The sequence below is a fragment of the Mus musculus genome, chromosome X, assembly GCF_000001635.26.
Source record: "Mus musculus strain C57BL/6J chromosome X, GRCm38.p6 C57BL/6J".
Lineage (NCBI taxonomy): Eukaryota > Metazoa > Chordata > Mammalia > Rodentia > Muridae > Mus > Mus musculus.
In genome coordinates, this window is record NC_000086.7 from 105,002,251 (window position 1) to 105,120,049 (window position 117,799).

Here is a 117,799-nt window from a genome sequence, read left to right on the forward strand (position 1 = left end):
TATTTATTAATGTCTTATGCTGTTTTTGAAACAGGGTCCACTATGAAACCCCAACTAGCTTAGAACTTAAGTTACTATGTAGACCAGTATAACCTTGAACTCACAGAGACCCCACCTCTGCCTCTTGGGTGCTGGGGTTACCCCATTCCCATTATAGTTTATTAGCTCTTTTTTGTTTTCCAGGAGAAATGAATATAGCTAGAAAGGACTAGGAGTGAGGAAGAGGGACGAAAGGGCATGGCAAGTGATTAGGAAATGTTTTTTTCCCAGGGGGAAAAGGGGCCATTAAGGAACAGTGTGTGCTCGTTTCGGCTGCTGATGGTCAAAGTTAAAGAGCCTGAGAAAAGGGGAAAAGTTTGTTTTATTTGAACAAGTTAAGGTACTAGGCACACTGTCCCAACTGGTCAGGGGTCAGGGAACACAAACAATTCAACTAATAACTTAGAAAGCAATGGCTGTGACCGGCTTTGTTATAGGGAAACATGGCAGTCCTATACAAGTCACATGCAGAAGGTTGGTTTTGGGGCAGTAAGTCTACTAGAAAACAAAAACTGTGGAAAGATTTTCATAATGGTTTTGGTTGGTTGGTTGGTTGGTTGGTTGGTTGGTTGGTTGGTTTGCTTTGTTTTTTGCTGTTCTGGGGATTGAACTCGGGACTTTGAACATGCTAGACAAGGACTTTACCATCTCCAGGAACCCAGAAAGGCATTAACTGGCCCTGTCTTCCAAAATCATAAAGTTCAGGTATAATTGAATATTGTCAGGTCTTCCTTTCATTAAAAATGAATGCTATTTGTTGCCAGGCAACTCAAGCGAACATAAACCTCCTGACCTGTGGCAAAGCAGGGCCTCCGAGCATTTCACCAGATGTTCTTAACTTCCTGGTCAAGGTTTGTCCAGGTAGTAGGCCAGCCTGTGCACTCTCTGCTGCAGAAATGAGCCCTTCAAGGTGAGGAATACAAGTCACCGGTGGGATGATGGGCTGACAGAAGGAGAGAGACTTGATGTAGAGGACTGAGTAAAGATCCTGTTTTAATAATGTGAGTGGAAATGACAATAACTGGTGACATTTACTTAGCACTTACTTTATGCCAGACAGCACCATCAAATACTGTGCCTTTTCCCTCTAATTATCCTTAAAGCAGAACTTCTCAGGATGGGGTATTTGTGAGGGAGTGCAGGAGTGGGGGCTGCCAATTAAAGCAGCTGCCTTTGCTTCTGCAACTCTTTCCAAGCCTTACAGCCCCTCTGCGCAGCCTGAGGTTATTTTTACTGACAGTTGGTTTCCCGGTGCAGCTGTTTCTCTCACAATTACTTCCCTGTTTAATTTTCTTCTTTACTAGTCCACAGTCCTGTTTAAAATGTCTCCTTCGAAGTGTTTGCTTGGTGTTTTCTTTCTGTTTGGTTTCTTCCAGCTTCACTGGGGTTTATCTGCCCCACAAGCCTTCTGCAGAAAATGTGTAATTTGATATTTTAGTGAAGTCCTGCTGTAAAAGAAAAGTGTATCTTTGACTTCCCTACTTCCCTTTGTAATTATTTTCCACTTCTGTAGCATTATCTCTAGTCTTCCCTTCTCCAACAAATACACTGACTTCCTCCTATATATTCTTTCACCTCTAGGCAGAAAGCAACATCTACTTTGATTAAAATAATCTTCTCTAAAATACTGATAAACACAAGGACTTCTCAGATCTCACATTTGTATTTAGACAGTTCAGCTCACTGGATCTCTTTGCTTCTCCAGCAAAGAGATCTTCTTGGTGTCTCCATCTATAAAGTGTTGGTAATAATAGCCATACTTCATAGAGTTATTATGAATCCTTCTTCTTTCTTTCCTTCCTTCCTTCTTTCCTTCCTCTTTCTTTATTTTTCATTTCTTTTTCTGTTTGTGTGTTTGTTTGTATAGAGTTCCTTTGTGTAGTCCTGGCTGTCCTGAAATTCACTCTGTTATTCCAAGCTAGGGAATTCTACTGCCCCTGCCTCCCCAGTGCTGGGATTAAAGGTGTGCCCCACCACCATCTTGTTATGAATACCAAATGAGTCAATTTATATAAAGAGATAATTTTAATTTCTGACATAGGGCAAGGGTTCAGTGACCATTTGCTATTGTTTTCACTGCCAGCACTATGAAGCTCCCTGGTGGCTGGCCATGGGTGATGTGATCCCACCCCCTGCTTTGGTGGTAAAATCCTGTGGGTAGGGTACCGCATATACCCTTAGAAGTTTATCTTTACGTGAAGCATATTAATAATGGGAAGAGAATTTAAGGTACCAAATTCAAAATCTCTGGTCTTGTCAGGAACAGTGGTGAGACACAGCTCAGCAGCCATTAGGAGCTACTGTCCCACCTACTCCCCCCACCCCCAACCCCTTAGGGGCCTGAAGTTGGGTAAAGCTGGATGTTTGACTACACTACAAAAAAATAATTTCAGGAGTATATGTGTGAACAAAAGTTAGTGAATTTATTATGCCAAGATAAGGGATAACACATACTTGAGATTTAAGCATATGGTAGAGGAGAGAGAGAGAGAGAGAGAGAGAGAGAGGGAGAGAGAGAGAGAGAGAGAGAGAGAGAGAGAACTAGAGAGGGATTACCAGGGGTTGGGGGGATGGCTCACTGACTTTGGAAGAGGACAATACACATCTAAGACCCAGATACAGGCTTAGGGACAAAGAAAGTTGTGCTTAGATATCTTCATTGATTCTGTGGCTTTCTAAGTTCAATTATTCAATGGTTTAAAATAAAACAAAGTTGAAATTAAGTAATATATATTATTTACAAAAGGGAATATCATATTTTTTTCTGCAAACTTTATATGCCCCAGTACAGGGGAATGCCAGGGCTAAATGGGTCGGTAGGGGAGCAGGGCGGGGGAGGATATAGGGGACTTTTGGAATAGCATTTGAAATGTAAATGAAGAAAATATCTAATAAAAAAATTGAAAAAAAATTTTTTTAATTTCCTTTTGTAAATTTGGAGCTAAGATGAAGAATGGACTATCCAGAGACTACCCCACCCGGGGATCCATCCCATAATCAGCCACCAAACCCAGACACTATTGCATATCCCAGAAAGATTTTGCTGAAGGGACCCTGTTATAGCTGTCTCATATGAGGCTATGTCAGTGCCTGGCAAATACAGAAGTGGATGGTCAGTCATCTATAAGATGGAACACAGGGCACCCAATGGAGAAGCTAGAGAAAGCACCCAAGGACCTGAAGGGGTCTGCAACCCTATAGGTGGAACAACAATATGAACTAACCAGTCTCCCCAGAGCTCGTGTCTCTAGCTGCATATGTAGCAGAAGATGGCCTAGTCGGCCATCACTGGGAAGAGAGGCCCCTTGGTATTGCAAACTTTATATGTCCCAGTACAGGGGAATGTCAAGGCCAAGAAGAGGGAGTGGGTGGGTAGGGGAGTGGGGGGGGGTATAGGGAACTTTCGGGATAGCATTTGAAATGTATATAAAGAAAATATCTAATAAAATATTCTTTTGTAAATAAAACTGCAAAATTGATTTATGTAGTCTGTAGTTTAGATTAATGGATGAGAGACGAATGCTAACACAATTAAACCGGTGGTGTGTGTGTAAGCTAGCCCCAGAGATCTGCCCATCTCCACCTTCTTAGTTTGGGGAGTACAAGCAATTACTACTACACTCAGATTTTTTGCCTGAACTTTGGCCAGCAAGACTAACTTACTGAGTGAGATGAAAGACAATTGAGAGACCTTGTCACAATCAGGTGGATGGCTCCTGAAGTTGACCCCTGGCTCCACGTTATGTGCACACAAACTCAATCAGGCAGACTCATGCATAACATACATACCAAAAGTTTAGTAACAGATATTTTGGGGGGTTGTCCAAATCACATAGTCTAGTATTTAATAGTACTGATGAATTACTCTTTAAATCATAAAGTAAAACTATGTTCAAAATATATGCCAGAATTGTTAACAGCACAGAAAATATCAGCATAGAGTTATATGGGGGAAAAAAACAAGATATAGAGCAAAATTATTTAAAATGTGATCAAGGCAAGAAACTACACAGATGGTAGTAAAAATGAATCTAAATGTTGAAACCATTGTCTCTGGGAGTATGTAAAATTTCTAAGTTTATTCCAATCTCCACAGTGCATGCATATTATTTTTGTAACGAGAAAAAGTAAAAGCCACAAAATTAAATCCTGGTGTAAATATAGAAAAAAGGATATGAAAATTGTTCAGAGAAGAAAGAGAAATGCTTTGAGACACAGAAATCCGTTCCTTTCCTGAGTATCAAAGAGATGCAAATGGAGCCAGTGCTGGGAGGCAGATCTTCAGCTATCACACTGATAAACAATTCTGTTAAAGATTACAATCTATGCTAGGCAGAGTCATAAGCATTTCACACCTATGGTGGGTGCTTGGAGAGAAAGGCCTGCGGAGGTTGGGTTCACAGAACACTGCTGCCATCTTCAGGAAGCTAATGGAATAGATAAATGTGTAATAATGTAATAGATTATTTATTACATTATTACATCCCTTATCTCTTTCCTTTCTGTTTCCTTCCTTTTTAGCTTCATTCTTTCTTTCCTTCCTTTACTTCTTTCTCCCTCTATGTCTTGCCTTTTCTTTTCTTTCTTTTTCAGTTGACTTGCCCATAAACAAGAAAGCCTCCAGGAAGACTTTACACCAAGTGATCTGTACTGCATGCCATGAATCCTTAGCAACAAGCTTTTATGTCAAAGAGATGGAGAGAACATTGTATGGCAGGTGAAGGGGTACATGAGTTTGTTTATCCCACATCGAGGGCCGATCCCTTCATTGGCTAGCACTGCCACTGTCTCTGCCTTACACTGCACTAATGAGAAGGACATTTTCAATGTTTTCATATGCTCCACTCTCTCCCTTGTAAAGATTGGTGCTTCATTGAATTTTATCAAAGACCCTCTGCTCCTCTGCCAATCCAAGGATGATAGAAAGACATGACTAATGTAAAAGACCTTGTACCTTTAAGGACTTGGAAGGCAAAGCCAAAAGGCAAATGCACTAATGAAACCAGCCTTGATAATCCTAGAAGGTTAGAGTGGACGACAATGAAGTTGTGGATGAAGAAGCCAGTGGTTCTCAACCTTCCTAATGCTGTGACCCTTTGAGTTCCCCGTGTGGTGATCTCCAACCATACAATTATTTTTGTTGCTATTTCCTAACTGTAATTTTGCTACTGTTATGAAATTGTAATCTAAATATTTTTGGAAATAAGGGTTTGCCAATGTGATCCCAACCCATAGGCAGAGAACCACTGATCTACTTTGTCTTCCTTCTCAGAAAGAAAAAAAAAGGAAATCAAAGCAAATCAAACCAAGTCCAAGCCAAGGCTCTTTAAAACAACATTGCCAGAGTCTGGGAAAGAGCCAAAGACTTGGCATCAGCCAAGCAAATAAAAAAGGCATCGCCAAATTGATAGGTAGTGGTATTGGACCCACTCTTGCATGACATCCTTTCCGGAGAACTCTGTGATTGCTTGTTTTGGTCTTAAAGAGTCAGCCCTAGCACTCAGTTCTCTCCCTTGAACAGGAAGAAGTAGAGCACACTCAATTTTCATGTTACTGTGTACAGCTTTTCTGTACCTTTTTTAAAAATTCAAGGCATTCATCTTTACTGTACTTAGCATTCATCTTTACTGAACTTGGAACTAAGTGTGTGTGGGGGGGGGGGGGAGTATTCAGTACTGCTCGCACGAGCTGCAGGAAAACTAGAGAGCCACAGTCCTCTGAGACATGTTGTCATAAGTGGAGGCAAACAACAGGCCTTTGAAAACACAAAGAAGCTAAAGAAAGAATGTCTAGGACTTGAGGGTCTATAACAGCTGTCATATGCATATTGGATCTCATGAAAGTTATAGGAATGATAAGGCATCCTGTGTGCTCAGAAAAGAGTCTTGGGAAATGTAATCTTGTCCCCTGTGGTAGTCTTTAGTTTCAGAACTTGTTACCTTGTCAAGGGCTGTCCCAACAAAGACCAAATCTGCAAAGCCTTGGAAAGCTCATAAACTTCAAAGAAACCCTTTAAAACATTAGCAAAGGGCCTGGCATATTTTAGTGGGTAAAGCCCTTGTATTGTAAACAGGAGGACCTGAGATTTCAATAAACTTGAAAGTAAGACAATTGAAATTATTGACTTCAGGAAGCAGACCCCAATGAAGAAAAACAATCTAGGAAATCTATTTTAAAGGCTTAGTTCATAAAATTGATGAGACTAGAAACTACAAAATTACAAAGAAGGAGAAGGAAGAGGAGAAAGGAGAAGAGGGAAGAAGAAGAGGGAAGAAGAAGAGGGAAGAAGAGGGAAGAAGAAGAGGGAAGAAGAAGAAGAAGAAGAAGAAGAAGAAGAAGAAGAAGAAGAAGAAGAAGAAGAAGAAGAAGAAGAAGAAGAAGAAGAAGAAGAAGAAGCAGCAGCAGCAGCAGCAGCCTGGCAAGCTGAAGATGCAAACACTGACACTGATGTTTTAGTTCAAGAACAGATTCTCAGGAAGAGCTGTTGTTACAGTTCAAGTCCAATGACTAATGATGGATCCACTGTTGACCAGGGAAGCCCGGTCCTTTTTTTTTTTTTTTTTTTTTTTTCCTATTCAGTCTTTCATTGGTGAGATGCACCTGTGCCAGTATGATGGTGTGTCACCAGCTTCACAGAAAGCCTGCTAGTTTAAGTGTTTACCTCATCCTAGAGAATTTGCGCAAACATTCAGAATGTTTTACCATATATCTGATACAATGGCCCAGTCAATTTGATGGTTTATGTATGTTTTAGTACACTTTTTAATGAAGAAAGGGAAAGTAACAAGTCATGTTGAGTCTAGTTCCTCAGAAGGTTAAAAATACAATTACCACATGACCATTCCATTCCTAAGTATATTATCAAAAGAAGTGAAAGCAGGGATACAGGCAGACAATTGTGCACTGATGTTCACAGAAGCATTATGCTCAACAGCCAAAGGTTGGAAGCAATATATGAATGTCCAACAGATGAGTGACTACACAAAATGTAATGGATGTGCTTTTAAAATGAGATAATAGCCTTTACATAGAAAGAAATCCAGGTCCAGACCGTAACCTGAATGAACCTCAAAAATATGCTTGGCGAAATAAACTAGACAAAAGGGACATATTTTCTGTAATTCTTCTTAAATGAAACTTATATGACAATTTAGATGCAGAATGTAGATTACAGCTTACCAGCAACTTGGAAAGGATCAAATGAAAATTTAACTGTTTAACATCTGTTAAATGCCTGTTTGGAGTGATCAGACAATTCTGGAAGTGGATATGGGAATAATTTCATAACAATGAGAATGTGTTTAATTCCACTGAACTATACAGTTTAAATTATTAAAGTGGTAAATTAGGGGGCTGGAGATGGCTTGATGAGTAAAACACTTGCTAAGTGGGAGAGCCTCAGTATCCAGCCAAGTGGCATATAGGTGTGGAGGTCTGCCTGCATCCCCAGTGCTCCAGGAAGTAGAGACAGGGCATCTCGGGGACAAGCTGACTGCCTAGGATACCTGAATTGGTGAGCTCTGGACTCAAGTGAGAGTTTAATACATAAGGTGGAGAGGAATCAAGAAAGGAACCCAGTATCAACATCTGTCTTCCACATATATACATGCATATTCCCCCTCACCACATATGCATGCAGACACATATATACAAATGTACATAACACTCACAAATGAGTAAAACATTAAACCTTACATTTTTCATTTGTTTCTGTGTGATGCTGGGTGTTAAATTCCATAACTCATGGTAATCAAATACCATGTATTGAGCCACATCTACAGCTGTATATTTTGCTACTGGGTGGGGGGGGGGAGAACAAAAAACAAGGTATTGGGAGCAAAGGGCTGTGTGTTGGAAACAGAGGAAACTTGAGTCAGAAAACAGAGGTTTGGAGTGGGATTTGGGAGGGTTTTCACATTATAAAATGGTACATGATATGACTATACTTGTGGGCTAAAGAGATCAAGATGACTAAAAACATACAATGTGATAGATGGTGAAATCCCCACAGACAGTGGCTATGTAAATGAACATGCTGGACAAAATTAAGTTCTAAATTCATAACGGGGCTGAGGTATTAGCTGAGTAGTCCAGCGCTTGCCTAGTACGCATGAAGCCCTGGGCAAAAAATAGAATGTCCTGATGTTCTGGATTGTGCAATCTTTCTGCCCTCTTCTTCTGCAACGTTTCCTGACCCACAGATACAGGCAGTTTGATGCAGGTGTATCTATAGTACTGCCCCAGATCTGCATCTCCCTCAGGGTAGCCAGGCCCCTTGTGCACTGAGCTGGGCTGGAGAGAAGCAAAGGAATGTAAGTACAGTGCAGGACCTCGGTCAGCAATGAGTGAGCAGGCAATGAACACCCGGGAACAACTTTAGAGAATTGTCTATTGGGATTGCACGGGGGGGTGGGGGGGGGCATGCTAAGGAGGTGACCAGGGCTTCTGGGGCAAGGTTTGCGTGCCTGTGCACTATTGACCAGGGCAGGGATGTTGGGAGATGCTTCATCTACATAATCAGGGGCTGTAGGGTCTGGGGGATAAAAAAAAACTTATAAGGTCAAACAAGGGATGAAGTCTAATAACTGTCAGGGGGAAAATCTTACTAGGGTTGATGGTAAGGGAGCAGGCTTTATGGCACCAGGTTGGAGTGGGTGGTAGCCAACTCCTGCTGTCCTCAGGTTTGAGGTATAAGAGGTTAAAGCGTCCTTGACCCTTCCTCCATAACCCTGGGTCATTACAGTCCCCTACACTAGTGCTGCATTGTGACTCGTTGGTTTCCACTTGTAAGGAGATGCTTCTTTCATGAGGGGCAGTAGCTCTCTGTGGATATAAGGTTAAGATTAAGAATGAAGTAAGCAGTTACGCTGGTCTTGCAAAGTGGTAGTGCTAGATTCTTTTCTGAGGCCCATGACTTCACTAGTCCCAAGAAGCTGACTAGATTTTCAGTACCTGGTATGATTTCCCATCTGTTAAGTGGGCTTTAAGCCCAATTAGACAGATGTTAATTGCCCGGCTGTGTGAATGCCTTGATGCATAGCTTGCAATGGTGGTCACTGTCATTGTTCATAGGTGTTGAAGCTAGGTAGGACTGTTTTATTACTTCACTCCCTCAGAAGGTTCCATGATATTTTCTGGTACTGTGGATGTTAGACTGCAGGAAAGTGGCTTTTAGGTCAGATCTCACTTGAATTCTCCGGGCCTTGTGCCCTAAATGTGGTGTCTTCAGCAACAGGGGCCTGCCCTCAAACATGAGAGGCCCTCAGAGGCTACATCAATAGTCTCTATTGTTTTGGGAGTTATTTAGACTACCCTGATCAATCATTTGAGAAAAAAAAAACAGTTTTATTATACCTGGGAGTTTTGTTAGTATATGGTTCTTGTGGGCAGCAATTGCCAACCCAAGTGGCTTAACTTCCTTTCAACAGCTCTCCTGGGAATAGCAACATAAACAATACCAGAACAATGGTAATCACAATGGACATGTTAGCTTGGAAGAGGAAATTTTTGCAGGACCCCACCATACACAAAGAACTGCAGGAATGTAATGGCTCCTAGGAAAAGGACACTTAGCCTCTCTCAGGGATGAGTCCCTTTATTGGCTGTTCAATGCAGAGTGGTTATCCCTGAAACCATACAAACACAAACAACAAAAACAGATTCAGCAGATGGTATTTATGTATTTGTGCATATGCATACATATATATGTAATGATGATACTATTCAGCTATTAAAAATAAGAACATCATGAGTTTTGCAGGCAAGTGGATGGAACTGGAAATATCACCCTGAGTGAGGTAACCCAGACTCAAAGCACATGTATGGTATGTACTCATAGATATCCATGATACAACTTACAGACCGTAAGAAGGATGGCCCAAGTGAGGATACTTCAATCCCACTTAGAAGGGGGAAAAATAATCATGGGAGGCAGAGGGAAGGAGGGACTTGGGTGGGAGAGGGGCAGGGGGAAGGAAAAGGAGGACAGGATCGGGTATGAGGGGAAACAGGAGAGAAGCCCAGAGGACTAGGAGAATGAGTGGAGGTATGCAGCTGTAGAGGATTGGGGGTAGGGGGAACCTCTAGAAAGTCCCAGAGACCTGTGATGTGAGAGGCTCCCAGGACTCAGTGGGGATGACCTTAGCAACAGTGCCCAACAGTAGGGAGATGAAACCTGAAGAAACTACCTCCAGCAGATAGACATGCCCCCCACCCCCAGTGTAGGGATGGGTGAAATTGAAGGAAAGGCAATCCAGTGACTGGCCCAACTTAGGATCTATCCCATGGGCAGGCACCAACCCTGACATTATTACTTATGCTATATTGTGTTTGCAGACAGGAGCCTGGCATGTCTGTCCTCTGAGAGACACTACCAGCAGCTGACTGAGACAGATTGGACTGAGCCAACCACTGGACTGAGGTCAGGGACCCCTGTGGAAGATTATGGAAAGGACTGAAGGAGCTGAAGGGGATGGCAACCCCATAGGAAGAACTACAGTCTCAACTAACCTGGACCCCTGGAAGCTCCCAAAAACTAAAAAAAAAACAAAAAACAACAAAAAAAAAACAACAACAACCAAAGAGCATACATGGGTTGGTAGCCCCTGGCACATGGGTAGCAGAGGAGTGCCTTGTTTGGCCTCAGTGGGAGAGGATGTGCTTAATCCTGTAGACACTTGATGCCCCAAGGGAAGGGGGATGTGGGGGGCAGCCAGTTCAGGTGGGGGTGGGTGAGGTGGGTAAGGAGGTGGGGAGTACCTTTTCAAAGCCAAAGGGGGAGGATGGCATGAAGAGCTCTTGGAGGGAGGCTGGGAAGGTTGGCAACATCTGGAATGTAAAGAGATAAAGCAAAAAAAAAAAAAAAAAAAAAAAAAAAAGGAGGCTATCAACTTAAGAATGGGGGAGACATGGAAGGGTAGGGAGCAGGGTCCCTGAGATGGGCTGGAGGGAGGAAAGGGAGAGAGAAAGTGATATAAATCTATTTCAATTACAAACATAATTAAAAATAAATAGGATAAATGAAATTCTTAATGAATCTTATATGAAGTTCTTTAAGATAGAAAAGAGAGGCAAACAGATCAGCAAATAATAAAAGCTTCGAATGAGGCCTAGGAATGAAGATGTGTATGTTTAGAAATAGCAATGGTCACAGCAGTGCTTCTGGGCTACACCCATTTGTTTGGTAATATGCTGTCTAATGAGGCTGTGAGGGCAACTTTAGAAAAAGATTTCTGACTTCACCAGCACTGTTTATCCACATTTAAGATTCCACTTGCTGTCTACTGATAATACCAGATATCTGTGATATACCCTCTTATTATGGCAGAGCACTTAAGTAACCTAGGATACAGTCCCAGAACCACAACATAAGATCAGAAGAAACAGCAGGCCATGAAGATGACAGGAAGTGAGCTTCTCTACTCAGAGGTCTTTGGGATTCAATAAAAGGAAGCCTACAGCCTAAAGGGCTCCAAGCCTTTAAGCCAGCAGTTTTTGTAGTCCATATTCTTCTGCTAGTGCTCTCAGATCTGCTTGGGCTCCGTAGTTCCTTGTTTGCCTGCTTGCTTTTGTTATGTTGGAAATTAATGTTGGGGATTATTTTCTGTATTTTCTATTCTTAGCATTAGGGGTTCAGAAATACAAGCCAGGCATGATAGCACGTACCTATAATCGCAGCATTAGGGAAGCAACAGGATCACTATGAATTTGAGGCCAGCCTGAGCTACATAGTAAGACGCTGTCTTAAATAAGACACGGGGACTGGGGAAGATGGCTCATTTGTTAAAGTGCTTGCAATAAAAGGTTGAGGAACTAAATTTGTAGCCTCAGCACCCATGCAAGAAGAGAAGGTACAGAGGCATGGGGATTAAAATCTCAGTACTGGCGCATGCCTTTCATCCCAGCACTCGGAGGCAGAGGCAGGCGGATTTCTGAGTTCGAGGCCAGCCTGGTCTACAAAGTGAATTCCAGGACAGCCAGGGCTATACAGAGAAACCCTGTCTAGAAAAACCAAAAAGAAAGAAAGAAAGAAAGAAAGAGAGAGAGAGAGAGAGAGAGAGAGAGAGAGAGAGAGAGAGAGAGAGGAAGGAAGGAAGGAAGGAAGGAAGGAAGGAAGGAAGGAAGGAAGGAAGGAAGGAAGGAAGGAAGGAAGGAAGAAAGGAAGAAAGAAATCCCAGTACTGGGGAAGCATACCACAGGAGAATGCCTATGATTTGCTGACCAGATAATCTCACTATGTTGGTGAGCTCCAAGTTCGGTGAGAAACTCTCTTTCAAAAGATAAATTGGATAGCAATTAAGGAATACACCTAACATCAGTCTTCAGCCTCCACAGGCATGAGCACACACCAACCACACCCACACATGCTCACACACACACACACACACACACACACACACACAAAGAGGTACACACACCACATATAACTTCAACTAAACATAAGAACTCCTGACATTTTGTTTTAAAATATAATTTTTCATTCTTCTGATGCTTTGTAGGACATAACATTTTGACAAAGATTTGAGGGTTTAAAGACAAAGATCAGCAGCATACAATAGTGGTCCATCCCCACCTCAATGCTTTTAAAAACTGATCTGAAGAAACATAACATGCATTTCAAAAATAGGCATTCTTTAAGTGATATTAGTGCAAAACACCATTTCATAGATTTATCTTGTGTACTAGAATTCTTCTCAGGATTGCATTTTTATTATTTTAGCTCTATTTTTTTAAATTGTATATTTTGTTTACATTTCAAATGTTATCCCCTTTCCTGGTTTCGCCTCTGCAAACCCTTTATCCCATCCCTCCTTACCTTGCTCCTATAAGGGTGCTCCCCCACCCACCCACCCAACCACCCACTCCTGCCTCACCTCCCTAGCATTCATCTACACTGGGGCATCAAGCCTTCATAGGACCAAAGACCTCCTCCCACACTGATGCCAGGTAAGGCACCTTCAGCTCTTTCAGTCCTTTCTCTAACTCCTCCACTGGGGTCCCTGTGCTTTGTCCGATGGTTGGCTGCAAGCATCCACATCTGTATTGGTCAGGATCTGGCAGAGCCTCTCAGAGGACAGCTATATCAGGTTCCTGTCAGCAAGCACTTCTTGGCTTCAGCCAAGTATTTGGGTTTGGTGTCTACATGTGGGATGCATCCCCAGGTGGGGCAGTCTCTGAATGGCCTTTCCTTCAGTCTCTGTTCCACTCTTTGTCCCTGTATTTTCTTTAGACAGGAGCAATTCTGGGTTAAAATTTTGGAGATGGGTGGGTGGCCCCATCTCTCAATGGGGGGGGGGTGTCATGCCTAACCTCTGGATATGGTCTAGACAGATTCTCCCTCACCTTTGTGGGTGATATCAGCTAATGTCATCCCCATGGGGGTCCTGGGAGGCTCTTGCTTTTCTGGCATCTGGAACTTTCTGGTTGCTACCTCCAGTTCCCCATCTCCCACTGCTACACACCTCTGTTCAATTTCCTGACCCTCTGTACATCTCCTACCATTCCTGATTTTGCCCCTCTTTTCCCTTCCCCCTCCTCTCTTCCACCCAAGTCCCTCCCACCCTCTACTTCCCTTGATTATATTGTTCTTGCTTCTAAATAGGACTGAAGCAACCACTCTTTGGTCTTCCTTCCTCTTGTGATCCATGAATTATATCGTGGGTATTCCAAGCTCCTGAGCTAATATCCACTTATCAGTGAGTTCATACCATGTGTGTTCTTTTGTGACTGAGTTACCTCAGTCAGCATGATATTTTCTAGATCCATCCATTTGCCTGCAAATTTCGTAAAGTCATTGTTTTTAATAGCTGAGTAGTTCTCCATTGTGTAAATGTACTACATTTTCTGTATCCGTTCCTCTGTTGAGAGACAACTGGGTTGTTTCCAGCTTCTGGCTATTATAAATAAGACTGCTATGAACAGAGTGGAGAATGTGTCCTTGTTATATGTTGGAGCATCTTTTGGGTATATGCCCAGGAGTGGTATAGCTGGGTCCTCAGGTCCTATGTCCGATTTTCTGAGGAACTGCCAGACTGATTTCCAGAGTGGTTTCACCAGCTTGCAATCCTACCAGCAATGGAGGAGTGTTCCTTTTTCTCCACATCCTCACCAGCATCTGCTGTTACCTGAGTTTTTTTTATCTTAGTCATTCTGACTGGTGTGAGGTGGAATATCACAGTCGTTTTGAATTGCATTTCCCTGATGATTAAGGATGTTGAACAGTTCTTTAGGTGCTTCTCAGCCATTCCAATTTCATCAGTTGAGAATTCTCAGCTAGCTCTGTTCCCCATTTTTTGATAGGGTTATTTGGTTCTCTGGTATCTAGCTTCTTGAGTTTTTTTGTATATATTGGATATTAGCATATAGTCTGTTAGTCTATGTCTTTTTATTGGAGAATTGAGTCCATTAATGTTAAGAGATATTAAGGAATAGTGATTGTTGCTTTCTGTTATTTTTGTTGGTAGAAGTAGAATTATGTTTGTGTGGCTATCTTCTTTTGTGTTTGTTGAAAGAAGATTACTTTCTTGCTTTTTCTAGGGTGTAGTTTCCCTTCTTGTATTGGTGTTTTCTGTCTATTATTCTTTGTAGGGCTGGATTTGTGGAGAGATATTGTATAAATTTGATTTTGTCATGGAATATCTTGGTTTCTCCATCTATGGTAATTGAGAGTTTTGCTGGGTATAGTAGCCTGGGATGGCACTTGTGTTCTCTTAGGGTCTGTATGACATCTGCCCAGGATCTTCTAGCTTTCATAGTCTCTGGTGATACATCTGGTGTCATTCTGATATGTCTGCCTTTATATGTTACTTGACCACTTCCCTTACTGCTTTTAGTATTCTTCATTTTGTGCATTTGGTGTTTTGACTATTATGTGACAGGAGGAATTTCTTTTCTGATCCAATCTATTTGGAGTTCTGAAGGCTTCCTGTATGTTTATGGGCATCTCTTTCTTTAGGTTAGGGAAGTTCTCTTCTATAATTTTGTTGAAGATATTTACTGGTCCTTTAAGTTGGGAATCTTCACTGACTTCTATACCTATTATCCTTAGGTTTGGTCTTCTCATTGTGTCCTGGATTTCCTGGATGTTTTGGGTTAGGAGCTTTTTGCTTTTTGCATTTTCTTTGACTGTTGTGTCAATGTTTTCTATGGAATCTTCTGCACCTGAGATCCTCTCTTCCATCTCTTGTATTCTGTTGGTGATGCTTGTGTCTATGACTCCTGACCTCTTTCCTAGGTTTTCTATCTCCAGGTTTTTCTCCTTTTGCGATTTCTTTATTCTATTTCCAGTTTTAGATCCTGGATGGTTTTGTTCAATTCCTTTACCTGCTTGGTTGTGTTTTCCAGTAATTCTTTAGGGGATTTTTGTGTTTCCTCTTTAAGGGCTTCTACTTGTTTACCTGTGTTCTTCTGTATTTCTTTCAGGGAATTATTTATTTCCTTCTTAAAGTCCTCTATCATCATCATGAGATGTGATTTTAAATCTGAGTCTTGCATTTCCAGTGTGTTGGGGTACCCAGGGCTTGCTGTAGTGGGAGAACTGGGTCTGATGATGCCAAGTAGCCATGATTTCCATTGCTTATGTTCTTGCCCTTGCCTCTCGCCATCTGGTTATCTCTGGTGTTAGCTGGTCTTGCTGTTTCTGACTGTGGCTTGTCCCTCCTGCAAGCCTGTGTGTCAGTACTCCTGGGAGACCAGTTTTCTCTGGGTGGAATTTGGGTATGGAGAGCTGTGGCACAGGGTCAGCTCCGGGCACAGATGGAAACCTGAAGGATACTGTTCCTGGCTGTTCCTTGGTTCCTGTATCCTAATGGCTCTGGGTGGATCCCTTTTGGGCCAGGAATTTGAGCAGAAGTGGTGGTCTCACCTCTGCTCTTGGGTGTGTCAGCACTGTTGGGAGACCAGCTCTCTCCCAGTTGAATTTGGGTATGGAGAGCTGTGGCACGGGGTCAGCTCTGGGTGCAGATGGAAACCAGAAGACTTTAGCTCTATTTTTTTATAACAGAGTTTATGTGATTGTTACTGTTAATACCAAACTAAGAGTTTTTAAGTTTTTGGGAAAAAGAAAACAGAAACAGTATACCAGGCTGGCCTTGAAGTCACAGGCATCTGATTGTCTCTACTACTTGAACTCTTGGATTAAAGCCAGTCACCACCACATCCAGAAATAAAAATAGTGTGTGTGTACACATGTATTACAGAACATATGTGAAGGTCAGGGAACGACTTTGTAGAATCAATTGTCTACTTTGTGTAGCTTCTAGGAATCAAACTCTGGTTCCTCAGGTTGTACAGTAACTGAGGCATCTTGAAAAACAAAACAACAACAACAACAACAAAAAACCCCAGAAAAACAAAACAAACTTAAAATACCAAAATTAAACAAACCAGCCAACTTATTTTTAAAAATCAACCTTATATTTATTTTTAATTTTGCAAATTGTGTTTAGGGTGTGTGTGTGTGTGTGTGTGTGTGTGTGTGTGTGTGCAGGTACAATGGAATATGATGAGAGGGGAACTTTTAGGAGTTGGTTTTTTCCCTCTATCTTTATTTTAAAGATTGAACCAAGGCCTCAGGCCTATACAAGTGGTTTTTACCCACTAAGCCATCAGCTCACTGCTGCTTATATTGTCTTTTTGTGTGGAATTGAAGATATAGATCTAATTTCATTCTCCTGCAAGAATGATTTCTTCTGTTTCCAGAATAATTTGCTGAAAAGGTTGGTTTTACTGTGTGTGGTGTCATTTTTTTATCATAACTCATAGGACACAGAGGGGGGTAGATTCCTGTGAGTTCAAGGGCAGCCTGGTTTACCTTGAGGTTCAGGATCCACAAATACCCATGGATTTATACGTTGGAGAATGTCAGCCACATTGCTAACACTCAGCTGCATGGAAAACAGGGAAAGTGAACTTCAGAAAAAGTATAAAAAACAAACAAACAAACAAACAAACAAACAAACAGGAATATAGAGAAAAGTATACCAAGACTCTGGTTGCCATAAAAAGGGGGGGGGCAGAAGGGAGGCAAAAAGGAAAGTTAGGACCTTCTGACTCAGGAAGAAAGACAAAGTCAATAGAACCTCATCATTGTGACTCCTAGAGACTGCCAAAAGCCACCCTCCCTTTAACCAGTATGTGGTTTTAACACCTTTGTCAAAACTTGAGTAGCCGTAGCTGTGTAGGTTCATTTCTGGGCCCCATTCCACTCAGTTGAGCTATGTGTCTATGTTTATGCTAATGTAATGTTGTCTTTATCACTATGGCTCTGTAATATAATTTGAGATCAGGTAATACAATACCTTTAGGATTGTTCTTTCTGCTAGAATTGCACTGTCTTTTGTGCTTCCATATGAATTATAGGACTGTTTAAATTTGGTTTTTGGTTCTGTGAAAAATACCATTGAGATTTTGATTGTGATTAGGCTGAATCAATTCAATAATGCAACTATTTTAATAATATCAAGTTTTCTTGCACATGAGGATAAAAAGCCTTTTTATCTTCTAGTTAAACCTTCAAATTTGTAGTGGAAAACAAACAGTTAAAAACTTCAAGATACCATTATAGGCAAGAAATGCTAAAAAAAAAAAAAAAAAAAAAAAAAAAAAGGAACTCCAATAGCATAAGCAATGACTTCAAGAAATGACAAATGAATTGCATGGAATTAAAAAGCTGAGCTGGGGATGTGACTCAGTGTCTTATTAGTGTGCCCAAGGCTCTGTGTTTGGTCCCCAGCACTGCATTAATCAGGCATAGTGGTGCACATGTGTAATCCCAGCACTCATAAGCTTGTGACAGGAGAATCAGGAGTTTAAAATCATCTTAAGCTAGTGAGCTGGAGGCCAGCCTCAGTTACATAATATTCTGTCTCAAAGCAAAGAAAGAAAGGAAGGAAGGAAGGAAGAAAAGAAAAGAAAAATATGGAAATGCTATAATTAACCTTATATCTTGCATGCTAATTTTATTTATTTACTTATTTATTCTAAATATGTCATGTTTGAAGAATTTGTATATCATCCTTGTGCAGTGGTAATGCTAATATATCTATTCTGGATTATTGCAATTTGAGTATGTGTAGTGCCAAAATGAATACATGTATGCTTATTTAAAAGTTAAATAAGGCCTCTGAGGCGGCGCCATTTTCGGCTACAGACAACCTGCCACCTTCCTGGTCAGAGCACAGGTGTCCGCACAGCCCGGGAGGCTTCTGCCTCACGTTCCGCGGGGGTCACCTTGGTTCCGGGACTCTGCAGTGGGCGGTCTGCGGGTGAGAGTGTGGGACACAGAGGCCAGCAGCTTCTGGAACGGGCGAGAGCCACAGAGCCTCTGAGGCGGTGCCATTTTCGGCTCCAGACAACCTGCCACCTTCCTGGTCAGAGCACAGGTGTCTGCACAGCCCGTGAGGCTTCTGCCTCACTTCTGCAGGGGCCACCTTGATTCTGGGACTCCGCAGCGGGCAGTCTGCAGGCCAAAGCAACACAGCTTCTGGGAAAGATCCTGTTTTGGGCCTTCATCTTCGGCCAGGAGGAGGTCCAAACACCAGATAACTGTGCACCTCCCTGAAAGAGGAGAGCTTGCCTGCAGAGACTGCTCTGACCACTGAAACTCAGGGAAGAGAGCTAGTCTCCCTGGTCTGCTGATATAGTGTAACAAAATCACCAGAGGAACAATCTCTAAACAGAGACAACTATAACAACTAACTCCAGAGATTACCAGATGGCGAAAGGTAAACGTAAGAATCTTACTAACAGAAACCAGGACAACTCACCATCATCAGAACCCAGCACTCCCACTTCGCCCAGTCCAGGGCACCCCAACACACCTGAAAAGCTAGACCTGGATTTAAAAGCATATCTCATGATGATGGTAGAGGACATCAAGAAGGACTTAAATAACTCACTTAAAGAAATACAGGAGAACACTGCTAAACAAGTAGAAGACATTAAAAAGGAAATACAAAAATCCCTTAAAGAATTACAGGAAAACATAACCAAACAGGTAGAAGACATTAAAGAGGAAACACAAAAATCCCTTAAAGAATTGCAGGAAAACACAACCAAACAGGTGATGGAATTGAATAAAACCATCCAAGACCTAAAAAGGGAAGTAGACACAATAAAGAAAACCCAAAGTGAGGCAACAGTGGAGATAGAAACACTAGGAAAGAAATCTGGAACCATAGATGCGAGCATCAGCAACAGAATACGAGAAATGGAAGAGAGAATCTCAGGTGCAGAAGATTCCATAGAGAACATTGGCACAACAATCAAAGAAAATGGAAAATGCAAAAAGATCCTAACTCAAAACATCCAGGAATTCCAGGACACAATGAGAAGACCGAACCTACGGATAATAAGAGTGGATGAGAATGAAGATTTTCAACTCAAAGGACCAGCAAACATCTTCAACAAGATTATTGAAGAAACCTTCCCAAATCTAAAGAAAGAGATACCCATGAACATACAAGAAGCCTACAGAACTCCAAATAGACTGGACCAGAAAAGAAATTCCTCCCGACACATAATAATCAGAACACCAAATGCACTAAATAAAGATAGAATACTAAAAGCAGTAAGGGAAAAAGGTCAAGTAACATATAAAGGCAAGCCTATCAGAATTACACCAGATTTTTCACCAGAGACTATGAAAGCCAGAAGAGCCTGGACAGATGTTATACAGACACTAAGAGAACACAAATTCCAGCCCAGGCTACTATACCCAGCCAAACTCTCAATTACCATAGATGGAGAAACCAAAGTATTCCACGACAAAACTAAATTCACCCATTATCTCTCCACGAATCCAGCCCTTCAAAGGATAATAACAGAAAAAAACCAATACAAGGACGGGAACCACGCCCTAGAAAAAACAAGAAGATAATCCCTCAACAAAACTAAAAGAAGACAGCCACAAGAACAGAATGCCAACTTTAACAACAAAAACAACAGGAAGCAACAATTACTTTTCCTTAATATCTCTTAATATCAATGGTCTCAACTCCCCAATAAAAAGACATAGACTAACAGACTGGCTACACAAACAAGACCCAACATTCTGCTGCTTACAGGAAACCCATCTCAGGGAAAAAGACAGACACTACCTCAGAGTGAAAGGCTGGAAAACAATTTTCCAAGCAAATGGTCTGAAGAAACAAGCTGGAGTAGCCATTTTAATATCGGATAAAATCAACTTCCAACCCAAAGTTATTAAAAAAGACAAGGAGGGACACTTCATACTCATCAAAGGTAAAATCCTCCAAGAGGAACTCTCAATTCTGAATATCTACGCTCCAAATGCAAGGGCAGCCACATTCATTAAAGACACTTTAGTAAAGCTCAAAGCACACGTTGCACCTCACACAATAATAGTGGGAGACTTCAACACACCACTTTCATCAATGGACAGATCGTGGAAACAGAAACTAAACAGGGACACAGTGAAACTAACAGAAGTTATGAAACAAATGGACCTGACAGATATCTACAGAACATTTTATCCTAAAACAAAAGGATATACCTTCTTCTCAGCACCTCACGGGACCTTCTCCAAAATTGACCATATAATTGGTCACAAAATAGGCCTCAACAGATACAAAAATATTGAAATTGTCCCATGTATCCTATCAGACCACCATGGCCTAAGACTGATCTTCAATAACAACATAAATAATGGAAAGCCAACAATCACATGGAAACTGAACAACACTCTTCTCAATGATACCTTGGTCAAGGAAGGAATAAAGAAAGAAATTAAAGACTTTTTAGAGTTTAATGAAAATGAAGCCACAACGTGCCCAAACCTATGGGACACAATGAAAGCATTTCTAAGAGGGAAACTCATAGCTCTGAGTGCCTCCAAGAAGAAACAGGAGAGAGCACATACTAGCAGCTTGACAACACATCTAAAAGCTCTAGAAAAAAAGGAAGCAAATTCACCCAAGAGGAGTAGACGGCAGGAAATAATCAAACTCAGGGGTGAAATCAACCAAGTGGAAACAAGAAGAACTATTCAAAGAATTAACCAAACGAGGAGTTGGTTCTTTGAGAAAATCAACAAGATAGATAAACCCTTAGCTAGACTCACTAAAGGGCACAGGGACAAAATCCTAATTAACAAAATCAGAAATGAAAAGGGAGACATAAAAACAGATCCTGAAGAAATCCAAAACACCATCAGATCCTTCTACAAAAGGCTATACTCAACAAAACTGGAAAACCTCGACGAAATGGACAAATTTCTGGACAGATACCAGGTACCAAAGTTGAATCAGGATCAAGTTGACCATCTAAACAGTCCCATATCACCTAAAGAAATAGAAGCAGTTATCAATAGTCTCCCAGCCAAAAAAAGCCCAGGACCAGACGGGTTTAGTGCAGAGTTCTATCAGACCTTCAAAGAAGATCTAATTCCAGTTCTGCACAAACTATTTCACAAAATAGAAGTAGAAGGTACTCTACCCAACTCATTTTATGAAGCCACTATTACACTGATACCTAAACCACAGAAAGACACAACAAAGATAGAGAACTTCAGACCAATTTCTCTTATGAATATCGATGCAAAAATCCTCAAAAAAATTCTCACTAACCAAATCCAAGAACACATTAAAGCAATCATCCATCCTGACCAAGTAGGTTTTATTCCAGGGATGCAGGGATGGTTTAATATAAGAAAATCCATCAATGTAATCCATTATATAAACAAACTCAAAGACAAAAACCACATGATCATCTCGTTAGATGCAGAAAAAGCATTTGACAAGATCCAACACCCATTCATGATAAAAATGTTGGAAAGATCAGGAATTCAAGGCCCATACCTAAACATTATAAAAGCAATCTACAGCAAACCAGTAGCCAACATCCAAGTAAATGGAGAGAAGCTGGAAGCAATCCCACTAAAATCAGGGACTAGACAAGGCTGCCCACTTTCTCCCTACCTTTTCAACATAGTACTTGAAGTATTAGCCAGAGCAATTCGACAACAAAAGGAGATCAAGGGGATACAAATTGGAAAAGAGGAAATCAAAATATCACTTTTTGCAGATGATATGATAGTATATATAAGTGACCCCAAAAATTCTACCAGAGAACTCCTAAACCTGATAAACAGCTTCGGTGAAGTAGCTGGATATAAAACAAACTCAAACAAGTCAATGGCCTTTCTCTATACAAAGAATAAACAGGCTGAGAAAGAAATTAGGGAAACAACACCCTTCTTAATAGTCACAAATAATATAAAATATCTTGTCGTGACTCTAACTAAGGAAGTGAAAGATCTATATGATAAGAACTTCAAATCTCTGAAGAAAGAAATTAAAGAAGATCTCAGAAGATGGAAAGATCTCCCATGCTCATGGATTGGCAGGATCAACATTGTAAAAATGGCTATCTTGCCAAAAGCAATCTACAGATTCAATGCAATCCCCATCAAAATTCCAACTCAATTCTTCAACGAATTAGAAGGAGCAATTTGCAAATTCATCTGGAATAACAAAAAACCTAGGATAGCAAAAACTCTTCTCAAGGATAAAAGAACCTCTGGTGGAATCACCATGCCTGACCTAAAGCTTTACTACAGAGCAATTGTGATAAAAACTGCATGGTACTGGTATAGAGACAGACAAGTAGACCAATGGAATAGAATTGAAGACCCAGAAATGAACCCACACACCTATGGTCACTTGATCTTCGACAAGGGAGCTAAAACCATCCAGTGGAAGAAAGACAGCATTTTCAACAATTGGTGCTGGCACAACTGGTTGTTATCATGTAGAAGAATGCGCATCGATCCATACTTAACTCCTTGTACTAAGGTCAAATCTAAGTGGATCAAGGAACTTCACATAAAACCAGAGACACTGAAACTTATAGAGGAGAAAGTGGGGAAAAGCCTTGAAGATATGGGCACAGGGGAAAAATTCCTGAATAGAACAGCAATGGCTTGTGCTGTAAGATCGAGAATTGACAAATGGGACCTAATGAAACTCCAAAGTTTCTGCAAGGCAAAAGACACCGTCAATAAGACAAAAAGACCACCAACAGACTGGGAAAGGATCTTTACCTATCCTAAATCAGATAGGGGACTAATATCCAACATATATAAAGAACTCAAGAAGGTGGACTTCAGAAAATCAAATAACCCCATTAAAAAATGGGGCTCAGAACTGAACAAAGAATTCTCACCTGAGGAATACCGAATGGCAGAGAAGCACCTGAAAAAATGTTCAACATCCTTAATCATCAGGGAAATGCAAATCAAAACAACCCTGAGATTCCACCTCACACCAGTCAGAATGGCTAAGATCAAAAATTCAGGTGACAGCAGATGCTGGCGTGGATGTGGAGAAAGAGGAACACTCCTCCATTGTTGGTGGGATTGCAGGCTTGTACAACCACTCTGGAAATCAGTCTGGCGGTTCCTCAGAAAATTGGACATAGTACTACCGGAGGATCCAGCAATACCTCTCCTGGGCATATATCCAGAAGATGCCCCAACTGGTAAGAAGGACACATGCTCCACTATGTTCATAGCAGCCTTATTTATAATAGCCAGAAGCTGGAAAGAACCCAGATGCCCCTCAACAGAGGAATGGATACAGAAAATGTGGTACATCTACACAATGGAGTACTACTCAGCTATTAAAAAGAATGAATTTATGAAATTCCTAGCCAAATGGATGGACCTGGAGGGCATCATCCTGAGTGAGGTAACACATTCACAAAGGAACTCACACAATATGTACTCACTGATAAGTGGATATTAGCCCAAAACCTAGGATACCCAAGATATAAGATACAATTTCCTAAACACATGAAACTCAAGAAAAATGAAGACTGAAGTGTGGACACTATGCCCCTCCTTAGAGGTGGGAACAAAACACCCTTGGAAGGAGTGTCAGAGACAAAGTTTGGAGCTGAGATGAAAGGATGGTCCATGTAGAGACTTCCATATCCAGGGATCCACCCCATAATCAGCATCCAAACGCTGACACCATTGCATACACTAGCAAGATTTTATCGAAAGGACCCAGATGTAGCTGTCTCTTGTGAGGCTATGCCGGGGCCTAGCAAACACAGAAGTGGATGCTCACAGTCAGCTAATGGATGGATCACAGGGCTCCCAATGGAGGAGCTAGAGAAAGTACCCAAGGAGCTAAAGGGATCTGCAACCCTATAGGTGGAACAACATTATGAACTAACCAGTACCCCGGATCTCTTGACTCTAGCTGCATATGTATCAAAAGATGGCCTAGTCGGCCATCACTGGAAAGAGAGGCCCATTGGACACGCAAACTTTATATGTCCCAGTACAGGGGAACGCCAGGGCCAAAAAGGGGGAGTGGGTGGGTAGGGGATTGGGGGTGGGTGGGTATGGGGGACTTTTGGTATAGCATTGAAAATGTAAATGAGCTAAATACCTAATAAAAAATGGAAAAAAATAAAAGTTAAATAAATTACAAAAACAAATCAACCTTATAGTAGCCTAAAATGGGCATACCATTGTATGTAGTATCCAACGTATACAATATTGCAAGTATAACTCTTAGTACTCAATAGATATTTTATTTAATTCCCAACATACCATATTTTTCTAGACAGATTTTCATAGACTTGTGATCATAGTATACAATGGTAGTGATTTTTTGTAAATATTTTTCAGAAAGAACTCTGAAGGTTTTTTATTTACACAGCAATTCATGAAATCACTGAAAACTTGACAAGCTAGACTTCTAAGACTAACGAGAAAATAACAGCTCTGCAACATACAGATTACTGCTGTGAACCATTTAACTCATTTTCCCTAAATATTATCTATGGATTATATAAAAATACACACATGTTTAATATAATTAAGACTGTTCTATATGCCTGTCATGACTTGCTTCTGAGAACGTGTTGTTCAGTGATTTTTGTGAACACCAGACTGTACTTAAACTACATGCATTCAAGACACCAGGCAAACACAAGATGTATTATTCTGCTGCAGGCTGTTTCTTCTTAAAAGTAGATAGAGTATACACTCTAATAACAGAAATTACATAGTAGATTTGTTTTTACTAGCATTCACAAACATAATAATTGTTACAGTGCTGTTGCAATGGCTGAGGCAACGCTAGCCAAAATAAGAACTTTTAAACTACACTACAATCTTATGGAATTACTCCTATAGATGCAGCCCATGGTTGACTAAAATGTTACTATGTGACACATGACAGTATACAGTTGTATATACAAAATTTTAATAACCTTCATATACAACTTTATGTCATTATTTGAATAGTATATTGTATTTCACTATTTTTTTGTTATTAGACTTCAGTTTATTCCATTATGCCACTATATTACTTGACTTATGATGAATTTAAGTACAAAAAAGTATGTTACTAAATAAAGAATTCCACTTTACAGGACACAGGCATTGGAAGCCTTGGGTACTCTTCCTTTCACAGCAAAACAATTCTAACTGGTGGAAATGGTCTCAACAACTACCATTTAGAGTATGAAAATTTGACCAAAGACATGCAGAAAATGAAGTAGCAATATTTGATAAAAATATGCTAAATCTTGGTGAGAGTCTGTAGCACTTTAGCTGCTATTAAGTCATGACCAGTTCCCTCTTTTCTCAGACTAGTTTGTGAGAAACTCTACTCTAGGGAGGTGTGGCTCCCAATACGGCGTCAAGGTGGGTTACCTGGAGCACCACATTACCAGAACTTTTCATCTACCTTAGCTCAGAGTTCCTGGTTTGAAAAGTGCTGGTTCCCAACTGGCAGTTATCATGTAGAAGAATGCGAATTGATCCATTCTTATCTCCTTGTACAAAGCTCAAGTCTAAGTGGATCAAAGAACTCCACATAAAACCATAGACACTGACATTTTATAGAGGAGAAAGTGGGGAAAACCTTCGAAGACATGGGAACAGGGGAAAACTTCCTAAATAGAACAGCAATGGCCTGTGCTGTAAGATCAAGAATCGACAAATGGCACCTCATAAAATTGCAAAGCTTCTGTAGGGCAAAAGATACTGTCAATAAGACAAAAAGGCTACCAACAGATTGGGAAAGAATTATAACCAATCCTAAATCTGATAGGGGACTAATATCCAATATATACAAAGAACTCAAGAAGCTGAACTCCAGAAATTCAAATAACCCCATTAAAAAATGGGGTATAGAGCTAAACAAAGAATTCTCACCCGAAGAATAATGAAGGGCTGAGAAGCACTTGAAAAAATGTACAACATCCTTAATCATCAGGGAAATGCAAATCAAAACAACCCTGAGATTCCACCTCACACCAGTCAGAATGGCTAGGATCAAAAATTCAGGTGACAACAGATGCTGGCAAGGATGTGGAGAATGAGGGACACTCCTCCATTGCTGGTGGGATTGCAAGCTTGTACAACCACTCTGGAAATCAGTCTGGAGGTTCCTCAGAAAACTGGACATAGTACTACCAGTAGATCCAGCAATACCTCTCCTGGTATACCCAGAAGATGACCCAACTGGTAATAAGGACACATGCTCCATTATGTTCATAGCAGCCCTATTTATAATAGCCAGAAGCTAGAAAGAACCCAGATGTCCCTCAACAGAGGAATGGATACAGAAAATGTGGTACATTTACAAAATGGAGTACTACTCAGCTATTAAAAACAATGAATTTATGAAATTCTTAGGAAAATGGATGTATCTGCAGGATATCATCCTGAGTGGGGTAACCCAATCACAAAAGAAGTCACTTGATATGCACTCACTGATAAGTGGATATTAGCCCAGAAACCTAGAATACCCAAGATACAACTTCCAAAACACAAGAAAATCAAGAAGGAAGACCAACTCGTGGATATTTCATTCCTCCCTAGAATAGGGAATAAAACATCCATGGAAGGAGTTGCAGAGACAAAGTTTGGAGCTAAGACGAAAGGATGGACCATCCAGAGACTGCCCCACCCAGGCGTCCATCCCATAATCAGCCACCAAACGCAGACACTATTGCATACACCAGCAAGATTTTGCTGAAAGGACCCTGATATAGCTGTCTCATATGAGGCTATGCCAGTGCCTGGCAAACACAGAAGTGGATGCTCACAGTCAGCTATTGGATGGAACACAGGGCCCCCAATGGAGGAGCTAGAGAAAATATCCAAGGAGCTGAAGGGGTCTGCAACTCTATAGATGGAACAACAATATGAACTAATCAGTACCTCCAGAACTCGTGTCTCTAGCTGCATATGTAGCAGAAGATGGCCTAGTAGGCCATCATTGGGAAGAGAGGCCTCTTGGTCTAGCAAATTTTATATGCTAGACCAAGTGAAAGCCAGGGCCAGGAAGCGGGAGTGGGTGGGTAGGGGAGCAGGGTGGGAGGGTATAGGGGACTTTTGGGATAGCATTTGAAATGTAAATGAAGAAAATATCTAATAAAAAGAAAGAAAAAGAAGGCTCTACTAGAAGAGACGAAGTAAAAATTATGATCATACACCTTCTTTATAGGAAAGAGATTCCAGAAGGAAAGCAAAAGAAAATAGCATGTTGCACTTTGCCCAGACCCCAGGAACCAGAGATTTTCTTTCTTTCTTTCTTTCTTTCTTTCTTTCTTTCTTTCTTTCTTTCTTTCTTTCTTTCTTTCTTTCTTTCTTTCTTTCTTTTTTTGATGTAACTTTTCTTTTTTTTTTAAATTAGGTATTTTCTTCGTTAACATTTTCAATGCTATCCCAAAAGTCCCCCATACTCACCCCCCCAATCCCCTACCCACCCACTCCCCCTTTTTGGCCCTGGGGTTCCCCTGTACTGGGGCATATAAAGTTTGCAAGTCCAATGGGCCTCCCTTTGCAGTGATAGCTGACTAGGCCATCTTTTGATACATATGCAGCTAGAGACAAGAGCTCCGGGGTACTGGTCAGTTCATATTGTTGTTCCACCTATAGGGTTGCAGATCCCTTTAGCTCCTTGGGTAATTTCTCTAGCTCCTCCATTGGGGGCCGTGTGACCCATCCAATAGCTGACTGTGATCATCCACTTCTGTGTTTGCTAGGCCCCGGCATAGTCTCACAAGAGACAGCTATATCTGGGTCCTTTCAGCAAAATCTTGCTAGTGTATGCAATAGTGTCAGCGTTTGGAAGCTGCTTATGGGATGGATCCCTGCATATGGCAATCACTAGATGGTCCATCCTTTCGTCACAGCTCCAAATTTTGTCTCTGTAACTCCTTCCATGGGTGTTTTGTTCCCATTTCTAAGAAGGGGCAAAGTGTCCACACTTTGGTCTTCGTTCTTGAGTTTCATGTGTTTCGCAAATTGTATCTTATATCTTGGGTATCCTAAGTTTCTGGGCTAATATCCACTTATCAGTGAGTACATATTGTGAGAGTTCCTTTGTGATTGGGTTACCTCACTCAGGATGATGCCCTCCAGGTCCATCCATTTGCCTAAGAATTTCATAAATTCATTTTTTTTAAATAGCTGAGTAGTACTCCATTGTGTAAATGTACCACATTTTCTGTATCCATTCCTCTGTTGAGGGGCATCTGGGTTCTTTCCAGCTTCTGGCTATTATAAATAAGGCTGCTATGAACATAGTGGAGCATGTGTCTTTCTTACCAGTTGGAACATCTTCTGGATATATGCCCAGGAGAGGTATTGCGGGATCCTCCGGTAGTACTATGTCCAATTTTCTGAGGAACTGCCAGACTGATTTCCAGAGTGGTTGTACAAGCTGGCAATCCCACCAGCAATGGAGGAGTGTTCCTCTTTCTCCACATCCTCGCCAGCATCTGCTGTCACCTGAATTTTTGATCTTAGCCATTCTGACTGGAGTGAAGTGGAATCTCAGGGTTGTTTTGATTTGCATTTCCCTGATGATTAAGGATGTTGAACATTTTTTCAGGTGCTTCTCTGCCATTCGGTATTCCTCAGGTGAGAATTCTTTGTTCAGTTCTGAGCCCCATTTTTTAATGGGGTTATTTGATTTTCTGAAGTCCACCTTCTTGAGTTCTTTATATATGTTGGATATTAGTCCTCTATCTGATTTAGGATAGGTAAAGATCCTTTCCCAATCTGTTGGTGGCCTTTTTGTCTTATTGACGGTGTCTTTTGCTTTGCAGAAGCTTTGCAATTTTATGAGGTCCCATTTATCAATTCTTGATCATACAGCACAAGCCATTGCTGTTCTATTCAGGAATTTTCCCCCCGTACCCATATCTCCGAGGCTTTTCCCTACTTTCTCCTCTATAAGTTTCAGTGTCTCTGGTTTTATGTGGAGTTCCTTAATCCACTTAGATTTGACCTTAGTACAAGGAGATAGAAATGGATCAATTCACATTTTTCTACATGATAACCGCCAGTTGTGCCAGCACCATTTGTTCAAAATGCTGTCTTTTTTCCACTGGATGGTTTTAGCTCCCTTGTCGAAGATCCAGTGACCATAGGTGTGTGGGTTCATCTCTGGGTCTTCAATTCTGTTCCATTGGTCTACTTGTCTGTCACTATACCAATACCATGCAGTTTTTATCACAATTGCTCTGTAGTACAGCTTTAGGTCTGGCATGGTGATTCCACCAGAGGTTCTTTTATCCTTGAGAAGAGTTTTTGCTATCCTAGGTTTTTTGTTATTCCAGATGAATCTGCTGATTGCCCTTTTTAATTCGTTGAAGAATTGAGTTGGAATTTTGATGGGGATTGCATTGAATCTGTAGATTGCTTTTGGCAAGATAGCCATTTTTACAATGTTGATCCTGCCAATCCATGAGCATGGGAGATCTTTCCATCTTCTGAGATCTTTAATTTCTTTCTTCAGAGACTTGAAGTTCTTATCATACAGCTCTTTCACTTCCTTAGTAAGAGTCACGCCAAGGTATTTTATATTATTTGTGACTATTGAGAAGGGTGTTGTTTCCCTAATTTCTTTCTCAGCCTGTTTATTCTTTGTGTACAGAAAGGCCATTGACTTGTTTGAGTTAATTTTATATCCAGCTACTTCATTGAAGCTGTTTATCAGGCTTGGGAGTTCTCTGGTGGAATTTTTAGGGTCACTTATATATACTATCATATCATCTGCAAAAAGTGATATTTTGACTTCTTACTTTTCTATATGGACCAGAGTCTCACAAACTACAGAGCTCTGGAGATGTTCATGAAAGAAGTGACTGTATTGCAAAAAGAATCTGAGGAAACTCAAACCTGACTGTACTCACAAAAGCAATGGAGATTTTTGTGATAAGAAATTTTTAAAAGGCTGGTTTGTGGAATTCCTGTGGAAGTCAGAGTGAAAGCAGGTGTGAGTGGAAGCAATGAAGGAGTCATGGCTGCCAAATGTTTGAGTCCATCAGAAAGTTCGGCCTGGCTTTAGCAGTTGCAGGAGGCATGGTGAACTCTGCTTTTTATGTGGATGCTGGGCACAGAGCTGTCAACTTTGACTGATTCCATGGCATACAGGACCTTGTGGTAGGGGAAGGGACTCATTTTCTCATCCCTTGGGTACAGAAACCAATTATCTTTGACAGACACTCTCAACCTCGGAATGTACCAGTCATCACTGATAGCAAAGACTTGCAGAACGTCAACATCACACTGCGCATCCTCTTCCAGCCCGTGGCCAGCCAGCTTCCTAGTTCGTATCTATACCAGCATTGGCAAGGACTATGCTGAGCAAGTCCTGCGGTCTATCACCACAGAGATCCTCAGTCTGCGGTGGCTGGATTTGATGCTGGAGAACTGATTACCCAGCGAGAGCTGATCTCACAGAGCAAGCAGCAACATTTGGGCTCATCCTGGATGACGTGTCCCTCACACATTTGACCTTCGGGAAGGAGTTCACAGAGACAGTAGAAGCCAAACAAGTGGCTCAGCAGGAAGCAGAGAGAGCCAGATTTGTGGTGGAAAAGGCTGAGCAGCAAAAGAAAGCAGCCATTATCTCTGCTGATGGTGACTTCAAGGCAGCTGAGCTGATCGCCAACTAGCTGGCCACAGCAGGCGATGGCCTGATCGAGCTGCGCAAGCTGGAGGCTGCTGAGGACATTGCATACCAGCTCTCCCGCTCTCGGAACATCACCTACCTGCCAGGGGGGCAGTCCATTCTCCTCCCAGTGAGGCCAGCCGGGCCACGGCCTCCATCACGCAGAATGACGCCTTCCTTCTGCCCCACTCCAAGAAATCACTGTGAAATTTAATGACTGGCTTAAAGTGAAGGAAATAAAGGTAAAACCACTTCAGATCTCTTTTAAAAAAAAAAAAGGCTGGTTTGTTCATGAGACCAACAAAATAATGCTATATTAACTAGTTTGATAATGAGAAGTAGGAAGTAAACAATGAGGAAAAGTGAGTAAACACACACACACACACACACACACACACACATACACACACACAAATAGAATCTCAAAAACTACCTTTAAGGCTGGTGTAGTATTGTCTTGCAAGAATGAGTTGGAGTCCCTGGAACTCATCAACACAATAAAACAAGCAAATGACCCCCACCCCTGAAAAAACAGGTGAGGGGCTAAAGGGATGACTTTCATCAAGAACACTGAGTGTCTCTTCCAGCAGACCCAAGTTTGGTTCTCAGCACTCACATTGAGCAGCTTACAGCTATATCTCACTCCAGTTCCAGCAGATCCAACACCCTCTTTCAACTTCTTTAGGTATACCCACACACACATACACATATACATCCATCCACACATACAAATACATTGTTTTAAAAAATCTAAAAGCAAAGCCAGATGTGGTGGAATGTGCTTGTAAATACAAGAACTGTGTCGATGGAGACATTCATATCCCCCAGAGGTTCACTGGAAAGCCAGACTTGGAGAGCTATGGTATTGAGAAATTCTATCTAAAAACCAACTGAAAACAAAACAAGGTAGACTTCACTTGAAGAGTGACAGCCAAAGTTGTCTTCTGGTCTTATCATGTGTGCTGGCTAGTTTTATGTCACCTTGACACAGGCTACAGTCATTGGGAGAGAAAACCTCAGTTGATAAGTTTCCCCCATTTAAATTGGCTTGCTGGCAAGCTTGTGCATATTCTTGATAGATGATAGATGGAGGAGGAGAGCGCAGGTCACTGCTACACCTGCTGGTGCTTCACCTGGGTTAGTGGTCCCAGATGCTACAAGAAAGAAGGTTGAGCAAGCCAGTAAGCAGTGTTTCTCCATGGTCTTTGCATCAGTTTCTGCCTCCAGGTTCTTGTCTTGAGTTCTTGCCCTGCACACACACAATTTTATGTGTAAAATGAAATCAAATCATGATGCTTTATTACAGTAGTAGAAACCCTAAGACATTATACACATGTGTACACACACACAAGGAGAGAGACAAAAGAAGAGAGGGAGAGAGGGAGGAGGGAGGGACTATGTAAATAACCTAAATGTAATTAGATCAGCCTAAGATCTCTGTGGAGCTTTGTCAAATTAGTGGTACCTGTGATATATCAAAGGAGGAGCATCAGCTTAGTGGAAAGTTCTATGAAGAATAGAGCACAGATAAAAGCACTGTCACCTGAGCCTAAGGACTGGTAGTAACGGTTCATACAGCAGGGAAGACAACCAAAACTGTCTAGCTAAATCATGAAATAAAGACATAGTGAGTGGTGACATAGGCACGCCCCAGACAGGTGGTGGTGGGGAAATCCCTCCAAAGTTGTTACAACATGCTAGTGAAAAATAGCAAATTTAGACAAAAGTAAGGAACACAAAAAAAAGAGACAAGATGTGATCCATACACAGTAAAGGGGTTTAGAAAACAAAAGTAATGTCTGAAATGACTCAGATACTGTATGGGATAGACATGGCTTTAAAGCTGCAATCACAGGCCCTGGCCCTGCCTCAGAGGGCAGAGTCTATATACTGCTATATTGCTGGCTGTGTGTCTGCTGTGGGCATGGCTGAGGAAGAAGGAAATCAGGAGTTCACTTCCAAGGTGGAAGGCCTGTCAGATTCACCATTGATTCAGACCCGTGGGAATCCACCATCACCCCAAATAGTTCAGGAAAACAACCTTTGAGTGCAACACTTAAGGAAAGATGAGAGAAAACATCTTGTTCTCTTTGTAGTGTAGTGAAGTGACTTGAAGTAGAGAATGAAGAAGACGATCAGACCTTTGCAGAACCAGGGGCATCTTCAAAAGAAGAAAACTGCTCAGAATTCCAAGAAAGTTTGGAACACAGACAACGAATCTGAAAAGAATAGTTCGGAGAATAAAAATGAACCCAATCTAAATCATTTGATACTGTGTCATCCAGTGAACCCCAAAATGATTGTGAAGAATACTAAAGAAAGCTTAAAGGAAGAAAAAGCAAGATTGACAAAGCAAGTTCAAGAGAAGACCTTTTAGAGGATGGCTTTGTTGGACATCAGTGGTAGGAACGGCCCTTGGGCCTGAGGGGGTACAATGTCCCAATGTAGGGGAATGCCAGGGCGGGAAGGCAGGAGTGGGTGAGTGGGTGGGGGAGCACCCTCATACAGGCAGGGAAGGGGGCATGGGATAAGGAGTTTCCTAAAGGGGAGACTCGGAAAGGGGAAAACATTTGAAATGTAAATAAGGAAGATATCCAATAAAAGGGGGAAAAACTAGTCAAAAATGGAGAGAATAAAGAATAACCTGCCTGAGGTAAAGTTGTTAGTAAAAAAGTGGAGAAACTGCAGCCAGCAGCTGCTGAATGAACTGCAGTCAGTTGCATCTGAGGACAGGACAATGAGAGACTGAGCCTCACTGAGATGACAAATTGCTGCACTATAGTAGAAGTGAAGGAGTTTATAGTTTTCTTTTGTTTTGGTGTTAGGATCCTACTCATGCCCTCAAATATGCTCAATTCCTGAGCTATATACCACGCCATAGACTATCTTTAAGAATGACATATGGAAGGATAAATGTTTTAAAGGGAGGAAAGATATAAGCTGTGTACCTTAGAGGAAGGTATCCTGAAAAGTTCAGGACATTTTGATACATAAATGAAATTATAAAATGAAGCTTAGTATTTTGGATATGTTTACAAAAGAAAATCTTTAAGTTTATAAGAAATTAAATCAAGTTTAAAAGGAAGTTTGGATAATTCTACAAACTAGGTTTAATACAGTGATTTTTAGGGAAAGAGGTTTATATAGTCTGTGTTTAAAAAGGATGCTATTCACCCAGAGGCCCCTGCCCATTGCCAGAGGGACTCACATGGTGGAAGAACACTGCTTCTGAAAGTTGTCCTTGGAACTATGAGGTAGAATTGATAAAAGGAGGTAGATCAAGTTAGATCTAGCATTGTAGATGAGGCAGGCCTCCAACTCACAGAGTTCTCTTGAAATTGAGAACTAACTATTTTATTTTAGTCTTTATTTTACTTATTTTTGTATACTTTATTTTTTATGTATAAGTTCTCTATCTGCATGTACACGTGCATGCCAGAAGAGGGCATCGGATCCCATTACAGATGGTTGTGAGCACCATGTGGTTGCTGGGAATTGAACTCAGGACCTCTGGAAGAGCAACCAGTGCTCTTAACTGCTGAACCATCTCACCATCCCCATTTCTTTTCTATTTTGTGACTCTAATTACACCATTTTCCTCTTCCTTTTCCTCCCACCAAATGCTCCCATACACTTTACTCCTCCTTGCTCTTTTTCAAATTCATGGGCTCATTTTTCATCAATTATTGTTCCATGCATACAAAACTAATTATTTTATGTAACTTCTTCACAAATAAGTATACCAATTTCAAGTTAATTATCATAGCTTGCATAAAACTTTATTATTTACTATTTTAAGTGTGTATGCACGTGTGTACATATGCATATATGCATGAAGAGGCTGTAGTTCCATGTCAAGTATCTTCCTCTAACATTCTTCACTTTCTTTTTCAGGTAGTACCTCACATTTAAAATGGTTGACTTAAAGGATATACAGAAAAAGTCTAGGAAGACAGAGGGTCACGATCAATTTTATTTAGAAATTTGGAAATAAACTGGACAAAATAATCTAAGCTCACAATATCCCACCAACACATTAATAATATAGGAATGAGTAAAATGTATTAAGATGGTAATAATGGTACTATGTAGGGTTTTTTTTTCTTTTTAGAGTGATTCTGGTATTTTTAATTTTCCATAATGAGATGTATTACTTTAATAACGGTAAGATAGAAAAAGCAGAGTTTTCCTCTTAACCTTGAACAGGAAAATTAACAATAAAAACAAATAGATAAATTAGAGGGGAAAATAGCCAATAAAAACATGCAAATGTAAACTTAGCCTACCATTGGTAAATGGCACTTACAAATAATAAATCTTTTTCATTTCCAAAATTAGCAAACATATTTAAAAGGGATATTTTCCAAGCAAGTTTACCAGCTTTCAAGGCAGCAAAAAACACTCATTTTTGTTTCTTTAAAACACAAATGATGGCCAGGGCAAGGTGGCACACACCTTTAATCCCAGTGCTTGAGGCAGAGGCAGGTGGATCTCTGTGAGTTGGAGGCCTGCCTCATCTACAATGCTAGTCCAGGACAGCCAGGACTACACAGAGAAACCCTGTATCAAAAACAAAACCACAACAAACAAGCACACACACACACACACACACACACACACACATCCCAAACTGAAACAAAGGATGAAGGAAAAGGAGTTGATATTTTTTTGTGTTGCTTTGCTACCACCTGCAGGCAATTATATAAATTACAGCTAAGAAATGCTGTCTCTTGTCCTGAAATTCACATTCCACGCGCATCCTCAAACACACACAAAGCAGAAGAAATTTAAGAAACTTACCGTTCCTTTAGACTCTGACTATAGCTACTGAAGTAAAGTGGAAATAATGAATGGGGAATTCTTGTGCAAATAATTAGTTCTTAAATTAATGCATAGAGAATTCAGATGAATGGAAATATGTGTATCAAAAACAGGAGCCTAGATTGCTTCTTGGGCCATAAAACAAATTCTACCAATTATAAAACAATGGAAATCATATGGAATATATTACCTTACTATAATGGATTTGATCTAGAAAAGACTAGAATAAGAGATTCCCAGTCTTTTTCTCCACACCATAGTCAGTTGTGGGTCTCTGTGCTACTAACTACTAAAAAGAGAAGCTGCTCTAGTGAACGTGGACAGGTTTATTAAAATATGAGTATAAATGTCAGGTTAACATTATGTTCACTTAGTTATGTATATGAACTCACAGTGGTTGTGACAGCAAAAGACCTGTGCAAGCCTAAGCTAGACTAGAGCTCTGCATGGGAAGGGAAGGTGGATACACCCCAACAGAGAAGCTGCTGGCAAATAATTAAAAGGAGTTTATGGAAGGGGGTGAAAATGACCAAAGTATATATTAAATACTCAAAGAACTAATAAAATATATTTCAAAACACCTGTTTTATTAAATAGATATTAAACAATAATTTTGAAATTATAAACAGAAAATGAAAAGAAATTCTGAAACCTGAAAGCACAACAACTGAAATTAATTTGAAGGCTGGTAGAACATGGAGAAACCTTGAAATTCTATTCTAAATGAAAGAAGCCAAACAAAAGGTCATATTTTATAAAAATTCCATTTATTTGGTATATCTAGATTAGGTAAGTCCATAGAGGAGAGATGAAAATGAATATTGGGTTTCTTTTTCTATGGTAATGGAAATGTTCTGGAATTAGTAGTAATCGATACACAACCTTGTATGTGTACTAAAAACTGAATACTACATATCTAAGCAATGCACTGAATGGTAAGTAAATTCTCAATAAATGGAATGGTTAACTTGTCTTCTTAAAGAAACAAAAACAAATGTTTATGAGAATGTGGGGAGCTGGATCAATCTTACTTTGTTGGCAGGGGTGTAAAATGGTCCAGTAATTCTACAAAAGTATTTGACAGTTTCTTATTTTAAAACTAAGCTAAATACATACTGATATAACATTGCCATTGAACGCCTAGGCATTTATTTCAGAGATTTAACAAAAAAAAGCAGCTGATATCTACACAAGTGCCTGTAAGCAAATGTTCAAGACAACTCTGTGCCTAAGAGCTCTGAACCAGAAACCAGACTAGCTGAGAGGTACATTCACAACAGGAAAAGCTACTTTGAAACACTTTCAATGTCTTGAGCAGGCTAAGTTCAGGTAAATGCAGTTTTTGTGAGTTCATCATTGCAATGGCTGTATTGAGTCTCTAGGATGGAACTTTGCAGCCCTTTCTGTCTTCCATCTTTTAGTCCCTGACTACTCTTCTGCACTATTTCCAGAGACTTAGACAATGAAGGAATCCGTCCTCTACATCCATGTCACTGGCATTCTTGACGATAACCATTCTGACTCCAGAAAGATGAAAACTGAAAAGTGAGCTTCTGTGTTTCCCTGATGGCAAAGGATGTTGAGCAGTCTCGTGTTTCTTAGCCGTTTGTAGTGCTTCTTCTGAGAACGCTCTGGTTAGTGCTCTAGATTATTTTAACTGGGTTGTTGATTTTCTGATGTTTAGATTCTACCTGGAGAGGTGGTCCTCCCCCGCAAACAACACTCCAATTGGTTGTCCAGTACCAAATAGCCCTAAAAACATAGGTATAAGTAACATTATATGAACTGAGTAGGTTATATTTAAGAATATTATCATATATATGCTATACCATATATAATATATAATGCATATGTGTGTGTATATATTTGTGTATAGCACGCAATAACAATTAGTGAAGAGGCCATGAATTTGAAGGACAGCAGGGAAGGTGGCAGGGTTTTCAGGAAAGAAAAGGAAGGAAGAAATGTAATTAAGATTTCAATGATAGCAAAATAAAAATTCTTTATATATTCCAGACACTAATCCTCTGACAAATGTATAGTTTGAAAAGACTCTCCCATTCTGTGGGCTGTTGATTAATAATGTTCTTATATAGAAACTTTTTGTTTTCATAAGATCTCATTTGTCGGTTTTAGTTCCTATACTATCAGATTCCTATTTAGAACATCTCCATCTGTGACCATATGTTGAAACATACTCCCTACTTTTTGCTATAGAAATCTCAGAGTATAAGGTCTTGGGTATCTCTCTCTCTCTCTCTCTCTCTCTCTCTCTCTCTCTCTCTCTCTCTCTCTCTCTCTCTTATTTTTTGGTCAGATGAAACTAGATAAAGATCTAGTTCTAGTTTTAGTTTCATTTATGTGCATGTTGACTTCTTTCCCTATGTGTATCAAATAGACTTCAAGTACTGTTATTAACATAGTAGAGAATATGAACAACCTTGTCTTTAGTAGCAGTGCATTTGAGTTTGTCTTTGTTTTATATGAAATTATCTATAGGTTTTTCATAGATAGCCTCTAATTAAGTTGCAGTATGCTGCCTTCATCTTTACCCTGTCACTTGATATCATGTGATTTCTGTCCTTGAGTCCATTTATGTGCTGTATTACATTTATTGATTTAGGTATGGCAAATCAGACCTCTCAGTCTCAGGAAGGAAATAACTTGATCATGAATAATTTTTTGATGTGATTTTGAATATGGTATGCCAGCATTTTACTGAGAATTTCTACACTTATGCTCACCCAGGATATTAGTGTATAATTTCCTTTTTTGTCTTTATTTTCAATTTTTAAATTTTTTTTGATAATTGTATCATTTCCTCCTTCCTTTTCCTACCATCAAACTCTACAGAACTCTATCCCTCCTTACTTTCTTTTAAATTCATGGCCTCTTCTAAATTAACTGTTGTTCAATAAGAACTAACCAGTAACCCTAGAGCTCCCTGGGACTAAACCACCAATCAAAGAGTACACATGGAGGGAATCATGGCTCTAGCTGCATATGTAGCAGGGGATGGTCTAGTTGGTCATCAATGGGAGGAGAGGCCTTGGTCCTGTGAAGACTCTATGCCCCAGTATAGAGGAATGCCAGGGCCAGGAAGCAGGAGTGGATGAGTTGGGGAGCAGGGCAGGGAGAGGATAGCAGATTTTCGGAGGGGAAACCAGGAAAGGGAATAACATTTGAAATGTAAATAAAGAAAATATCTAATAAAAAAAATTAACTGTTAACACTCATACTCTATATACATGTATGTTTCTAAATAGAACCATCTCAGCCTGTGTAATGTCTCCCTTCTGACTCCAATTGTCTTAGTTTGGGTCTTCTTTCTCTTGTTTTTGGTTTGGCTAGAGGTTTGTCAATCTTATTTATCTTTTCAAAGAACCAAGTCTTCACTGATTCTTTGTATTTTTTCATTTCTATTTCATTAATTTCTTCCTTGCTCTTAATTATTTCTCCCCATCTAGTGTCTTGGGGTTTGGATTAGCCTTATTTTTCCAAAGGTATACAGTAAAATTATTTGAGATCTTGAAAATTTAATTTTAGTATTTTAAAATATAAGACTTATTGTCATTTTGTTTATTTATTTTATATCCTGACTCCAGTTTCCCCTCCCTCCTCTCCTTAATCTCACTCCTCCTGCCATCAACTCCTTCTCCATTTCTCTTCAGAAAATAGCCAGCCTTGATGGATATCAACCAGCCATTGCATATCAGGTTGCAGTAAGACTAAGTGCATCTCCTATTAAGGCTAGACAAGACAACTCAGTAGGAGGAAAGGGTCCCAAAGGTGGGCAACAGAGTCAGAGACAGCCCTTGCTCCCACTGTTAGGAGTCCCACAAGAACACCAACTATGCAACCATAAGGTAGGTGCAGGAAGCCTGGGTTAGGCCCATGCAGGCTCCCTAGTGGGCAGTTTAGTCTCTGTGAGCCCCTATTCTTTATAGACCTTAAAAGAATATGCTTTATTATTATTTTTAAAATGCAACTAAAAATTAGCATTAATTAGTTCTTCTTTGAAAGTCTAGTAGAATTTTGTACTAAAACCATCTGTCCCTGTTTTGTTTTGTTTTGTTTTGTTTTGTTTTTGGTTGGGAGAGTTTAAATGACTGCTTCTATTTCTTTAGGGGTTATGGGACTATTTAAATATTTGTTGATTTAACTTTGGTAAGTGGTATCTAGAAAAATATCCATTTCATTAAGATTTTCTAAGCTCCAGATAGTAGACAGACTTTACTAGGTCTGAAATTTGATAGCCCATTTCCAGCATGTTCATATAATCTAAGGAAAGACTAAGGTTTTGGTCCTGTTGACACATAGCCAAGATGAGATTTCAGCAACCCATTCAATAATTATCACTAGGTTTCACCAGTTCCCTAAGCTCAGCTTCATCCAAATGGTCCTCTAGGCAGCAAATAGAATATAATAGGCTCAGAAGAGGAGGAAAGTCAAAAGGAATCCACTTCAACAAATGTATAAAACGACAGAGCAATGTAAGTGACACAACCACCACCTATGACCCACAACCAACCGACTGACTCACCTACAAAGGATCCTAAATTATCCATAGCTGGACTGAGAATTTACAGTCTTGCTGTTCCATGTGTTGCTGAGCTGTGTTTTTGTATACTTGGACTCCCAGAATTTTATTCCTGTTGTCTTTAATTTCATTCTGTGCCCTCTCTGAATGGTTTGAGCTTGTTGAACATGTATTGTCCTTTGGAATTCCGTGTCTTTAATTTCTTGTAACTTGTTCTCTTTAGGGAACATTATTATGAGATTGGTGATTTAGAGAACAATTAGATATTGGTTTAGTTTATCTAGTTTTTGTGCTGTAACCTGGGCATCTGGATTTACATTGTCAGCTGTATTTTGGTATGGGTTTTTTACCCACCAGGTCAGAATGCAAAGTTGGATTGTAGGCGATAGAGCTTGGGGAGACCTCTGAGGTGGCAGAACCCATGCTAAGGGGTCTCGGCTCCGGGTAAAGACAAGGTCTCTGACCGAGTTTGGGTTGAGGCCAGAGGTCAATGGCTGAGGACTTGGGATGGGAAGGTTCCTTACCATACCTGGGGTTGCTGACTACACAGGACCACATGTGGACATGCCAGGCGTCAGGGTAAGGGTGGAGTCAATTTCTCAGCCTGAGCCAGAGCAACCTTGTTAAACAGTTACAGTACATTGAGGTAGAGGCAGAAGCAGTCATGGGCAGAGCAGGTATACAGTTCCTTTCAGGGCCCACACCTTGAAGCAAAGGAATGGAATGGTTGTGACATGAGCAACCAAAGGCAAAGTAAGCTGGGTTCAGGCTTGAGGGACCATGCTGGGCAGCTGTGGGGTGTGGACCAGAGGTAGTAATGTAACATTTTTGATAGTACAAAATTAGAGAGATATATGAGAGATTTATGTTCTTTAAGTGCTAAGGAGAGGCATGGAGTATAAGGAGGTAGAGGTGGTATGATTATAAAAGGACAACATTTAAGGAATCTTTGTGGTACTAAACATTCTGTATCCCAAATATGATGGTCATGGATTCACAAACCTACACGTAATAAAATTACATAAAATTAAACTCATACACATATATGAGTGTACCTATATCTAGGAAAAAAACAGGAATCAGATTAATCTATTATATTAATGTCCATTCTCTGCTTGTGATATATTTTTGGAAGATAATTTCATTAGAGAAAAAAGGTAAAGGATAATGTAGTCACATAACTACATGTAAATCCACAACTGTTTTAACATTAAACTTTTTATTAAAGCAACTTTGAAATCTATAGGAAATTATGTATAACATAAAGGCTGAAGACTCTTGAAATTGAGATACATAGAATTCCTTAGGGGGAAAAAAAATCATACTCAACTACATAAAATAATTTAAGTGGCAAAAAATACTATAAAAATCTAAATGAAATGGAGGTTTATTTTGCCATACCATTGACTACTTTGGGGCTATTCAAGAGTAAGCACAGGCTGGAGAGATGGTGCAGTTCAGTAGTAGACTGCTTGCTGGCAGCTGTGCGCTTCTGAGCTTGATCCTGAACTCTGTTAAGAAAGAAAGAAAGAAAGAAAGAAAGAAAGAAAGAAAGAGAGAGAGAGAGAGAGAGAGAGAGAGAGAGAGAGAGAGAGAGAGAAAGAAAGAAAGAAAGAGAGAGAGAGAGAGAGAGAGAAAGAAAGAAAGAAAGAAAGAAAGAGAGAGAGAGAGAAAGAGAGAGAGAGGAAGAAGCACTCAGTTAACTTGGAGGAATTACTTAAAAAACAAATCAAGTTGCAAACACATTCCAAGTTGCAAGGATTTCTTGACATTTCCTCAAATTAGGAGCAACAGGAGCAAAACATCTATAAAGTTATCATTTGAGGCACAGATCAAATGAAAGTTTCAAGCAAAGGTCCACTAGTTTATCAGCAGTGTATGCTTATAACCCCAGTTTCCTAGGAAATGAACCTCAGGTAATAAAAAAAAAAAAAAACCATAACTGAGCATATTTAACTAGTGTTGGATTCCTGTGATAGGCCTGACATGTTCCTCAGTTGTAACAGTGGCAAAACACCTCAATCAACTTAGAAGGAAGGAATTATTCTCCTTCAGTTTCAGTCCATAGTCACATGGTCCCGTTGCTTTGTGTCTATGGTGACATAATCCATCATAGCAGGAGTAAGTGACAGAGGAGGATTAACCACTTCAAGCAGCTGGGAAGCAGGGAGGGGAGAGGAAGGAGGGAGAGGGGAGGGAGAGAGGGAGAGAGGAGGATGGGAAGAGCCTGTCATCTCAATATGCCCTTACAGGGCATTCCCCTGCTTATCTAACTTTCGTTCATTCAATTCCAATACTAAAAGTTCTGCTGTCTTTCAACAGTTCTAGAGGGTGCACACCAAGTTTTTAATATTCAGGGTCTACACGAAAGCTTTAAGATCCAAACAGCACCTAGAGAAATCTACTAAGTAGATGTGTGATCTCTGATCTAGGATTAGATCTTCCCTTAGATATAAAATCTAACAGCAGTCCCTATATTCAAAGGAGTGTTAAGAATTAAATAAATGCCATCAGAAGTGTGCCTGGTTCCAAGTGTTGATGAAGCTGGCACGTGTTGTCGCTATTTCCATTCAAATTGGTAAGTTTTTAGACTTACTTTTATTTTAGGCTTATTTTCATTTTGTGTGCATGTGTGACTGTACGTAATATGTGTGTATATGCCTGTAGAATCCGGAAGAGGGCACTGAGTTCCCTGGTGGTTATGATATCCTAACATGGGTGTTTGGGACTGAACTCAAGTCCTCTGCAAGAGCAGCAAGGACTGTGGGTTGGTTTGTTTGTTTTTTTTTTTTGTTTGTTTTTTTTTTTTTTTTTTTATTTTCTGAGACAGGGTTTCTCTGTATAGCCCTGGCTGTCCTGGAACTCACTTTGTAGACCAGGCTGGCCTTGAACTCAGAAATCTGCCTGTCTCTGCCTCCCAAGTGCTGGGATTAAAGGCGTGCGCCACCCCACCTGGCTCCAGCAAGCATTGTTAACCACTGAGCCTTCTCTCTAGCTCCTAGAAGAATTTTAAAAATCCTTTTCTTTAAATGAACTCACTTGTCCTTCCCCCAAAAGGGTAATATAAACCCATTTGTCTCCATTTTGAGGACCAGGACTGATTTCAAAAAAGAAAGGCCGTAAGGCAGTGGTTTCAGAACAGACCCTAAGTCCCAGGATCTAGGTCTTTTTTATTAGGTATTTTCCTCATTTACATTTCCAATGCTATCCCAAAAGTCCCCCATACCCTCCCCCCCACTTCCCCCAGGATCTAGGTCTTAAGACACTAGATCTAGGAACAGCATAAAATCCAGAACAAGATCATAAAACTTTCTCCCAGAGAACAGCCTGGGGATAACCACAAAAATGGGGAAATATTTTATCTCAGAATGATCCATCTGCACTATACAGCCCTACTTCATCACATGATTGAATGCTCATGACATAGGAATATAGACCACTGATCACCTGTGAGCCCCTAGAACCCACCAATGAAATTTTAGATTACCTAAAATCCTTCTAGAGAGCTCCTTATCCAGAGGCCTGCATGCCTTTGTCCAGGGTCGCCATTTCAAAGGATGGCTGACCCTGCATGCTGGTTGTTTCTGTAGAATAAATGTTCTTTGGTTTTGCATATTATCTGAGTCCGGTGTCTTCCTTCAGCAATTTTCGGACCCTTACACTCCTAGTCCACTGTCATGACTGGTAGGGCTTGTACAAAGATCAGTGGCTATAAACTGTAGATAGCCTAAGTCCCTAGGCCACTGCCCTGAGTGGTTACTTCTACTTTGGTTGCCCTTTCTTTTCAATCTCCTGCTTTAAGGATTGTTTTGTGGTGTTTATAATGATTACCATGTAATAGGAAAGAAATGTCTCCAAGGGGGTCTATCCCTAATTCAGTGTGTCTGTGCATGCGTGGGTGGGTGTGTGCGTGGGTGTGTTTGTGTGTGTTAAACAGTGGATAGCCTGGAGGAGTCAGTTCCCTCCTTCCACCTTGTAGGTTCCAGAGATTGAGCTCAGCCATCAGGATTGGCGATAGGTACCTTTAATGGCTGTGACATCTCACTAGCCCTGTAATTTCACAGAAGTGTTTGTGTACCTTTTTTTTTACTGTGACTTTATGCTCTAAATAAGCTTATTGTTACCTTATCATCATCAAATTAGTATGCCAATCATTGTTGAAATTCTGAAAAATTCACAAGTGTCAAAGCTAAGCAAAGAGGTAACTCAGAATTACCAATCACCATTTTGATGGATTTGTACATTTTTCTACAGATTATTCAGGTAACTGTACATACATGAACCTACACACATAACAAAATGGAGATTATATTTTATAGAATGCTAGGTAATATTTTGAGTTGAGTATTTTTTTCATACCACTAATAATTCTTCCAGAATGATATTTTATTTAAATAGGAATACTTTATATTTTATCTTAAAGTTTTAAAATTCTTTTTTGAGAATTTCCTATGTGAGTACCGCATTTCGGTCACTTCCATCCTCCCGTCTCTACCTGTACCTCCTCTTCCATTGAAAGAGTGAGACTGTGTAGAGACAGTGTTTTCCCCACTCCTTCTGAAATTCATGACCTCTTATTCTTTAATTAGTGTTGGGGGGTGTGTGCATGAGTAGAAATATAACCTGCTGAGTCCATTTACTGTTGATGTTCTTATGTATATGTGTTTAGGGCTGAACACTAAAGCTTGGCTATCCACAAAGGCCCAGGGCAGGAAGAGAGGATCGTCTAAGAAAGAGTAAATAGAATCTAGTACTATGGAAAGATAAAGGAAAAACTAGAATAAGAGGACTAAATGGGGAAAGGAAGGAAGAACAACATCAAACGGATTATGGGAAGGGACAACACTAAAGCCTTTTAAAAAACCATATGGAAAGCCAGGCATGGTGATGCACGCCTTTAATCCCAGCACTCGAGAGGCAGAGGCAAGCAGATTTCTGAGTTCGAGGCCAGCCTGGTCTACAGAGTGAGTTCCAGGACAGCCAGGGCTATACAGAGAAACCCTGTCTCGAAAAACCAAAACCAAAACCAAAACTAAAAACATATGGAAACCTACTACTGTAGAAGCTTCCTAAAATATACATAAGAAAGGAATTCAGACAGAGTTACTATATAATGGGGGAAACAATGTCCAAACTGGACACTTTATGCCACCAAGTAAAACCTCCAGTACCAGGAATGGATTACATTTTGAGTCACTGGCCAAGGGAGTTCTATGGTTCTTCCCTAAATATTACAGACTATTGCAAAAACTATTGGTTGCTCCCCATGAGCTGATGGTAAGGTTCTACTACTGAAGATAATACTTACAATCATCAAACATGAGAAAATTGAGCTGGAGCACACCAAGAAGCCCACCATTACTGACTGACTGACTAGTGTTCATGGCGCTGGATGGTATTCTGCATGGTCCTGGAGGAGAAACGTAGGCATCAATATGTAATCCAGCTACAAATCCTACAACTACAACCTGTCTATGAGATATGCTGCTCCAATAGTGGCACAAATGTTTAAGAGTAACTAACCACTTTCTGGTTGGATTTAAGGCCCACTACATGAGACAGAACCTATACCGGGCTCTGTTAAAGTGGCCTAGAATCTGGGACTAGATAGGTCATGGGCTTAGGGAAACACCCAATATTATTACTCTAAGGATCCCAGGAATAAAATGACTCCTAATGACATACTGCTAAAGCCACAGTTCACTGCATCATTTTATCCTCAGCAGGGAAGCTTCTTTTACAATAGATGCAGAGACTCACAATTAGACAATGTGCAGAAAGTGAGAGACTTTGGAGCACTCACCCTAAATAGGACGTATTCATGAAGCCTTCCTCTGAAAGGAGACTGCTGTAGAGGTTCAAGCCAGATGAGGTCCCAACACTGAGGAAAAGTTTGTCATGGAATCCCACCCCTAACCAAGCAGTTATTTGCAGTTGATATTGACTGGCAAAAGGAAAATCAGTTTTCTCCTATGATGTGCCACTGGGTATCAACCAAATCCAGGGCAGGCCCTATGCCTAGTAGAAGTTAGCCGACACAGAACAAATTCCACAGGGTATTTGTGTGGGTGGGTGGATTCTGTTTTGTTTTGGCATTTTGTATGTGTGTCTTACTGTTTTTTGATTTTTTTTTTCATTTTTTGTTCATTTCTTTTTGAGGAGATGGAATAAACATGAAGTTGGGTAAGTAGGGGCAGGATCTGGGAAAAGTTGGGGAAAGGCCAGAACATGAACAAAATATATTGAATGAGAAATTTTTAACTAAAAGAGAAAAAAACGAAAAACAAAAACCCCAAGATCTAGGAATGTATCTCATAGCTCAGCAGTAGCCAATTTTACTACCATGTGTAAGACCCCAAGTTCAAGCTCTAGTAACAAAAAATGTTTTAATTAAAAACTGAGAATAAGGCTCTGTCCGCGGGACCAGGTGAGAACACCATCTTGTATCCCAGGTCCGAAAGAGACCAATGTGCACAGGAGAGAGCGCAGGCGGCAGAAGCAACACAGCTTCTGGGACAGGGTCCCTCTCCGGCCTTTATCTTCAGACAGAAGGCAGGGCTGAGCTCCAGACCTCTGCGCACTTGCTTGCAAGAGGAGAGCTTGCCTGCAGAGAGTGCTCTGACCACTGAGACTCGGGAGAGAGTTGGACTCCAAGGAGTGCTGATAGAGGCTAACAGAATCACAGGAGGAACAAGCTCCAGCTACAGCAACGAACACCAGAGATTACCAGATGGCGAAAGGCAAACATAACCATCTTACTAACAGAAACCAAGACCATTCAGCATCACCAGAATCCAGCACTCCCAACACAGCTAGTCCTGGATACCCCAACACACCTGAAAAGCAAGATTTGGATTTAAAATCATATCTAATGATGCTGGTAGAGAATTTTAAGAAGGACATTAATTACTCACTTAAAGAAATACAGAACACGGCTAAACAGGTAGAAGGCCTTAAAGAGGAAGCACAAAAATCCCTTAAAGAATTACACGAAAACACTGCTAAACAGGTAGAAGCCCTCAAAGAAGAAACACAAAAATCCCTTAAAGAATTACAGGAAAACACAACCAAACAAGTGGTAGAATTGAACAAAACCAACCAAGATCTAAAAATGGAAGTAGAAACAATAAAGAAAATCCAAAGGGAGACAACTCTGAAGATAGAAAGCCTAGGAAAGAAATCAGGAACCACAGATGTGAGCATCAGCAACACAATAAGAGATGGAAGAGAGAATCTCAGATGCAGAAGATTCCATAGAGAACATGGACACAACAATCAAAGAAAATGCAAAAAGATCCTAACTCAAAACATCCAGGAAATCCAGGACACAATGAGAAGACCAAACCTACAGATAATAGGAGTAGATGAGAATGAAGATTTTCAACTTAAAGGGCCAGTAAATATTTTTAACAAAATTATAGAAGAAAACTTCCCTAACCAAAAGAAAGAGATGCCCTGCCGGGCAGTGGTGGCACATGCCTTTAATCCCAGTACTTGGGAGGCAGAGGCAGGTGGATTTCTGAGTTCTAGGCCAGCCTGGTCTACAAAGTGAGTTCCAGGACAACCAGGGCTATACAGAGAAACCCTGTCTTAAAGAAAGAAAGAAAGAAAGAAAGAAAGAAAGAAAGAAAGAAAGAAAGAAAGAAAGGAAGGAAGGAAGGAAGGAAGGAAGGAAGGAAGGGGGAGGGAGGGAGGGAGGGAGGGAGGGAGGGAGGGAGGGAGGGAAGGAGGGAGGGAGGGAGGGAGGGAGGGAGGGCCGGCCCATGAACGTACAAGAAGTCTACAGAACTCCAAATAGACTAGACCAGAAAAGAAATTCCTCCTGAAACAATAATCAGAACAACAAATACACTAGATATAGAGCATATTAAAAGCAATAAGGGAAAAAAGGTCAAGTAACATATAAAGGCAGACATATCAGAATGACACCAGACTTCTCACCAGAGACTATGAAAGCCAAAAGATCCTGGAAAGATGTTATACAGACCCTAAGAGAAAACAAATGCCAGCCCAGGCTACCATACCCAGCTTGACAACACACCTAAAAGCTCTAGAACAAAAGGAAGCAAATTCACCCAAGAGGAGTAGAAGGCAGGAAATAATCAAACTCAGGGGCAAAATCAACCAAGTGGAAACAACAAGAACTATTCAAAGAATCAACCCAACCAGGAGCTGGTTCTTTGAGAAAATCAACAAGATAGATAAACCCTTAGCCAGACTCACTAGAGGGCACAGGGACAATATCCTAATTAACAAAATCAGAAATGAAAAAGGAGACTGAACAACAGAACCTGAGGAAATCCAAAACATCAAGGGCCATACCTAAACATGATAAAAAGCAATATACAGCAAACCAGTAGCCAACATCAAATAAATGGAGAGAAATTTGAAGCAATCCCACTAAGATCAGGGACGAGACAAGGCTGCCCATTTTCTCTCTACCTATTCAATATATTACTTGAAGTCCTAACCAGAGCAATTAGACAACAAAAGGAGACCAAGGGGATACAAATTGGAAAGGAAGAAATCAAAATATCACTATTTGCAGATGATATGATAGTATATATAAGTGACCCTAAAAATTCCACCAGAGAACTCCTAAACCTGATAAACAGCATCAGTGCAGTAGTTGAATATAAAAATTAACTCAAACAACCAAACCCAGACACTATTGCATATGTCAGCAACATTTTGCTAACAGGACCCTGATATAGCTGTCTCTTATGAGGCTATGCCGGGGCCTAGCAAACAGAAGTGGTTGCTCACAGTCATCTATTGGATGGAACACAGGGCCCCTAATGAAGGAGCTAGAGAAAGTACCCAAGGAGCTGAAAGAGTCTGCAACCCTATAGGAGGAACAACAATATGAACTAACCAGTACCCCCAGAACTGTGTCTCTAGTTGCATATGTAGCAGAGGATGGCCTAGCCGGTCATCATTGAGAGGAGAGGCCCTTGGTCTTGCGATGATTATGTGCACCAGTACAGGGGAATGTCAGGGCCAGGAAGCAGGAGTGGGTTGGTTGGGGAGCAGGGCGGGGGGAGGACTTTTGGGATGACATTTGAAATGTAAATGAAGAAAATATCTAATAATTAAAAAAAGCCCTGAGAATAAGGGATGCAATGAAAAGTATTCTTTGCGATATAATCTTCCAAATCCTTTGCTCCCAATGACCCACTCACTAAAGTACATGTCAAGTACATGTGCTTATGTTCAAGTAAAGACATAGCCCCCAATATGATATAAAATATTCAGCATGCATTTTAACAGACATTTCCTGGTCACTCAACGGTATACCTTGGCCTTTACATGGCGGTATATAGAACATTTCCTCATTCCTTGTAGATTCACTGTATAGTTTTACAAAACTGTATTTCATGGGTGCTTTGATAGACATCTGAGTTTTGCTACTATGAACAATGCTTCAGTGAGTGACTTGGTATACATGTTTTTCAAACATATACACAAACACTAGCATATCTGTAGGATATGTTTTCTGAAGCAAAACTGCTGGGCTACAGTCTATGTGCACTCAAAATCTGACAAGAATTTATACTGCCTTCACTAAACATAGCAATTACACTGTTAGCAACAATGCATAACAGTTTCCTTCCCATAGCCCTGGTAATGTATTTTGCCAAACATGTTGTCATTAAAATTGGGAAAACAATAGTGCATTTCTTTTAAATTTCTATTTTGGGGTTTCCAGTTTATAATTCTCTTCCCTGCCATAGTTTCAGATCTAAATACAGTGCAACAGAAATCTGATTTAGTCTGAAAATGAAGAAAATCCCAAGAAGACTCTACTTCTGTGACTTTCTTTTAAGCTCGTTTGGGCTTCTACCATCTGTTGGTTTAAGAGTTGAGGAAAGCCACCCATGACTGTCAGAGTCTATGTCAAAGAAGTGAGTAAGATACTTTTGGATAAATGGTAGACCAGAAGATGCCTTCATATAAACTTACAAAGGACAGAATTAGAATAAGAGAACCCAGACACTAGTCCAAAGAGAGGAAGCACTTTGGACATCCACAAAGGAAGGGGAAACCTGAGATGTGCAAGGACAGGCAACAAATTGGTAGGAACTAAGCTGTGACTCACTAGTGGAGGGAGGTGAGACAAGTCACTGTCTAAAGCATTTTCTTCTTTTCTCAGTAGGAGTGGGGACCTAAAAGGCTGCTCAACAAGAAGAGACCCAAATAAAACCAGAAGATTTACCAAAAGACATATAACTTGCAACACAGAACACAAGTAACATAAAGCAAGGCCATAAGACTCTCCCAGAAAGATCCTACTTCCTCAACTACAGAGCTCAAAAATACTGACAGGTAAAATGCTAGATAAGAATTCCAAAACTTTACTGGTAAGAATGATCAATGACCTGAAAGAGGATACAAAGCAGCCGATGAATTTAATGCTAGATGTGGAAAGTAAAGATGCGAGGGAACATTGAGGAGAAAGTCAGCAAAACTGATGAGAGTATCAGCAACGTGGGCAAGAGAATGGCAATACAGAAGGAAGAAGAGGCAAGAAAACTGCAATTTCCATGGCATATACGCACACACACACACACACACACACACACACACACACACACACACAAACAGAGAGGCTGGAGAGCTTTCAGGACTATGACAAAGATGATGAGAAAACTATGACCTATGATACAAAAGGAAGAGCAGCAATGATAAGCCAGAAGCTCTTTTGAAGGTCTTGGCCCTATTCCCAGTCAAGGAGTCTCACATGAGGAGTGACTTTCAATGAGTAGGCAGACTGATGCTGGGGACAGGTAACAAGTAAAATGTTTCGGGCAATTTTCAAAATCTGTGTCATGTGGAATAAGCTGAATATAGAACTATAGACCAGAGGATGAAAACTTGTACTCCAGTTGGAGAAGGCTCTGTCCACGGGTATGGTTCTTATTCTGCGTGACCTCCAGGGGAAAACACAACTAAAATTCTGGTGGGTTGTGTCAGATGATACTCATAGTGCTCCAACAGTGAGATACTCAAACGTGTATGAGAATCTCTCTGAGCACATCATTAAATACTCCTGGGACTTTAGGAGGATAAACCTAGAAGTCCTAAGACAGTTTAAGGAGGTAAATTAACAGAGCTATTTCATTTTCAAGAGAGGTCCTTCCAAAATTTCAATGGTAGAAAGTTTTATGGCTACTAAGTAACATACTCTGTAAGATATACTAAGAAGAAAATCCCAAGTTACTGTGTCTCCATGGTGTTCAACATCAGAATGAAATATAATAACCCTTCAGGTCACTTGTAATCCTTTAATAAAAAACATGTGTCCCAAGTTTGTACTTGTATATCTTAGTGTAAATAGCCATTGATCCTGTTGTCAATATGTAAAACCTATGTGTGGTCTTCCTATGTTAGATGAGTATAGCCTGCCAGACTACAGAGCTTGGAGCCCTGAGCTGTTAGTTAAGCTGGACTGGGTTTTGCCCATGTTTTCTAAGTTTAGAAATAAATAGGACAGAGATTTCCACTGAGAATATCCCAAGGAATCTTTATCTTCTAGGCCCTGGGATGCAGGATGTTGAGACAGCCTTTTCCTTCAGATGGTTAACATAGGAAAAGGCAAACCTGACTGGCTGAGAAAGTGTTTAGAATTACCTCATCTTGTAACTATTGAAACTGTGTTAGGCCACAGTGCCCAAATGTACTATAACTGAATTACAGGCTTACATTAATTTTGGCTGCTATTATGAACTATTATACACTAGATGACATGTAAATAATAAATGTCATTCTAGTACAAAGTCAAAGTTATGAATCAAGAAACAAGCAGCTATGTCTCCCAATTACTTCATAAATGGGAGTTAGACAAGCTGTCTACAGACTATCTACCACTGGCTACTAAGCTATGAGGCTTGTCCTCACAGCAAAACTCAAGGATACAGTGCAGGAAGTAAACATCTGTTACAGAGTTGGGGGCTGAAAGTCTGAGATCACAGTGGCCGTGCAGCTGGGATCTCATGAGTATTTTCTTCCAGGCTGCAAACTGCCAACATCTTGTATACGTACACAGCAGGAGCTGGCCCTCTGGCCTCTTGATGTAAGGGAGATAATCCAATTCTCAAGGGTGACACATTCATGACTTAATTACTTCCTTGATATTCATAACTAAGTACCACATTCATGACTTATTTTTTCAATATACAGAACTAAGTGCCATCATATTACATATTAGCTTTCAATGGAGGGATATGAATACTCAGTCTATAACAAGGTCATACTGAGCTACTGTTTCTGATTTAAAACATTTTGGACAATGGGGTGCTTGTTTGGAATTCTGCACAGAGATGTATATTAGCTCACACTTAGAGCTATGACATGGGAAAGATCACTCAACGAAAAGCAGATGCCTAAAAACTTAGGATGCCTAAAAACTACAAGTCCATAAACTGCACAATTTAGACTATAACACCGCATAGAGGCTGGGCGGCTGGATCAGTAGGTATAGCGTTTGCTGTACAAGTGTGAGGACCTGAGTTTGAGTCCCTGGAGCTCACATGAGGCCTAGTGCAGCAGCATGCATCTCCAATCTCAGTGCTCCTATAGCAAAATGCAAAGAAGAAAATCTCCAGAAGCTCACAAGCCAGTTGATGTGGTGTACATAGCAGCAAAAGTACAAGACTCGGTATGAAGATGGGAAGGACTGATAACTCAGTATCTCCCCACACCACACTCACACAAATGTGCAATGTGTGCGCGCGCGTGCACGCACACACACACACAAGAAAAAGGAAATATATAATAAATGAGGTGGGGACAGAGGGAAACATGTAATTTTGACCACCGGCACATATGGGCACATGTATCTGCACAAACACGCGTGTATTCACACATACAGAGAAGCATTGCTAAAGAAGAGAGTCATCCCAACATGAAGTCAAGAATCAGGCAGCTTGGTGGGCATGGTAGTGTACACCTTTAATCCCAGCACTCAGGAGGCAGAGACAGGTAGATCTCTGTGAGTTTGAGGGCAGCCTGGTTTAATAGTGGGTTCCCAGAGAGCCAGAGCGACATCGTGAGACCCTGTCTCAAAAAACAAAACAAAACAAACAAACAAACAAACAAAAACAAAAAAACAAAAGATCAAGCAGTTATGTCCCACAATCACTTTATTAATGGTGGGGAGGGAGATTGCTTTATAAATCCTCCTTGCCCTCATGGCAAAGCTCAAGGATACAATGCAGGAAGTAAAGAGATTAATATGCAGTCTTTTGTAAAAAATTATCTATACCCATGTTCTATTACAGTTAGTCAGGAGCATTTCCTAAGCTGGTAGGGGAAAGGGAGAAGAAAAGAATTTATAGGGAAAAAAAATGACTTCTTTGCTCTTATTACGGTAGCTTTGGGATAGCTTCTAGGATTTTCTTGTTGCCACCTCCTAGATCACCATAGGAATACTGCTATTAGACACACATACTACCATGCCAGGTTTTACATGGGTTCTAGAGATTTGAACCCAGTCCCTCATACTTGCATGAGAAGTACTTTGCCCAATGAACCATCTCCTGAGCCACACACACACACACACACACACACACACACACACACAGAGTGAACTGCTTCTATTAAAATAATGAACACATACATCACCAAAAATACTTCTTTGAATAGTGAGAACCAAAAATGACTTAACACAATATCTAATTAAGTCACCACACTGAAGTCAACAAAAGTTACTTCTCTGGTTCTAATTGAACTTGGTATCCTTTGACAAACATGTCCTGTATTAAGGAGGCATAGAAGGAAGACAAACTTCCTTGTATAGAATACTCCATAGATGAAATCTTTGACTTCATTCATAAATATTTAAAAACACATGTAGCATATAACACTGGTTGCGCTAGTTTAAAAAAGCCATCATCCCAGAGGCTGCACAGATAGAAAATGACTCCTAATGATGATACGCTGCTAAACGTATAAATTGATCCCTGGCCCAAATGTGATAGAAACAGATGCGGAGATCCACTGCCAAACATTAGATGGAGTTCAGGGAATCTTGCTGAAGAAGGATTGTAGGAACCAGAAGGGTCAAGGACTCCACGAAGAAAAGCCACAAAATCAACCAACCTGGGCTCATAAGAGCTTATAGAGACTGAATGGACAACCAGAGAGCCTGCATGGGACTGACCCTAGGCCTCTGCACATAAGTTACAGTTGTCTAGCTTGGTCTTCTTGTAGGAGCAGGGGCTGTCGCTGACTCTTTTGCCTGCTTCAGGGACCCTTTCCTTATACTGGGTTGCCCTGTCCAGTCTCAATATGAAAAGAGATGCCTAGTCTAACTGCAACTTGATAGTGATATCCATGGGAAGCCTGCCCTTTCTAAAGAAAAACAGTAGAGTGGATGAGGGAAGGGCAGAAGGGAGGTGGGAGAGAGGACTGGGGGCAGAAGAAGGAGGGGAAACTGTAGTTGGGATGTAAAAAAAGAAAGAAAATAAATATATTTATATATAAAGAATGAAAGAACAAAAGGGAGGGAAGGAAAGAAAGGAAGGAAGTCAGTCAGTCAGGCAGTCATCACACTTGCCATTGAAAGGGAGATAAAAGGGGTTTACAAGGCCCCCCACTAGCTGCAAAGCTACTGCTGGTTGATAAGGAAGCCTTTCTTTGGAGGCACGATTCCCAGCAGTGCAGATCCTACAATCCAGTGGATGACTTCACACCCACGTGGAGTTTATGAGCACTGATTTTGAACTCTGGGTTTATACTTGAAACAAAACAAAACAAAAGAATAAAAGACCGAAAGTTTAAAGTTGGGACAGGATGTGGGAAGTATCAGGGAGAAGTTGGGAGAGGGGAAGATAGGACCAAAACAGATTGTATATGTGTATGAAAATATCAAAAGTAATTTTAAATGGAAAAAGTGTGACTAAAAGTGTGAGCTGACTCCAGTCTGACTAAAGCGAGGAGAGGAACAAGGAAGGGTAATAGAGAATAATATGGAGTTCTGTTCTTACCCTCACAGTGAGGACTGTTAAACCAAAGCTGTTTGCTTTCTCCCAGTCACCATCACCCCTAAACTAGCCCCACACAGTCTACATGTATTATGGGTGTCAATGTGTTTTAGCTGTTTATTAATTTGCTCTATGACATTATTTATTGTTTCCTTTCCTACCTCCCTATCTCCTTCACTTCCTTCAGGGATCTCTAGCCAAAGCTGGCCTGGAACTCCCTATTTAGCCAAACATGACTTTGAACTTTTTTTTTTTAAAGAATTTATTTTGTTTATATAAATACACTGTAGCTGTCTTCAGACACTCCAGAAGAGGGCATCAGACCCAATTATGGTTGTGAGCCACCATGTGGTTGCTGAGATTTGAACTCAGGACCTCCAAAAGAACAGTCAGTGCTCTTAACTGCTGAGCCATCTCTCCAGCCCGACTTTGAACTTCTAATCTTCCTGCCTCCACCTCCAGAATGCTGGGATTAAAAGTATGTGCCACTACACGGGGCTTATGTGGGCCCAGGCCTCATGAATTTTAGCACTATGCATTCCAGTCCTTTTTTATTTTCTTTTTGAGACAGGATCTTTTTATGTAGCCAAGGCTAGTTTTGAACTTTGAGTGAGCCTCCTGCCCCAAACTCAACACGGAGTGCTTCAGTTATAGGGATCCACCACCATGGCCACCTTGTGTTCCTTTCTTAGGGTTATTACTGTTTGCTTGTTGTATATGTAACAAATATCATTGTTTTATTTAATTTGCTTTTATTTTGTCCATGATGGTATAACTAAAAGGAAAAACTAAGAAAGGTAATGTTATAGGGCGTTTTCATATCTCATACTCATTCTTCACTAGATCTAAAAATAGCCATAAAGACACAATATTGGCAATATATATTTATCCACTCAATAGTCATGAATGAAGCCTCTACAGCTAGTCCAAACAGGAAAAATTAGTCAACAACCAAACATACACTAAAGATAACAACAAAAGCCAGCTTGGTATAACTGACCTAGTAAGCAAAAATAACAAGCAAAATTCATAGCAAAGAACTAAGTACTTAAAAAGAACAAAATGCAATTTTTAAAAAGAATCCTAAGAAAACAAGCTAAAAGGGAACCGTGTATTTGGATGTGGATTCCCATTTGAAGTAACATGGTCAGAAACAGGCCACACTGTAAGATGCCATTTAATCAAAGGCTTGAGAGATCAGAAAAATAGGCATGTGATATAACCCGAGGAAGAATGCCCCCAAGAAAAAAGAGCAGAGTGCAAGAAAGCGTCTACTTTAGGAGCAGTGAGCTGGTCATAGACAGGGAAGGAGGAGGAAAGGGAGCACCAAGAGAGCAGCTAAGGAAAGAAACTGGGACCTGCTGGCATCAGGGTATCTCAAACCTGATATCACATAGGCAATAGCCAGACCTTCGACCTGCAGACAAGTTGCCAAGACAACAGGCACCATACTCCCAGCATTCACTTGGTGCACCTCCTATCTTTACCTGTGTTACATCATTTTCCATATAAATAAGGAGAATGCCCCTTCCTCACTCTCTCTCCCCTTCTCTTTCTGCCACTACCTTGTCTCTCCCTTCCAATAAAACCTCTTCTGCCAGGCATGGGCGTGGTGGCGCACGCCTTTGATCCCAGCACTTGGGAGGCAGAGGCAAGCGAATTTCTGAGTTCAAGGCCAGCCTGGTCTACAGAGTGAGTTCCAGGATAGCCAGGGCTACACAGAGAAACCCTGCCTCGAAAAACCAAAAAGAAACAAAAAAACAAAAAAAAAAACAAACCTCTTCCACGTGGAACTGCTTTGGCCTAGTGTGCGGTTAAGATGTGACCTGCCATTCTAATACATCATTTGGTCCCGAAACCTGGGAAAACTCAGCGAGAATACCACCAGCTGCTTCAGAGTGCTGTGGCAGGAGGACCCCAGCAGAGGCGGTGGGCCCACAGCCACGTGGGCCAGGGGCTTGTGGTCATGGCTGCTGTAGGAGTCTCGCTGCTCAGAGCTCAGAGCAGCTGTACCCACTGCCAGTGGACAGAGCCTTAACTCTCGTTGCCCGGCTGAACACCAAGGCCAATGCTGCCGCTTCCACCAAGTGACCTGCTGCCACCGGAACTGCAGCTCAACCACATGAGCTGTGCTATTCTGGTTCATCTTACAGGCCTGGCTTCCATGCTTCTATTTACCAGTTTGCTAAAATTCTCACACAGACACCAGCATATTAATTGGTAGGGTTGGCCAGCCTTTTCTGGGGACTAAGGGACTGGCATTTTACAGTCACACTTCCAGCTGATATACGAGTTAAGACAGACTGCTTGGATGATGCCCCCTCAAAAGTTGCTTTTGTCCCCTACCCCTTACTTCCAGGCTCTTGCAGCAGCTTGAAATCCCTGGATCCAGGGTAGAATACTTTCCACTGTAAGCCTGGGGCTTACTGGGTGGCCACTAGAAGCCCTTGTGATGACTTACATATCTAGCCTGGCTGACTTCTTTTTTGGTTTCTGGATTGTTCTTGGGACGCTGGTAGGAATAATCCAGTAACCCCCCAAACAGGTAATATGATGTCTTTGAACGTACCCCCAGGCACCCCACTGGGATTTCTCCTGGAAAATCTCAAATCTTTGAAGCTAACGCTTGACTTGAAGGCATCAAAATTAATATACCTCTGCAATAAGGTCTGGATTTAGTACCTGCTAGATAATGGTTCCAAATGGCTACTTAATGGTACCCTAGATCCAATTATTTTAAGGGATCTTAATACATACTGTCAGGGAACTGGTAAATGGAAAGAGGTTATGTTAAAGCCTTTATCTATCTTCGTTCCAATCCTTCTATGTGTGCTCCTTGTTCTCCAACCCAACTCCTCTTAGCCATGAAAACTACACAACCTCTGCCAGATGACACCACAATGTTAGATCCAGCTAACAAACCACCTCCTTTCCGCTGCAGACCTGTCTCTGCACCCCTGAAACCCAAACTGCTGCCTCAGTTTCTCCTCACTGAGATACCCCAGAGCCTGCTACCTTTAACTTCCTTTCTTCTGTGCCAGCCACAGGTCCCTCCAAACGTTCTACATTGGCACCTACCTTCACCCCACCTATCACTCGCTCTAAGGCCACAGTCAAATCCCCAAGTCCTTCCCCCCAACCCAGCAACAAACGGTTCTTCCTCTAAGAGAAGTTGCTGGAGTAGACGGCCTTGTCGGAGTACATGTTCCTTTCTCACTGAGTGAACTTTCTCAGACAGAAAAGAGGCTGGGTTCTTATACCTCTAACTCTTCTGCCTTTATTAAAGTGTGTCACTATATTACTCAATCTTACAACTTGACTTTACCCACATGCCCACTGTCAGATGCACCAAGTACCTCCTGGTCTTGGTGGACACCTTTTCGGGGTGTGTAGAGGCATTTCCCACAACTAACAAAAGGGCTCAGTCAGTCTCTGATCTCCTCCAAAAGATCATCCCCCGGTTTGGTGTCCCAGCCTCTCTCCCATCAGACAATGGTTCCAAATTTACTTCCCAAGTTTCTCAAATCCTATCTAAGGCCCTCGACATCCCCTGGCATTTTCATATTCCCTACCACCCTCAATCTTCAGGTAAGGTAGAAAGAACTAACTGCTCTTTAAAACCACTCTTGTTAAGCTGTCACAAGAACTTCACCTTGATTGGGTAAAACTCATCCCTTTGGCTCTTTTCAGGCTACGAGCTCTCCCCAAGCGACCTCTCCTCACCTCGCCCTTTGAACTCATGTATGGTCGTCCAGTCTTAACTCCTGGTCTTCCACCTAAGTGCTTTCTGCCCCCAGACCATCTACTTACCCCATTACTTTGCCACCTCTGTTCTCGCTTATGGAACTTTGTTGACCAGCATCTACCATGGCCACACACTGTCTCCTGTCCACTGCCTGTTAACATTGGAGACCAGGTCCTTCTATGCCCTCCAGATTATTGGCCCTCACCCCTCTCTCCCAAATGGCAGGGCCCTTTTAAGGTAATCCTCGTGCCCCCTACAGCTGCTAAACTCAAGGGACTCTCTCATTGGGTCCATCTGTCTCACCAACTGTCTCATCCTCCACCTAAAGATGACCCTTCTTCATACACATCGACCCTAACAGGACCATGCTCTGTTAAGTTCCGGAAGGCGTTGAGATCACCCACCTTGTCCCCAATCCCAGAAAATGAGACTCCACTCCAGTTCAACCTCACTGAATTAGACATGGGTTTCTAGTCTTTCCCCTGCTGTAGCCCTTACATCTGGTGATTCGAGGTTCAAGAAATCCCCACAGATAACAAAAATTCTTTCCAAATAGGGTCAGGAAACTTCTCCATAGCCAGATGCCAGGAACCGATCCAAATTGCTATCATCCCTGTATCTGCTATCCCATCTAAATATTATGATCTCTATACTTGCTTTCTCTTTGACCAGACAAAAGATAATTGTAGAAAATGGCCAGATGAATATGGGGGCTGCCCATATTGGTCTTTTCAGATATATATGCTAGGATCACAGACGAATCATTTCTTCTAACAACACCTCAGACACTCTTTTTCTACAAACAAGACTCATGGGATTCCAGGTGGGAAACAGGAGCTGTTGGTAAACTCTACCGTAAAAATCAGCCCAGGTCCCCAATAAGTACCATCCATATCCAGAGAAAATAAGTCTCAATCGCCCAACCCCAGGATACAGAAAAAGCAGGAGAGACAACCAAACACTCCTCTGAGTCCTTACCTCTTTGACATCAACCCTCATATATGGCACTAACTTGCCATTTCGCTTTTTGCTTCAGACCTTGACCTCGGCCTACCAACTCCTTAATGTCACCAGACCTGGTTGCTTTAAAGATGGCTGGTTGCGCGTACCCTCTGGAATTAACTCACAATTGTCACAGCCTCTCCAGTGATACTGCCAAGTAACCTTACCTCTGTTAGCTGCCCTGACTCTGATGTTGCCATGACTCCATACCTTACCTCTATCCCTCTCTTTGGAGTGACAAACTGTTGTAAGACCTCCAGGACTCGTTTTATAGGAACACTAAGCTCCCTAGACTGAAATAGGACCATAACCCTTGATATATCATCTCTGCCACAATGCTCTGCAGTCTGGAACATGTCAATTCTTTGTAGCACTCAGGCCTATCATCGCCTACCGGCCAGCTGGTCAGAAGTTTGCACGTTGGTACTCCTTTTCCCTGCATTGGGAGTAATCCAAGGGAATGAGCCCCTGCCAATCCCAGTTGTAGATATTGATAGCTGTTCAACATGAGAGGGCAGTTCAGGTCATGCCACTCTTGGTCGCTACGGGAATAGCCATAGGTGCTGGTATTGGAACTGCAGGGGTAACAACTTCTATGACCCAATATAATACATTCACTTCCCAGTTTAAAAGCAATCTTCAAGAAATGACTAAAACTGTGCTTATTATCCAGAAGCAGATCGATTCATTGGCAGCCATGGTGCTTTAGAACCGACGGGGGCTGGATGTCCTGACAGCTAAAGAAGGTGGTCTTTGCCTGTTCTTCCAAGAAGAGTGCTGTTTCTACATCAACCAATCTGGGATAGTGAGAAATAAAATCCAGGAGCCACAGTCAGACATCAAGAACTTCAGAGACCATGAGACCTACAGTTTTGGGATTTTCGAAAATCATATATCGAAGTGGATACTCCCTTTTGTAACACCTTTTCTAGTCATCTTCCTGGCGTTATTATTTGCTCCTTGCCTTATTAATCTTGTTTCTACATTCCTTCAATGACAAATACAAAAAATTTCTAACCAAATCAGCTCCTGTTACAGGATTACCAGCCGCTGCCCACAGAAGAGCCGTTGTCCACAGAGGAAGCTGATGTCAACGTTTACCAAGTGGACCCTGAAGGTGAAAGCCAGCTACACTCCAAAATGAGTGACGCCCCTAGACAGCAGGGATTAGCGTAAGAGACACAACGCCGTCGTTCCCTTTTCACCATCGGTGTCCCCCTCCCATTTTTCTTTCCTTTTCTTTATAATAACAAGGGAGGTATGTTGGCATCAGGACATCCCAAACCTATGACATCTCATAGGCAACAGTGCAACCTGCAGACCGGTTGCCAAGACAACAGGCACCATATTCCCAGCATTCACTTGGCTCACCTCCCACCTTTACCTGTGTTACATCATTTTCCATATAAATAAGGAGAATGCCCCTTCCTCACTGTCTCTCCCCCTCTTCTCTTTCTGCCACTACCTTGTCTCTCCCTTCCAATAAAACCTCTCCCACATGGAACTGCTTTGGCCTAGTGTGCTGCTGAGATGCGACCTGCTATTCTAATACATCAGTACCCAAAAATCATAGACAGACTTAGAGACACATGTAAGGGGCCCTGTTGTTTTTAAGTCAAGGCAGAGGCAATCATTAGCTTTCACTCTATGTTTGTTTTTTCTCAAAGTTCTAGGGATTGAACCCAAACACCTATGCATGCTGGCAGCATAGGTGTTTAATAGAAGTACTAAGTACTCCAAATTCTAGGTCATCAGTGTGGATAAGAGAAGGACAAAGCAGGGAAAGAATTAGGAAACAATTCTTATAACCCAGACACTGATGGTGGCTTGGCAGTGAAGTCACTCATCTAACGCCACAACTATTTGACAGAACTCACAAGATTTTTTGAAAGATGAAAAATGAGGGGGGAAGAAAAAAGCAAAGTCATTCTCAGCCTGTGACATGAATGATTAAAAGAACAGTAGTTGCTGTTACCTGCCCCGGAGAATTGTGAATATGACCGTTTATATGAAAGCTATACAAGTTCAATTTGAAGCCTGGGCAGAGTCTTATGCAATGAATCAGCGAAGAGAAGGGAGAGGCTCATTCGTCCGCTTTCTGTGGGAAATACGTAAGATAAATAACCACAAAGGAGGAAGAGCTCGTCCTGACCCTGTTGATTTGGCTTTATAGTGACATGGCAGGCGTACATGGCCAGGAGGCCTGTTTCACCCACGGTAGTCAAGAAGCAGGAAGTCACTATCACTTTCAAAGGCATGTCCAACATGGCATACCATCCTTCTTCTTAGCCTAACCATCCTAATAGTTCCACCCTCAAAGCCTCCCAGTAGCGGCAGAGCAGAACACAAAGTAGTCAATGCATGGGTCTTCAGAAGTGACTTAATTCAAATTATGACCAGGATGGACATAATGTAAGACATTTGAAGAAATAACACCATCCGTGAGATAGTAATGTGGGAAGGGACAGAAGCATGACAGAGAGTGAATAGCTTGAAGATATGGATGAAAACCTAAGAAGATGTTCTCAGGCTATGCAACTCATTCAAAACCTGTGCTTTTGTTGTCTTTCTACCCCTGAATGCGGGTTAGATGTTGCTAAACAAAGAGGCATGTATCAATGTGAGGAAGCAGTAAGTTCCCCTTTATGGTTCCCCTTTTGGTCATGCTGAAGAGCCCCGAACAGGCCTACTGGGCATAACCCACTAAGACTTGGGGCTTATAAACATGAGAAAGCTTCCAGAAATGTCACTCAGAGCAAAAGTGAAACCAGTAAGACTTACTACCGTTCATAATCTTCAAATAGGGACTCGCTAACTGGCCTACTTAGTCCAAACTGCCATATGGATACCTACAGGTCCTATGAAATGTTTCAGTCTTCATTCTGATGCTATTAGGAACTAAAAGCCATGCTACTTCAAGAAAAGGAAAGAAGTCTCTATTGCTAGCCCAAGTAAATCCAATACTTGGAGTTAACATGCTTAAACCAAAATGCTTTCTAAAATGTATTTAAGGAAAAAAAAAACAATCTCTTTGCAGTACACACATCTATGTACCTACATACACATAGGTATGTATAGATTCTTCCAGATGAAGGTTCACCTTCACAATGCTTTTCTTGTAAGTTTCATGACAGCAAAAGACTTCCTGTCCCTAAACTCCACACACAGAGTATTAAACAAATGAAAACTTTAGGAGGGAGATAGGACAATTTGATTCACTATTTAAGGTCCTAAGGAATTCAAACTTGTGGCTGTACAAAGACTGTAACAGTGCCTCCTCCATTAACATACACAAAAGCCAGGCGCCTTCGTATATGGAAGGGGAGCTTTCCCCACCAATGTTTGGATCACAGTGATTCCACTGTTTTCCTCTACTCTGTTGTGCTCTAGGCAGTTATCTTCTTTCATTCTACCACTGAGCAGATATGCTCGACTTCTCTTTAACCAAAGTTCATTTGGGAGGCAGGTTGGGCCCACAACAATCCTGGGCCCTCCCTTTACAGTTCCTGACATCCGAAGGAAGACATGTGGATGGTTCAGTCCACACTGATATGAACTAAAGTAGATTGCTGCACAATTGGTAAAGAAACTTTATTCGCCTGATGTTAGTGCTGTCCTGGAGGCTTACTGATGAATAAGCTCACACTAGCTCTTTCTGAACTCTGGCTGCCTGGTTCAATTCAGCTGTTCTGGCTCAAACTCCTTTCCAAGCTGATTGATTAAATCTGGCTTCTCTCAGCTTCTCACTGAATTCCTCTGTGCAGCCTTAAACTAATGCTGGCAATCTGTTCTAATCTTCTGACTCCTTTTTATTCTTTGCCTTGAATTGCTCCTGCAGGAACTCATGAACAAACTCAAAGCACTGCCTCTACACTCACTCAACTGAACTGCATCAAACTGACTGAACTGTCCTCCAGTTAGATGTCATTTTCAAATGTCGATGTTTCCTACTATAAACTAACTTTACTTTCATGGTTTGGGAATGAAGGTATGTACTAAAGGTATGTCTGGATTCCAGCCAGATGAATTAAAGGTGTATAGTCCCTTGCCAGAGCTGTTTAATCCAGCTGCTGCTGGATTAAAGTTCCTTTACACATGGTCCTTCCCTATTGACCTCCATAGATTGTCCTGCTTCTTAGCTACCATTCTTATCAATATGTCACAAAGCAAGAGATCCATGGTAGTCGTTAGATCTCAATAAGGACAATTACAATACCTGAGAGTTGGTAGGCTACAGCATGGTGGTAGCTACAAGAACTATATTTTTGGACACTACTTGCCCTTCATGCTCTACAGAAGCCATCAAGTACCAGGATCTATGAAGTGACTCATCGAAGCACTTTGGTCAGGAGAGTTGGGTCTTCAAGGAGCATCTTATGCTCATATACTGCCTAGCCCACAACAAGGATATCCTGTAAGTCACCTACCTCCTCCAGGTGTACATGTAGCTCATCACTGTCTTGATGAAGTTCTGGAACGTCAAAGGGAGGCAATGGGATGCCTGGGCATTCTTTCCATTTAATCTAGTCGCCCTCTGTTCTCCACCCTGCCACAAATCAAGCACAATCTGTTTTCGCCTTGTCCTCATTTGTCATATATATAACAAATACACACCAAGTCACTTACTAGAAAACAAGGAAGTGTACCCTTTCATGTTAGTTCACTTTAACAGCTGAGAACAAACAGCATTCCAAACAGAAACTACTTGGATACTACCCCCTATACACACATAGGGAGAGGCATACCAGACTTATTTATTACCAGTTTGGTAATAAGATCTTCATTTACAGCATGATAATTCCAACATATCCCCCCCCCCCCATACACATTTTAAGTTATTTGAGGTGATTGCTGGCATATAAGCACGTCATCTCACTCAGGGAGCCAGTTCTCAGACTGCTCATTGCCTCTTTTTTTCACCAGGGCCCAGTATTTCCTGAATAAAGCCTAGGAACAATTTCTACCCACTGGCCCAAATTAGAATCCTTGCAGTTATCTCCAGCCTCATTCATGTCTGATGGTTTCTTCTACTTCCCTTCGCCTGCATCCTGAATTTCTCTCTATAGCATATTATAGTATACATAATAACACGCGCACACACACATGCACAGACAGTGTGGATAACTAAGAATCCTATAGCCTGTCTGCTTTTAGAAGTCAGGACTTTAGAGGCTAATCCTTCCCATCATCAATAACCATGCTCACCTAAGAAAGCTAGGGTCCAACACAGCACAAGGCCTACAGTATGGTCCATGGACCAGCCTATGACTCAGACTATGCATGTGATATGTAAGTGCATCAAAGCCTCTGGAAAGTGCAGATTTACTGGTTAGTGAAGAGCTGGGATACTGGTTAGTGGTTTGCAAATTTAATTACATGTCAGAATCAACTGAAAAGTACATAAAACAGTGGCTGGGCCAGAAACCCAGTTTTGATGTAATGAGTCTAGGCTTATGGTGTTGTTGGTCTGGAATTCTGCTTGTAGAAACATTGGGTTAGAGATGAAGCTGGACTGAGACCATGCTGTATTTCTTTGTTGTTAAACTGCTTTGGTTTCTTATATTTAAGGAGTTCAGCTATCAGTCTGTCCAGGTCATTTGAATGTGGGAATACGGAGGAAGCCCTTAGCAGGGGTTAGTGTTTGCTAAATTACAAATGGATGCAAGCAGTCAGTAATGATTATGGCTCAAAACACACCGTGGCATGACATCTTACTTCCTCTAAGCAGCTTTTCCCAACTATAAGAAATGTCTGTCCTCAAAAAAATGTACCTACATTATATGCAAAATATAGTCCTAAATCTTAGTATTTACAACAAAGAAGACAAATTACTCTACAGCCTGTATCTGGAAAAGAGGAAGGTGCTGACTACAGAAAGAACTGCATCCTAGCCAACTACAAGCTGCCATCCAACACAATGGGACAAAAAAATGCCATTGTCTGCGACACAAACAGCTTGCTGGGGTGCCCTTAATATTCCAACTGAAGTCAAGTAGTAAAGTGTCTTTAAGCAGGAAATGCAGAAAAATGTCCACACTGTCCTTACATTACAGCAATGTGCCAATCCATTTACCATTCTCAACTCCCCCCTGCAACCGCAGCTCATGTTTCCCTGCCTACCTGGACACTTACCTTGCCTGAGTCTAGGTACACTTGTTTTGCCAGAAATCCAATTTTCTCAGATCACTTGGTCAAGTGTCCACAGGCATTAGCTTGGACTGTGAAACCTTGAATCTTACCATGGCTTCTTTCTGGAGATCTTTCTGTTTTTATTTCTCCTCATTATGCACTCCAAACCTAGAGAGAGAAACAGGCCAAAGGTGATGCTAGCATACACCTATAGTCTCAGGACATGGGAGAAGGATAGAAAATTCAAGGTTGAAGTCAACCTAAACTACAGGAAACCCTATAAAAGTGAGGGAGAGAGGGCGGGGGTGGGGGGACGACGGGACCCAGACTGGGAGGGAAGAGATGGAGAGAAGAGGGAAGTGAGAGAAGAGGAAGGTGATACAGAATAGGAAGGGACCAACAAGACAAGCATGAACTGTACCTGGGATAACTGGAAGGGTTCTAATTTTGCCCACAAACAATATGTCTGGGTTTATTTGATTCAATTTACCATGCTGTTGTCACTATTTCACAATGCTGAATCATCACAAGATTCTTTATAAAACACCTTCACAGTTACAGTGCAGCAAGGCCCCATCCCAAACTCTTAACCAGAATTAGAACTCTACTAGTATTCACGGATAGCACTGGAGCTCCGCTTGTACCACACTTACGTCATAGCAAAGGGAAGCCCACAGATGTCCAATCTGAAAGGATGAGATCCCAGGACCCAGAGAGAATGAAGACACGGTGGGAAAGCAGAAGAGAAAATGGAAGGGAATCAGGCATCCCCACCCTCAGGACGCTGGGACTAAGTCAGAGGAAGCCTTTAACTGGAATGCTCAAAGCCCTAACATGCACACACTGTTGTCCAAGATCTAGAGCTGGCACTTCTGGATCCACTGAACCCCTCTAGTCCAACTTTCTAGAACTACTAGAAATGATGCAGTAATCATCTGTACCTGAAGTCTTTTCAAAGTCATTAATTGCCACCATTCCTGATGTCCTCAATCATCATTTCTAAAGGAAGTAAGGTCTGACCACTTAGTTAAAATAAGGGTACTCCCTGCTGTATAGCTTGGCCTGTTTTACTTTCTATTACTCATGTTTATCTGAAATTAAGTCAACCATTTATTTATAGTCTGGCTCCAGATACTAGAATAAACAGTACCTGAGAAGCAAGTGGATGTGTCTCAGGTATCCAGGGTCTGGCAATTCATGGGCTCAGATGTTTTCCTGAATGAAAGGATGGATGGATGTCTAGACAGGTGTGTGGATTTATGCCCTTAGAATTCCAGTGCTAGATGCCCGCCCCCTCCCGTCCCCCGCAACCGCCCCCGAGCCAACCCCAGCCCTGACGAAACAAACTTCCCGCCAAACATCTTTCTGGCCCAGAAAACACAGCAGACTGGGTAATTCAGTACAGCCCAGTGCACATGTGCAAATAGGACAGGGACTGTTCCTTTTTGTGCTAAGGTCGGGAGACTAAGGTCTCCCCCGCTCCCCCCTCATCCCCCAGCCCCAGCCCCGGGTTTCATTTCCATCGATAAAGGCAGCCACCTCACACCGGTGCTGGAACAAAATTCTCAGGCCGTACTCTACCGCGGGTGAAGTTCCGTACAAACCGATAAACAAGAACAGGCTTCCCATCATCCCTGGCATCCTGAACACCGGAACCGCGACTTTAAAACAGCCGGAACTTCCTGCTGCTGCCATGGTTTCCAGACTCTAATTTGAAGAAACTAGGTGTCAATCAATTGCGAATTCACTTCCGGGGCAATCTCCGGAGCTAAACGGTGGGGCATCCTGGTCAGTCGGCTTTAGCCTTCCTTTTACATTTTGTCTCTTTGTACCTTCACTGGTCTCTTCCAGAACAAACAGCCAAAGTCGTGCATAAAGAAAACACACTCCCGGACTTTGTTTTTTACTTTATAAAAATAGCCGCTTGATGGCAGCATGATTTCACTGATGCGCTCAGACCCGCTCTTCCCCCGCCCTTTGTGTTTAGAAAAAACAACACCTCAGTCAAAAAACTACTTCCTTACAGAAATTTGGATCTTCTCTGGCATTTTATAGCCCCAGGTTTTCCTGATTCTAAGCCAATCTAATGACTGGAAAAAAATATTTTTAATGTGTTTCTTTGATTACTATTTCTTTATTTTGATACTGGCTTACTGTATACTTTCTCGGATATGCATTTGTTTTTTTGTTTTTTTGTTTTTTTTTTTTGTTTTTTTTTTGGTTAGGACAGCAATATCTCCCATAGAGTACAATTTTTATTTTTATTTTTTTTTAAAAATACAGCAGCTTATAATGGTAAATAAAAGCATGGAAGTTTAGTTTGTGCTTCTATTAATAATATGAGACTGCATACTTTCTAACCATTATAAATTAACTTTTCACATTTTAGAGGTTGGTAATTATAAAACAAAGGAACGAAATGGTTATGACCTCAGTGCTTTGAGCCTTGTTGCTTGCTATTCCAGAGGAACTGTTTCATTACAAGATGGAAGAGATGTCAAGGAATTCACTCCCATGCCATGCCTTTTAATAAAAATCGCCTAATCTTGTTTACAAGGGTTCTCCATCAAAACTTCTAAAGCCCATGCCTCCAAGCCTTACTGATTAAGTTCTGTGACCAAAATATTAATACTGTTGTAGCTAACTGCCATAAATTGAACATAAAACTATGTTAGCTGGTGCTCCACACTGCATGAACTTGTATAGAATAACTACAAGTTGGATAGTTTTGTTCCCATTTTACAAGTGAGTATGTGTGTGTGCATATATAAAATTATATATAACATACATAATTTTATATGTACAAGACTATTTTAAAATAGCATAATTAGGAATCAACTTAATTTATCACGTGTTGGAATTAAAAGTATTTGATGTTCTCTAGTTTTTCCTTCCTGAAAAGCAAATCTGTTCACTGGGTGCAAAAACACAGTAGCTGGAGTTCTTGTTTGGCCTCTTGGAATTAATTTTCTTACTTCATGGTAGATTATTAAAAGGCATCTGAAGAGAGACAGAAGGTGGAAAGAAAGAGAGGTTTGGTTTGACCTTAGGCAGGACCATGTTTAGTCACAGGAGGGAGCATCTTGTCACCCACATGAGCAATGGTGAAAATGCCTACAAGGGGAAATGGTTCTATGGGCCCCTTGTAGGGGCAGAGATGTCCAGATAGGAAGCTTAGAAGAATACTCTTTCAGCAGGAAACTTTCACTTCACACACTGGGAAAATTGCAGCAGCTCTTGATGGCAATAAGGCAGGATGGAAGTGGGATTCTGGACTATGACACAAAGTTAAGAGACAACACATCAAGTGGCCAATGTCCTGGTTAGGATTATGTAAACTTGACAAAAGCAACAGTCACCTGGGAACAAGGACTCTCAACTGAGAATATGCCTTTGTTAATTTGGCCTAGCAGCAATTCTGTAGGGCATTTTCTTGATTGATATTGATTTATTTATTAACCACCCCCTGGGCATGTGGTCCTTGGTGGCATAAGAAAGCAGACTGAGCAAGCCTAGGGGAGCCAGCCTGTGAGCTGGATTTGCTTTGGCTTCCGTTCCCACCTGTAGTTCCTGCTCTAACTTTCTTCAGTAATGGACTATGATGTAGACATAAATATAAAGGGAATGAGCCCTTTCCTGTCTGAGTTGCTTTGGTCCTGGTGTTTTACCATGTCAATAGAAACCCTGAGACAGCCAATAAACAAACATTTAGAAATTCTGAGAAACAGAATGAACAAACGTAAATGAGTGCCTATAAACTAAACTCTGAAAGCAATAATCACATAAGCCTCGTTATTGTCCAGCATGGAACATGTTTGGTAATTACATTATAGTACATGATATTCAATTCAAAAAGTGGGACTGGAGACATGGCTCAACGGTTAATAGTTATTTGGGGTTTCCAGCACCTATGGCTATAACTGTACAAACTTTCTGTGCCTGACCCAGATCTGAATAAAGACATTTATTCAGGAGACTTACATTTACTATAAGCTTTAGCACTAAAGCTGGGCAGATTCTCAGCTATTCTACCCAACAATACTGGCCTGGCCTATGACCTACCATGTGACTCCTTAGGAACCTCCCCTTTAGTCCCAACTTTCTTCTTCCTCCACTGGCTTGCAACTCTCCTGATTTGCTATTGGCCATTCAGCTCTTTATTGACAGGTGAATGTTTTTACACAGTGCACAAGAGATTATCCCTATATCTGGCAGCTGAAGGCTGCTTATAACTTCAGCTCCATAGTATCTAATGCCTTATTCTGGCTTCCACAGGCAAATACATCTACATGAAAATTCATATATATACATATACAATAACAAAAATCCTTATAAGTTTTCAAAAAGTAATGGGAAATTCAGTTTATACAGAAAAGTTTGAAACCTTATCCAGTATAAATTAGGGAAAACGAAATAAGGTCATTGATTGTTCAGCATGAATCAAACAGCACGCCTGCCATGTAGACATTCTTTGGGGCATGATTATTATGGAGTTGTCGGCAATTGGACTAAGTAAAAATGATTAGCCTTAAAACGTGTTCCCACAACCAGGGAGAAGAAACAACCAAACAAAGCTATCTGTGGTCGGAAAAGGCGTGACAGAGCATTCCACTATGGCATTGTACTGGCTAGTTTTGTGTCAACTTGACACCGGCTGGAGTTATCACAGAAAAAGGAGCTTCAGTTGGGGAAATACCTCCACAAGATCCAGCTGCAAGGCATTTGCTCAATTAGTGATCAAGTCCCCTTGTGGGTGGTGCCATCTCTGGGCTGATAGTCTTGGTTCTATAAGAGAGTAGGCTGAGCAAGCCAGGGGAACCAAGCCAGTAAGGAACATCCCTCCATGGCTTCTGCATCAGCTCCTGCTTTCAGACCTGCTTGAGTTCCAGTCCTGACTTCCTTGGTGATGAACAGCAATGTGGAAGTGTAAGCTGAATAAACTCCTCCCCAACTGTTTCTTGGTCATGATGTTTGTGCAGGAATAGAAACCCTGACTAAGACAGGCATCAATGCATTGAGAAAATACAATGGTAATATTTGCTTTTCTATTTACAAGGCTTCAAATTTTCACATGGTGCCATGTTTTTATCTCTAGCTAAATACCTGTCACATCTCTTCACTAGAACAATCAGGCTATAAGAGACCTGCTTTAGCATCTATTTCCTGCATGCATCTGTGAGAAAGACCTCACAATATCTCTTGTAGCTGGGATGCTGGGATTCTTTCGACACTGACTTTCCTAATGGTTGAGGAAACAAATTAACAGATTTTTTTTTCCAAGATACAATTTGATTTCTTTGTTATCATTGATAGAAATATTGGGAAGTTAGCTGAAATTTGAGTCAGGATATTAGCACATTGTTTAATAACATTCTTCTTGTCAGAAATAGAATCTGATTGATAACTTTTCTAAGGTACCTTGAGCTATCTCATGTGTACGTATAAAGTGACAGAAAACATTAGGACTGCTAATTCCTACTAGTCTAGCTATTTTTCCTACCCAAACTCTACTTAGCTACCCCCACTAATCCAAAAAAAACTTTACAATAGAAAACTTTCAAAGAGGAGAGGAACAGAGCCATGTTTTAGGCTGTATAAACAGCTCTCTACACTGTGTGTGCCTGCCATTCTAGGCTGATGTCTTACTTTCCAAGGTCAAAAAATAAACTGCCTCACTTATAATACATATTCTCATTATGAAGTGAGAATCATTTCTAATGTTTTGGAAATTTTCCAAGGATATAATTTTTCAATCACACATTTGAAAATAGCAGATTTAATCAGCATCCAAACGCTGACACCATTGCATACACTAGAAAGATTTTATTGAAAGGACCCAGATGTAGCTGTCTCTTGTGAGACTATGCCGGGGCCTAGCAAACACAGAAGTGGATGCTCACAGTCAGCTAATGGATGGATCACAGGGCTCCCAATGGAGGAGCTAGAGAAAGTAGCCAAGGAGCTAAAGGGATCTGCAACCCTATAGGTGGAACAACATTATGAACTAACCAGTACCCCGGAGCTCTTGACTCTAGCTGCATATATATCAAAAGATGGCCTAGTCGGCCATCACTGGAAAGAGAGGCCCATTGGACTTGCAAACTTTATATGCCCCAGTACAGGGGAACACCAGGGCCAAAAAGGGGGAGTGGGTGGGCAGGGGAGTGGGGGTGGGTGGATATGGGGGACTTTTGGTATAGCATTGGAAATGTAAAAGAGCTAAATACCTAATAAAAAATGGAAAAAGAAAAAAAAATAAAAGAGAATGGACGCTAAAAAAAAAAAAAAAAGAAGAAAAGAAAATAGCAGATTTTAGAACAATTCTAAAAAACCACCTACTAGCATGTCTTACCATTGCTTTGTCACTCCAGATATTTGGTGCCAACTGAAGAGACTAAGAAACTTGCTCAGATTACTAAAAGTCCAAAGCAAACTATGGCAACCCACAAAATCTTCCCCAAATAAGTAAATGATAAGAGGCATGATGATAAAAACAAAACAAAACAAAATAATGGCAAAGTATCAGAGTTACTCTTGCAAAAACAAAGACTATTAAATATAATTTGAGTACCAATCTCTTTGGCTTCAACCTTTATTCCACAAACAAAACAAAACAAAACAAAACAAAACAAAACAAAACAAAAACCTTCTTTCCGTGGGAGAACATTTTCTTTTTCATTTTTCATGGGTTGGGCAGTCAATACACCTCATGAATGAAGAACACAGACAGAAAAATAAGCACCAGTAGTTAACATTAGATTTTAACAACTGTTTTCTGCTATTAGGTCATCATAATGTCTTCCCTGAAGTCCACTGAATCTTCATAAAGTGCCATTTACTTCTGCACCTTTCTTCTCTCCAATCTTTGAACAGCTGACCAATAGGCATAAGGAAAATAATTATTATAATAAACCTACCTGGTCTAGTTTCCCGACTTACTGGTGAGGAAAAAAAAAAAAAGAAGCAAACAGACACAAACAAAAGCCAAACTCTAGGTGATAGCTTCATCTCCTACAATTATAGGTTAGAAGAAGTAAACTTATCGGACAGTTAGGATCTAATTACTATTCAACACAAATATCTGTCTGCAAAAAGTTGAGTAATAAACAGTTCCTTTATTTTAAAATATTAAAAGTAACTCTAATATGCTATTCAATTATTATATATTTTAATTAAAACATTTAAAGCAACATGTCTGCCTAAAACATTAAACGAAGCAAATTACCTTGGTTGCTTCCTGAAATAAAAGGCTTGTTGAGTCTCTTGAGTTTACTCATGTTTACTTGTAATGTAGCAATTGGGTTATCAGCTTCAGTCTGCCCCTTTATGTTATTCTTGTGTATTGAGCATTTGCTAACATCCAACATCCACATGGACAATCCATCCTATATTCTGATCACTGGGGAACACAGAAACAGGATCATATTCTCTTGTGTTAGCTGTTCCTTGCAAACCTTCCATCTGCTTCTTAAATTGGTTCTTCCATTTTTGTGAATGGCTATTCAACAGTCATAAGGCAGTTTTCCCAAGATGTACTTCAGTACATCTCTTTCGCTCAGCTGTCCCCTGGTATTTTGTACCAGAGAACAAGTGGCACCTGAAGGCAACACCTCAACTCCCTACTTCTGCTGCCTGTTGCTGTGTAGGTTACCTAGGTCCCCCTCCCCCAACCAAAAGTCTTCTGCATGAGGCTAAGTTCTAAAAATAGAAGTCTTTCCAAACCTCAAGGAATAACTTTAAAAGTCCCAGAGGCTCTGCAAATAAGTGAAAAACTTAAAAAAAAATCCATTAACTACACTATCAAAGGTACTATCCAGAAATATAACTAAAGGCAGAATTTGAAAGTGATATTTACATACTCATACTTTCAACAGCATTATTCACAATTTTTCAAAAGTTAAAAGCAATAAAAGTGCTTCTCCCTCCATAAATAAGATATGCTATCTATATACCATAGAATGCTGTTCTGCTCTAAAGTAGAAAGAAATCCTATAAGTCATTAGGTCAAGCAAAATAAGCTAGTCACAAAACAGAAAACTGCACCAGTGTCTAACATAGCCAAATTCAGAGAAACCAAATGGTGCTTTCAAGAGCTTGGAAGAAAAGGAAATGGGAATGTATTGTTTACTAAACATGGAGTTTTAGTTTTGCAACATAAAACATTGTTAGAGAGTTGCAGTAGAAAAGCATGAATAAGTGAATATGTAACACTGTTGAATTGTTTACCTATAAATAGATAAATAATACAATTTTAAGGTTTTTTTTTGTCCTTTATCACAATTCAGAGGTCTTAAACCTGATAGCTCCTCCTATATTTGACTTTTCAGAACTTTCTCTATATACTGCCATCTCTGTCCCCTATGCCCTCTTTACCCCATGCCCATCTGGTTTCAATTATCTCTCAGCATTTCTGGCCTCAGTATACTCAGAGTATCGGACTTTGTTCACCACTTATTTCTAGAAATTTTCGGATCCTTTGGCTTTTGTGAAACTCTCTTTATCCTTTGCTGTTATCTCAGTTACAACTCTTTTAATATTTAGTCTGTTTTCCTGCCTCTTCATAGTTGATGATGTCCTTGGCTTGTGTCTTTTTGAGCCTTTACAGTCTTACCATTTTCCTCATGCAAAGCACAATTACACAGTGCCTGCTATCAAATATATATCTCTGCTCAGGTCTCTCTCTGCCATATCGATTCTATGAGTCCAGTAAAATATTCCAACTCAGCCGGGCGTGGTGGCACACGCCTTTAATCCCAGTACTCGGGAGGCAGAGGCAGGCCAATTGTCGAGTTCAAGGCCAGCCTGGTCTACAAAGTGAGTTCCAGGACAGACAGGGCTGTACAGACAAACCCTGTCTCAAAAAAACAAAAAAACAAACAAAAAAAAGATATTCCAACTAAGCTCCTCAAATGGCACTCAGCTTTCCTCCTGTGTCTTCTAAGTCAGTAACAGCACCCTCCTCCCAGTTTTGCTGGAAAGCCTGTGGTTCACACTAGGACCCTAATTCTCCTTTATACTCCATATCAAATTGTTCTAGAGGGCATTATTCATTCTGCAACTGTCAGTGTTGTATCATCTACCCCCTTCAAGCTGGTCTGCTTCTAATTTTGTCTTCAAGTTATAACCTTCCACATCTTTTTATTGTTTGGGGAGTCCCTTGAACTCCCCTGAGCAACAACTTGAAGGGAAGTGTCCCAATATCTGACACCAGAGATTTTTGTTAAGCAGTCTGGATTGGAGGGAGCATTGTCACTACACTTGCTGTAACTTCATTACATTTTCATTTACATATATTAATTATATTACATATTTATTTTAAGCAAACCTAAAATAATGTTTCTGTAATGGCTGTGGCTTTTTCAATGACTTTTAGTTCTCTTTATCCCCCTTCCCTCCCTTTTCATCTGGATTGCCCTCCCTCCTGCTAGATAAAGCCTCTTCAGTTTTCTAATTGCCCAATTCGTTCTCTTCACCTTGCTTTATAGCTCATTTTACCCCTTCCCCATTCTCTCCTTTAACCTTCATGGTTTCTGTGTTAACTTCAGGTTCTACACTCACCTCTTAAGATTCAGATCTAGAATCCACAAATCAGAGAGAGAAAGCATTTAGGTTGTTTCCAATTTCCAACTGTTATGAACAGAGCAGTGATGAATGTGGCTGAGCAAGTATCTGTAAAACAGGACACTGTGCCCTTTGGATAGATGTCAAGGAATAGTATAGTTTTAGTTATACAATTTGGTAAGATTTCAGCACTACAATAATAATAATAATAAAAAACTACAGTAACGGCACCAAAACAGACTAGGAAATCAACAGAACAAAATAGAAGTCCAAACATGAATGCATGTAGTTTTACAGCATTCTGAATGCATTACCCTGAACTAGAATCAACTTGAAATGGATCAAATAGATCAATGTGAAACCTGTAAAGCTGGAACTGCTATAAGAATAGATGGGTGAAGCCCTACAACATATAGGTGTAGCAAGAGACTTTTGAGCGGGACTCCATTCAATTATGAATTAAGGCAAACAATTAACAAAGAAGACCTCATAAAACTAAAATACTTGTGTACAGAAAATGGAACAATAAGCTAATAGAGAGGAAGCCCATAGTGGGAGAGAATATTTGGCAGCTACTCATCTGATAAACTATCCAGAATATAGGAAGGAAAAAAAAAAAAAAAAAAAAAGGATTCCAGAAAGCCAAGGATCCAGTTTAAAATGGCTGGAGGGAGGGGGCAGCTCCAGATCTGAATAGAGAATTCTCAGAAAAACAAAACAAAACAAACAAAAAAACAAACAAACAAAAAACCCCAAAAAACAAAAACAAAAAAACGCAAAAAACAAAAACAAACCAAAAAAGAGATGAAAAATTGGCTAAGGATTATCGTTAAAACTTTAGCATCTATAGCAATTAGGGAAATGCCAATTAAAACAACTCTGAGGTTCATGTTACCCCAATTTAGAAAGATTAAGGTCAAGAAAACAACTGATAAGAAATTTTGGTGAGGATGTGGGAATGGGAATTCTTGTTCACTTTTGGTGAGATTCCAAACTCGAACAGCTTCTGTGGAAATGAGAGTGGAGAAGTCTCAAACAAACAAATGCCAATCCAAAACAAAAACAAAAACCCCTTGACTTGTGGTTTTTTTTTTTTTTTTTTTTTAATTCTCATCTCATTAAAATTCACCGTACAAAGCTCTTGACTGCAATCTGTTCCAGCTAGATTGTTCTTTGCAAGATATTCTAATGCCTTTTCACTAATACCTCTGCCCATGCACGTTCCCTCTGTCTTGAGTCTTTCTGACCTGCTTGGTTAAGCACCCATCATGACTCAGCTCAGGTATGCTCCCACAGTGTATAATGAAGCACACCTCGTTGTTACCTCACTCTGCTAGTTCTTCCAAAACAGGTAGCAAATTCTTCTTCTTCATCCCAGAATTCCACCGTCCTGCTTCTAGAACCTTGCTTGTAAGTGGTTAAGGCGGGCGTATGTGTGTGTGTGTGTGTTTGCGCGCGCGTGAACTGGAAACACGGCACACAAGGGATTTAATAACAGCATCGTTTAAAAATGTTTTTTTTTTCATATAACTTATTTTCCCCATTGATTTATTGAATATTCTATCACCTAGGCTAGAGGAACAGTGTTGCTAGGTAACAACACGCGTTCGCTGGCGCCTGCGTGGCCCGGATAAGGCGGAGCCACCGCTTCCTCTGCAGAGGGAGGGCGCACGCAGGCGCAGACGGAGAAACTGGTCTCTGTTTCCGCCCTATTGCTTTCAGTTAACTGTGAAAGCAGCGCGCGCAACAGGTCACTTCCGGGACGAGAAAGCCGCACTTACCTAGCGGCGACATGGATGCTGCCGGCGAAAGCGAAGAGCCGGTGAGATACTACTCTGGAGTTGGTTAAATACCTAAGTGGAGATGGGGTGGTGAGCGGCCCAAGGAGTCAAAGAATCGCTCATTCAGCTCCGCTTTTTTTTTTCTCCTCAGGTCTCTGGGGAAGCGTTGTCCATCGCCCATGCGCTCTCTCACCCTCCGGAGTCATATGGCAACGACGTGAGTATGACTCACCTCAACTTCCCGCCCACCCAGCTTTAAATTATAAGCTCCTTTACTGTTTGATATCTTCAGACTTTCCCACCTCAGCCGAAAATAGTACCTTCAAGTCAGTGTAATTGTAGTACTTTAGACCACGTGAAAGTGAGTCGCTAACTTTCTATGATTTAGAAACCACCTGGGAAGCCACAGCACCAGAGGCACAACCAGATTACAGCCCACAGCAGATCAAGTCATAATGTCTGGGGGAAGAAGAGCTAAAACATAGTAGTTTTTAGAGAACCTTTAAAATGAATGATTGCACTGCGCGGTAAAGTGGCACCGGTTTGTGGTGTGTGTCATTTGGACCTCTGTACAAATGTCGGGAGATAAGGGAAGAAAAAGACGACAGAGATAGCAGTCAGGATGTAATGTGTACTAGATGAGTGGTTCAAGCAATAGGATGGAAAGGGCTTAGCAGGAGAGATTTTTAAGGATGGAGGCAGTAGATTACATCTGGGAAATGTCACTGGAACTGGATCCTCAAAGTATAAGTGGACAGAAAATATAGATTCAAAGGTAGGAAAATGTCTTGGTCTAAGGTGGGAGGTGCATGTGTAGATGGATTTTTCTGGCATCATGAAGGGGACAGCAGGCAGGATGAAAAAGGAAAGTCCAGTGGGTACTTGTTCAGATATGCTTATATATAATTTAGCTACATCATTTGTTCTGGAGTTTTACAGAATGGAAAATTGGCTATCTGATAAAGACAAATGATGACTATAGCATTGCTACACTCAGGAAAGTGAAAAATAGTTTCACATGTATTTTTGTCCTCCCAACAACTCTGATGTATGTAAGTGGGTATATTAATGTAAGTTACGTTTAATTTTTTATATAATACAATATATATTACATATGTAATGATAAATTGTATTTTTATTTCATTTAGTATAATAGTTATCACTTGATGCTGGAGAAAAAGATGTCCAGTAGTTCATTGGGTTTTTTTTTGTTTGTTTTTGGTTTATTCAAGACAGGGTTTCTCCGTGTAGCCCTGGCTCTCCTGGAACTCACTCTGTAGATCAGGCTGGCCTCGAACTCAGAAATCTGCCTGCCTCTGCCTCCCAAGTGCTGGGATTAAAGGTGTGCGCCACCACTGCCCAGCAGTTCATTGTTTTTGTTATTCTGTATTGACAGTTTCTTTTGGTCACCGTTGGGACGAAAGATTTATATCGCCAAATCCACTTATTCAGTTTTTATCCCTGACAGCAACATTTTCTGTAGACTTCTTGAGATTTAGCAAGATGTCTTAATTTCTTATCCTTTGCAGGACTGAGATTTCTGAACTGATGTTCTTTCTCTTTTACAGCCTGATATTGAAATGGCTTGGGCCATTCGAGCAATGCAGCATGCTGAAGTCTATTATAAAGTGAGTTGTCATCATTAAGCTGAAATCAGTATGTAATTTTAGTGTATGATGCTATGCTAATCACGGTTCTCAGCAACGTAAATTGTTAAGTTTTCCGTGTTGTTTTAACTACCGAACCCAGGGAACAAGGGTAGAAATGAATTTGATGATGAGAAGTTCTGCTTGTCTGCCCCCTCTTGTTTGCTACCGGGAGGGAAGATGCCTGGCCCAAGAGTAACAGACACTTATATGTCTCCTGAATGAATGGTCACAGAACAAGAGCCAGGCAATACTAGGACTGAAGGGTTCATTCAATCGTCAAAGTAGTAAAAAGGAAAAACAAAAAGAGGGGCTGTTATTGTGACTCTTAAGACCATTTTAATGGTTTCATGCAAGACCTGGTCTGTTACTACTGTCTAAATTAATCTTCTGCCCTGAGAACCATAGGTTTTCTGACGGTGTGGCACTGGAGGGGTAGAAGTCTAAATTAATGACTAGCATCTTTATGTTTGTTCTATTGTCTGGCAGCTGATTTCATCAGTTGACCCACAGTTTCTGAAACTCACCAAAGTAGATGACCAAATCTACTCTGAGTTCCGTGAGATTTTTGAGACACTCAGGGTAGATGTATTGGACCCAGAAGAACTCAAATCAGAATCAGCTAAAGAAGTAAGTATCCTCTTAAGCATTATCTAACATCTGGCCCATAATTTTGATTATATGTTTGTGTATGAGCTTCACATTTTTTCAAGGGACTTAATTAAGGAACCTGGATTTTATATTAATTAAGTCAGCTATGAAATTAATTTCTGTCTCGTGTGCTTTTGGTGTTTATTGAAGACTCTTTTCCCTCATCTTATCTTGAACACTTCAACTACCCCTTTAGATACTCCTTTAAGGGGAGGAGAGGTCAGTTTATTTTGGCAGGAAATTTAGCTGGAAGGGTTGGATGACAAAATAGTTAATAGGGTACAGGGAATAAAAGCAAAACGTAGATCTGTTTTAGAAATCACATTTTAATTTTGGAGTAAAAATATTGAGGGGGTTGGTTACTTTGTTATTTTGCTTTTTGTTTTCCTGATCATAATATTGTGTATAGGGGAAGCAGCAGTCTTAGAGCAAAGAATGTGTTATGATTTTCACTATAAAGCTGCCAGTTACCTCATGATTTGTCTCTTTGACCCTGGCTTTTAGCTTCGCTGGGGAAGCTCAAACCTCTTTCCTGGCTCAAGTACATTAGACTCTTAGGTTCATCAGCTGAGGTGTCGCTTTTTGCATTTATAGAAGTGGAGACCATTCTGCTTAAAATTTGAAGGGATCGTAGAAGATTATAACTACGGGACTTTACTGCGACTGGATTGTTCCCAGGGCTACACTGAAGAGAACACCATCTTTGGTGAGTTTCTTGCCTTGGGCATTGTTTCTGTAAGAGGATCTGGGTTCACTAACAAGGATAATTAGCTCGGAGGTCATCTTATTTTTATATCTTTCAAGGTCCTGTTCCTTAGTGTAACATATATTTGAGTGGCTTTCATGTTAGAATTTGTTTTTAGTCAGTACACATAATTATCTAAGACTAGGACAATCAATTCTATTTACCTTTCAGCACCCAGGATTCAATTTTTTGCCATTGAAATTGCTCGGAACCGGGAAGGCTATAATAAAGCAGTTTCCGTCAGTATTCAGGACAAAGAAGGAGAGGAAGGAGCTGGCAATAAAGAAGAAGCAGCTGAGAAAGGAGCTGATAGTGGAGGAGAAAAAGAGGAAGGAGCCAACAGAGAAGGAGAAAAGTAGGAAACTAACGAGGGAGGAGAAAAAGAAAGCCAAGAAACCCGTGACTCAGCTGAACTCACACGTGTCTGCTGTACACAGCCCCCTTTGGTTCAGTGATGCCCTTGTGCAAGTGGAGGACTCAAACGGACATCTTTCTAGCTAGCAAGAGAAGCTACTCTGGCCATAATAGCTTAAACACCCTTAGTGGAGTCTCTTAATTCATTATTGCTTGATACCCTGTTTCTTGGCTTTAACTGTTGTTGAAATAAGGCATTTTGTAAATAAATTCCTTTTGGTTTATTTTACTAATGACTGATCTTAGAAAGTATTTACATTTATTTGATACTTCACAATGTCAGGTATATAATCTCATCACAGTATCTCATATAAAACTCTCTATTAATTCTTCTCCCTGTTCTCAGTAGTGAAATTCTCTTAACCTGTTAGCTTGTACCTGGTATCAGGATTAAAAGTCTATATAAGAATAGACTCTTAGCCAGACTTAAGTGACTCATACTTGTAATTCCAATACCTGAGAGGCTGAGGTAAGAGAGTTCCATGACTTTGAGGTTAGTGTGACCTACAGAGTGAGACCCTGTCTCAAAAATGAATTGTTTAAAAAAAAATGGCTTTTTCCTTTGTGGTGACTATAGCTCTCTGATTTCCTTTACTGTTTTGGAAGGATATGTATACCTGGAACAGCAGCCTGAACGGTCAGGTTAGAGAGTGCAGCCCATTCATTAGAGAAGAGCAAGGGCCTTTACTTCCTTTTAGAGCATTGTTGTCATTTGTTTATTGGTTGGTTGGTTGGTTGGTTTTTCTGAGATGGAGTCTCACCTTATAGACCATTCTGGCCCAGTACCAGTACTCACTATGTAGGTCAGACTAGCTTCATACTCACAATCCTGCCTTGTTCATCCTCTCATAGCTACGTTGTTAACCTGAAACTTAGCCAGTAGCAATAAATGCTAATATAGTACTTATAATGTGATATATGACTGAGAAAGTGGTTTCCCATATATAATGTTATAGACAAGAGCATATATTTATATTTGACATATAAACATTTGTTGATTTGAAATGGGAGGGAGGTGTTTCCTTCTCAGGTGAAGCTGTTCAGAGTGAAGAAAGACTTCAGTTATCTACTCAGGTTCGTGTGCATCTACAACAGAGTTTGATCACTGAAAGTTAAAGGAAACCACAACCCTTGCGGTGCATACAGACAATACTCTCTCAAGCGGAACTATAACATTCTTGTGTAAGAAAGGATTTATTGCCAGGTGGGGACCTGGGAGGCAGAGGCAGGTGAATATCTGAGTTTGAGGCTACCCTGGTCTACATATAGAGTGAGTAAGGGCTTCACAGCAAAGCCCTGCCTCATAAATATACAGTTCTATTTGAGGATAAATGTATTGAATACTAGGAAAATAACACTTTCAATGCTTTTATTGGAAAATTCTTAAGAGTATTTCAAACATTTATTAAAACTTTCCTTTTATAAAAATGTATAGCTTTGAAAGAGTTGGAGAGTCCCTTGTATTTCATACTAGCCAGGCTGTTAAAAAAAAATCTATACTGTGTAATTTTCTTTAGTTGCATGTCAATATATATTATCTTAGAAGTTGAGGAAGAAAAAGTATTGACCACATATAATTGCAGTTCCATCACAGAGCCTGAAGCAGCCTGCACAGGTCTGCACCAGGTCCTGTGTGGATTTATTATGATTTCCAGGTTAGGATTTTATGGGATTTCTTAGTATGAGACTAAGTGGGTCTCGATTTCTTCCACTTTTTTTTGAGCTCTTTTTCTTCTCTTTGTTTTGTCCAATTCCAATGTGTTAGTTTTTATTTTATCCTTTTTATTTTTATTAGTATTCCTTAAAAGCCTGTTTTCTAATGAGAGACAGAAAAGGGGTGAATCCACATGGGAGGGGAGGTGGGATGAGGGAAGGGGAACCATAATCAGGATGTATTATGTGAAAAAGAATCTATTTTCAATAAAAGGAAAAAAATAGCTCTTTCCAGGTTGTTCACTGACTGGACAACTAGCTTAATGACTGTTTAGATTTACAGAGGATAAGAAACATGACAATCGGAGTGTCTTGAAGTAAATAATAGGAAATGAAAAGGAATAACTACAGAGTATGCAGGTGGACTCTACGAGGCAGGAGCCAGCTTAGAGGGGAACAGTGAGCAGAGTGGTTCTCTGATGCTTTAAATGAGTCATAAGATGATTTCAGGATTCTCCCCTAGCCATGGACGGTCCTGTGTAACTCCCTGCTGTTTAGTGTGGCCAAAGCCTGTGAATATGAAGAAACTTTATTCCTAAGTTGGGGATGATTTGGTTTTTAATTAGTCAAAGGAAACACCATCTTAGATAGGTCCTTCCCAATAGATGAGTCCTTAAAAGGGTCAAGCCAGAGCTCCAGGCATCCTGTTGTGGAAACAAACAGCCATGCTTTGAGAGGAAAGGGTCATATGGAAGACTGAAGGGGACATTTTTCCTCTGGCTGATGGCCCTCAAGAAAATGGTATCAAAATTAAGTTCTAAGGAACTTACTTCTGTTTACTAGTGAGCTGAAGGTATGGTTTGGGCCCTGGGAACCCCAGAACAGAGGATCTAGTTAAGCTATCCCTGTACTCTTTTTTTTTTTGTTTGTTTGTTTAGTTGGGTTTTGGGTTTTTTTCTTTTTTTTGGTTGTTTGGTTTCTCTATATAGCCTTGGCTGTCCTGGAACTCACTTTGTAGACCAGGCTGGCCTCAAAACTCAGTAATCCACCTGCCTCTGCCTCCCAAGTGCTGGGACTAAAGGCGTGCGTCATCGCCCGGCTACATGTTTTATCATTCATGTAGTTTAGAATTTCTAAAGCATGGTGGTAATTTAAGCAGACTAGGGTTTTATTAGTTTTGATGATGGCTCTGGCACTTGGCTTCATAGGAACATGCCCAGAGCCTGAGTTCTCTGGGGTTGGACAAGCCTGGAACTTGACTTTATGGTGGCAAGTCTGAAGGACTCCTGTCTGGAGCCTGGATCTCTACAGGTCAGAGACTACTGGGGTGGTGTGGACCCTTAGATATTTTGGAATTTGGGGCCAGCCTAACTAGGGTAGAGCCTGAAGCATAGATCCCTAAGAGACATTTTGGAGTCTGGTCTGTGAATGCCAGCCTAACACGTTACCTATAGAGGCTGGATCTTTTGGACTGGCCTGAGCATTCTGGTCACTGCAGCTAGCCTGTGTTCAACGTGTGACTGGAGGCCATGTTCTTCAGGGCAGACCTAGAATCTGAGTTCATGTAGACAAACTAGATACCAAGGACTGGCCTCGTCAGTGGCTTTGCTGAAATGAGTCTGGACCCCGAGTCCTCTCCAGTATGGAGCTCTGAGGACTACTGTGGATCCTGGGAAAGTAAGAGCTGGTATATGTGGCAACCAGCCTGGAAACTGGGTCTCCATCATAATGGCCTGTGCTAGTTTAGAGTGTGGGGCTGCAAAGGCTATCCTGATGTTGAGTTGAACCTGTACTGGGAATAGGATGCAAATCTGACACTGAGGTTGGCCTACAGTCTAAGACTATGGAATCTGGTTTGTCAGTGGTCTAGGCCTGGTCTGGGATCCAAGATGGGCCTGAAACATGAGTGTGCAGGATTTAGCTAGAGCTTCTTTCATGGGGCTCTAAGGCCTGCCTGGCTTTGCGTCTCATCGCTCCTATGCTGTTTGAGTAGCCCATGCGAAGTCAAGCTGTGCTTCCTTTTTTTTTTTTTTTTTAATTTATTTTTTTATACTCCATATTTCATTCTCCACCGCCCCACATCTACCCTCTGCTCCACATCCCACACCTCCTCCCCACTCCACCCCATCTCCATACGGATGTCCCCTCCTACCACCCCACCTGACCTCTAAACTCCCTGGGGTCTCCAGTCTCTTGAGGGTTAGGTGTCTATTCTCTGACTGAGACCAAATGAGGCAGGCCTCTGCTGTATATGTGTTGGGGGCCTCATATCAGCTGGTGTATGCTGTCTGTTTGGTGGTCCAGTATCTGAGAGATCTCAGGGGTCCAGATTAATTGAGACTGGTGATCCTCCTACAGGATCGCCCTTCTCCTCAGCTTCTATAATATATCTTTTTTTTTAAGAGATTGGGTATTTTTTATTTTTATTATTTAATGCATATGAATACACTGTCATTGACACATCAGAGAGGGCATTGTATCCCATTACAGATGCCTTTGAGCCACTATGTGGTTGCTGGGAATTGAACTCAGGACCTCTGGAAGAGCTACCAGTGCTCTTGACAACTGAGCCATCTTTCCAGCCCTAATACATCTTTTTTTATTTCCGTACCTGAGCCAGGTGCTGCATGCTGCCACCTGAATTACTGAGCACTTGCAAAAAATACTTTGATATGTGAATAGTAGTTGAATGTGATGTTTCTGGGACGGTAGGAACATTGAAAAGTCCTATTCAGCCATCTTGCTGTGGTAACTCATATAAACTTTTAATAGGTTTCCTTGAGGTTAGATTTTCTATTTTGCTTTATAGATCAAGTATATGAAGCAACATGAACTACATAAATATATATATATATATACATATATATATATATGGGGGAATGTAATTCTCTTCTATTATAGAAGTAATGTTTAGATTGTGGGTATTTTATTCAGCAAAAAAGTTGTTGCTAGAGACTAAAGGAAAAGTCTAGAAATGTATCTTCTGGGTTTGATTCTCAACCAGTCACCTTGTAATCCATCTCTAAAAGGCTTTGAATTTGTGCTGATCCTTCTGCCTCAGGTTTCCAGGTGCTAGGATTGCAAGTTTTTCTATGTATAGCCCTGGCTGTCCTGTACTAACTCTGTAGAGCACCTGCTTCTCCCTCCCGAGAGCTAGGATAAAAAGTGTCCACCACCATGCCGAGCCTGATTGTGATATTTTTACATAATGGAAATAATTTTACTAACTTTCAGTAACTAGAAAAGAGGCACACATTTATTGAGTCACTACTATACACAGAATCTTTGTACTTTGCTATTTCATTCAGAGTTAGGATAATCCTAAAAGGGATGTCTTACCTTATTTTTATTTCCTCTTTGTAGTGAGAATATAAATTATTTAGTCAGTATGGAAAGAGTAGTGTGGAGGACCTCAAAATGTGGAAGTAGAAACATGCGATCCTGGTATACTGCTATCGGGTGTATACCCACAGGAGTCTCAGCCAGCAGCCTGTAGGTGAGACACTTGCACATCCATCTTTATTGCAGCATTATTTACAGTAGCCAAGACAGGAAAGCAGACTAGATCCCCATCAACAGGGGGTGAAGAAACAACATGTATACAATGAAGTTTTACTGAGATGTAAAGAATGAAATCCTGCAGATGGAACTGGAGATCATTATGTGAAATAAGTCACACAAACTACTTTGTGCTTTCTCTTATGTGCAGAATTGATTTTTTTTTTTTTTTTGAAAGACCACTGGGGATAAGAAAAGGGATGGGGGAAGAAAAGAAAATGACAGGATGAATATGAACAAAGTATGATGTACATGCATGAAAATGTCAGAATGAAAATTAGTTTGTATAATATTGGCATCCTTTTGCTTTTAATTTCTCTATTTTTAAACAAGGCTTTTGATTTTGGTACTTGGATTAAAACAGAATCAAAGACAATGGAGCATTATACCTAGAAATGCCTTATACCTTCACAATCAGCTAATCTTTGACAAGTGTGTCAAGCACATACATAGAAATACAAAAAGGATTCTTCGGTGAGTTAAGGTATTGGGAATCTGGGTATTCACAGAAAGCAAGGGAAGGAAGGGGGAGAAGAAAGGAAGAATAGAAAAGAGGAAGGGAAGGCACAGGACCTCTGACATATCACTTAGAAAAATTAAAAACCGCTCAGAAAATAAATGCAAATCTTGAAATTACAAGACTCCGTGAAGAAAATATAGGGGAAAATCTCTTTGATGTGGACCTTGGTGACAGTTTGAACATGACTATAAAAGCTTAAGCAGCAAATACAAAAACAAACAAGTGAGACTTCATCAAGCCAACACCTTTGAAACAAAGGAAACAAGAATATTAAAAGTGCAGCCTCCAGAATAAAAGAAAACATTTGCAAATCATGCACCTGACATGCCTGTTACAAAGAAGTCTCCTTGCTGAGTGTGGGTGTAAGGACAAATGGTTAGCTTGTTGTTGGGGACTATGCTGGCTTAATAAATTGTTAACAGCTATTGTGAAAAACAATATGGAGGTAACTTAAAATCTTACAAGTAGAATCATAGGGTTCACCGATGCCATTTCTGTATACATGTACAAAGAAAATGAAACAAGCATTTTCCTTCATTCATTTATTTGTCCATTTATTTGTTTATTTGGGAAAGGATGTCAGTAAGTGTTTTCCTTGTTTTGAATTCACACTCATTTGTTTGTTTGAGACAGGATCACACTGTGTATACCTGGCTCAGTTAGAACTACTAGGCTGGCCTCACTCCTAAGAGATCTGGCTGCCTTTGCCTCTGCCTTCTAGATGCTGGGATTAAAAGTATGCATGTGCCACCACACCTGTCCTTATTAATTTATTTTTTTAAAGACAGGTTTTATTGCTTATAGATGGGAGGGGGGTGCATATGCAGTTGCTTCACTGAGCATGGAGGTCAAAAGAGGGTGTAGAACTTCTGAAGTTGGAGTTACAGGGAGTTGTCACCTATCTGTTGATGCTGTGATCTGACCTTGGTTCCACTAAAAGAACTGCAAGTACTATTACCTGCTGAGCCATCTTTCCAACCTGTAATCATATTTTAATAATCATTACATTACCCTGTTTATTTCAGAATGGCTTACAGCAGCCATGGTGGATGACTGACCCAGCTGAGTACCTATATATGAGTGCATAAAGGAAAAAAAAAAAGTGTATTTCCTACTGTATGCTACAACAGAAAAAAACTAGAAGGTACTATATACTAAGTGAAATCAGCCAGATAGAGAACACGTTGTTGTATGGAATCACTTCATATGTGTTATCTAAAAGAATCAAACTAAGAAATCAATTTGAACATAGTAGTTGCCAAAATTTAAGGGACAGGAAACGGGGAGATGGCTTTTGGAAAATGACAAGTACTCAGTTATGAAATGAATTAGTTCCAAATGTTTTTAAAGTATTGAAAAGGTAATATGATAAATGTGTTAATTGACTTGACTTTAATTATCATTTCATACTGTACAGATATAGCAAATTATCATATTGTATTTTTTTATAATTTTGTCAATCATACCTCAGTAAGTCTAAAAAAATGAGTAGAAAGTGAGTAATAAAATGTAATAATAATGTTGGTTGTCATGGTGCATGCCTTTAATCCATTACTTGAAGAGTTTGAGGCCAGTCTGGTCTACAGAGTGAGTTTTTGGACTGCCATGGTTACATGCACCCTGTGTCAGAAACAACCAAATAATAATAACAACAATAACAAAAATAATAATAATAATAAATGTGAGTTTCTTTTTTTCTGTTTGTCAAGACTTTTAAAATATTACATATTTTCCTAATCGTGTTTTTCATTCCCCTAGTCCTCTCAGATACCCCCACCTCCCTACCCACCCGCCTTCATGTTCTTTCTTTCTCTCAGTGTACACAAGATCTGAACAGGTTTAAAGTAGACAAAATGCCTGCACTGAGAAGGGAAAGTGGACACAAAGTTCCATCTATAACCAAGAAGCTGTTTGTAATTGATACTTGATGGGAAAAGGGATATCAGTTTTGTTTTGTGCGATTTTTGTTTCATTTCATTTTCTTTCTTATGGAGTTTTGGTTTGTTTTGATTTTCATTTTGTTCTTTTGTTTTGAGAAAAAATTAAGTTTGTTTCTTTGGGACAAGCTAATCAATATATCTATCACTTTTAGTATTTCTCTTTGAGTTAGAATTTCCATCTCTATAGCAACCATTTGTTTTTGTATTGTCTACTTTTTCATTACTATGCAATACCCTGTACATATTAATTATAGTTATTTTAAACCTGTGGTCTAATACTACCAGCATTCTTGAGTTACTGGAACCTCTTTTTTGTTGTTCTTTGAGACTAGGGTTTCTCTGTGTAGCTCTGGCTGTCCTGTCTATAGACCAGGCTGGCCTTGAACTCAAATATCCATCCACTTTCCCCTCTCAGTATAGGGATTTTGTTTACTTTAAACCTGTTCAGATCTTGTGTACATTGAAAGAAGCTGGGTGGGTAGGGAGGTAAGAAGATAATATTTTAAAAGTTTTGACAAAACGAAAAAAAAGAAACATTATTATCCCCTCTCTTCTTCTCCAGCTCCCTTCCTCTGGCTCTCTCCTACCCACCCTTCCTTTTGGTGTTCTGTGTTTATGTACTTTTTTTTCCCTCCAAGACAGGGTTCCTCTGTATAGCCCTGGCCGTTCCAGAACTCACTTTGTAGAGCAGGCTGGCCTCGAACTCAGAAATCTGCCTGCCTCTGCCTCCCGAGTGCTGGGATTAAAGGCGTGCGCCACCACTGCCCGGCTGTGTTTATGTACTTTTGTTGGTTGGTTTTTGTTGTTTTAGCAAGAGCCTTGCTGTGTACCCCAGGTTGGCCTAGAACTTGCTATCCTCTTGCCTCTGTGTCTTGAGTGCCTGAATTACAGGCACAAATCCCTACATCATTGCTTCACTTGAGCCCAGAAATTGATGAGAGTAAGTATTCAGATGTATTTCAAAGTAGTATGGTTCATACCCTTGTCAAAAGCTTAAGGGATTTTTCTCCAATCTGTACTGTGAAAATTTAGTGTGGCTCCCTGGGAGAAATCTCAGAAAGATGTAGGCACTCCCTACTGTTGGGCCACACTCGAGTTGGAAGTTCTCAGACTCCTTTGCAATGAGCTGCCAAGAAATTCAGACATGCTACAGAAGGTTTATCGGGAAGAAAAAGGTATTATCAGAAACTTGTCTATGCACACACACATACAAGGTTAAGAGGAACAGAGTTTGAACAAATCGAGCTAAAATACAGGCATATCTCATTTTTGTTTTACTAAAAGATGTTTAAGTTTGCTTGTTCAAAATCTAGTTCTAGAAATATTCTGTTCTTGTCCCCATAGAAGTTGTTTCTCTAGATGTTTTATTTTCCATATGTTATACATCACTACTTATTTCCAGTTCTCCCATCTTGGAGAAGAATTTGGCCCTGTGATTTGAATTCTGCGACTGAACTAATCAGACCTGTTGCTTTTAATTTTGTTCAGCATTTTACTTAATCTTTTTCTGGTTGTTGCTGTTTTATGTATTTATGTTTTAACCCTCTGTGCCTAATTCATGCTTGTATGTGCATGGCCATGAGATCATCCTTTGCAGTACAGACAATATTTCAATAACCACACTTCTAGAGAAAAAGAACTCTTCCCTCCCCCAGCATCCGTCAGTTGCCAGTAACTCCTCAGCTAGGGCTGGGCCTTGGAAGCCCTTCCTCCCTCCATGGTAGATCTTTGAAGTGACTTTATCTGCTCCTCTTAGTTCCTGAGTGCAAAGGTCATGCCATCTCCAAAGTACAATACAGTACTATGTCCTATCCTTGGGCTCTTACTGTTTTCTGACTCGATTCAGTATTCTCTTAGCCTTGAGGGAGTCGGCTGTTGGATATAGACGTATGTATCGTCTCCACTTTCCTTTACATGCTCTGCTAAAACCCCAAATACATTCACACAGAAAAATTGCCTTTGTTGAGATTTATTGTGTTCCTTTTTGCTTGCAAGAAAACATTATTTTTTGTTTTTAATGTCAGGGATCTCTTAAAATTCAAGTGAAAATAAGATATACTTCTTACCTTAAAGATACACTTTTTTATTTAAAACCAAAGTTCATATTATCAAGTTGTCAGTCATACCTTTAATCACTTTCTTGTGTCTTGTCACTGAAACTGATATAAATGTCATTTTTCAGTAAGCACTCTGAATGCAAGTCATGTCTCCTACTGAGTGTTATACTATTTATGATTATATTTTATACTTACTGATAGGTAGCTAGAGTGTCTATTCTGTTTTGAACTATTATAATTATGACAAATTGCTATGAAAATATTCATTTTAGTCCTTATGTAAATATATATCTTTATTCTTTGGCTAGATAATTCTAAGTAGAATTAATATATGCTAGGTTCTTGCTGAATTTTAAAAGACTGTATCTGTAAATTTTTTTTTAAAGATTTATTTATTTTTATTATATATAAGTAGCTGTCTTCAGACACTCCAGAAGAGGGAGTCAGATCTCATTACGGATGGTTGTGAGCCACCATGTGGTTGCTGGGATTTGAACTTCGGACCTTCGGAAGAGCAATCAGGTGCTCTTACCCACTGAGCCATCTCACCAGCCGTATCTGTAAATTTTTTAAAGTAATGTACCATTTTCCATTCCACAACATTTTATCAGAATTCAGTTTGATCAATATTCTCACTAACATTTAGTACTGTTGGTTAATTTCAACTTGAACCACTCTAATAACTGCAATGTGATATCTTCATTTATATAGCTGTCTAATTGGGAAGGCTACACAAAGGGACTGGAGAGATGACTCAGTGGCAAGGTCTTGCTATGTAACCTCTGACTGGACTGGAATTCAGTATGGAGACCAGAATGTCCTTGAACATGTGGCAGTACATATTCATAGTACACAAAGGAATAGTATTAAGCCACAGAAAAAAAGGAAGTATTGTCACTTGTAACCATATGGATGTAACTGGAGATTATTATGTTAAGTGAAATAAACCAAGCACAGAAAGACAAGTGTGGTTTAAAATGGTGGCCAGCCACAGGGCTAGCTGGAAATTTATCTTCGTGCACCCCACGCCTCTGCTGGGCGGGGTGGGTGTCAGGCTGTGAGAAGCCGAAGGACCCCGCTCCAGGGGGTGGGGAAGCAGTCTGAGGCCCCCTCGAACCTGCCAGAATTGGTGGTGGTGGTGGGGTGGCTGGCTCTAGCTTGGGGACAATGGGTGGGAGGAGAGCACTCTGGGAGACCTCCCATGGGAGATTAGATGCAGCTCTTTAGAGGAAGACCTGCTCCATTGCTCCAGTACCATGGATTCCGGTGAGAAGAGGCAGTCCATGGTTTTAAGGCGTTTATTGTCATGGCGGGAAGGGGAGCTAAGAGGGTTGTAGAGGCAGAGAGAGGGAGAGAGTAGAGAAGTAGAGGCTGGCCATGGCCATGTGGAGTGAGGGGGGAAAATAATGTGGAGGGGGGGCAAGAGGCCAAGAGAGAGGCAAGAGAAAGAGGAGGGGGCAAACAGCCCCTTTTATGGTGGGCCAGGCCTACCTGGCTATTGCCAGGTATGTAACTATATGGAGCAGCATACCTGGCTGTTGCCAGGTAACTGTAGGGTGGAGTCCGGACAGAATACCAGGAGCTTGGGGCCTTGCCCTACATGACTGATATAGGACTACAGAATGATGGAGCTGAAGCCTATCGGGATCCTGGTGTCTGGGGGTGTGGCAAACACCTGCCTTTCCTTGCAGCAACACCTGCTGGGTCTCTAAGGTTTAAACCTAGCTCAACCAGAAAACAGGCTGCCTTTCCCGGTCCCACAGACAAGTGGAATCTTACTCAGTGGAATCTAGAAGAGTTGAACTGCCCTGATGTTAGGAGTAGAATGCCAGAGGCTGGGGGTGTCAGAGGGAGGGAGGGTGCAGGCATATTGATCAATACCTGCAAAGTTACTGTTGCTTCTAAGACTAAGAATGATTCCCATCCTACATTACAGTGAGGCAGTTATACATGTCAATAATTTGCTATGCTTTTTGTAAAAAAAAAAATAAATGCTAGAAGAATGATTTTTTTTTTAATGTTTTAATCTAAAGAAATGGTCTGTTGGAAGGGACACATACATTTCCTCTGACTTAAACATTTCAGGATATATATGTTTAATGAAATATATGTTATCCCATTAACATGCAGCAGCTTATATGCACCAGTTAATAAATAACAATTTTTTTAAACTTAAAATGTCTTGCTGGGGATATAGGTCAGTATGATTAGAGCATTTGCATAGCATATAAGGCCCAAGGTTCAACCCCTAGTACTGCAAAACAAAACAAAATCACCACCACCACCAACAAGGAAATTTTTATAGGGACATGGAAATGAAAAGGAGCCTGTCATTTCCAATTGGATACCTCTGGCTGCTAGAATCCCAGCTCAATTAATAACACTATTGGTTTCTCTGTCCCTCTCCAGCCCACCTCCTTACATATGTTTTGTCATGCACGCACATGTGCATATGTGTGTGTAGGCCTGAGGTTGACATTATCTTTCTTGGCTGTTCTGTAAAGTTTATAGAGACAGTCTGTTACTGAACCTAAAGGTCCTTGGTTTGGTCAGCCTCAGGGATCTCCCCATATCTGCATGCCCCCCACTTCAGTGCTGTACCTTGCCTTTTTTTTTTTTTTTTTTTTTGTAAATGCCGAGGATGTGGATGCAGGCTCTCATGCTTGCATTGTAGACACTTTTCTGACTGAGTCTTCTCCGTAGTAATCTTTTTTTTATAAAAGTATTTTATGTTAAAATAGCATTGATCCAGGCTCAAGGTCTGGATGGATATGATCTTGGATAGGGCCTCATTCCTTTCCCCAGACATTTTCTGATCAACTTAAATGGAACTGTTAGCTTCATGTACTTACTGTAAAGATATATTACATTCCTGTGATCTAGACTTTTACCTTGGCAACTATGATCCTGACCTGCAGGAACCATCTCATTTACATTCCTTAGCAACCTTTCAAGGATAATAGGTTTCAAAACCTATCAAAATGGTATATATGACTATTTAAAAACAAAACGTAACAAAAGAAAAAAACCTGTAACTGAAACCCAGTGGCAAGAACTAAGACAGAGGCCATGGAGGAACACTGCTTTTTGGCTTGCTTTCCTCAAGGCTTGCCCAAGCCTGCTTTCTTATACCAACCACCCAGTACTACTAGCACAGGAATGGCATGTACCCCAATGAATTGGGCCCTCCCACCTCAATCGTTAATCAAGAAAATGTAGTACAGACTTGCCTATCACCCATCTGGTGGAAGCATTTTCTCAGTTAAGGTTCCTCTTCCCAGATAACTATAGCTTGTGCCAAGTTGACAAACCCCTACCAGGACACCTGTAGTTGCTTTTCTCAGGATTTATTAACATAGTGTCTTAGGGTTCTATTGCTGTGAAGCAACAACATGACCAAGGCAACTCTTATAAAGGAAAACTTTTAATTGGAGCTGGCTTACAGTTCAGAACTTTAGACATTTATCATCATGGCGAAAAATATTTCAGTCTGCAGGCAGTTCTACATCTTTATCCAAAGGTAGCTAGGAGAGACCATGTTCTGTACTGGGTGTGGCTTGAGCTTATATATGAGACCTCAAAGCCTGCCTCCACAGTGACACACTTCCTCTAACAAGGCCACACCTCTTAATAGAGCTATTTCCTATGGGCCAAGCATTGACACACATGAATATATGGGGGGCATACCTATTCTAACCACCATACATAGCAACAGGGAAAAATAAATAGTATAGATTGTAGCTCAAAAAGAAGAACAAAGTATATAACAATCATGAGAATATATGATCTCATCATTGGAGCACTTAAATATGTGTAAAGTAAATATGGGATCTGAAGAGAAAGATAAGATGTCAGACAATAGTATAGTGGTTATAAAAAAAATCCTCAGCTCAAAGGGAATATGAATTAGTTCATCCTGGATCCAAATATGAATAACCATGACCCAGAAACACAGATTTATGTTACTTCAAATATTATGTTCCAATGTGTTAACAATTAACAAAAGTTCCAATGAACTTTTATAGTCACAGAACTCAGATTATAAATGAAGACACTTTTCAGTATACATATGAGGAATTATGAGGTAAGCAAGTTGCAGCAATGTGGGGAAATCTCTTCTATAGGCCTCTGCTATGTGGTAAAATCCTTTATAATTTCACCAACTGGGTCCAAGTATTCAAATATATGACCATATGGACCTATTCAAACCACCACAGGTATGAACTTTTGATGACTGTGCCATATGCCCTGTTCTATTACTTCTTAAAATAAGGAACAATGTGGACTTAAGTATAAACAATAAGCTCCACCTTTTGACCTTTTGCTTTTACATAAACCCCTCAGTAGCTGTTTAAATGAGAATAGGCCATATAGGCTCACATGTTTGAATAGTTGGTCCCTGGTTGGTAGAACTTTTGGGGAAGGATCAGGAGATATGGCCTTGTTGGAAGAGGCAGGATATTGGAAGCAGGCTTTGAGGTAGACCACTGCCATTCCCAGTAGCTCTCATTGCCTCCTACTTGCTGATCAAGATGTGAGAATCTGATCTCAGCTAATTCTGTCACCATGGCAGTGCTCCACCATCAAAGACTCTAACCCTCTGAAACCCAATCAAATGCTTTCTTTTGTAAATTGCCTCAGTCATGGTGTTTTGTCACAGCAATAGAAAAATAACTAAGACAGCCTATCAGTCATATTATTTTTGTATTTGAAATGAAAACAAAATTACCTTGTTTCTAGTAACTACCATGCCATTGAGAATAATGATTTAGCATTGAAAAAAATTGCTTAGAGGTCCATAGGAAATCAGTTCAATAGTCTGACTTTTCAGGGGTGAAAAGCTCTCAGCTGGCAAATGATGAGTTTAAATGAAATCTATAAAAAATTTTGGGCTTTTTGTCTATTCTATGTCTATTATCTCTACAAGTGAATATATATTTCCATGGCACCAAATTGGTTTATAGTGAGTACTCGTATAAATTAAAAAGGATGAATTAACCCAAATATCTTTCATTTAACATGACATGGGTAAATCTTTGATAAATAAGTGTATTTAAATTTACTGATAAGATGAAAGTAAAGATCTTTGAGAGTACTGACATTTTTTTTTTCTGGGTTGATAGCCAATCAGTATTGTATTTGTCTCTGCTAGATGTTTAAGATTTGATGGTCAATCACCCTAGGCCTTTTGGCTAAGATTGAGTCAAGGTAAAATGATCAAGACATGGCATTGTAGCCAAGTCCTTTAAGAAACAGTATTTTTGAGGTTGGGGACCGCTGTGGAAGACTTAGGGGACAGATTGAAGGAGCTGAAGGAGATGACAACCCCATGAAAGGTCAACAGTGTCAACTAACCTGGACCTGGATGAGCTCCCAGATACTAAGCCACCAAGCAAAGAGCATGCATGGGCTGGTCTGAGGTCACCCCAACACATTTGTAGCAAAGGACTAACTACAGTTAGCCACAGTGGGAGAGGAAGTACCTAGTTCTGTATAGACTTGATGCCCCAGAGAAGGGGGATGCGTGGGGAAAGGGCATCCTCTCAGAGGCAAGAGGCAAATGGGAGGGAGAACCAGGGTGGGGGGCAACGTTTGGAATGTAAATAAAATCATTATAAAATAAAACTTTATTTTTAGAAAAGTATTATTTTTCTCCATCAAATACAGAAACTTTTCTTTGGCAGGGAAATAACTTACAATACCAGTTCACTCATCCTCAGTTCTCTGGGCGCCTGCTCTAGGGTATTTTCTTTTAAACTCTAATGAAATTGTTCTAGAGCTTCTGTTTTACTAATGAGACGAAGAACCGTAAGTTGGACTTTCATCAAAGTAAAAGAGGCTGATTGGGACGGTAGCGGATTCCCTGCCCCAACATTCCCTCCCCACTTCCAGCTACTGCTCTTATTTTGTGAGTTCAGTACATGAACATGTGCTGACATCCCACAAACTCCCTGTAAAACTGTCACTGAGCCACATGCCTGCCAGCTAAGACTTGTTGTTACCTCTCTGCATTTTCTAAGAAGAGACTAACCGTGTCCAAGCAGATAACTTATTTAAAGATGTTTGCACCCGTCCTGGTTTCTGAGGAGACAAGCTTGTTTCCCAGAGTGGTTGAAACCAGTAGCAGTGCCTCCCAAAGCAGTCCAAAGGCTGCTTCCTTGGTGTGGAGTTTGAGGGTCTGTGAAGCTAGTAGGTGTCTAAGAACTGTTATTGTGAAAGGAATTGGCCTGCGGTTTTAACGGTTACATCTTTTCTCCGTGTGTTTATCTGTTTTGGGTAGACTATTTGCATATGGGCACATATTTTAAATTCTAGAATTCACCTTACCTTTTACTTTGGTTCCAGACAGTGCCTGCTGAAGAGATTACAACCTGTATTTGCCATACTTTTTCTTTCATTTGTTTTTTGAGACAGTTTCTCTGTGTAACAGCCCTGCCTGTCCTAGAACTTGCTCTGTAGACCAGGCTGGCCTCCAACCCTGCATCTGCCTCCTGAGTGCTTAGATTAAAGGCATGCACCACTATGCCCAGCTATTTGCCATACTTTTAAATTAAAAAAAAAACTTCTGCTTTTCAATACTATATAATAAGAATTATGGATTATTGCTGGTTTTTGCTCTTCACTGCACCACTCTTTTGGTTGATAATCCGTTTTTTAGTCTGTTTGTTTGTTTGTTTTATCGATTCTGTCATTATCTTCAAGTTGTCTTCAAATTTCTAGTCTGCTTTCCTTGAAGGTGCCTCTGTGTCAATAGAAGTTATTGTTCACCAAGTATTGGACAGAGCCGGTGTCTAAACTCTGTGCCGTCTGCCTGCGACCTTTACTTAGGAATCAGTGTATGCACATTCAAAGTTCAGCCAGTTGATAATGCTGCTTTGACATTTACTTTCGACTTGTGCAAGGACTCATTTTCATCTAGGGACTTCCGTGGTGTTTGAAAATGTTATTCCTATAAATAATATTGGCGTTTGCTCTCATATTAAGTTAACTTATTTTAAAACAGTTTGATCTCTTTGGGCTTTACTTTTAAGCTTCTTTAGATGAAGGTAGAGTAACAATTATTTTAGAAAAAAAAAATTCCCTCTTCTGAGGGGGAAAAAAAACCCTCTAGATTTCTTAACACAGTTTCCAACAAAATTTCCTACTCTGGATGGTTGGTCATTTCTGCGCCTATATTGGTTACAGGGTTTTGTTTTTTTTTTTTCTATTCTATTTTCTATTTTTCCAATAGAATCAGCATGGGTGCACTAATCAGTGCTAAGCTGAATAATTGAAACCTATTGCAAATGCATGGCGTTCACCCCTGGAATCCTAGCATTTGGGAGGTTTATGCAGTTGGATTGCCATGAATTCCAGGCCAACCTGAGCCCCAGAGTGGGGAGGGCCCTCTCTCGGTCCCTCTTGTACCTGGAGTTCTCGCTGTATAGCCTTTTCTGCTCTAGTGCTCTGCCTAACAAATTCTCCTTTGGCTTCTGTGAATTTATAGTATCCTCTAATCATTTATTCTCAAGTAATAAAACAGTTGTTTCTAGCCTTTAGCTTATGTAATTTTTCCCCTCTTTCATTGGCGGGCACATCTAATATAATGTTCAGCAGTGTTAGAACTATTCACAATCTCATTTGATCACAGCCAAAACAAATCCTGTACTCATTAGTCACTCATTAGTCACTCACCATTTCTCTCTCGACCCCATGCTGAGGGAACAATTAGGGATTTTGCTTGTTTGTTTGTTTGTTTGTTTGTTTGTTTGTTTTTTAATCTGTGTAGATTTAATTTTTTTTCTAGACATACACATGTGGCTTTTCTTGTTTAACATGATTGCTTTTATGTTGGTGCAAATACAAGAGGAACACTTATCTACTGCTAGTGGGCACATGATCAAGCCACTTAGGAAATCACCATGGACTGAAAACTGAAAATGGACCTCGCAAAAAGAATCAAAGTCAGCTCATTATAGAGGATTCTTCAGTGCCGTGCTGTTGCTTCTACCTCCCTCTTCTATTTTTGAGATTATCTTGGGTCTTTTGGGTTCTATGACCAGGTGATTAGCAACCTTAATTTTATCCACTACATTAATTTCTTTATTTTCCATAAAACAGAATATATGTGGAGGTCCTGGTAATTAGGATGTGGATATATTTGAGAGAATGTTATTCTGCTACCCTGTATTATGTCAATTTTTCCTTAATATAATATACCGTTATGCTGCTAAAAGTATACAGAATTAGAATAGCTTTCTTTATAATGCAGTGACAATTTTATGATGTCTTTGTGTATCTCTTATAATGTTTATTTAAATAAGCTCATGTTACCTAATGTTATTGTTATCACAAAACTTAATTTTATTAGTGTTTGTATGATATATTTTTCTTTCCTTCTACCTTTAAGATTTCTATAACCTCATATTTAGGATAATATTTCCTGTAGGCAACATTTTTATTTTTGTAATTTCATGCTATTGCTCTTATTGTAGTCTGTAGCATAACTGCATTTAATATAGCCATTAGATTTTTCTCTTGTAAACTTCCAATGTACTGCTTGCTTTCTATTTGTCACACGTTCTGTCTCTTGCATTTACCTTTCTGAAATTTTGTTTCAATTATCCAAGTATTGTCCGATTAGCCCTCATATATCTTTGCACCAGCTTTTATTTCAGCTTCTAGTGATGGCCTCTACCAGTTCCTCCCCTCTGTTTCTGCACATGTGCCTCCATTCTTCAAGAGTTTGATCTGGCACAGGTAGAAATCCCAGCTGCCCTGGAGACTGAAAGGCCTGGGCCACAGTGTGTGATGTGAGTTCCAGCCTTGTTAACTTAGCAAGATTGTTTCAATTTTTAAAAATAAAAAGGGTTCTGGCACAAAGCAAAAGCAAAAACAGTGACCCTTGTTGTAGGTTAACCAAGTGTGCAGGATTTGTTCAGGAACATACTGCTCTCTCTCCACTGATCTGAACTCCTAGACAAAGGCTGTCTTCTCTGTTTATGAACAGCACATGAATATGAAGCTATGAATAGGAGTTTCACAAGGGAGGAAATTAGTTTGGGGTCCTATTGACTCAGAATAGCACAAAAAGCCAGAAACATGTTATCATCTATGCCTGTCTGTTGAGTTCAGCATGTTTCTTGATGTTTTGTGAGGGTTGTTTTCAATCGAATGGTCTAGCCACCGCATGCTGTGCACAAGTACATTCTTCCTGAGTCAAGGGTACGTATGGCTCACAAAGGAAAAATAGGAAACATGGTACATCAGGGTGTTGAAAGCATTGTAATTGATTATAGTGGTTTTCTTAGAGGTCAGTTAAGTCTGAACAGGTTAAATATGTCGCATGTAGGCAGAATGTGTACATAGTTATAAATGATCTCAAAGCATATTATTAGTGTGGTTGAGTGAAAGTTTGATTGTGTAGGTAAGTTTAAAACAGCATTTCTCAGGACAAACATCCCCACAGGGCCAGGGATATGGCTCAGTGACAGAACACTTGCCTAAGCATATTGAGATCCTAGGCTCAATATATAGTACTATAAGAGGAGGGGGAGGGGGAGGGGGAGGAGGAGGAGGAGGAGGAGGAGGAGAGGCTCCTTAACATCTTTAATCTATGTTGTCTTTGTTACTTGCTTTAGGGAAAAAAACATAGCAAAAAAAATATTATTGTGACTCCAGGCTTAGTCTTTTTTTCATCAATAATTTATTTTTTATTCACTTTACTTCCCGATTAAAACCCCTTCCCAGTCCCACCCTTACAAATCCCTTCCTCAATTACCCCCTCCCCTTCTCTTTAGACAAGGGGGCCTCTGCCCCTTATACCACCCCACACTGGGACATTTAGTCCTAGCAGGACTAGGCACACGCATCTTCTCCCACTGAGGCCCAACCAAGCAGTCCAATCTTAAATCTAGAAGTTTCTGTTTTGTTCTAGAAGATACTGATGATCCTGAGAGAACAGTCTAATGATGCTCAGAGTACCCCCATAAACTAGCTGAAAAGTGCCATATATGTGACCCTTGCTAGCTCATCCTACGTACTCCTTTGTAGATTGAGTGATTTCCTCAAAGACACCACATACTGTGGAGTAATTGCAGGCTGACCATGTCCAAAAAAAAAAAAAAATGTCCCATATCTAGTTACTCATGCCCACAGAATAGAGAGCTTATAAAATAGTTTTTAAGCCTCTAATTTTGAAAGACATATGAAGTGTTATTATATTATATATAATGGATATACAGCCTCATCTTTATACTTATTATTGTGATTGATTTATTAGTTTAAATTGCTCCTTTCACTTCTTCCCAGATACTCTGAAGACCTTAGAACATTTGATCTCCATTTCCCTTTCCACCTCTGAATGCTGTTCCCTTTGTGATTTAGCTAAAGATGGGACTTCTGTATATTGGCTGTCTATTATTTACTTATTCAGAAGATGTTAGAATCCATTAGCTCAAAAACTTCTTGGTTGTGGGGTAAGCTTTAAAAAGCCTGATAATTCTTTTTTTTTTTTCCAAATATTGATTTTTTTTAATTGCCAGATAATAATACAATAGAATTTCACCTTTACTTGGTGCATATTAACTTTCAGTCTTGGTAGCTATATTGTAATTTTTCTCAGAGGGCCAAATTACCAGCAGATGCTAAAGAACAGCCTAGACTCTGAAAATTTACTGCATTGAAGATGCAATATGCTTCACAGAGAATCTGTACCCATGGGTGTCTTTGCAGATGAGTATCCCAGTCACTAGAGAAGAGTATTTACTACTTGCTGGGTGCAGTGGCCCACCTGAGTTTCTAGCATTCAGAGAATCTTGAGTTTAAGGGCAACCTGGGTGACACACTTTCTATCAAAATATGTGTATTGGTTTCTTCACTTTAATTACAATTGCATCAAAATCACATAAAAAACTTCTGGCCTTTGTGATAATTTTGGAACAATACAAAGCCAGGTGTATACTTCCCATTAAAAATTAATATTTGCTGAAATTAAAATGTGCCATAAAAAGCCTGATAATTCTAAACACAGATATGTATATATCCAATTATTACAGGTGTAGCACACAGAGATTTCTAGTTATTCAGGCACTAGGCATTGTATATCCATTGTGAAACTGCACTGAACATTTGCTAACCCAAAATAAGATAAGTCCTGGGCTAGAAGACTCCAAGCTACTACTGGCCTCCAGAGATTCCCTCCTGCTTCTGAACATGTAAGTCTGACGTTCCATCTTACTCTGACTCGCGTCTCCCCATGAAGATCCCTTGTTCCCTTTCTTTTGGGTTGGTTCCTTTCTGTTATCTTTCACCTATAGCCCCTGGAAGGTTCCACGTTGAGACAGCCCACACCCCCTTTAGCCCAGTACTTTCTCACTGTCAGCACGACACCTGTCCATGTTGCTAACATGAAGTTTATTGTATGCTACTGCCACCTTGTGGTCATCTTTTCTCTCCCTTAAACATAATTACATTACTGAAACTAGCAAGTAGGAAAGAAAGGAGGAGAGAGAAGGAGAAAGTTAGGTCACAATAAGGAGTTTATCTGGTCAAAAGGGAAAATATTTAGCAGAAATTATAAATGATTGGGACTTACCTTTTGGGATGTGTATGCATCAGTTAGATATGTATGTTCTGTGCTGGTGTGTACTCTGGTCTCTCCTTGTACCTCATGAACCTGACAAGTAGTAGCACCGTGTTTTGCAAACACTCGTACAGTTGGAATTGGTTTGAAGTGACTGTCTAAAGAGGGGAGTAAGTAAGCCTGCCTAGGTTTCATACTAGGTAGGCAGTGGGCCTGAATAGGATAGAGAATGCCTGCCTTGGGCTGGAGAGATGGCTCAGTCGTTAAAGGCTAGGCCCACAACCAAAAATATAAGAGAATGCTTGTCTCTCAGCCTGGAGTGGCTTGCCTGCTGTCCTCAAAATGGACTGAGATGAGAGGACCTCCCTGCAATTGCACTGACTCTTTGAGGCTCCATGAAAAGAGAGAAAATCCTCATTCCAAATGTCACAAAATGAAGCCGAGGTCAGGCTCCTAAGTTTAACTGGAGTGGGTACCTTCGTAAAGAGTTGACCTGGGATTGGCTGCACTTGAGTTTGCTGTTCCAGATGGCATCAATCTCATCCTTCTTTCAGAGAATACTGAGCCTTCATTGCTTCTGTCAAGCCTCAAGTTGACCAAGGATAACAACTTTTATTCCTGGCCCTCTGAGGACTCCACAGAGATGACCATCCATCTGCACGGGTGCGCCAAACCACCAGTTGTGTGCTGGGTTTTGCTATATAGACTGTGTTTTATCAGGACACTGTGTGGAAATAAGGTATGATCTTAGGCTTGGTGAGGAAAACCAGAGGGGAGGGGTTGGCAGAAGAAAACTGCTGTCCTCTGTAGGAAAAGGCAGCAGTATATTATCATGATAGTGATGAAGATAATTTATGCGCTCTGTGTGTGTGTGTGTGTCCAGCTATTTAAAAAATTTTTTTAAAAATATCAGGCATGATTGTTATTGTCTGCAGTCCTAGAACTTGCTCAGATTTTTTTCCATAACTACTTAAAATGTGGAATCAAGCCAAAAGGAGGCTACCCAGCTGTATGGCCTGCATCTAGTTAGGAGCAAGTTTCAATAACTGGAGCTGAAAAGGAGTAATTGGTATTCACATGAGATATCTCCCTCTCTATTTGGCTTTCCTAATTTTTCAAGATTGCAGTATATTGTTATTAACAATGCTCATCATGTTGTATAATAGATCCCTTAAACTTATCCTTTTATGTATTTGCAATTGTGTGTCATCATTGTCCATCCTTTCTCCAGGCCCCCTTACTGCCTGACCCCTGCTAACCACCCTTCCACTTTCTACTTCTGTGGGTTCAGCTGATGTGATGTAAAAGTCTGGAGGCCTGCTACCTCATATAAGGCCTCATAGCAGACTGTTCAAATGGCCAGTATAAATTGCTAGCTAAAGTCAGAGTTTCCTCAGTCGGCTAGGTTGGAATGTGCTGTGTAGCATGGTCATGTGGAAAGTCCAAAGGAGGCTGAATTCAGCCCATCTGGTTTCTTTTCACAAGGGTCTTCTATACTAGTATTGATTTGTGCCTGCTCTGGATTTAATAAAAACTCATGAGAAGTGAACTCAGAGTCAAATGTGGCCTGTTAGTTCTGATAAACAATACTCTGTTTGGTTCAAATCACAGTTACTGCAGACCATGTACTATCCCACTCTTAGGCCAAACAAACCATTCACAGCCAAGGCTCTGCTTAACTTGTGAGCCTAGAGATGAGAGGAAAGGTGACAGAAGGCTCTGAGAGACAAAGAGGAGCTAGCTCACTTAGATGACACCTGTTAAACCAGTAGGCAAATTCCACTGCTTTTTTTTTTTTTTTTTTTTTTTTAGTTAGAGTATAATAGCAGGTTTCTATTTCAGAAAGTCTTAACTTCAAGCCTGCCTCTAATTTATTCTAGTGGACCCTTCAGTACTTATGGAACTAGTGGTAGCTGAAGTAAGTATCCCTAGCAGACAACCACTTTTTATACCACATTATAATCGTAGTTTGGGTTCCAAAATAGACAATATTGGCTGCATCTACTGGACACCGATATCCAATCATCCCTAAGCACAGGAAGTATTCATAATTTAAATGAATCCTTTTAAGAATCCGCATGTTTGGGAAAAAGATAATAAAGATGACTGTCTGCTTAGCTATAAAACTGACCTAGTTTCATTAGGCGATATATCTGTGTCCTGATTGTTATCAATGAAATCATTCCCTTTCCAGTTATCCGAATAGATTGTCTCAGTTAGGAGGTGGCCTCTTTTGACAACGTTTGTGTTACTGATGGTCACTGTCAGGTGGAAATCAGTTAACGGGAGCTGGAGAGATGGCTCAACAGTTAAGAAGTACTTACTGGCTGTTTTTCCAGAGGAAGATCCCAAGCCCCAACATGGCAGTTTTCAACAGTCCCTAACAGTTCCAGGGGATCCAGCGCCCTCTTCTGGCCTCCTCAAACCAGCCACATATGCAGTCCACATTCAGGCAAAACACTCAAGCACATACAATAAAAATAAATCAATTTTTATGTTTAAAAAACAAATCAGTAAACCTTCCTGACTAGTAAAAGTGATGCATATGCCACAGCACTCGCTAAGGCTAATATTAAAGAAGTGGTCTATCTTAGGAGTGCCAGTTCTTATTATGTGACTACTCAATTCTCAGCATGGCCTGTGCTTAAAGCGGCTACCAATTGGAGGCTAACTATGGACAAGGAAGAATTAACAAGGCTCTTCTGTTCATTAGTGAACATCCACTGGATAGTGCTATCTTAGTGAATGCGGTTTTAAAAGAATTCATAAATACTTGTGTCTTAGCTAATACATTCGTTGTTGTTGTTGTTGTTATTCTCTCATATATTACATCCTGACCACAGTTTCCCCTCCCTCCACTCATGCCAGTCCCTCCCCCTACCTCCCCTTCCCCCTAGATCCACTTCTCCATTTTCTTTCAGAAAAGAGCTGGCCTCCTAGGGATATCAGTCAAACATGGCATAACAAGTTACAATAAGACTGGGCACAAACCCTCATATCAAGGCTGGAGGAGGCAAAAGAGTCAGAGATACCCTTACTTCCATGGTTAGAAATCCTACAAGAACACAAAACTATACAACCATAGCATATATGTAGAGGACCTAAGTTATAACCATACAGGCTCCCTGATTGTCTGTCCTGTCTCTTAGCCCTGGTTAGTTGATTCTTTGGGCCATATTTTTGTGGTGTCCTTGACCCCCTCTGACTCCTACAACCCTTCCCCCCACTCTTCTACAAGATTGCCTGGGCTCTGCCTAATATTTGGCTGTGAGTCTCTACATCTGTTCCTATCAGTTACTATATGAAGCCTCTCTGGTCTATGAATATAGCAGAATATCATAAGGAATCTTGTTTTGTTTTGTTTTGTTTTGTTTTGTTTTGTTTTGTTTTGTTTCTTGCCGGGTTCAGGTGTTTAAAAAGACAGGGTATGTAGCCTTGGCTGTCCTAGAACTCGATCTGTAGACCAGGGTGACCTCAAACCTTGAGATCTGCCTGCCTCTGCCTCTTAAGTGCTGGGATTCAAAAGCGTGCAACACCATGTCCAGCTTAGGTTTTCTTTTTCTAAAACAATATTATTTTAATTGACAAATGATAATTGTATACATTTATGGAGTACTATGTTTTAATACATGTATACAATATGTAACGGTTAAATCAAGGTAACAAATGTCATTTCACCATTCTTATTTTTATAGTCAGGTATTAGAAATTTAGGATTACATTTTTTGTTTTTTGTTTTTGTTTTGTTTTTGTTTTGGGTTTTTTTGTTTGTTTTGTTTTGATTTGTTTTTGTTTTTCATTTGTTTGTTTTTTCGAGACAGGGTTTCTCTGAATATCCCTGGCTGTCCTGGAACTCACTCTGTGGACCAGGCTGACCTTGAACTCAGAAATCTGCCTGCTTCTGCCTCTGCCTCTCAAGTGCTAGGATTAAAGGCGTGCGCCACCACCACCCGGCTAGTATTACTTCTATATATACACAACATCACTATTATTATAGTCGTTCTGCTTTTCAAATAGTCTCAACTTAGTCTCCCTGAGAGTAACTTTGTGTCCTTTGATCCCAAACTTACTGCTCCCTCTCTTATCTGCTTACCCCTAAACCTCTGGTGGTTAGCATTCTATACTCAACCTCTATGAATTGTTACCAAATTATTGCATATGACTGAGCTCATACAGCATTAGTATTTCAGTGCCTGGTTCATTTTACTTAGCAGAATAGCTTTCAGACTTCATATTTATCAATGACAAAATGTTATTCTTTCAGTTTTGTGTGTGTGTTTGAAGACCACAAATGTAGACACATAAACACATGTGCACAAACTTTATCCACTTAATGGGCACAGGCTGATGATTCTTTATCTTGACTGGAAAGAGTAATGCTGCAACTATAGCAGTACAGGCATGTTCGTAACATACTGAGTGTTCTTTTGGAGTGTGTGTATTTGTACATGTAAATGCTGTCGAACTTGCCAGTGTGCGCATGTGTCTGGTCTTTTCCTCTATCATTTTTGTTCTAGTTTCTCTTCTGTTGCTGTGATAAAATGCCCTGACCAAAATCAGCTTAGAGGAAGAAAGTATCTATTTCCTCTTCTACTTCCAGATCATGGTCCATCATTGAGTAAAGTGAGGGCAGAAACTCAAGGCAGGAACAAATGAGGAATGCTGCTTGCTTGCTTGCTTGCTTGCTTGCTTGCTCGCTCGCTTGCTTGCTCATAGGCTTCTGCTCAATCAGCATTTTCAATGCAGTTCTGGCCCACCTGCCATAGGGATGCCATACCTGCAGTGGGCAGGGCCCTCCTACATCAATTAGCAACCAAGATACTGCCCCACCGCCCGACAAGCCAATCTGATCCAGTCAGTGCTTCAGCTGAGGTTCCTTCTTCCCATGTGACTCGAACTTTTGTCAAGTTGACAATAAAAACTGAGCAGCACAACTGTCCACTTTAGTTTTTGAAGACAAGGCCTCGCATTGAACCTGAAGCTTGTGATTTCAGCGGGGCTGGCTGATGAGCAAGCGCCCAGGATCTGCATCTCTACCCTGTTCCCACACCAACTCTGTAGTTAGAGCACATGGCATCAGACTTGGTTTTTCACATGGGTGCTGGGAATCAGAATTCAGGTCTGCATATGTGGCCAGCAAGAACTTTACTCACTGATCCATCTTTCCAACTCTTTCATATTGTTATCTATAATATTGGTACCAATCTACTTTCCCACCAAAAAGTACATTTTTTCTACAGCATCACCAATGCTCATTTATCATTCATCTTTATGATAAAGGCCATTTTAACTTGTATGAGGTGATATCTGATTGCTTTATTTATATCTTTTAAAAATTTTGTTTTAAACGTGTGAGTGTTTTGCTTGCATATAAGTCTGTATACCACATGGATGTAGTTCCCTTGGATATCAGAAGAGTGCATTGGATCCTATGGAAGTGGATTATAGATGGTTGTAAGTCACCATATGGGTCCTGCGAATTGAATCCAGGTCCTCTGGGAGAGCAGCAAGGGCTCTTAGCCACTGGCCCATTTCTCTAGCTCCCTGATTATATTTTTAATTAGCATTTTCTTATCAATTAATGATGTTGAACATTTTTTGAATATTTGTTGATGGTCACTGTGTCTTCTTTGAGAAATGTCTGCTTAAATCTGCTGTTTGTGTTTAAATTTTTATTTTGTTTCTTCCTTTTGAAGTGGTTTGGCACACACACACACACACACACACACACACACACACACAAAGGGAGAAAGGAAGAGTAAAGAGAGAGTCTATGTAGTCCAGGCTGTTCTCAAACTCCCTATATAGTGAGCGTGACCTTGAACTTTCCATCCTTTTGCCTCTATTGCCTAAGTCTTGGGGGTTACAGAATATACCACAATAGGATACTTCTTAACCACTTTTTGATAGGGTTTGATGCCCACCTATAGGTGGAAAATCACATCTGGTACTTTTTAGTGAGTCACAAGTTTGTAGCTGAGGAGGTCATAGCTTCTGTTGTTGTTTTACTAAAAGGACATGATGTGCATGTCAAAATTGCCTTCTACATACTTATGTGTACACTCATACAATAGTGTTTTTGTCAGTTTTTTGTTAGAGAAGCTTTTTTAGCTCCGGTGGTCAGTTGTAATTGCAGAGAGTACATGACTATTGAATGCTCAGCTAAACAGGATATCAGTAACACCTTCTCCATAGTTCAAGGAATGTTGCAGAAGAAGGGAGAGAAGGAATGTAAGAGCTGTAGGAGAGTGGACAGGGAGTGTGGTGGAACCCTGACTTTTGGGTTTGAAATGGCTTTTTCACTCTTGAATTCATAGTAGCTGCAGTTATCAGTATTTCCACAACATTGGACCTAACAACACTCTGCCATGGAAAGGCGAGTTCATGTAACCTCACTCCTCCCTTAAGATATCTTAGATAATGGCTGATGAGAGACTGGGAGAGGGACATTTTCTTCAGTTGTGTAGCCATAAAGTATACCATATTGCTCTAGAGCAGTGGTTCTCAACCTTCCTAATGCAGCAACCCTTCAATACACCTCATGTTGTGGTGACCCCCAATCATAAAATTATTTTCATTGCTACCTCATACCTGGCATTTTGCTACTGTTATGAGTTGTAATGTAAATATGCATGTTTTCCTGGTCTTAGGTGACCCCTATGAAAGGGTCATTCAACCCCTCCCCACCTAAAGAAATCTTCATCTACACTCCTGTAAACAATATTAATGAAACCCATTGATGGCACATCCACAACGTATGTGAAGGAAAAGACGCCCTTGTTAGAAAGAGGAAGGGGATGAGCAAGAATGGGAGTGGGACAAGGGAGAATATGGCCAAAATACAACACATACGTGTGTGAAGATGTCATAATGAAGCCCATTATATACAATTAATATGTGCTAATAAAATATAAAAATTACATACAATTTCTCTTGTGTATATTTGCTTTTCTTGCCATGCTTTTGGGTCATATAAATATGTTTCACAGAGTAATGCTATAGATATTTTCCTCTAGAAGTTGTATAGTTTAAGATTATGTATTTTCTAGTAGAAGTTGTATAATTTCAGATTATATATTTAAATCATTATTACATTTTTAGTTGAATGTTTAACAATATTTTTATTAGTTCTTTGAGAAGTGGTACAATGTACTTTGAACATATTCACCTCCCCTCAGCTCTTCCCCTTAGTATGCTGTCAGCTACCCTCCCATCCTTCCCTACTCTCCTATCCTTGCTGTGTTTCTTATCTCACAGGGAAAGCTTTTCAAAAAGAAAAATGTTTTTTTTTGAGACAGGGTTTCTCTGTATAGCCCTGGCTGTCCTGGAACGAACTCACTTTGTAGACCAGACTGGCCTCAAACTCAGAAATCCGCCTGCCTCTGCCTCCCGAGTGCTGGGATTAAAGGTGTGCGCCACCACGCCCGGCGCTTTTCAAATTTTTAATGTTGAATAGGATGGTAGTTTATGATATTATCATCCACAGCCTTTACTGTGTTGAGGTACATTCTTGATGTACCTAATTTGTTAAAAGTGTTTTGTTGATTGTTTTTATTTTTATTTTTGGTCATGGTTACATTCTGTAGTCTAGGATAGCCTGGAATTCATTATATAGCCAAGTTGGTCTCAAACTCATGGCAGGTCACATGCTGTAGCTTTCTGAGTATTGGTATTGTAAACATAAGTTACTGCAACTTGCTAAAAGTCTTCCTTATTTTAATTTTTTTGAGATTATCATATATGAGTAGTGTATTGACATTATTTCCACTTGTCTTAGTTAGGTTACTATTGCTGTGAAGAAATACCATGACTGTGGCAACTTTTTTTTTTAAGATTTATTTATTTTATGTATATGAGTACACTTGTAGCTGTTTGCAGAATCCTATTGCTAATGGTTGTGAGCCACCATGTGGTTGCTGGGAATCGAACTCGGGACCTCTTGAAGAGCAATCGCTGCTCTTAACTGCTGAGCCATCTCTCCAGCCCCAACTGTGGCAACTCTTATAAAGGACAGCATTTAATTGGGAATGGCTTACAGTTTCAGAGGGTTCAGTCCATCATCATCAAGGCAGCATCCAGGCAGGCATGGTGCTACACAAGTAGCCAAACCATCAGGCAGCAGAAAGAGCCATCGGTTCTGGCTAGAGCATTTAAAACCTCAAAGCTTACTCCCAGTGACACTCCTCCTCTAACAAGGCCATACTTTCTAAATAGGCCACTGTCTAGGAGCCTATGGGGACCATTTTCATTCAAACCACCATACCACCCTTCCTTCTAGCCCTGATTCCTCTCTCAAATTCCTGACCCCTTTTTTAATTGTGTGTGTACATATATTTGTGTAGGTGGCTTATTCCTGGATTGTCTTTCTCCCACCCTGTGGGGGGTGGGGGTGGGGCTCTTCATCCAGGGGTGGGGTCTTGGGAAAATCTTCCCTATTCATTTGCATGTGTAGACTGGTGCCTTCATTATGCAGTTTTTGTTTAGGCAACAACATTGCTGAGATCTTATGGTTGTAGCACTGGGCGTTTTTATCATGAAAATGCACTATTGAGCTGCCTGCAGATTGTGTAGTGTACTTTTGTGAGCATACTGCAACTTTGGTCGTTTAGCTGTTTTTCCATCATTTTTGCTCCTGTATGTTAACACCTTACCCATATTTCTATAAGTAACCCCGATAACATTTATTGGCTCACTAAGTTGGACTTGGGCGATCGCCATACTTTGTTTATTGTCCTTTCCCCATCTCTGGTGAGTAGGCGTTTTGTGCACATCTCCCCAGGAATAGTATCACACAACAATATAATGCTGTATCCTAGAGGATGTTCTGCAAGTGCTTGAGAAGCCTACCACTTGCCACCTTCTGCATATGCTTGATAGGTTCATGGAGTCAGAAGTATAATTTACTTCCACTCTTTCCTTTTGGATTTTCTGCCTGGATTATCTGCAGGCTGTTGGAACATATCTATGTTTTCTAGTGTTGTTATATTCCTTTTTATCTTTTCCATCAGAACATTCAGTAATTCCTCCCTGTAATGGTTGCTTCAAAATTCAGTGCATTTATATTTGCAACTGTTACATGTTTGGCCACAATGATGTTAGCTTGTCTCTTTGAATTTTTTTTTTCTTAAAGTCTATTTTGTTTGATATATTAGCCATGCCCACTCTGCTTTTCTTTCTATTTGCATAAAATAACCTTTTTTATGTTTTCACTTTTAGTGTATCAGTGTATGTGTGCCCTTAATAGGAAAATGACTTATTTGTAGGCAACATATTATTGGATCTTATGCTTTTATCCATTTAGCCACTCTATGTCATTTTATTTGGACAGTTAATTAAGTTACATTTAAGCTAATTAATACCAGGTAAGGCTTTAATTCAGCTGTTTGACTTCTGGGAGTGAGGAGGACTTTCTGAATCTTGTTCCTTGTCGTGGGCTCTTTTTCTTCTGTCTGATAGTCTTGTCCAACTTTAATGTTATCATTTATTTTTTTATTATTATCTCTTAGAAGCTTGTTCTTTTCTGTTTTTTGTTTGTTTAGGATTTTTGTTTTTTGTTTTTTTGTCTGTTTGTTTTTGAGACAGGGTTTCTCTGTATAGCCCTGGCTGTCCTGGAATTCACTCTGTACACCAGGCTGGCCTCAAACTCAGAAATCTGGCTGCCTCTGCCTCCCGAGTGCTGGGACTAAAGGCGTGCGCCACCATGCCCGGCCTGTTCTTTTCTAAGGAAAGACAGGCAATGGATCCAAATGGGAGGAGAGGTAGGAAGGAACTGAGAGGAGTAAAGAAAGGGAAAACATGATCAGGATATATCATGTGAAAATAGAACCTATTTTTCAATAAAAGAAAAAGTTATGATTCTGACAAGATGCACACACACACACATACCCCTTGTGTGTGTGTGTGTATTTTAAGCTTATGAAGGTACCATACATTAAAGGTAATTCAATTTTTGTCAAATAGAAATTTCTTAGCCAGGTGGTAGTGGCACATGCCTTTAATCCCAGCACTTGGGAGGCAGAGGCAGGTGAATCTCAGAGTTCGAGGCCAGCCTGGTCTACAGAGTCAGTTTCAGGACAGCAAGGGCTACACAGAGAAACCCTGTCTCGAAAAAATTTTTTTTTCTTTCAGTCATTCTAAAATTAGGATTCACCAATTATCTTTGCAATGTAGAATGTATGGAGTTGAAGTAGTGAGAATTAAGGAACTGTGTGCCAAGCCTTTCTAAGCTAACCAAAAGCTAGGAAATGATGAAAGATGGTTCTCATGCATGACTACGTGGCACTTGATGCCTATTTGCCATTTTGTTATTACACTTGTTTCGTGTGTGTGTGTGTGTGTGTGTGTGTGTGTGTGTGTGTGTGTGTATTTTAAGATTGACAGTTAAAACAAAAAGGTGAATTGTAATGAGTCTAGCAGAGGTAAAGATATTCTAAAGAGCAATGTGTCTTTCCATCTATCAGACTGTTTGAACAATGCACCCCCAAAGAAATGGAAATTTTCCTAGGAATCTTATGCTTGGAGAAAAAAAGATCTTAGCCTTAGAAAGAGGCATCCCAGTTGTAATTACTTGTCAGATCACCTCACAGGGTGAGACAAGGGTGAGTTAGAGTGGGCAGGACCAAGTCTTATCTTGAATTGCCTAGATGTGCATGTCCTTCGCTCTCAGTTTAAACTTTAATCTCTCTTTAGTACTGGAAGTAAGATTGGCAAGGTTCTTTGCTCTGTCACTCTGCCAAATGTGGACACATTGACGAGAAGACAAAACAGAAAGGGATGGGTAGAGAGAGAAAGGGGAGGATGGAGGGAAGGGGAGCAGGAGGGGGGAAGAAGAAAAGTTCTTCATAAAAACCCAGCACCCTTTGTATCTTGACTTTTCAATACTCTAAATGGTGTAATCCTGAATTGACTGTCAACAGAATTCTCTACTGTCACTTTTCCTCCTGCCCTGGGATAGGACTTTTCTACTCAAATTCTAATTTTCCAGTTCATGTCACCAAATCTTGCCTCAATGATTTTTCTTTTATCAAGAGAAGAAAATCACTGTGGACATCAGTGTGGATGATTGACAGAATCTAGTCTGTGAGGATATTTTAATTATTTTTATGACATTTAAATATAATCTTTTATAGTAAATAATAGAAAAATGTTACCTGTTAAGTACTTTTTTGCACTATACTCTGCTTAATAAGAACATTGTGTTTGAAGAATGAATAAAAAGGAAAAAAGAACATTATTTTAAAATTAGCACAAGATATGTCCACCTATTTTTATAGATTGCTTCTAAAGGTTATTAGATTTGTGTTTGCATCTCTGTATGTAAATGCATATAGAGAGAAGGTAGAAGAAAAAAACCAGCACCTTCACATGTAATTATTATTTTTTAATTGTAGTCATTGTTATTTGTATAATTTTTGCATATACAGCTGAGTTCTGCTCATTGACATTAAGACTACTTTGATATATTTAGAATAGGAACTGAATTTATGACTTTTCTTAGCGCACTGCATTGCTTTAATGTCTTTATACATAGTTTCAGCAACCTTTAAGGCAGAATTTAATGAACTGGCACTTCCTGTCTGAAGAACATGCAGTATCCAGGGCTCTGCATGTGAACCCAGTAGATCCTCACCCTGAGCAGGATTCTGCTCTCTGGGAGCTAGGTTGGCCAAAGTTATATGTAACTATATTTGAACAGCCTGACATTTTCTGACATATCAAGAAACAAGTCAGTACTTCAGAATAAAATTCAAATTTCTTCTTTTAGCATGAAAGCCCCTTCACGGATGAGGTGCCATCCAGTTCTCTGGCTTCGTGATACACCTCTGCCCTCTCCAGTCTTCCCTAAATATGCATGGATCTACTTACGATTTCTTCGAGTATGGCTTTTAATTTTAGATTTCTGTGTTGTTCTCGGTGTGAAATCTTTTGTAACTGCTGTGTGCTGCTTTGAACCTTTAAAGTCATTCAATTAAGACATGCCCTGTTCAGTGCACCCTGGTCTAGTCATGTGAAGTGATTTTACTTTCTTTGCTTCCAATTTACGTCATACAGTACTAATTAACAATTTAAAGTTTTAAAATTTTTGTAATTATTTCTCTCTCATTAAGCACTTGGCTTCTTTGAAATAAATTGTCTTATTATTTAATACTTCATATTACGTAAAAAGCTGCACTATATATAAAATAAACATTTCCACCTGCTTTTTTAAAAAGTTGTTTTGGAATGAATTTGTGGAATCTATCTTCATTTCTTCCTTTCTTGGTATCTCCTTGGACAGGATATTATCCAGGAAACCAGACCCTCCAGTGCTGGCTCTCTGTGACTTCTGATTCTACTCTGTTAGTGTATCCATTCCTTATTTCAGAAGATTGTACCTTGGTCACTGTTGCCTACATATCCATCAGCTGATTGCTCTGGCAATGTACGATTGACAAGAGTCAGCAGAGGGGCATACAATGGTGAATGTATTAAGGAGAAAGAAAATCACACTGTTGGGCATTTGGGTTGGGCAGTCTTAATAAAATAACCATGGTCATCATTACTAAGGCCAGAGTTCCTTTTTTTTTCCCTTTTCTATTCATAGCATTCAGGCTGGTCTGGATTCTAAGATATCACTTCTGCTCATAACTACTTCTAAGTTCTATGGTCTAACTTTGATTTCAAATTAGAATAAACTCCTATTATTAACTACTGCCATCAAATGAATAAAACCTCAGTACGTTTTAAATACTATTTAAGAAATGTACATACAGACTGTGTAACCAACGTTATAATTGAGATACTCTTGATTGGTGCAAGCATGTTAAAAATGTTGTAATCCAACCCAAACATGGTAGCTCGTGTAAGCTGAGCACTCTGGAGGCTGGGGCAGAAGGATCACAAGTTCCAGGTAAGTTTGGCCTATTATATATAGTAAAACCCTGTCTCAAAAAAAAACCTCTAATCCAAAGCCAATACTAACAAAACCTGAAGAATTATCAAAATAAAAATGTAACATTTATGAGATCATTATAATTATACACAATGTAAGTCTCTACAATTTTTGCCCCTATTTCTTGTTATGTTTCCCTTGCTCTCCCCTCTCCCCCATAAGTCCCATTTATAGATACCAAAAAGTATTTAAGTGGCTAGAGGTACTTGATTATGGATTCGACCATGACTGACAATATGAATAGATAAAACACTGCACATACCCAGCTTAAATGTTCTTCCAAAGCCTAACTTCTCACAGTACCAACTGTAAGTTTTATATAATATTCAATCGAAACTGACTTTCAACCATTGAAAAGCTGGCTGCCATATTAAATAATCAAAGCTCTTAAATGTTACCACAAAGATGGCTCTTACTAGAAAAACATATTAGATTCTATGGAGAACTCTTAACAGCTCTCTGGTGTTAGGATAGGTGATTTTCTATCTAAATGGTCAACTTATAGCTATTTGTTAGGCCCACTAAATCTTAATAGCAATAACACTTTGGCAGGTACTTAAAGGGTATTTCTGATCATTGTTGCTTTCCTGTGGTGGTGGAAAAGATCAAACTAAGGGCTTCACTTACACTAGGCAAGTGTTCTACCACTGAGCCACATCCCAGTTCCAATATGAGTGTTTTTGAGTGATCCTAAAATAATACATAGTGGAAGCAATAAAGATCAGTGTGCAGTATTCAGGGCTTACTGTAGCAAGGAGACAACCATTGTTATTTTGGTTTCAGCAGAAACTCAATGGCAGATAGAGGAGTGAGAAAATGAGTGGGAAAGTATGGTATGTACAGATTGACACGAACAGGTTGGTAGCTGTACATTCTGGTATGTACAGATTGGCACTTGGGGAAGCTGCAGAGCAGCTAACTAGAAATGGGGCAGGCATCCTGTGTCATTTCTCAGAGTTGGCCATTTGACTGTCTCTTGTTGGATCTAAGTTAGAAGAATACACAAAAATTATGGAAGTTGTTAATTATTAATCAAGTCCTGGACATTTGGAGCTGGTTGTTACAGAAGTTATTCTTTAGCTTCCTAGGTCATTACCAATGCTAGCAAAATGACATCTCACAGGATCTGGTTTGCTACAGGTGAGTGTATCTGGTTTTGCTCCAGGGAGGTTTATTGTAGATTTTCTAAAGAGGTTTCTAAAAGCTGTGGATTACAATTCTACTTTCCTGGTCCAGCCTTCGCCAAGTAATATTTGCTGTTTCTCAGCACACACCTCACATACAGCAATGAGAATAATAGTGTTCAAGCTGACTTGGGAAGAAATACATTGGTGTGCTGGTGCTGCTATACCTCCAGGGAGGAATCCTAAAGGCTGTTTTTAATTATACAAATGAGCTCTCTAGAAGAGTTTCCTTGTCAGTGGTTATGATAGAGCAGGTGGTCCTTCACTGAAACATAGCTATGTCATGATAAGAAGGAACAGAAATAAGCCAAATGTATGATAGTTAGTGTTTATTTTTTAAATAATGTGACCACCCCTGAGTGTTCCATATGTGACTGTTCTATTGTACATGGTATAATTTTGTGTGCAGCTATTAAATTAACAACTTTATTTAAATTGTGATCTCTTTTAATTCTAGTGCAGGCACATGGAAGAGCCCCTTCTTTGTGTGTGCTTGACAGTCATTAGGAAACATGAACTCTCATGCACACTAATGTGAACAAGAAGGAACACTCAACTCCCCAAATGTACACGTGTCTTCTGCTGCAGCAGAATATAGCATGGCATTTTTAACTGCATTCTGGGCTTGCTTCTCACCAGCTTGATTTTAATAGACTGTAGCAGAATCTTTGGGAAAGCTCCTCCACAAGTTTCACTTATGAAAATGAGCCTGTTCTCCTAACCATAGACATTAGCCAAGATTCAGAGGCTAATCATATGCACATATTTAGGTAATGCTGTAATAGGCCCATAGTCGATTTTGTGGACCCATGTGCTGAATGCAATGTGGATAACATAAAATATTGTTGGAATATGACACCATATGATTGATTCTGTTAAAACCAGTTGGTACTGCACAAAGCTACACAAGATTAACTTCACAGAAACATGCAGAATACTGGCAGCATAGGTAACCATGAGGCCCTATAAGGAAACCAAATGTTTCCTTCTATCCATTATCCTTCTAATTCTGGACAGCTTCCTGTGCTTTAGCTGGCTCATATTCCAGTAGCTCTTTAGTAACTAATAGAAACCTTCCCAGAGACTTGCCTCCATAAACCATGCTAATTGCAGTTTTCAAAACCTGACAGTGAGTTTTTCTAACAGACCCCATGGTGCTAACTAACTGTCCTAGGATAATTAATTTTGGGTGTGGTTGGAATAGCACTATTGAAGGACTCCACAAAAGAGATTACATTTTTCTACATTGGTAAGGGTTGGGACTGTGCAGTGAAAATTTCTAGCTAGCTACAGGTTTCCTAAGTAGAACTAAATCCCAGCCCTTTGGAGAAGGGGCAGTAATTTGAGAGGTATTAGAGGTTTCGATAGAGAAAATGACAGAGGAG

General features: G+C 40.4%; 1 protein-coding gene, 2 long non-coding RNA genes, 1 other non-coding gene and 2 pseudogenes across 13 annotated transcripts in view; 3 read left to right on the forward strand and 3 right to left on the reverse strand.

Moving 5' to 3' along the window:
• Positions 1-1,646, reverse strand: part of Gm33486 — a 2,456-nt gene extending 810 nt beyond the window's left edge. Inside the window, exons 1-2 of the long non-coding RNA XR_387034.2 lie at positions 1,086-1,646; positions 833-982 (exon numbers count right to left, since the gene is read on the reverse strand). This is a non-coding gene — a long non-coding RNA (predicted gene, 33486). The remainder of the gene's footprint in view (positions 1-832; positions 983-1,085) is intronic.
• Positions 1,647-18,017: 16,371 nt separating this feature from the next.
• Positions 18,018-18,128, reverse strand: Gm22090. Its single transcript, XR_003953159.1, has one exon. It is a non-coding gene; the product is annotated as a U6 spliceosomal RNA (small nuclear RNA).
• On the forward strand, positions 30,336-31,116 carry Gm9673 (predicted gene 9673; annotated as a pseudogene).
• Gm39533 lies at positions 32,770-33,814 on the forward strand (annotated as a pseudogene).
• Positions 33,815-38,603: 4,789 nt separating this feature from the next.
• 5530601H04Rik (RIKEN cDNA 5530601H04 gene) lies at positions 38,604-67,874 on the reverse strand. The gene is made up of 5 exons (NR_015467.1): positions 67,750-67,874; positions 67,361-67,425; positions 66,214-66,378; positions 64,509-64,627; positions 38,604-41,861 (listed from the first exon to the last, which is right to left on the reverse strand). It is a non-coding gene; the product is annotated as an RIKEN cDNA 5530601H04 gene (long non-coding RNA).
• Positions 67,875-77,480: 9,606 nt separating this feature from the next.
• On the forward strand, positions 77,481-114,844 carry Pbdc1 (polysaccharide biosynthesis domain containing 1). 10 transcript variants are annotated; one of them, XR_386928.4, is made up of 8 exons: positions 77,481-77,593; positions 77,704-77,769; positions 79,121-79,180; positions 79,688-79,828; positions 80,444-80,555; positions 102,854-103,038; positions 114,064-114,175; positions 114,577-114,766. XR_386928.4 is itself a non-coding variant. In XM_006528266.3 (8 exons), exons 1-8 carry the CDS (start codon positions 77,564-77,566, stop codon positions 114,619-114,621), a joined length of 675 nt encoding a protein of 224 aa, XP_006528329.1. In that variant the 5' UTR covers positions 77,481-77,563; the 3' UTR covers positions 114,622-114,766. The 10 variants fall into 10 exon arrangements, 8 of the variants coding, with proteins under 8 accessions (XP_006528329.1, XP_006528331.1, XP_006528332.1 ...); XM_006528266.3 differs by having other exon boundaries at positions 102,854-102,962; XR_003953024.1 differs by lacking the exon at positions 102,854-103,038 and having other exon boundaries at positions 114,577-114,835.
• The last annotated feature ends 2,955 nt before the right edge of the window (positions 114,845-117,799 follow it).

Bases quoted from the DNA above. Each gene is read 5' to 3' on its own strand.
- Pbdc1 (XM_006528265.3), top strand. From the start codon at position 77,564: ATGGATGCTGCCGGCGAAAGCGAAGAGCCG. The intron at 77,770-79,120 runs GTGAGTATGACT...TCTCTTTTACAG, and splicing joins CGGAGTCATATGGCAACGAC to CCTGATATTGAAATGGCTTG. The intron at 79,829-80,443 runs GTAAGTATCCTC...TTGCATTTATAG, and splicing joins AATCAGAATCAGCTAAAGAA to AAGTGGAGACCATTCTGCTT.